Source organism: Oryctolagus cuniculus, chromosome 15 (assembly GCF_964237555.1).
Source record: "Oryctolagus cuniculus chromosome 15, mOryCun1.1, whole genome shotgun sequence".
Taxonomy (NCBI): domain Eukaryota; kingdom Metazoa; phylum Chordata; class Mammalia; order Lagomorpha; family Leporidae; genus Oryctolagus; species Oryctolagus cuniculus.
Genome location: NC_091446.1, coordinates 34,742,881 through 34,887,059, shown reverse-complemented (window position 1 = coordinate 34,887,059; position 144,179 = coordinate 34,742,881). Strand labels below are relative to the sequence as shown.

General features: G+C 39.3%; 2 protein-coding genes and 1 pseudogene across 2 annotated transcripts; all 3 read left to right on the top strand.

Moving 5' to 3' along the window:
- Positions 1–11,227: 11,227 nt before the first annotated feature.
- Positions 11,228–39,942, top strand: CYP2C (cytochrome P450-like). Its single transcript, NM_001171265.1, is given in 9 exon segments — positions 11,228–11,424; positions 13,722–13,884; positions 15,644–15,793; positions 21,548–21,708; positions 23,885–24,058; positions 25,722–25,863; positions 33,604–33,791; positions 36,605–36,746; positions 39,565–39,942. Coding segments are annotated over 9 exon segments (1,470 nt in total). The 5' UTR covers positions 11,228–11,256; the 3' UTR covers positions 39,747–39,942.
- Positions 39,943–74,186: 34,244 nt separating this feature from the next.
- Positions 74,187–104,344, top strand: LOC100352702 (cytochrome P450 2C30-like; annotated as a pseudogene).
- Positions 104,345–116,472: 12,128 nt separating this feature from the next.
- CYP2C30 (cytochrome P450 2C30) lies at positions 116,473–136,671 on the top strand. Its single transcript, NM_001171266.1, is given in 9 exon segments — positions 116,473–116,640; positions 119,204–119,366; positions 121,144–121,293; positions 124,292–124,452; positions 124,894–125,067; positions 126,836–126,977; positions 129,458–129,645; positions 133,591–133,732; positions 136,289–136,671. Coding segments are annotated over 9 exon segments (1,470 nt in total). The 3' UTR covers positions 136,471–136,671.
- Positions 136,672–144,179: the final 7,508 nt, after the last annotated feature.

Below are 144,179 nucleotides of genomic sequence, written 5' to 3'. Positions count from 1 at the left end.
CACCACAGAAAGCATCAGAACATACCAATTTTAATCACATTTTTGGTACCTATTGTGTTATGACCCTGGAAAGTTCTATCCCATCAGAGTCTACTTTTCTCCATGTTAAAAATAATAAATACAGTTATGATTTACTTAATGGTAGAGAAACATTATAAGTTTGCTGTTATGGAATTTCATCATTATGTGCACATAATATACACACAAACCAAGATGATTTAGCTTACAACATATGTGAGTTATAAGATATAGTCTATTGATCCTAGGCTGCAAAACCATATTATGTATTACTGTACTGAATACTTTAGGTAACTGTAGTACAATGATAAGTGTTTATGTAGGAAAAGATGCAGTAAATACCAGAAAACAGGCCAGCATTATGGAACAGCAAGTTAGGCCACTGCCTGCAATACCAGTCTCCCATATGGGCACCACTTTAAGTTCTGGCTGCTCCACATCTGATCCATATCCCTATTAATGGCTGCTTAATATCATTCATGTCCCAACCCAGAGCCTTTGATTATATCACCTTACAGGCAAAAGGTAATTTGCAGATGCAATTAAGAATCTTCAGATGAGGACGTCTTCAAGCAGGTCCAGTACAGTCACAAACTTCCTTAAAAGAGGAAAGCAGGAGACAGAATTGGCAGAGAAGGTGCTGCAATGTCAGAGGCACAGTCACAGGCAGAGAAGGGGATGTGAAGCTGAAAGCAGAGATTAGAATGATACAGCAATGAGCCAAGGAATAGGGGCAGCTTTCACAAGCCACAAAGGACTAGGAATGGAGACTCAAAAGAATGCGTTTCCAGAAGAAATCCCTGTGAAACCCATTTTAGTCATATGCTCTTCAGAATTGTAAGGTCATCCATTTGTTTTGTTTGAAGCCAATAAGCTTGTGGTAATTTGTTACAGCAACCATAGAAAACCTAGGTACAAAGTGAAGGGGTAAGGATAAGTGGCGCTGGAGCAATTGGACATCAAAACTAACTGAGCACCAAAAAGGAAACCTGTTAAAGTGAAATGAACACTATGAGAAACAGTGACGTGATCAGCCCTCACCCTGACTGTTGATGAGCAACTTAATATGTTATCCCTCTTAGTATTTTTGTTTGTTTGTTCTACTTAATACTTTTGGTTGAATACTGTAATCAATACACAATTATTCTTAAGTGCTGAAACTTAACTGAAAAGTGTTCACTGTTAAATATAAGAGTGGGAATAAGAGAGGGAAGAGATATACAATTTGGGACATGCTCAAGCTGACTTGCCCCAAACGGTAGAGTTAGAAACATACCAGGGGATTCCAATTCAATCCCATCAAGGTGGCTTGTACCAATGCCATCTCACTAGTCCAAGTGATCAATTTCAGTTCACAATTGATCATAATGAAAGGACTAAGAGTCAAAGGGATCACATAAACAAGTCTAGTGCCTGCTAATACTAACCGATAGAATAAATAAAGGGGAGAGCGATCCAACATGGGAAGTGAGATACACAGCAGACCCATAGAATGGCAGATGTCCTAAACAGCACTCTGGCCTCAGAATCAGCCCTTAAGGCATGCAGATCCGGGTGAAAAGCCCATGAGAGTATTTCAGGCATGGAGAGCCAAGACACTCTGGTAGGTGTTCTTCCCTTCCCTTCTTTCATATTGATGGCCGTGTTTCTGTGTTTCTGAGTGTAGCACATCTTTAAGTATCTTTTGCAGGGCTGGACGAGTGGCCACAAAGTCTTTCAATTTCTGTTTGCTATGAAAGGTCTTTATTTCACCTTCATTCACAAATGAGAGCTTAGCAGGATATAATATTCTGGGCTGGCAGTTTTTCTCTCTTAGCACCTGTGCTATGTCTTGCCATTCCCTCCTAGCCTGTAGTGTTTCTGATGAGAAGTCTGCTGTGAGTCTGATTGGAGATCCTCTGAGAGTGTTCTGACGTTTCTCTCTTGCACATTTTAGGATCTTTTCTTTATGTTTCACTGTGGTAAGTTTAATTACCACGTGTCGTGGTGAGGATCTCTTTTGGTCATATTTATTGGGGGTTCTATGAGCTTCCTGTACTACGATGTCTCTGTCCTTATCCAAACCTGGAAAGTTCTCTGCTAGTATCTCACTAAAAAGGCCTTCTAATCCTTTCTCTCTCTCCATGCCTTCAGGAACTCCTAGAACTCGAATGTTGGTTTTTTAATAGTATCCTGTAGATTCCCAACAATATTTTTTAGATTTCTAATTTCCTCTTCTTTTCTTGGTTTGACTGTATGTTTTCCTGTGCTCTATCTTCTAAGTCCGATATTCTCTCTTCTGCTTCACCCATTATGTTTTTAAGGCTTTCTAATGTGTTTGTCATTTGATCTATTGAGCTCTTCATTTCATTTTGATTTCTCTTCACTATCACACTTTCCTGTTCTACTAGTTTCTGCATTTCATTTTGATTCTTCCTTAAAATTTCATTTTCACGAGAGAGATTTTCAATCTTGTCCAATAAGGATTTCTGTAGTTCAAGGATTTGCTTTTGAAAACTTCCAAATGTTCTTATCATAAATTTTTTGAAATCCGTATCTTGCATTTGTTCTATCTCATCATCTTCATAATCTTGGTTTGGGGTGTTTTGTTTATTTGGAGGCATCATAGTGTCATCATTGATCTTGTTCCCTCGATTTCTGTGTTTGTTACTTGGCATAGTTAATTCTTCTTTCGTCACTGTGCGTTTTTTTTTTTTATTTTATACTATGTCCGTGTTAAGTGGACTGCCTGCTGTTGGAGGAGCCTTGGAGGCTTAAGATGGGTGCGGCCTGAGAGCTCTGCTTGGTTCTTCCTGGTTAAGGGTGTGCAAAGGTGACACCCTCAGGTTATGCATAGTAAATCTCTCTCTTTTTATTTATTTATTTATTTATTTTATTTATTCAGGGGGTAAGTAACACCGCAAGGCACAGCTGTGCAGAATTGATGGTATTTAGCTTCCAGTCTCTGGCTTCTCTACCCACAGAGTCTGTTTAGGCTCCTCTGGACTCCCACTGGGTTGCCTAGGCTACTGAATTGTAGTGACTCAGTTCCTTAGCTCTCCCCCGTTGATATGTAAATCTAGAGAGGGGGCCTGCTCTTTGTCTCTTGGAAATTCTTCAAGCCTTGCAGCCTTGCAACCTTTGCAAGGTTAGGGGGAAGAGAAACCCCAAAGGTTTTTTTTTTCCTTCTTTCCAGTAGTGAGTTTGCTGCACTTTCCGGCCCCCCTCTAGATTCTGACCCCCGTTTCCCTACCAATGTCTCGGGTTATTGAGCTCACCTCCCCTTCCAGCGCCGATGTGTGGACTCGGAGCCCTGGACGTCCCAAGTCTCCCCGCTGTTGTCTGTGTGGCATGCACTCCCTTTCGAGCACTGGCGCGCAGACCCTGCGGCTTCCGCGGCTCGGTCCCGCGGCTTGGCTTCCACGCGGTGGGCGACCTTGTTCTCCCAGTAGGTCCTCCGATTCACAGCCACTCGATCCAGAAGATTTTCCTCTGCAATATTTTCCTGGTTCTTTTTTCTGAGGCTACCGTAACTCCCCTTTTATTAAACTAAATTTTCCCGGACTATCGGTGCGCGCCCTCACTATTCCGGCATCTTGGCTCTGCCCTGTAGTATTGTATTTCAATAATACAAAATGGACAAGGACAGAAAAATTGGTACTGGAAAGTTAATTTGCTATAACAAATACCTCAGTATGTTGAATCAGCTTTGGAACTGAGTAAAGGCTATGAACTGGAAAAATTTGGAAACACAGGCAGAAAAATGTAGATTGGCAAGAATGGAGTACTAAGGGTGATCTGGTGAGAGATCAGAAGAAGAGAACTGGAGGGAAAATCTGGAACCCCTAAGGGTTTACTTGAGTGATAGCGATCAGAACAGTGGTAGAAATAGGGACCTTAGAGGCCATTCTATGACAGCTCAGATGGAAATGAGGACATGGTATTGCAAACTGAAGTAAAAGTTAACCTTGCTACCTTTCTCTGAAGGGAGGAGAGAACCTCCACTTTGACTATGACCTTGTCTAAACAAGATAAGAGTCGGAGAACTCAAGGGGCTTCCATAGCCTTGGAAACTCATGACTGGTGCATAGGGAGATTACTGATGCCATAGACAGGAGTGTCAATTTGTAAAGTCAACAACAGGAGTCACTGTGCACTTACTCCTCATGTAAGATCTCTGTCCTTAATGTGCTGTACATTGAGGCTTAATACTATAATGAGTACTCAAACAGTATATTTCACTTTGTGTTTCTATGGGGGTGCAAACTGTTGAAATCCTTACTTAATGTATACTAAACTGATCTTCTGTTAAAAAAAAAAGAAGAAATTAGCAATTCCCAACTTGACTCTCACTGGGATTAAACATGACAATAGGTCTGATCTGATTTCATCATCATTTAAAAAATCATCTATTATTTTTCACTTTATGTTTCTGTGTGGGAGCAAACTGTTGAAATCTTTACTTAATGTATGCTAAACTGATCTTCTGTATATAAAGAGAATTGAAAATGAATCCTCATGTGAATGGAAGGGGAGAGGGAGTGGGAAAGGGGAGGGTTGCGGGTGGGAGGGACGTTATGGGGGGGAAGCCATTGTAATCCATAAGCCGTACTTTGGAAATTTATATTCATTAAATAAAAGTTAAAAAAAAGAAAAAAAAGTTAACCTTGCTATACAGTTGCAAAGAATCTGGTGGAACTGTGTTTATGTCCTAGGACTTTATCAAGGTAGAACATAGAAGCAATGAACTAGGATTTTGAAAAGGAAGAAATATCTAAGCAGAAAGCATTCAGGCTACTATGTGGATACTTTTAACTACACACAGTGGGATGCAAAAGTCAAGAGATGACTTGAAGATGGAATGTATAATTAAAAGAGGAGAATGGAACGTTTGGAAAAAAAAAAAGTGTGGCTATGTAGAGGGCAATTGTGTTTGGAAGGGACTTCTAAGATGTGGCATTGTGATTGTTTGCTAAAGAGATTCATATGGCTAGAAGTAAAACAGCTGAAAATCATCAATATTATGGCAGAAGAACCCTGAAGTCATTTCAGAGATCATCTAGGTTGCCCACCCATCACAGGCCTACAGAGGAGCTCTAGAAGGGGAGAATTTCTTCACTGGACAGGACTGGAGCTCATGGTATAGGAATATGACAGGGATTTCACCAAATGATGTATCTATTTGGAAAACATGCATATGAAGACATTTAGCATCACTAACTATTAAGGAAATATAGATTGATCCATTGAGACACACTACATATCCATCGGAATTGACAAAAACAACACACGATACAAAATGCTGAAGAGGAGGTGGAGAAACTGACTTATTCATACCTTGTTGGCAGGCATGTACTGTGGTACAGTGACTGTCCTAGTCTTTTCCTGCTTCTCTAACAAATGTATCCTAGATGGGATAATTTATAAACAACAGAAAATTACTTCTCACAATACCTGAAGGTGAGAAATTCAAGATTAGCAAAAGGAGTGACTGCCAAGATCCTAGTCTCTTCTTGAGGATGGCAGCTTGTTGCTGTGTCCTTACAGGGAAACTGTTCCCTAGCACCTCATTTTATGAGGTCAGTCCTCTAATTTATGATAGGTCTGCTCTCACATTTCAATCACACTCTAAAATTCCTCACCTCTTAATGCTATAACATTGGTGAGAAAATTTCAACATGACTATTGGGGGAAATATTTGAACCACAACTTTGTCTCTGAAAAAAAATGGTAGTCTCTTTAAATAATAAATATTAATCTCCCATATCTGCTAGCAATTGCACTTACGGAATTTATCCTACAGAAATGAAATCTTATACTCACACAAAAACATGAGTATTCATAGGAGGTTTATTTTTAAAAGTGAAAACCTGCATACAAGCTGGTTGAACTTCAGTGAGTGAATGGCTTGACAAATTATGTACATCCTCACTGCAGAAGAAAGGATCTACTGATACAGGCAAAACTTTGATGAATCAGAAAGAATGATGGTGAGTGAAAAACAATTCTCCAAGAGGTTGGATGTGCTGCCTGATTCCACTTATATGCCATTCTTGAAATAAGTAACTTACAGAGACAAAAACATACCCGTAGTTGCTTGGGGTTCACCAAAGGCCAAGGATGGAGGGAAGGAAGACTGCAAGGCTGTCATGGCGCAGGATGAAGGCTCCTTGTGATGATGGAAATGTTGCATATCTCACTGTATTAATTTCAGTATCCTGGTTGTGATATTGTATGTAGTTTTGCAACAGGTTTCTGCCAGGAGGAAATGGGTAAAGGGTACATGGAATTTCTCTAACGTAGTTCTAAAGCTGCACATATGTTAATACAGTCATGTGACATCTAGGTATCTGGTAAAATACTAATCCTGATATGCCTGTGAGAATGTTTTGGAAGAGATTAGCATTTGAATCAACAGACTGAGGAAAGAAGCACCTCACTATTGTGGGAGGACATGATCCAACCCACTAAGCCTGAGCTGGAATCAATCTTCCCTTCCTTGGATATTGGAGCTTCTGTAACGGGGACGTTTGGGCTCCAGGACTTGGCATTTAGTCCCCCTTCCTCCCTCCTGGGGTGTTCAGCCTTACACTGGCAGTTAACCTGTTGGGTCCTCTGTTTCTCAGTATGGGTACTGAGACTGAATGGCAGCAGAGACTTTCCTGGGACTCCAGTTTGCAGGTGCCAACTTATGAGCCTTCCTGGCCTCCATAAATCATCTGAAAAAATTCCTAAAGCAATATCCTCTTACGCATCTCTGCATATCACAGTAGGTTACTCCTCTGCAGGGTCCTAATACACCCATCTCAAATTTTCACTCTTGGCCAAGGAACCTGGGAAATAGATTTTGAACTCTTATGGTCCCATATAGTCTTCATTAAGGATTTTTATGGTAACCAAAAGTAGAGGGCAAGAGATTGTGTGTTGAATTAAAACCCAAGTTTATCTTTGCACTGAGACTAAGAGATTGAGGCAAAAACACATTGTCCTTGACCATTTTAGTGTCCCTGGAACGAGACAGAGATTTGCTCACCATCATCAGGAACAGGTGATCAAGAAATTTCACAACCTTTCAGACATCCCAACTTTGCAATGGAAAATCCAAATTTAACAGAAACTGTTTAATACCTTAAATGGAATGTTTAAAACTTCCTAATAATTGCATGATAAAAATTATATTTCAGGAAACAAAAGCCCTTCAACAAGGTGCTCTGATTTTGACCCATTGTGTGACTACATTCTCCAAGCCCTTAGTTCATTGTGGCTAATACAAGTAAGGAGTTTCATTAGGTTAATTCTGTGTTTCCTTTTCTCTAAGAAGAGTAAAAGGGTCAGGCAGATGCAGCACCAGGAAGGTCACGTGGACAGAGCCAGGCACAATTTTCACAAACTTTCTTAAACAAGCAAAGAGATTTCTCTGAGGAAAAGAGCAGAAAGAAGAGGAAGGAAAAGGAGAGAAAGCGAGAGAGGGAAAAGAGAGTGAGAGAGAGACAGAGTAATTGTTGTAAGTTTTGTTCTTCTACAAGAACTAGGCATATCCTGGGCAGTAAATGGGAGTAGAGCGTTGATAATTGCATTTCTTTGGAGTAAATAAATTTGTTGAATTCTTGGTTTCCCAAAACTTAATATATTACTGCAGCAGAGGCCATTGCCTTTTAATTAAACTTGTTTCTAACTGACATGATGAAGTCTGTGGTAGAGGTCTTCCCAAGGTCAGAAGAAGAGGGAAGGAATCTGTCCTGGGAATGAAGTGTAGTTGTTATCTGCTTGCCTGTAAATGCCGCAACTGTAGTCCCTGTCTGCTTTTATGTAACCATTTCAGCTTCTGCTTGTTAGTACAGAGCAATGATGTTGACCTTTGCCGGACAGTTGCAGCTCAGTATGTATCTGGAGGAGAACATCATCAACAACTATGTATCTATGTGCAGCACTGTACCAATTCCTGTGGTCACCATGTAACATGAGAATATACAATAAAATGTATGCATGTAACTATATAAGGAAGACAAAGGGGCTAAACCATATAAAAGAGAAAACCCTTCTTGTTCAGAACTCAGGCATTTGGACAAGAAATTCCAACCTGGGCTTTATGCTGGCATAATTAAAGACTACTTCCTATTAAAGGCCTTGGTGAACATAAATTCTGCCAATCCTACTACATTACAAAAGGGAGAATTGTTCTGAATGATCATTTTCACTTATGCATGGCAGGAGTATTTTAAAATTAAAAATTTTAAACAAAATATTTAAGGTCATAGTGAGACTTTGTGATACTAATTACCCAGTTATTATTTGTGGTATGCAATATATTTGAAACTCTTTCTAGAGCAGAGTTCACAAGTTATAAAACCTGAATTGAAGTCTTTCTTTTTATTGCTTTTGTTATTGTTTTTATTTTGTTTTATTTTGTTATTTTTAGTTTGTTATTGCTTTAACAATGCAAATACATTCAGTTATGATTCTAATTTTCTTCATCTGAGAAATTTGATTTATGGGATTCAAATGATAGTGTATTCATTAAATTGCTTCACAAACTTTGCAGAACCCTGCAAACAAGAGTCATTATTTTAAAATTAAGGTAAGCAGCTTATTTTCTTCTTAAAATTACTTTAACTTCCCATGTATTTTATTTAGAAATCTAATAGTGAGCTTTCAGAAGACTAGTTTTGCATTAGGCTCTTCAGAGTTATGATATGAAGAGTGTCCTTTGATCTCATCACCTTTAAATATTGCTCTGAGGATGTTGTGTGCTTGTCTGGAATCTGGACATGGTCTTCATAGACCGAGGCCTTGTGGTGTGACCCCGTTCCCTCTACTCTCCAGCTCACACACCAGGTGACTGTCTCCTGGCCTTGTTTTTCTGAAGCTTCAGAAGCTGTGGAGGGAAGCTCCTGACAATTAGGCCATCTTTAGTGGCCTTCCCTGAAAGTGATCCTGCTGCAGGACTGACCACAGCTCAGCATCCACAGTATAGAAGACGGAACAGTGCTGGGAGTCCTGTGTTGGGCTCTGGATGTGCACAGTTCGTGTGGGACTTCCTCCTCTCTGCCTGATATTGTATGAGGAATCCTCATTACTAAAAATCAGGGAGACTGAGAAAGAGGTAGAGCTGGAAACAGACTGACAACTCTGCTGTTTCACTTCCCAAATGCCTAAAATGGCCAGTGCTGGGCCAGGCCAAAGCCAGGAGCCCAAATTCAATCTGGGTTTTCTTAGTGAGTGGCAGGGACCCATGTACTTGAGTCATCACCTGTTGCCTCTTAACATGCACATTAGCAGGAAGAGGGAGTCAGTTTCAGAAGCAGAACTCCAATGCAGACACTCTGATATGGGATGCAAGCTTCCCAAGCAACCTCTTAACTCCTGCACCAAATGCTTTCCTCTCTTTTCTTTATTTCTTTTTAAAAATATTTATTTATTTTTATTTGAAAAGCAGAGTTACAGAGAGAGCAAGAGATCTTCTATCTGCTGGTTTTGGCCCCGAAATGGCCACAACAGCCAGAGCTGGGCAAGACTGAAGCCAGGAGCCAGCTTCTAGATCCAGGTCTCCCACCTGAGTGCAGGGGCCCAAGAACTTGGGTCTTCTTCTACTGCTTTTCCCAGGTAATTAGCAGGAAGCTGAATCCCAAGTGGAGCAGCCAGGTATTGAACCCATGCTCTTATATGGGATGCTGGGGTCCCAAGTTGCAGCTTAACTGCAATACTAACCCCTTTTTTAATTTTCATCATTTCTATTTTGCACCTAGTTTTTATACAAATGATTCCTTTTTAGTCTTTACATTTATTTAATTTATACTGGTCATTTGTTAAAAATGCTCAAGATCCTTTCTTTTGCCTTTTTAAAATAAACAAAAAGTACCTTGTGTTTATATTTTGAATAATTAAAAATACATTATGTTTGCTTGTAGTCATTATGTTATCAGGACAATATGTTTGCCCACACTGTGCTGTAAAGCACCAGAAGTTATTTCACCCATCTCACTTTAATTAATACCATTAATTAACCTTTCCTGTGCTGCCTTAAGCCTCCTCCCCTCAGCCTCTGGTAACCATTATTCTGCTCTCAATATCTATGAAGTCCATGTAAGATTCCACAAATATGAGCAAAACTATGTGGCTCTTGTCTTTCTCTACAGTGCTTATTAAACTTAATAAATAAGAGAGGCACTTTTTTATATTAATATTTATAATTTTTATTAATATGAGGTCAGATTTCATGTCACTAATACATATAAGTCTAAGAATATAATTATACTTCCCTCCCTTTATTCTTCATTTTTTAAAAATTTTTGTGATAATATATTTTTAATTTAGTTTATAGTCACAGGCTAAATGTTCCACTACCTAAAGGTTTCAACAACTAAAAAGCATAGAGATCACTGTTCATCAGGAATAGATAAAGGCTATAAACAATAATCAAATCCCAAGATGTCAGAATCACTCATATACATTAATTCATTTGTGCTCTATGCATTAGCTACCACAAGTTATGCAAAACATGGGATATGTGCCTTTTTGGTTCTGGCTTATTTCACTAAGTATAATGGTCTCCAGTTGCAACAATTTTGTCACAAAAGATGGGAGGATTTCATTCTTGTATGTCTGAGTAGCATTCCATTGTGCACATATACCACATTTTTTTTATCCAGTAATCATTTGATGAACATCTAGGTTGATTCCATAAATCTTAGCTATTCTGAATTGAACTGCTATAAACATAGGGTACAGGTAATTTTTTCAGGTCATTGTTAAATCATTTATTTTATACATTTCCAATTTCTTGATATAGGCACTAATTACCATAAAATTTTCTTTTAATACTTCTTTTGCTATATCCCATAAGTTTTGATGTGTTGTGCTATTATTTTTACTCATTCAATAATTTTTTAATCTATTTTGATTTCTTTTGTGATGCACTGTTCATTCATTAGCATTGTTCAGTCTCAACATTTTTGTTTATTTTCTGGAGAGTTGGGATATCTATGGTATTTTCTAAGACTGGCTTTTCTCCTCTAATGCCTCTGGTTTTTCCATGACACCTTTTAGAAAAAAAAAAAAAAAAAACCCTTTTTTTGGAGAAGTGAAAGGTAGTATTTAGTGGGAATTTCAACATTTAAAATGATTGTTTTTTTTTCCTACCGTAAGACCAAAGTGCAATGTTTATTGAAGGTTCAAAGATTAGTACATATTTGGTGATAAGATTGTTGTGCATTTATAAAGTCTTTGAATGCTCAACTTTACACTGCATTTGACACAGCCATGGATCTCCTCATTATCTTGGGGATTTGTCTTTCTTGTGTGGTTCTTCTTTCTTTGTGGAAGAAAACCCATGGCAAAGGGAAGCTCCCACCTGGACCCACTCCTCTCCCAGTTGTTGGAAATCTGCTACAGCTAGAAACTAAGAATATCAACAAATCCTTAAGCATGGTACGTGTGATCAATTTTCTCTCAGTTGTTTACAAAGAGTGAATAAGACAGTCTGATAACAGGAAAAGATTTTCAAGGGAATATTGAAGAGAAGGCTTTAAAGGAAATTGTCCATTGGATACATAGATGTAATTTTAGAATGTATATAGCTAGGAGCATTATGGGGCCCTTGACCCTTTCAGCATTTGTTCTGAACTCTTGGATTCACACAAGAAAAGAAATCAAGGAGTAGATATATGTAAAGGGAGCAGGCAGCCAGATTTATTGAAAGCAATGTTATGCAATCATATGTGAGTGTAAGCCACCTCTCCTCATGAGGAAGGAAGGACTGCTACCTCTATAAAAATTTATAGGAAGCAGGGCCTGGGACAAGGCCCAGCTAAACATTCAAAGGGGGCAAAGTTTTGGCAGGGCATGAGTACCATTCACTAACATGTCCCATTTGGGGGATCTCAGAAGAGGCATGGCATCTCTTACTTGTGGGGTGGAGCACATCTGTGGTCATCTTTAATACAGTGTGTTGGTGTATGGTGCATGATGGGGAATGTGTGCGTCCAGCCTGCAATAATATTGTATATTTCCAGTCAGACAGTCGAGGTGGGGTTTGTGGTATCTGCACACAGATACTGCTAGCAGTCCTTAGGTTCTCCTCATTCAGCAGCTATGTGCCTATTCTCATCAAAAGGGAAAGAGATCCATGAAGCGTGGGTGAGAGAGTGGGTAGAGTAGGAGTTATCACTATGCTCTTAAATCTGTATATGTTAAATACATGAAATTTGTTTAAAATATAAATTTTAAAAATTGAAAAAAGAATAAAAAAAGAAATTGCCAAAGTAGGAATTCTTTGTTCAATTTAGATCCTCTTTATAGTAATTATTCTTTGGTGAAGTCTAATTTATGTAAACATGGTTTAAGTTTAAACATTCTTCTGATTTGCAGTCATAACAGTAAGTTTTCATAAGGCATATATTGATTTGAAGTCCAGGAAATAAATAAATGATCAAGAATTTTCAGTCTTATGATTGTTGTTAATGAATTAGCCAATAATGTCTCTTGTCCAAGTCGATCCATAGCACCAGCTATCTAAAACCTGAAGGAAGTATAAGAAATATCGTTTCCCTAAGGAAATAGGCGCTCAGAGTTCTGCTCTGGGATGCTCCTTCTTCCTGTGCTTTGGGGTCTAGATTTGAAGAGATTGTATCAACCCCTGAGATCATTTACTTGTAGCAGAGTCCAGAATGTGTAGTTCTTGCTACTATATTAATATTCATTTTTAATATAATAATAATATCAATATTTTAATATTGATTTTCATCAAAGAGAAATTGATTCCAATAATATACTTAAAGGATTTTATTTCAATATTTGCCTTGTGAAAAGATCATTCTGGTTGCTTCATTGTGAATCATTTGTAAGGTAGCAAAAGGAGTTCATCATGAGGAAGTGGAAAGAGTGTGGTCCTATATCCTTTAGTATATGACATAAGATGATGTGACAGAAAGACCCCCAAAGTACAATGAGTAAATGAAGATAGAAGCTAATTTCCATCTCACTTAATGATCTAGAAGTGAGTGTTGATGGTGCCTCAACTCCATGATGTTCTTATAAGAACCAGTTTTCTTTAGTCTTAAAATTCTACTGTCTCATGCCCCTAGACTGTTGTTTTCATTGGCATTGTTATAGTGAGGGTCAACCCATAAGTATGAAGAAAGGGGAAAGCAAGAAATAATTTTTAATGCAACAAGGTTGACTTTCCACATATCACTACTGCTGACTTCACTTATGGAGACACAATTAAATGGCTATTTCTAGCTTCAAGTGAAACTGGGCAATGTCTATGATCAGGATTTCATATTCCCCATTATTAGTAAAACTTAGGGGTTTCTGGTTCTAAAATGAAAATACAGAAAATAGATAAATGTACACAATTATTAGTCTAGGAATATATAATTCGTTGTATTTGCAGAATGGAAGAAGTTCCTTGTAATAGCAGAATGGTAGAAAAAAAGGTAATAAAATATTATGATCAAATGCATTATATAGCCCATGTCACATAGCAGGAACTTAGTATAGGATAAATATTGATAGTGACAATAATAATAGAAATGTTAGAAAAATGATAATAATTAATATTCAAACATTTTTTTATTAAATTAATGGTTTTAAAAGTTAAAATATTGTGTTTAGTGGATGCATATGAAATGTCTTTTTAATAACATTAAAGTTGTATCTATCACTTATCTACATTTAACTTTTTAAATTCTTGCCTCCTTTTGCATCTCCTGTTCCTCTTCCAGCTAGCAAAAGAGTATGGTTCTATATTCACCTTGTATTTTGGAATGAAGCCCGCTGTGGTGTTGTATGGATATGAAACAGTCAAAGAGGCCCTGATTGATAGGGGAGAGGAGTTTTCTGGCAGGGGAATTTTCCCAGTGTTTGACAGAGTCACCAAAGGATTAGGTATGCTTCTGTTTGGGGAATATGCATGGGTTTGTGAGTTGAAGATTCCATATAGGCTAACAAATTGAGAAGCTATAAACATTTGGAGAAACTTATGACATACATTTTTCATTATTTCATGGAAAGTGTGTGAATATTTAGTCCACATGAGATCCTTAATTTATTTGTGAAATCCATGAATGTGACACATTAGACCACAGGAACATAAAATTCAGTGAATGCAAGCCACCAAACCATTAATGTTATATGAATTTTGGTTAAGATACATTAATTTAAATGATCACCAGTTAAATTAATTATATAGGAGATTGAAAGGAGAGAGCAAATAAATGATGGAATTATCCCATTCACCAAACATGTAGCTTCCTGGCCTGATTCATAGGGGCCAAGAGAATATTTTAAGAAGTTTATATTATATGCAAGGAACCAACATGTGTTTGGTATATTTCCAGCCTTCCCTTCTATCATGTTTTCTTCCCAAAATGCATAAGAAATGTTTGACTTCAAGTGAACGCAAAGCCTAAAGCAAAGATATATTATGATAAGAGGATTGTGAAAGGACATATAGTGAATAGGGTTTGGAATTTATATTAGAAGAATATTTTTTGAGTAATTAAGTATTTGAATTATTTTCCATTTTTTCTTGGAGTTGTGCTTAAACTTCTTGGTCACCTGATGGGTCACTAAGTTCTGACAAAATAGAAAAGGTCCAAATGGGGCTGGCACCATGGCTCAATAGGCTAATCCTCTGCCTTGTGGCGCCGGCACACCGGGTTCTAGTCCTGGTCAGGGCGCCAGATTCTGTCCCGGTTGCCCCTCTTCCAGGCCAGCTCTCTGCTGTGGCCAGGGAGTGCAGTGGAGGATGGCCCAGGTGCTTGGGCCCTGCACCCCATGGGAGACCAGGATAAGTACCTGGCTCCTGCCATCAGATCAGCATGGTGCGCCGGGCGCGGCAGCCATTGGAGGGTGAACCAACGGCAAAAGGAAGACCTTTCTCTCTGTCTCTCTCTCTCTCACTGTCCACTCTGCCTGACAGAAAAGAAAAGAAAAGAAAAGAAAAGAAAAGAAAAGAAAAGGTCCAAATGGGTCCTCTTCTCCAGAATATTCTCCAGGTAGACTCTTGGACAATGATATACAGTCCTATTCTCTCAATTTTATCTTGACTCTGGAAATCTGATGCTGAAATTCCTTGGTGCTAATACCACCAAAAGAGATTAAGTAAGAAAAATTGAATAATTTTTAAATGAGAATTACCTGGGATGGTATCCTTTATCTTAGGAATAGTTGTGAGAGTTCTTCTAAAGCAGAAAAGTCATCTGACTCTTGAAAATTTCTTCCCCTGGTAGTTTTTCCTAAAATTCACTTACAGTAGAAAAGTCATCTTTGAGAAATTAAATCTCTGACTTGGACTCAACATGATTTTTTACATTTCTGATCATTGAGAAAACATTTTACCTCCATCATTTTCATCATCCTTGTCATTAAACAGTCACTGAGTGAAAATACTTGGCTTGCAGAGTTATTACAAGGTTTCAAGGCTGATGGATGATGAAGAGCTAAGTAATATGTAAAATCTACAATCCCAACAATAGAATATTAGGTTGAGTTGAAAGAAGGGGCAGGAGAGTTAAGGCTCAATGGCAATTCCTTGAGTTGACTTTACTGCCTATGTCTCTATCAATTTTTACAATGAGTACTCTCATCTGGAATTCATAACCATGGATGATATTCAAATGTGTATGTGTTTAAATCCTGATAGGAATTGTTTTCAGCAGTGGAGAAAAATGGAAGGAAACCCGACGTTTCTCCCTCACAGTTTTGCGGAATCTGGGGATGGGAAAGAAAACTATTGAAGAAAGAATTCAAGAGGAAGCCTTATGTCTGATACAAGCATTAAGAAAAACTAATGGTATATATTTCTTTATTTCTTTACATAATTAAGACTAGTGATTGGGTATTTTTTATTTTTTATTTAGTAAATATAAATTTTTTAAAGTACAGTTAATGGATTACAATGGCTTCCCCCCCCATAATTTCCCTCCCACTCACACCCCTCCCATCTCCCACTCCCTCTCCCATTCCATTCACATCAAGATTCATTTTCAATGATCTTTATATACAGAAGATCAATTCAGTATATATTAAGTAAAGATTTCATCAGTTTGCACCCACACAGAAACACAAAGTGTAAAATACTGTTTCAGTACTAGTTATAGCATTACTTCACATTGGACAACACACTAAGGACAGATCCCACATGAGAAGTAAGTACACAGTGACTCCTGCTGTTGACTTAACAATTTGACACTCTTGTTTATGGCATCAGTAATCTCCCTAGGCTCTAGTCATGAGTTGCCAAGGCTATGGAAGCCTTTTGAGTTCGCCGACTTCGATCTTATTCCAACAGGGTCATAGTCAAAGTGGAAGTTCTCTCCTCCCTTCAGAGAAAGGTACCTCCTTCTTTGATGGCCCTGTTCTTTCCACTGGGATCTCACTCACAGAGATCTTCCATTTAGGTCTTCCTTCCCCTCCCCCAGGGTGTCTTGGCTTTCCATGCCTAAAATACTCTCATGGGCTCTTCAGCCATATCCGAATGCCTTAAGGGCTGATTCTGAGCCCAGAGTGCTATTTAGGACATCTGCCATTCTATGAGTCTACTGTGTATCCCGCTTCCCATGATGGATTGTTCTCTCCCTTTTTGATTCTATCAGCTAGTATTAGCAGACACTAGACTTGTTTGTGTGATCCCTTTGACTCTTAGACCTATCAGTGTGATCAACTGTGAACTGAAATTGATCACCTGGAAATGTGAGATGGCATTGGTACATGCCACCTTGATGGGGTTGTAAGGGAATCCCCTGGCATGATTCTAACTCCACCATTTGGGGCAAGTGCTATTGAGCATGTCCCAAATTGTATATCTCCTCCCTCTCTTATTCCCACTCTTATATTTAACAGGGATCACTTTTCAGTTAAAATTTAAACACCTAAGAATAATTGTGTGGTAATCACAGAGTTCAGGCCGGCGCTGCGGCTCACTAGGATAATCCTCCGCCTTGCGGCGCTGGCACACCGGGTTCTAGTCCCGGTCAGGGCACCGGATTCTGTTCCGGTTGCCCCTCTTCCAGGCCAGCTCTCTGCTGTGGCCAGGGAGTGCAGTGGAGGATGGCCCAGGTGCTTGGGCCCTGCACCCCATGGGAGACCAGGATAAGTACCTGGCTCCTGCCATTGGATCAGCGCGGGGCGCGCCGCGGCAGCCATTGGAGGGTGAACCAATGGCAAAGGAAGACCTTTCTCTCTGTCTCTCTCTCAGTGTCCACTCTGCCTGTCCAAAAAAAATCAGAGTTCAACCAATATTACTAGAACAAAAACAAAGAGAAAATACTAAAAGGGTTAAAGTATTACATTGTACATCAACAGTCAGGACAAGAGCTGATCAAGTCACTGTTTCTCATAGTGTCCATTTCACTTCAACAGGTTTCCCCTTTGGTGCTCAGTTAGTTGTCACCGATTGGGAGAACATATGATATTTGTCCCTTTGGGACTGGCTTAATTTACTCAGCATAATGTTTTCCAGATTCCTCCATCTTGTTGCAAATGACCAGGTTTCATTGTTTTTGACTTTTGTATAGTATTCTATAGAGTACATATCCCATAATTTCTTTATCCAGTCTACTGTTGATGGGCATCTGGGTTGGTTCCAGGTCTTAGCTATTGTAAAATTGAGCTGCAATAAACATTAGGGTGCAGACAGCATTTTTGTTTGCAATTTAATTTCTTTTGGGTAAATTCCAAGGAGTGGGATGGCTGGGTTGAATGGTAGGGTTATATTCAGGTTTTCTGAGGAATCTCCAAACTGACTTCCATAGTGGCTTAACCAGTTTGCATTCCCACCAACAGTGGGTTAGTGTCCACTTTTGCCCACATTCTCTCCAGCATCTGTTGTTGGTAGATTTCTGAATGTGAGCCATTCTAACTGGGGTGAGGTGAAACCTCATTATGGTTTTGATTTGCATTTCCCTGATGGCTAGTGATCTTGAACATTTTTTCATGTGTCTGTTGGCCATTTGGATTCCCTCTTTTGAAAAATGTCTGTTGAGGTCCTTGGCCCATCTCTTAAGTGGGTTGTTTGTTTTGATGTTGTGGAGTTTCTTGATTTCTTTGTAGATTCTGGTTATCAACCCTTTATCTGTTGCATAGTTTGCAAATATTTTTTCCCATTCTGTCGGTAGCCTCTTCACTTTCCTGACTGTTTCTTTTGCAGTACAGAAACGTCTCAATTTGATGAAATCCCAAATGTTAATTTTGGCTTTGACTGCCTGTGCTTCTGGTGTCTTTACCAAGAAGTCTTTGCCTGTACCTATATCTTGCAGAATTTCTCCAATAATTTGATGGTGTTGGGTCGTACATTTAAGTCTTTAATCCATGTTGAGTGAATTTTTGTGTAAGGTGAAAGGTAGGGGTCTTGCTTTATGCTTCTGCATGTGGAAATCCAAGTTTCCCAGCACCATTTATTGAATAGACTCTCCTTGCTCCAGGGATTGGTTTTGGATCCTTGATCAAATACGAGTTGGCTGTAGATGTTTGGATTGATTTCTGGGTATTACAAGTAGCTAAGAATGATATGGTGGTGCATATATAACAGAAGCTCAATGTCCGCTCACATAAGTGTTAAAAGAGGTAAAGCAATTGGCATACTAGCCTTTTCAGACACCATAAGGAGAAAGTCTCTGATATCTTCCATATTTGGCTCCTAATGTCATGCATTGTTTATGTAACTTCTTTGTCTGGTCATAAAAGCAGAAAAGAGCAAATAGTGTTTGGACCAGGCATGCAAATGGCATACAAAATTTTTATCATATCCATAAGCCATAGTTTTTTAACAGTGCCCCACATATTTGTAAGAGGGGTTGGAAAATATGATGAATTAAGTACACAGGAAAAAGAGAACATGGATTTTATTAATGACCAATTTTATATTTTCTGCTATTATATTTAGACCTTCCAACCATCTTAGTTGATTTTTGTATGTGGTGAGAGGTAGGAATCTAATTTCATTCTTCTACATAAATACACCCATTTTTGCCAGCACCATGTAAATTACTATCCATTCTTTAATGTATGTTCTGGGTACCTTTCTCAAAGATCAGATAGCTGTATGTACATGGTTTAATTCTAAGCTTTCTAATTTTTCCATTGGTCTATGTGCCAGTTTTTATGCTAGTACAAGGTGTTTCAGTTATGATCATTTATAGTACACTTTAAAGTCAGGTATTCTGATGACTCCAGCTTGTCTCTTTTTATCTTAAGATTTCTTTGACTAATCCGTGTCTTGTATGATTTCATATTAATTTTAGGTTTTTTCCTAATTCTCTAAAGATGGGATTGCATTGAATCTGAAGTTTTTTTAGTTAATATATACATTTTAATTTTTATTAATTCTATGAATTCCTTTATGCAAAAGATTTAATCATTTATTTATTTGAAAATCAGAGTTATACAAAGAGAGGAGAGGCAGAGAGAGAGAGAGAGAGAGAGAGAGGTCTTCAATCTGATGGTTCACTCCCCAATTGGCTGCAAGGGAGGGAGGGAAGGAAGGAAGGCAATAGAAGATGGCCCAAGTCCTTGGGCCCCTGCACCCATGTGGGAGACCCAGAGGAAGCTCCTGCTCCTGGCTTTGGATAGGCGCAGCTCCAGCCATTGCAGCCATCTTGGGAGTGAACCAGCAGATGGAAGACTTCTCTCTCTCTGCCTCTGCTTCTCTGTAACTCTACCTTTCAAATAAATAAATTAATAAATCTTTTTTTAAAAAAAGATACTATTTCTCTTTCATTTTGATGGACAGTTTTGCTGGCTATGGTGTTTTTGACTGATATTTTTTTTTTCTTTTCAGCACTTTGAATGTATCATCTCATTCTCAGTTGGCCTGCATAATGTTTGCTGAGAAATATGTTGATAATCTGATGGAAATTCCCTGACATGTGACTTGATAGATTTTTCTTGCTGATTTTAGAATTCTCTTTGTCTTAGACTTTTTTTTTTTTTTTTTGACAGGCAGAGTGGACAGTGAGAGAGAGAGACAGAGAGAAAGGTCTTCCTTTTGCCGTTGGTTCACCCTCCAATGGCCGCCGCGGCCGGCGCACTGCAGCCGGCGCACCGCGCTGATCCGATGGCAGGAGCCAGGAGCCAGGTGCTTTTCCTGGTCTCCCATGGGGTGCAGGGCCCAAGCACCTGGGCCATCCTCCACTGCACTCCCTGGCCACAGCAGAGGGCTGGCCTGGAAGAGGGGCAACCAGGACAGAATCCGGCGCCCCGACCGGGACTAGAACCTGGTGTGCCGGCGCCGCTAGGCGGAGGATTAGCCTAGTGAGCCGCGGCGCCGGTCTTTGTCTTAGACTTTTTAAAAATTTGATTATAATGTACTTACAAGAGGCTCTTTGAGTTCAATTTATTTGACAATTTGTGAGCTTCTTGTATCTGGTTGTTCATATCTCTTCCAAAACTTGTGAAGTTTTCAACTTCCTTGAGGATTTCATTAATGAAGCTTTCTCTGTCTTTCTCCATCTCATTTCTCAGTTGAATTTCCATATTGTGAACATAGGTTGGTTTAATGGTATCCCACAACTCTTGTAGGCAATTTCACAGTTTTTCAAGCTTTATTCTTTTTTCACTCTGACTGGGCTATTTCAAATTATTTGTCATTCAGTTTAAAAATTTTATTCAAATGTTTAAAGTCTCACCTGCAATTTTTTCAGTCACTACATTATGCTGTCATATTTCTGTTTATTTTCTATGATTATTTCTGTCTTTGTTGAACTTCTCATTCAGGTTATGAATTGTGTTTCTGGATTTCTTTGAATTTTACATTGATATTACCTTGTATGTCACTGAGTTTTTTAAAATAATTTTTTTGAATTCCATTTCAAGCAATTCAAAAATTTTCTTTCTTTGATGTCAGCTAATGGATAATTGTTGCACTCATTTGATATTGTCATGTATCCCTGCTTTTCCCTGTCACTTAAAATTCCTTGTTTTGTTAAAGAGAGCCCTTGAGATTTTATTTTTTCTTTTTTAAAGTCAGGCCATTCAGATGTTAACTGAAGGAGAAGAGATATGTGGTAAGGTTTAAGAGCTACCATTTGTCAAAAATTAGAAAATTGAGTCATACTCTTAATTGCATACAGAAGTCTGTTTCCAAAACTATGGCATATTTTTTAAAATATTCAAATACAATTTCAATATTTTTCATTCTTTTCTTCTTCAAGGAAAGTACACCTATTTTTCAACTGTTTGAAAATACAATTTCAAGTTTCCTATTGGCTTGTGTTAGGTAATTGTTTTCTGTGTACATAATGAGAGTATTCACACTGAGACCTACCTTCCACCCATTTAAAGATATCTTTATGACTCTTTCTCATATATTTTCCTTCTTGCATATTTGAAATTTTGAAAAATGATGTGAAGAAGAGAATACTTTGGAGAAAATTAACAAATAAACTGGAGTAGAAAAGACAGTTTGTTGAGTAATGTAATTTTATTGCAGGCATGTGGAGTTTATAATGATGATAATGTGTCTAGGTAGTCAACTTTCTCAGTTATCGAAGATAATCAATTTAAGATATGCATGAGAACTGTGCACTCATTTCTACTCCATTTTCCTCAGCATCTCCTTGTGATCCTACTTTTCTTCTGTTCTGTGTTCCCTGCAACGTGATCTGCTCCGTCATTTTCCAGAATCGTTTTGACTATGATGATGAAAAATTTAAAACCTTGATCAAGTATTTTCATGAAAACTTTGAACTTTTAGGCACTCCCTGGATACAGGTAAAATCAAGATCCCTCTAAATGTGAAATTATTTTTTTAAAATTTATTTAGAGTGTCAATTGTTAAATCAACAGCAGGAGTCACTGTGCGCTTACTCCCCGTGTAGGATCTCTGTCCTTAATGTGTTGTCCTATGTGAATTAACTGTATAACTAGTACACAAACAGTACTTTATACGTTGTGCTTCTGTATGCGTTCAAATTGTTGAAATATTTACTTAGTGTATACCAAGTTGATCTTCTGTATATGAAGATAATTTTAAATGAATCTTGATGAAGAATGGGATGGGAGAGGGAGTGGGGATGGGATGGTTGCAGGTGGGATGGAGGTTATGGGGGGAAAAAAGCCACTATAATCCAAAAGTTGTACTTTGGAAATTTATATTTATTAAATAAAAGTTAAAATAAATATTTACTTGAGATGTAGAGTTAGAGAGAGATGGAGAGAAAGACAGTCACAGAGAGAGAGAGACAGAGAGAGAAAGAGAGGTCTTCCATTCACTGGTTCACTCCCCAAATGGCTGCAATGGCCAGAGCTGGACCATCTAAAGCCAGAAGCCAGGAGCTTCTTCTGGGTCTCTCATGCAGTAACAGGGATCCAAGCACTTACTGCTTTCCTAGGCCATCAGCAGGGAACTGGATCAGAAGTGGAGCACCTGGGACTTGAACTGACATCCATATGGGATGCTGGAGCTACAGGAGAATGTTTAACCTACTAAATCATAGCACTGGCCCCTAAATGTGAAATTATTTTCTACCAAATCATTTGCCCATTCCTCTGATCCTTTTAAAATGCCAAAAGTAATTTTTTTAAATTAGAACTTGCAAGCAATTACTGAGTTATCAAATCCATTTTATATGTGAAAATATAAATTAAGACATAAAGTAGAATAAAAAGTGAAATAAAATAGCAAATGCCTCATTTATAGTAAGCTTTTTTGAGAAATATTTCTCATTTTTTATGTACAGGGTGGTAGTGTAAAATTTGTTGCTATTGTATACTTTCAGAGAATGTAAAAAGCCTTTGTTGTATGATCTAACACCTAACACCCCATGGAGTTCATAAGGTCAGGATGTGTTTTACCTGGGAAGGATTCCAGAGGACAAACGGTCTACACATGAGTTGTCTGGAATAGGAAATTAGGATTCAGAACTAACCAGAATATTCTTTAAAGTAGCTTAGGCTACACAATAAGTAATCCATATCTGAAATCTACAGTTCTTATCTTTATAACTATTCTTTGATTCATGTTACTATACTAAATAAATTGTTTAGATGCCTATCTTAAGTCATTAAGGTAGTGTCTGAAGCAGTGTCAGGGAACTTCAGGACCAGGAAAGACCAGATGAGTCGGGTAAATGTACACATTCCTGAAGAGGGAAAATACCTACACAGAGCAAGATAAGTGATCTGGTCACTCCCTTAACCTTTCTGTTGTATTCTTCATTACAACAAGAGTATGAGTACTAGCATTTTAGATGTCTTCTTGGAGAAATATGCATAGGAGTGTTGGGATTAACATTGGCTTCTAGCATTGATCTCACTAGGTTGTTGTCTTTGAATTTTTTTTTTAAGATTTATTTATCTTCTTGAAAGGCAGAGTTACAGAGAGGCAGAAGCAAAAAGAGTAAGAGAGAGAAACAGAGAATGAGAGAGAGAGAGAAAGAGAGAGGTCTTCCATATGCTGATTCACTCCCCAGATGGCAGTAATAGCCTGAGCTGCACCTATCTGAAGCCAGGGGCCAGGAGTTTCTTCTGGGTCTCCCACATGGGTGCAGGGGCCCAAAGACTTGGGCCATCTGCTACTGATTTCCAGGGCCATAGCAGAGAGCTGGATCAGAAGAGGAGCAGCTGGGATTTGAACCGGCACTCCTTTGGGATGCCGGCAGTGCAGGTGGCGGCTTTACCCACTATGCCACAGCACCAGCCCTCTTTGAATTGTTGACTGACTTTTGTGAATCAGAGATAGATGACAACAGGGGCAATTCCTGAATCCCTTCAAAAACAGCTGGGAAATTAATGTAAGACTGGTCATTTTTTTCTTTACTCTTTCCTTTAAATTACCATGTTCTAGTACAGGAACAAGTCTTATTACTCTTTATCGACTCAGGGCACAGGAGAATGTGGGATACATAACAAGAAAAATGAGCTAACAAAGAATTCTTTCCTCTTTCAGCTCTACAATATTTTTCCCATTTTACATTATCTACCAGGAAGTCATCGCCAGTTGTTTAAAAATATTGATGGCCAGATCAAGTTTATTTTGGAGAAGGTACAAGAACATCAAGAATCTCTGGATTCGAATAATCCTCGGGACTTTGTTGACCATTTCCTGATTAAAATGGAAAAGGTAGAAAGGGACTCTGATTTGCTACCTCATTTATGTGGGTGATATGACTCATAGATGAAACAAATGCTTCTTCCTGAGGTTGTGTCCATTGCTTGTGTGAGTTTTGAGATATTGTAAAATCCTGAATGAAAAAAAAAATTAGAAGACATTATACTGGCCTTGTTAAATTTAGTTCTTTATTTGCATGAGAAATTGAAACAGACACATACACATAGAGAGACATATATACACCTTGCAGAATGACGATAATGTGTCATTGTACATAAAATAAGTTTCATGGATAGAATATTTAACAAAGGAGAAAGATTTGCCCTTGGAAACACTATAGGAAATTTTCACAGATGGGGTGAGTAAAGGCTACTTTGTATGACTAGGGCTCAGGTTGAGAAAGGCTTGATAGATCTGAGAAATTAGCAGAGATATTTTATTTACAGTTGAAGGGAGGAAAGGAATCAGACACCTTAGACACCATAAGCCCTACATGAGAGTGTGGCAGGGCTTAGGAGCACTGAAAAGGGGGTAGGAATGAGCAAGATTTTTTTTGGGGGGGTTATTGTTTGTTTTTGTGCTCAGACTAAAGCAGAATGTTACTATTTTTGATGCTTTCCAAGCCAGCACACATGTTACGGACACAGCCAGATGCAGGTGGGTTAGCCAGGTGCTATGTGGCTTTTTTAGTAAATGAATGTGGGGCTGTAGGTTGTCAATTTGCTGACCTAGGAGAAAGCACAGCAAGGAGAGGGGTTTCCCACTCAGGAATAAAATGTAGTTACCTAAAAAATGGAGCTTACAGTAAGTATTTAGGACCATTGGAGGATAAAATGTACCTAGGAAATGAAAAGTACAGTGACCAAGTATGTGGAGTTTTCATAGATTGTCTGGTTCTAATGTAAGAACCCTGATAGGTGTAAGGAAGGTCGAAGTTGGGGATAGTGATGTAATTTGGAGGTGAGTGGGTCTGGAGGCTTGAAAGAGATTTAGATATTCATGATAAAAGCGACAATAACAGGTAGGATTGACAGTAGTAATGAAAAACTTAATAAAAATATTTTAGAAAGAAATGGATAAATTAATTTCCTCACTGAGTAGACAGAAAGACTTGGAATTTGGTAATTTTGAATATATGTTTTTAAATTTCATTTATTTGTTTATATAAAAGGAACAGACTTCATATATTTCATCTATACAGTTTAAGAACATAATGATTCTTCCACCCTTCACCCTCCATCCCTCACTCAACCACCCTCCTCCTTCTTTCCTTTTTTTTAATTTTTGTGATGACATATTTCAATATGCTATATTGAATCCTGCTATATTGAATGCTATATTGAATCCTGCTATATTGAATCAATATGCTAAGCTGAATCCTGCACTAAGTAAAGAATTCACCAAATAATAAGTATAAAAACCACAGTTCCTCAGCAGTATAGACAAGGGCTACAAACAATAATCAAATCTCAATATGTCCATTTCACTCATATACTTACTTTTTAGTACTCTATATATTACTTATATTTTAGCAGTTCAAATGAATCCTAGCAATTCAAGTAGAGCACTGTCCTGTGTCTGGCTTAATTTGCCAATTGTGTATGTTATACTAGATTATTTTATGTCACCACTGAGGGTTTTTATTTATCATGCAATGCTAATGCATCTTTGCTAGGAAAAACACAAGAAGCAGTCTGAATTTACCATGGACAACTTGATCACTACTATATGGGATGTGTTTAGTGCGGGAACAGATACAACAAGCAACACATTGAAATTTGCACTCTTGCTCCTGTTGAAGCATCCTGAGATTACAGGTATGATCATTGGTGATGGGCAGGATGAAATTTTAGATAGCAATTGGAAGACAGCACCAATAACCATAATACCCTTCAACCATTAGACAAAGTACAAGAAAGGGTTCCTAGGATTAGATTAATTAAAGTAAAATTAGAGTGTCTTAATGATGGGATGAAATTCTTAAACCACAACAGAGACTAGAAAGCAGCAGCCATTTTTCTCCTTGATATGGTGCTGTATCCTTGATTTGGGTTAGAACAAACGCAGTAACAATGTTGTCTTAGAATCTGGAGAGAACAACAATCCCTCTTTCCCTAAAAAGATACAAGTTGATAGCATTCTAAGTCTCAGTATATTTTTGGCAGAAGATATTTCTAGTCAGATGCATGTAATTACTCAACAGAAAACCAGAAACACTGATCTCCATCTAAAAGATTTAATCTCCAATAAAAGACTGAGTTGTACTCAGATTAAAAAAATGTATTTTCATGAATCTTTTTGCATAAACAAAATTGTCCTCAAAAAATTTTCTTTGCAGATGCAATCTTTCCATATTTTTCCACCTCTTTTTTGGTTTGTTTGTTTGAAAGACAGAGTTACAGGGAGAAGTAGATACAGAGAGAGACAGGTCTTCCACCTGCTGGTTCACTTCCCAAATGGGTACAATAGCCAGAGCTGAGCCTATCTGAAGCCAGGAGCCAGGAGCTTCTTCCAGGTCTCCTTCAGAGCCCAAGGACTTGGGCTATCCTCTGCTGCTTTTCCAGGCACATTAGCAGGGAACTGGATTGAAAGTAGAGCAGCCAGGACTCGAATCAGTGCCCATATGGGATGCCGGCACTTGCAGGTCAGGGTTCTAACTCATTGTGCCACAGTGCCATCCCCTCTTTTTTATTTTTATTGAGTCTTCATGTAAGCCAACATTTCTTTAACAACAATATTGTGTTTTGTATTTTGGTGGATTAAGACAATTTTGGTGTGATTGATTTCATGAAGCATATCTCCAATGTGTAAGCACCCACTTTTTCAACTTTGAAGTTCATCTTTCTTGCTATAATGAAAAGGAAATGCTTTTAAATGCAATTAGAAACACAGCCTCAAAATTTATTTGTTAAGATCCTGTGAGATAGTGTTTTTGTCACAAGACACAGTCTGCCTCCAACAAAATAACATCATTAACTCTTTTTTTAAAGTTTTTTTTTCTTTTTTTTGTTTATTATTTTTTATTTAGTAAATATAAATTTTTAAAGTAAAGTTAATGGATTACAATGGCTTCCCCCCCCATAATTTCCCTCCCACTCACACCCCTCCCATCTCCCACTCCCTCTCCCATTCCATTCACATCAAGATTCATTTTCAATGATCTTTATATACAGAAGATCAATTCAGTATATATTAAGTAAAGATTTCATCAGTTTGCACCCACACAGAAACACAAAGTGTAAAATACTGTTTCAGTACTAGTTATAGCATTACTTCACATTGGACAACACACTAAGGACAGATCCCACATGAGAAGTAAGTACACAGTGACTCCTGCTGTTGACTTAACAATTTGACACTCTTGTTTATGGCATCAGTAATCTCCCTAGGCTCTAGTCATGAGTTGCCAAGGCTATGGAAGCCTTTTGAGTTCGCCGACTTCGATCTTATTCCAACAGGGTCATAGTCAAAGTGGAAGTTCTCTCCTCCCTTCAGAGAAAGGTACCTCCTTCTTTGATGGCCCTGTTCTTTCCACTGGGATCTCACTCACAGAGATCTTCCATTTAGGTCTTCCTTCCCCTCCCCCAGGGTGTCTTGGCTTTCCATGCCTAAAATACTCTCATGGGCTCTTCAGCCATATCCGAATGCCTTAAGGGCTGATTCTGAGCCCAGAGTGCTATTTAGGACATCTGCCATTCTATGAGTCTACTGTGTATCCCGCTTCCCATGATGGATTGTTCTCTCCCTTTTTGATTCTATCAGCTAGTATTAGCAGACACTAGACTTGTTTGTGTGATCCCTTTGACTCTTACACCTATCAGTGTGATCAATTGTGAACTGAAATTGATCACTTTATGTATTTAATTTGAATGGTCAGTGTTACACCGAGTGAGAAGGAGAGGCAGAGAGAGAGAGAGGTCTTTCATGCACTGGTTCACTCCCCAGATGGCCACAATTGCTGGAGCTGTGCTGATCCGAAGCCAGGAACCAGGAGCTTCTTCCAGGTCTCCCATGTGGGTGCAGGGGCCCAAGGACTTGGGCCATTTTACACTGCTTTCCCTGGCCATAGCAGAGAGCTGGATCAGAAGTGGAGCAGCCAGGACATGAACCAGTGCCCACATGGGATGTAGGCATTTTAGGCCAGGGCTTTAACCCACTGAGCCACATCACTAACTCTTTAAAGGCCTATATTGATTATGACTGAAAATAATATACATTTCCCTAAAAACTTAAAATCATGTGCATGTTGCAAAAACATTTCTTGTGTCATGTTTTTCAGACACTTTGGTTTTCACTTTTGCATTTAGATTTTTTGAATTTTTAAATTTTAAAATATTTTTGAAATTATTATTTTACTCTTTTAAGATTTATTTATTTATTCGAAAGTCAGAGTTACACAGAGAAAGGAGAGGGAGAGAGGGAGAGAGGGAGAGAGAGAGAGAGCTCTACCATCTGATGGTTCACTCCTCAAATTGTCGCAATGGCCAGAGCTGTGCCAATGCAAAGCCAGGAGCCAGGAGCTTCTTCCAGGTCTCCCACGTGAGTTCAGAGGCCCAAGGACTTGCACCATCTTCTACTACTTTCCCAACCCATAGCAGAGAACTGGATGGGAAGTGGAATAGCTGCGTCTCGAACCGGCGCACATATGGGACGCCAGCACTTCAGGCCAGGGCGGTAACCCACTGCACCACAGAACCAGCTCCTATTACTTTATTTTTTTAACATTTTATCAGTTCACCTCAAATGCAGACATTATATACATATGCACTATTATTTCTTGAAGACAAAGCTATTCATATCACAAAATTAAGAATTCGTGACAATGATCATGATTTGGTAAAAGAATATATTGTTATTTATGTCATTAACATGTTATGATTCAGTGAAACAATATTTATAACTAAATATCTAATGATATGACATCCATCAATTTTCGTATTCTCTAGATCTATTAACTTCCACAAATAAGAGAAAATATGTGATAGTTGTGTTTCTGGGTCTGGTTTATTTCACTTAACATAATGATATCCAGTTGCATTCATTTTGTTGCAAATATCAGGATTTCATTCTTTTTTATAGCTAAGTAATATTTCATCCTGTATATATGCCACATTTCCTATAGCTAATCATTAGTTGATGGACATCTAGGTTGATTTCATATCTTTGCTATGGTGAATTAAACTGCTATAAACATGGGAGTACAGTAACTCTTTCATATGTTGATTTCATTTCCTTTTTGATACATTCCCAGGAGTAGGATAACTAGGTCATATGGTAGACCTATTTTTAGTTTTCTGAAGAGTCACCATAATGTTTTCCATAATGGTTGCACCAGTTTGCATTCCCATCAACAGTGCATTAGAGTACCATTTTCTTTTTTTTGTTGTTAATTTATACAGATGAGACAATTTCATGTATTTTATATACACAGTTTTAAGAGCATAATTATACTTCCCACCCTACCACTATACCTCCCTCCTTTCTGTTTCTTTTCTTATTTTTCTTTTAATTTTTACAATGGCATACTTCGAATTTTCTTTATAATCTCAAGCTTAACCTTCCACTAAATCAATAATTCAACAAGTAGAAAGTAGAAAACCTACTGTTGCTCAAGAGTGTAGACAAGGGCTGTAAACAATAATCGAAGCTCAAAATATCAGTTTCACTCATATACATTACATTTTATGTACTCTATATATTTGTTACCACAAATCAGAGAATACATGATATTTATCTTTTTAGGACTGGCTTATTTCATCAAGCAAAATATTCTCCAGCTGCATTCATTTTGTTGCAAGAGACAGGATTTCATTATATTTTATGGCTGAGTAGTATTTCATTGTGTATATATACCACAATGTTGTTATCCAATCATCAGTTGATGAACATCTGGATTTTTTCCATATCTTAATTATTGTGAATTGAGCTGATATAAATATAGTGGTACAGATAATTCTTTATTATGTTGATTTCATTTCCTTTGGGTTTATTCCCAGGAGTGGAATGGCTGGGTCACATTGTAGATCTATTTTCAGATTTCTGAGGAATCTCTATACTGTGTCCCATAGTGATTGTAGTACTTTACATTACCACCAACAGTGTATTAGTGTATGTCTCCCCCAACCCCATCCTCACCAGCATTTATTTTTTCACTTTTGAATGTTAGCCATTCTGATTGGGGTGACTTGAAACCGCATTGTGGTTTTGTTGTTTTAAAAATTTATTTATTTATTTGAATGGCAAGAGTGAAACGAGAGAGAGAAAGAGAGAAAGAAAGAGAGAAGGAAAGAGAGAAATAAAGAAAGAGAGAGAGAGATAGAGAGAGAGGAAGGAAGGAAGGAAGGAAGGAAGGAAGGAAGGAAGGAAGGAAGGAAGGAAGGAAGGGAGGGAGGGAGGGAGGGAGGGAGGGAGAGAGAGAGAGAGAGAGAGAAAGAAAGAAAGAAAGAAAGAAAGAAAGAAAGAAAGAAAGAAAGAAAGAAAGAAAGAAAGAAAGAAAGAAAGAAAGAAAGAGAAAGAAAGAAAGAAAGAAAGAAAGAAAGAAAGAAAGAAAGAAAGAAAGAAAGAAAGAAAGAAAGAAAGAAAGAAAGAAAGAAAGAAAGAAAAATTTCCAACCTCTGGTTCACTCCCTAAGTGACAGAAACTACTGGGGCTGGGGCTGGGCCTGGGGTTGGGCCAGGCAGAAGCTAGGAGCCCAGAACTTCCTCCAGGTCTCCCACATAGGTGCAAGGGCCCAAATGCTTGGGCTACCTTCTGCTGCTTTCACAGGTGCACTAGCAGAGAACTGGATTGGAAGTGGAGCAACTGGGACTTGAACTGGCACCCATAAAGAATGCTGGTGTATCAGGTGGTTACTTAACCCACTGAGCCACAGTGCTGGCCCCCTCATTGTGGTTTTTAGTTGCATAACCCAAATGGCTAGTAATCCTGAGTATCTTTTCATGTTTGTTGGCCGTTGTATTTTATCCTTTGAAAAATGCCTGTTCATATCCTTAGCTCATTTCTTAACTGAATTGCTTATTTGCTGCTGATTTCTCGAGTTCTTTTTATATCCAAGATATTAATCCTTTAACAGATGTAGCATTTGCACATATTTTCTCACAGTCTGTTGGTTACCTCCTTACTTTATTTGAGCTTCCTTTGTGGTGCAGAAGCCCCTCAGCTTGATATAATCTTGTTTATCTATGTTTACTTTCATTGCCTGTGCTTTGGGGTCTTTTCCAAGGAGTCTTTGCCTATGCTTATGCTCTGCATTGTTTCCCCTATGTTCTCCTCTAGTAATTTGTTGGTTGCAGGTCTTAGATTTGTATTGTGAGCTTATTTTTCACAGAGTATAAGATAGGAGTCTTGTTTCACACTTCTGCATGCAGAGATCCAATTTTCCCAACATTATTTGTTGTAAAGACTGTCCTTCCTCCAGGAAATGATCTTGGCCAGCGCCACGGCTCACTAGGCTAATCCTCCACCTGCAGAGCTGGCACCCAGGTTCTAGTTCAGGTTGGGGCGCGGGTTCTGTCCTGGTTGCTCCTCTTTCAGTCCAGCTCTCTGCTGTGGCCCGGGAAGGCAGTGGAGGATGGCCCAAGTGCTTGGGCCCTGCACCCGCATGGGAGACCAGGAGGAAGCACCTGGCTCCTGGCTTCGGATCGGTGCAGCGCTGGCCGTAGTGGCCCCATTTTGGGGGTGAACCAATGGATGGAAGACCTTTCTCTCTGTCTCACTGTTGAACTCTGCCTGTCAAAAAAAAAAAAAAAATCAAAACTGTCCTTCCTCCAGGAAGTGATCTTAGCTTGTTTGTCAAAGATTAGTTGGTTGCAAATGCATGGATTTTTTTTCTGGAATTTCTAATCTGTTCCATTGGTTGATATACTTATTCTTGTGCCATTACCAGACTATTTTGATTATAATTGCAAAGTAATATCTCTTGAAATCTAGTATCGTGATATCTCCAGCTTTATTTTTATTGTTTACTATTGTCTTAGCTATTCAGGGTCTCCTGTGATTTCATATGAATTTTAGGGTCATTCTGAGGAGAATGTCTTTGGTATTTTGATTGGGATTACACTGAATCTGTAAATTGCATGGGATAACATGCGTGTTCTGATGATATTAATTCTTCCAATCTATGAACATGGGAGATTTTTCCATTTTCTGTTTTTTCTTCTATTTCTTTCCTTCACACTTTGTAATTTTCATTGTAAATATCTTTGATGTCCTTGGTTAAATCCCAAGGCATTTAAATTTTTTGTAACATTTGTGAATGGGGCTGATTTTACAAACTTTTTCTCAGCCATTGAGATTTTTGTGTATACAAAGGCTATTGATTTTTGTGTGTTGATTTTATATTCTTCAACTTTACCAAACAGTTTTATGAGTTCTCTAATATTTTAGTGGAGTCTTTTGGTTCCCTGCTGCATAGAATCATTTCATCTGCAAACAGGGATCATTTGACTTCCTCTTTTCCCATTTCTTTTTCTTGTCTAATAACTCTGGCTAAATCTGCCAGAACTTTATTGAATTGTAATGATGAGACTGGACATCCTTATCTGGTTCCAGATCTTAGTGGAAATGCTTCCAGCTTTTTAGATTGTTTCCTTTACCATGCCCATGCCCATATGTATTTTCTTTTTTTGTTTGTTTGTTTTGCTTCCCACGTTCATCCCTTACTGAGTCAGTCTACAAGCATTCTGATTTCATCAGTGGTTACTTACTACTTGATGATCATTCTCTTGCTTCTCATTCTGAGAAGGTAAAAATAAACTTGTCTGAAAATGTTTTCATCTTAATACCTACAATATCATCACATTTTCACATAATCCTTTAAAAACACATTCAACTACTGAATATGGCATTGCTACTTTGGAACATGAGCTGTAGTCTCTAACAGAGGCTTTAGATTCTGATGATAAGGTGTAGATTTGTGGCCTTAGATTCATGATTGTCTCTCCATCCCTCTGGCCCCTTCTGTAAGTGAAAGAGCATGAGAAAGACCACATTTCACCTGAGTGTCATTGGAAACAAAAAATAATATTCACAATAGAACTGTGTTGAGAAATTATTAAATAACATCATTTGCATCATATATCACATTCTAAAGAAATGTTAACTTACTGCTTGTTCCTCTGTGCTGACTCAGCTAAATATCTCACTCTATTCTTTTTAACAAAACATTTGTTATAGAGGGTAGTAACTACCCTCTTGGAATTAATATATTTGAAATAAAAACTGACACACACACAAGTGATGATAGTACATGGTCTTTAGTGATTCAAGAGCTAAGATTTTTAAGTCCAAAAAGCAAAAGCACAGAAAAAAAGATAATTAGAGTTGAGAAGCAAATTTCATGACTCAACTGTATTTTATATGTGCATACTTTAAGACTCTTATGAGACTCAAATCTAATGAACTTCCTCTCTGCCCAGGAAATTAAAACTTTGAGTAACTTATTCTGTTGATGAAAATAGAAACATGTAATTTTCCATTCTATACATCTCATACCACAATGTGACAGTAATTAAAGCATTAAGCAAAACTAACTTTAAATTTGATTCCTGTCTTGACAGCTAAAGTCCAGGAAGAGATTGAGCATGTGATTGGCAGACACCGGAGCCCCTGCATGCAGGACAGGACCCGCATGCCCTACACAGATGCTGTGATGCATGAGATCCAGAGATATGTTGACCTGGTCCCCACTAGTTTGCCCCATGCAGTGACTCAGGACATTGAGTTCAACGGGTATCTTATTCCAAAGGTGATACAACTTTTGTCTGTGTGCCTCTCTAGGAATCTTAGGCCATCAGTTATCATGGTAGTAGAATTATAGATTGCTGAACCTTCTGCCATAACTCAGATATTTCCCCTTCTGACCACATTCGCCTTGCCTTCTAGTTAGTTGATACAATTACCTAAATACAGTGGTGCTTAGACTCCCACAGAATGTTCAGTACATAAATAGCTCCACATTGCTTGTCCATTAGTCTGTCTATTTTCCACTTCCCTGTCTTCCAGTGTATGATTTACAACTCATAACAATTAATCAGTATTCTACAGTCCCACCTCCTTCCCTACTATTAGTTTCATGTGTTTGTAAAACGTCCAATTCAGTAGTCTCCTGACCCCCTACCTACCTGTATTTGTGCTACTCATCACTGTAGATAAAGGCCATGCAGCCCAACAGATTGGCATTATTATTACCAACCTCAAATATATTCTGTTTTATCCAACAGTCCTGTTGTACAAACTAATACAACTTGCATCACCAAGCTCCATGATGATCCATTCAATCCTGAACTCTCATCAAACTCCTAACTTTCTAATATGCTTTTTCAGTAAATCTGGATTTCCACTGCATAGGGAAAATCAGAGCCTATGGAAGGGAACTCCCTGAACACCTGTCCACTAGATTTGCATACGTAGATTCATCCATACCTTTAAATTTTCTTTCATGTGTCTTGTGAGTGATGTACTTTACTCTGAACTAAAGTGAACTTTTTCCTTTTAGCATGGCTCTCTCACCTCTCATTTTTTCAAGGATCCTACTCAAAAAAAATTTTCTTTCTTTTAATCTTCATCCTCTCTCTCCTTCCTGACTCTTTTCTTTTTTTTTTTTTTTTTTTTTTTTTGACAGGCAGAGTGGACAGTGAGAGAGAGAGACAGAGAGAAAGGTCTTCCTTTGCCGTTGGTTCACCCTCCAATGGCTGCCGCGGCCGGCGCGCTGCAGCCGGCACACCGCGCTGATCCGATGGCAGGAGCCAGGAGCCAGGTGCTTTTCCTGGTCTCCCATGGGGTGCAGGGCCCAAGCACCTGGGCCATCCTCCACTGCACTCCCGGGCCACAGCAGAGAGCTGGCCTGGAAGAGGAGCAACCGGGACAGAATCCGGCGCCCCGACCGGGACTAGAACCCGGTGTGCCGGCGCCGCTAGGCGGAGGATTAGCCTAGTGCTTCCTGACTCTTTTCTATCAGCATTTGAACATACTCAGTTCTCTTATACTTTAAAAACCTCTTATCCTTAAACTAGGACCCCTCCTTCTCAAGCTTATCTAACCAATGATCTGTAATGCCCAGAATAAGACAGTTATACATATATAACATTTCCTAATCAGTCTTTTATTCATCAAAAAATTGAGAAATATATTCCAACATGGTGACACCGTTTTCATCAGAGTCTTAGGTGACTCCCCCTGCTAGCCCCTAAACCCATGATTAAATCAATGAATGTTTCCAGTCCTTGTTTTACTTGGCTTCATGGAAGTGATTAGTACCCACAGAGATACCTTTCATTGGTATACACTCACTTCCCACAACAGTGACGTGTTAATCTATTAGTTTTCCTTCTGCTTCTCTGGTACGCATCTGCATTTCTCAATCCTCCAGCAGTCAGACTTGAAAAGCCTTCTGGGAGTTTCCTCCTTTAATGTGACACCCAACCCACAGCATGGATTTAAGTCTGGTACACTTTTGAGATCTTCCCTGATGGTAGATTTCACTTCTCATGGAAGCTTCCTCACAAGTTATAGCTGATAAATCTTGCTCTACATCTTCTTACCTTGGAAAGAACACCATATGATTTGGCCTTCATTACCTTATACTGTGGGAACAAAGTGTTCTCAGGCAGAACGGAGATTGGTTGTAGGGCTTAATTTCCCTTTAGAGACACATCACAATCCTGGATTGCCTGTGTTTACCTCATATATTTTTCCCAGATTTATATTTATTTAATTGTGAGAGCAACTCCAAAGAAGTTACACTGTCATATCTAGAAGTAGTAGGTCCCATAAGACAGGAGAGGTGTTTCACCTCAAATTAATATGGAAGTCTATACTAGGGTCGACCACAGTATTTTGCTGTACCTTATGCTCAGGAAATGCTCTAAATTCGTGCACACCAGGAAACAACTCATAGGAATAACTGCTAAAGTTCAGGAAGGACGGAAATGTTATCTTTTACTTGTCTACACAGCAATGGAAGTTTATGCATTTGACCAATTTTCTGCAATGAGAACTACATCATATATTTGGAGAGGCCATACAGTATTTCAGAAAGCATTCAGATAACTATGGATGAAAACTTTTTCTCTGCACTTTTATAGCATTTAAGGATTTAAGACCTATCAGCTGGCCTCTTAATTCTTCTTATTTTTCAAATTTGTTTTTTTTTTTTTTTGAAAGGCAGGGTGACAAGGAGAGACAGAGAGATGGAAAGATAGAGAGATGTTTGATCTGCTGGCTGACTTCCCAAACAGCCCAACAGCCAGGTCTGTGCCAGGTTGAAGCCAAGAGCCAGGAACTCCATCCAAGCTCCCACGCAAGTGGCAAGGGGCCAAGTACTTGAGCCAGCATGTACTGCCTTCTAGGGTGCACATTAGCAGGAAGCTGGATTAGAAGCAAGGTACCTGATATGGGTTGAAGGCAGCAGCTTACCCTGCCAGCCCCTCATTGATTTATTCTTCATTTTGTGGCTCATTATCATCATCTTTAAAACAAAATGTTTAGGTGATAGACATTTCCAATTTTATGCAAAGTTCTTTCTTTATAACCCTATACATGTGTTTCTCTTTCTATCAGGGCACAGACATAATACCATCTCTGACTTCTGTACTGTATGATGACAAAGAGTTTCCCAACCCAGAGAAGTTTGACCCTGGACACTTCTTGGATGAAAGTGGAAACTTCAAGAAAAGTGATTACTTCATGCCTTTCTCAGCAGGCAAGCAAGCTTCCTTTTATCTGCACATCAGGGGTCAAGAGAGATGAAGATGGGCTTTACAGGGAGTTTCTCTGGACTTAAAGGAATTGCTCCCATAGTTCAGGCTGTTTTGCCTTGCACTGGAGGCTGAAATCAACTGCTTATGCCTCCTGACCCACCACTGGGGTTCACAAAACCTCCTTTTACAATTCAGTTCCAACAAAGCTCTTATCATCAGCCTTGAGACTCCAGTTCACTTAATAAACTACACTGAAAACCTCACAGGTAACAACCCTATTCACAGACCCAAGAACACAAATGTGAATGGGAAACACTATTTCTTGTAGGAGAAACGAAGAGAAATTAACAGTCAATGAGACTCCAGTGTGACAAATGCTTTGCTGGAGTCTGTTGTGGAAGCCCAAGAGTTATCAGTTCTACTCATTTTGAGGGCAGGACCAGAGTTGTTGCAGAGCAAGTGAAATTGTCAGGAAGTTAACATTTGAGTATCTTCCCTCAATAATGGTTCTAGCAGAAGCAGCTGCCATACTAACAGTTTCATTTAAAGGTTTAATTTTTTTTTTTTTGACAGGCAGAGTGGACAGTGAGAGAGAGAGAGAGAGAGAGAGAGAGAGAGAGAAAAGTCTTCCTTGTGCCGTTGGTTCACCCTCCAATGGCCGCCACGGCTGGCGCACCACGCTGATCCAAAGGCAGGAGCCAGGTGCTTCTCCTGCTCTCCCACGCGGGTGCAGGGCCCAAGGACTTGGGCCATCCTCCACGGCACTCCTGGGCCATGGCAGAGAGCTGGCCTGGAAGAGAGGCAACCGGGACAGAATCTGGTGCCCCGACCAGGACTAGAACCCGGTGTGCCGGCGCCGCAAGGCGGAGGATTATCCTATTGAGCCATGGCGCAGGCCTAAGGGTTTAATTTTAATACTGTTTATAGAGGTGAGGACAGGACAAGAGAAGTGACCAAATGTGGTGTTATTCAGAATATGGTCCATTAGGAAGATGTCCCCATTCTAAGGAGGAAAGGACAAGGGAAAGAGGGTGCTATAGGAGCCTAAACAGATGTTCAGGCAGGAGAGAGTGAAGGCCTTACCAAGAGATGCTTCTGTGGCTAGAAGCATACAGCCACTGCCACAACTGTGGTAGGCCAGGATTGAGGAGGTAAACATAAGGAGGGAACTTCTTGCCGGTGCCGCGGCTCACTAGGCTAATCCTCCACCTTGCGGCGCCGACACACCGGGTTCTAGTCCCGGTCGGGGCACCGGATTCTGTCCTGGTTGCCCCTCTTCCAGGCCAGCTCTCTGCTGTGGCCCAGGAGTGCAGTGGAGGATGGCCCAGGTGCTTGGGCTCTGCACCCCATGGGAGACCAGGATAAGCACCTGGCTCCTGCCATCGGATCAGCGCGGTGCACCGGTCGGCCGCGGCAGCCACTGGAGGGTGAACCAACGGCAAAAGGAAGACCTTTCTCTCTCTGTCTCTCTCTCTCACTGTCCACCCTGCCTGTAAAAAAAAAAAAAAAAAAAGGAGGGAACTTCTGGGCTAATGCAGCCTCCAGGTCAGGCAGGAAAGAACAGCACACAGACCAAGGATGGCTCTGAATAGAGGGAAAAAGAATTTTCAGTGCACCCCAAAAGAGAAGTAGGAGGCAGCACAGAGAGTGAAGGACTCTTCTGACTGAAATAACTGAAATGGGCACAGAAATAGGAGATTTGCTCCTATCTGAGTACCTGCACAAGTAGGCATTGAGCTATCCTTGGTGTTGTGGTTCCAAGATTAGGTATAATCTCTAGGATGATCTCAAAGCCCCTGCCACTCTACTGCTTATCTTCCTTCTTATATTTTGGAGCCAGGCCTGCTTTTGTCCTAACACTGAGGGTATCCTTAGAAGAGTTTTATCTTAACATCTTATATTCCAGTCTGTGGATCAGATAAATAATCTAAATTCCACATGCATTGCCCTGTGTTAGCACCATTAATGAATGCTGTGGAAAACAAGGCATTGAATTGTATACACTGAGCACATTCAAGGGATCAGCATAGAATCAATGAGATCCATCTGAATCCAGAAGTATTCAGGATTACCAACAGGCAAGAGACTGTTGTGTGAGATAAATCTGAAGTTGTCAGTCTGTTTCAGGAGTGGTGTAAAGTTAGTAACTGCTGGATTATGGAACTGAGCAGAAGAGGAAGGAGATGAGGCTGCCTTTGCTTCGTGGGTGATTTTCTGTGCCATCTTATACTATCTATTAATAAATAATCAAGTAAGCATAATGACTTTATATTTTTGAAGGACAAAATTATATATAAAAGTTGAGCAATATATTCTAAATTAGAAAACTTAGTGTAAATAAAAACAAAACAGAATATTAAAAGAAAAATGTTTGTGGTCAATTTGCAACATTTTTAAATACTGGGCAATGGTGAACGCTTAGAAAATTTTTAAGCAGGTAGTGCCAAGATTAAGATTATTCTTTGGAACTCAACTGAGGAGACACAAATTTGTTGTTGAGTACTGGGTCAGAGTTAGATGGAAAAGCACAGTGTGTTTATCATGCCAGCTGGGACAGGTGAGTGAGTGACTGTGTATGTGGTGAGTGATTAGAAAGGTGTCACTGGCAACCTTCAGCACAGCAGTGCCTTTGTGGATGCACAGAAAATAAATAGATTTTCCAAGGACAAACACATTTATGTGTGCTGAGGAAATGAAGAAAACCAGGTTCGGGTGTAAAGAGCTGGAGCCATAGGATAAACAGGAAATAATTAAAACTGTTATTCACTTCATAGTTATTCATGCCTCCTCTGTGAATATTAATTTTTGTATCATTTTTAGGAAAAAGAGCTTGTGTTGGAGAGGGCCTGGCCCGCATGGAGCTGTTCTTACTCCTGACCACCATCTTGCAGCATTTTACCCTGAAGCCTCTGGTTGACCCAAAGGATATTGATCCCACCCCAGTGGAAAATGGGTTTGTCTCTGTCCCTCCCTCCTATGAGCTGTGTTTTGTTCCAGTCTGAAGAAAGCACTGGAATCCCTCTGAGCAACACAGATGGTTTCAGGCATCTGTGTCACCTGTTACCTTCCCAGTCCTTACTAATGAGAATCCAATCTATGAGCTCTGTGTCTTCTCAAGTTTTCTGTCCTACAAGCTACATTTTAATTTCTCTAATGGAATAAAGCTCATTGTTTCATCACCAATAAAATTATTTCCGTAAAACAACTCAAAATTCATAGTGCATTTAATCGGTGGTATGTACCTAATGGAAACACATTATAAATGTCACACTTTATTTATTAAGAATGAGGAAGTTTTTACACAGCAGTTAAGATGACTCTTATTCACCCACATCCCATATCAGTGTACCTGGGTGTGATCCTTGCTATGTTCCAGATTCCAGGTTCTGGGTGATTTGTGCCCTGTGAGGGAGCAGGTAAAAGCCCAGTGGTTTCAGTCCTGTGCTACCCTCATAGTTGACCTGTCTGCATTCCCAGCTCCTGGCACTGGTCCTAGCTCAGGCTGAGCCATTGCAGATATATGAAGAACAGAACAAGGGATTTCTCTTTCGATCCTTGTCTCACTCTCTCTGGTTCTCAAATAAAACGTAAAAATGTAAATAAGTGTATATATGTAGGTGATATATATGTCTATGTATGTATATATGTCTATTTGCATATTTATGTGTGTATATATGCATACATAGAGGGAGAAGACAGAGAAAATAACAGGAGATAAACTTAAACATGGATGTCCTTTTTCAGCACCCCCCCCAGTTGTTAAACACACACATACACACACACACACACCTCTACATGGACATACACAGACATATAGGCATACACACACCTCTACATGGACATACACAGACATATAGGCATATTAAGGCAAAGAAGAGGGGAATATCTATATGTATACATCAAAAATTGTATAAGAATATAGCTACAATTTTGAGGTTAACATATCATGCATATTTTTACAAACAGTAAAAAATGAGTGTTTCTCATAATGCTCTGTTGCACAGTTATCATGTACTTTTCAAAATTACTGCCAAGGATATTTAGATTGTTTTAACTTGTAAAACAAATTCTGCTACATGCATGTAGTTTTTGTGATTCCTGTGCTATTTCTTCAGAATGGCTTCCTAAATGTGGGACCAATGCACCATAGCATATGGGAACTTCTATTTCTCATAGATTCTGAAACCCTAACGTTATATATGTGTTGATCTTTCTATTATGAATGTAATTAGAGAAAAATGGAATGAGACAGAGAGAGAAGTCAATTTATTTTAGCAAAGTAGCTCATCCAGTGCTGGGGTTGGCAAATATGTAATCTGAGAGCCTGAAGGCTGACAAGTACGACCCAGGGAAGTGTTCATGTTGTACTTTTGAATCCAAAGACTGACTGGAGGCAGAAGCCCTTCCTCCCTGAGGGACCTCAGTCCTCTCTCTTAAAGGCTTCATCTGGTCTGTTAAACCCAATGGATATTATGGAGGATAAGCAGTTTCTCTCAAAGTCTGTGGATTTACATGTTTATCCCTTCTAAAGAGCACTTTCAGAATGTCAGTATTAGTGTTTCATCAAACATCTGGGTATTACAGCCTAGCTAAGCTAACACACGATTTCATCATCACAAAAACCATCCATAAAATAAATCAAAGGAAATTAGAAGAACATAAACAGCAGAAATACTGCTGATTCCCTTTAAACCTATTTATGCAGTGAGTAGACTAACATAGTTGATTAGGCCTAGACAACACTGACCAACAACAATAAGAGAAGGCATTAATAAGCAATAGCAGGAATGACAAAGAGAATATAACTGTTAGGTAGGAAGTTATAAATGAACTTATGTGTGTGTGACAAAGGCCTAAGGAGTTGACATCCATCTCCAGCATCCGCATCGCAAAGTCATCCCGGCAACTTTCCAGGTGTAGCCCAGTATCTGCACTTCAAATGTCCTGCCCCATCTACTCAATAACCATCCTTTCTCTAAGGCTCCTTTAAGGCAGAGCGACACCAGCCAGGCTTCCCCCGTCTGATAACTTCAGGGGGAAAAGTCAGAAAGGAATTTTTTGTATGTACATCCAAAAAGTCCTTTGTTCCAGGAGGAGAAGAAGAAGAGGCAAGAAGGCAAGACCCATCCCCTTAAAAATTGCAGCCTAAATGTAAACTGCACATTCTCTCTCAGGTCCTATCTGGAGAGGTGCCCATCCATTCTTACAGATGTCCATACCATAGTAAAACTTGCTACTTTGCTTTCTACTACTCTCTGTCTCACACCTGAATTCATTCTTGCACAAAGACAAGGACCCTTTGCCTCTCCAATAACATAACCATGTAGTCTACTGAAATAAACAGTTAAAATACAGAGGATATAATAAGCAAAGTAAAGCCAATATTTGAAAAATGTAGACACCACTGATGTAATCCCAGAAAAACAAAACTTAAGGCCTGGTTGCAAGGTGTCTGGCGCGTAACAAATCTTCCCAGGCAGATGAATCAATTAATTCACAGGCTTTTATTGGGATTCCACTCCCGAGCAAGGTTCCCTGGTCCCAACAGAGTGGGGCCAGGGAGGTTGCACGTCAGAGGGTGGGAGGGCTCCTTTTATAGATTCAGGGCATGGGGGTTAAAGGTTGAGGCAGGTCTGATCCTCATTGGTTGACCTTTAGGCACCCGCAGGGGCCTTGACAAGGACTTTTCTTCCCCGGAAGTACAGGTAGGGACTCTCCATTCCTGGAAGTATAGGCCTTCCCTCCTTGCGGTTCCCAAAGCTACCACAGGTGTTGTGGAGTAGCAGGTGAAGTTGGTTCATGTCCAACTGCCCCATTTCTTATCCAGCTCCCTGCAAATGGCCTAGGAAAAGCAGTAGAAGATGGCCCAAGTGCTTGAACTCCTGCTTCCCATGTGGCAGACCCAGAAGAAGCTCCTGGCTCCAGGCTTCAGCATTCATCAGCCCTGGCAGTTGCTGCCATCTGGAGAATGAAATGAACAATCAGATGGAAGATCTCTCTCTCTCTCTCTCTGCCTCTCCCACTCTCTCTGTAACTCTGACTTTGAAATAAATAAACAAATTTTAACAAAGAGCAAAGCAAAACTTAAAATCATAGTGTAAGAACAGAACAAAAATTGAATCTAAATTGTGGAATAATTATTAAAATTCAAATCCATACTTTTTAATTTATGTCAAATACACTTAACCACCAGACACTTGAGTAACTTTAAGGAAGCAAATTTGAAGGAAGAAATAACAATATATACCAGTGCCAAATGCCTTCACCCCTTTCCTTCAATTATTATCTGTGATGTGATATGTCACTTGTCCTACTAATTTCAAATTCCAACTCTACTCCTTCCCCAACTGAGAATGGAAACACGTGAACCTGTAAGGTAATTCACACATGCAGATTGCTGTCATAAAGTATATTTTCAAGATCAAATTATCTAATGTGGGGTAAATATATAGCACGTAAAAATCACTAAAATATTTCTACTTTCAATTTTGTTGTGTTGTTTATATGTTTACCAGATATCAAAGTAACTTTGCTATGATACATTTTAAAGGTTTAATTTTCATTTAATTGAAATGTAAAGTGTTACTGAGACAGAAAGAGAGAAAGAGTGAGAGAGAGTGAAAGAGAGAGAGAGAGAGAGAGAGAGAGAGAGAGAGAGATTCCATCTACCAGTTCAAATTATCAGGAAATTGGATCAGAAATAGAGCAGCCAGGACTCAATCCGGCCCTGTAGTAAGAGATGGAGGCATCACAGGTGGTGGCTTAACCTGCTACACCACAATGCCAGCCTCTATATTATACTAAATGTTCCTAAAATTATTTTGGATTTATTCATGATTAATGCACTTGCTAGCAATGATGAAATTATTGCCAATACCACTTACCTATGTAGTTTTCATTGTTGCTATCTTGACTCTAGTTTTGAGATAAAGAACTCATTTTTAGTATTTCTATTTTTAAAAAAGATTTATTTATTTATTTGAAGGAGTTACAGAGAGGCAGAGACAGAGAGAGAGAGAGAGAGAGAGAGAGATCTTCCATCCACTGGTTCACTCCCCAATTGGCCACAATGGCCAGAGCTGTGCTGATCTGAAGCCAGGAGCTTCTTCCAGATCTTCCGCATGGGTGCAGGGCCCCCAAGGACTTGGGCCATCTTCCACTGCTTTCCCAGGCATTAGCAGGGAGCTGGATCAGAAGTGGAGCAGCTGGGCCAGCACTGCGGCTCACTAGGCTAATCCTCCTCCTGCAGTGCTGGCACCCCAGGTTCTAGTCCCGGTTGGGGCACCAGATTCTGTCTCAGTTGCTCCTCTTCCAGTCCAGCTCTCTGCTGTGGCCCAGATGCTTGGGCCCTGCACCCGCATGGGAGACCAGGAGAAGCACCTAGCTCCTGGCTTCGGGTCGGGTTAGCACGCGGCTGTAGTGGACATTTGGAGGGTGAACCAATGGAAGGAAGACCTTTCTCTCTGTCTCTATCTCTCTCTCTCACTAACTCTGCATGTCAAAAAAGAAGAAGAAGAAGTGGAGCAGCTGGAACTGGAACCGCCTGCCATATAGGATGCCAGTGCTGCAGAACAGGGCTTTAACCCATGGCAACACAGCATCAGCCTGGAGTATTTACATGTTTTTGATTCATGCTGGTAATGGAACAGTCAGGAGGCACTCCCTTTAATATTTAAATAATTCTTTAAAATGTTTCTCTGGTACATAAAAATTGTAAGTATGAGGTATGATCTGATAATTGAGTACATGCTTACATTATGTAATTTTCAAATCAGGGTAAGCATATTTTCTCCTCGAATACTTATCATTTCTTTATGGAAGAAGCATTCCAAATCCTATCTTCTAGGATTTTTTTGAAAAACATAAATAGATAAAAATAATTTTATAACCTTGTCCTGTCTTCAGCTCTCCTCACTTCAGCCTACATCACTGTACTTCCAATTTTTATGAAATCCATTTTTTCTTTGATTTCATATATGAATAAAACCATATACTACATTTCATCCTCAACCTAGCTAATTTCACTTGATATATTGAAGGAGGTGGTCTGTTTTTTAAGATTTATTTATTTATTTGAAAGTCAGAGTTATACAGAGACAGGAGAGTCAGAGAAAGAGAAAGAGGACTTCCATCCAATGGTACTCTCCCCAAATGTGCACAATGGAGAGAGGAGAGGCAGAGAGAGAGAGAGAGTATTCTTCCATCTGCTAATTCACTCCCCAAATGGCTGCAACAGCCAGAGCTGTGCTGATCGATCCAGAAGTCAGGAGCTTTTCTGGGTCTCCCACGTGGTTGAAGGGGCCCAAGGACTTGGGCCATCTTCTACTGCGTTTAGGCTATAGCAGAGAACTGGATTAGAAATGGAAATGGAGCAGCTGAGTCTCGAACCAGCATCCATATGGGCTGCCAGCGCTAAAGGTCAGGGAATTAACCCACTGTGCCACAGCGCCAGCCCCAGGAGGTGGACATTTTAAATGTCTGTTCAACCATACGGGAAGTGAGGCATCACAACCTCATTTTGATGATTTTTCTCTGATAGCTAATAGAGGTTTTGTTGTTGATGTTGATGTTTTGTGTCTTTTTTTAACTTTTATTTAATAAATATAAATTTCCAAAGTACAACTTTTGAGTTATAGTGGCTTTTCCTCCCATAACCTCCCTCCCACCCACAACCATCCCATCTCCCACTCCCTCTCCCATCCCATTCTTCATCAAAAATTCATTTTCAATTATCTTTATATACAGAAGATCAACTTCGTATATACTAAGTAAACATTTCAACAGACTGCATGCACACAGACACACAAAGCATAGAGTACTGTTTGAGTAGTAGTTTTACTGTTAATTCACATAGTACAACACATTAAGGACAGAGATCCTACATGGGGAGTAGGTGCACAGTGACTCCCATTATTGATTTAACAATTGACACTCTTATTTATGACATCAGTAATCACCTGAGACTCTTGTCATGAGTTGCCACAGCTATGGAAGCCTCTTGAGTCCACAAACTCCAATCTTATTTAGACAAGGCCCTAGTCAAAGTGGAAGTTCTCTCCTCCCTTCAGAGAAAGTTACCTCTTTGATGGCCCGTTCTTTCCCTGGGAACTCACTCACAGAGATCTTTCATTTAGGTCATTTCTTTTTTTCTGCAGTGTCTTAGATTTCCATGCCTGAAGTACTCTCATGGCACTTTTAGCAAGATCTGAGTGTTTTAAGGGCTGATTCTGAGGCCAGAGTGCTGTTTAGGACATCTGCCATTCTATGAGTCTCTTGTGTATCCCACTTCCCATGTTGGATCATTCTCTGCTTTTTAATATTATCAGTTAGTATTAGCAGACATTAGTCTTGTTTATGTGATCCCTTTGACATTTAATCCTATCATGATCAATTATGAACTGAAACTGATCACTTTGACTAGTAAGATGGCATTGGTACCTGCCACCTTGATGGGATTGAAATGAAATGCCCTGGGACATTTCTAACTCTACCATTAAGGGTAAGTCCAATTGAGCATGTGCCATACTGTACATCTTCTCCTTCTTTTTTTCTCCACTCTTATATTCAACAGGGATCACTTTTCAGTTAAATTTAAACACCTAAGAATAATTGTGTATTAATTAAAGAGTTCAACCAATGGTATTAGGTAGAACAAAAAAATACTAAAAGTAATAAAATAGAAAGTTGTTCCTCAAGACATTTTTCCAAAGAGGAAATCCAAATGGCCAACAGACACATGAAAAAAATGTTCAAGATCACAAGCAATCAGGGAAATGCAAATCAAAACCACAATGAGATTCCACCTCACCCCAGTTAGAATGGCTCACATTCAGAAATCTACCAACAACAGATGCTGGAGAGGTTGTGGGGAAAAAGGGACACTAACCCACTGTTGGTGGGAATGCAAACTGGTGAAGCCACTATGGAAGTCACTCTGGAGATTCCTCAGAAACCTAAATATAACCCTACCATTCAACCCAGCCATCCCACTCCTTGGAATTTATCCAAAGGAAATTAAATTGGCAAACAAAAAAGCAGTCTGCATCTTAATGTTTATTGAAGCTCAATTCACAATAGCTAAGACCTGGAACCAACCCAAATGCCCATCAACGGTAGACTGGATAAAGAAATTATGGGATATGTACTCTTTAGAATACTATACTGCAGTAAGAAACAACGAAATCCAGTCATTTGCAACAAGATGGAGGAATCTGGAAAACATCATGCTGAGTGAATTAACCCAGTCCCAAAGGGGCAAATATCATATGTTCTTCCTGATTGGCGACAACTAACTGAGCACCAAAGGGGAAACTTGTTGAAGTGAAAGGGACACTGTGAGAAACAGTGACTTGATCAGCTCTTGTCCTGATGGTGGATGTACAATGTAATACTTTATCCATTTTAGTATTTTTTTATTCTAGTACTATTGGTTGAACTCTGTAATTAACACACAATTGTTCTTAGGTGTTTAAATTTTTACTGAAAAGTGATCCCTGTTAGGAATTTGGAAAACATTATGCTGAGTGAAATAAGCCAATCCCAAAGGGACAAATACCACTTGTTCTCCTTGATAGGTGACAACTAATTGAGCACCAAAAAGGAAACTTGTTAAAGTGAAATGAACACTATGAGAAACGGTGACTTGATCAGCCCTCACCCTGACTGTTGATGAGCAACTTGATATGTTATCCCTCTTAGTATTTTTTTTGATTGTTCTACTTAATACTTTTGGTTGAATACTGTAATCAATACACAATTCTTCTTAAGTGCTGAAACTTAACTGAAAAGTGTTCGCTGTTAAATATAAGAGTGGGAATAAGAGAGGGAAGAGATGTGCAATTCGGGACATGCTCAAGCTGACTTGCCTCAAACGGTGGAGTTAGAAACATACCAGGGGATTCGAATTCCATTCCATCGAGGTGGCATGTACCAATGCCATCTCACTAGTCCCAGTGATCAATTTCTGTTCACAATTGATCGTAATGATAGGACTAAGAACCAAAGGGATCACATAAACAAGAATAGTGTCTACAAATACTAGCTGATAGAATCAAAAAGGGAGAGAATGATCCAACATGGGAAGTGAGATACACAGCAGACCCATAGAATGGCGGATCTCCTAACAGCACTCTGGCCTCAGAATCAGCCCTTAAGGCATGCGGATCCGGCTGAAATGCCCATGAGAGTATTTCAGGCATGGAAAGCCAAGACACTTTGGGGGAAAAATAAAAAACCTAAATGAAAGATCTCCATGAGTGAGATCCCAGTGGAAAGAATGGGTCATCAAAGAAGGAGGTACCTTTCTCTGAAGGGAGGAGAGAACTTCCACTTTGACAATGGCCTTGTCTAAATATGATCAGAGTAAGTGAACTAAGGGGGCTTCCATAGCCTTGGCAGCTCATGACAAGAGCCTAGGGTGATTACTGATGCCATAAACAAGAGTGTCAATTTGTTAAGTCAACAACAAGAGTCACTGTGCACTTACTCCTCATGTAGGATCTTTGGCTTTAGTGTGCTGTACATTGTGATTTAATGCTATAACTAGTACTCAAACAGTATTTTTCACTTTATGTTTCTGTGTCAGAGCAAACTGTTGAAATCTTTACTTAATGTATGCTAAACTGATCTTCTGCAGATAAAGAGAATCAAAAATGAATCTTGATGTGAATGGAAGGGGAGAGGGAGTGGGAAAGGGGAGGGTTGCGGGTGGGAGGGACGTTATGGGGGGGGGGAACCATTGTAATCCATATTCTGTACTTTGGAAATTTATATTCATTAAATAAAAGTTAAAAAAAATAAAAAAAAAGTCAGGAAAAAGGCTGATGTTTCTCATAGTGTCCATTTCACTTCAACAGGTTTCCTTTTAGGTGCTCTTTGGTTGTCACCAATCAGGGAGAACATATGATATTTGACGCTTTAGGACTGGCTTCTTTCACTCAGCATGCTGTTTTCCAGATTCCTCCATTTTGTTGCAAATGAGCGGATTTCATTTTTTTTTACTGCTGTGTAGTATTCTAAAGAATACATATCCCATAATTTCTTTATCTAGTCTTCTGTTGATGGACATTTAGTTTATTTTTTAATATTAGCCTTAGCTGGACTGATCATGTTTCCTTTATTTTATTTGCTTTCCTTCCACTAAAGGGAAAATATTAAGTTTTACATGTTATACCTTTTTCAATTAATTCATTATATTCACAAGAATGTGACAGAATATGAGAGACATAGAGAAGTATACCATTAGCTGGTTCACTCCCCAAATGCCTGTAACACAATGATCTTGGAATAGACATTTCAATCTAGGTCTCCTATGTGAGTGGCAGGAACCAAAGTACTTAAACTATCACCTACTGCCCCCTAGGATGCACGCAGCATGAAGCTGGAATTGGAAATGTGGCTATACTTAAATCCAGACACTCTGGTATGGGATAAAAGCACCCCAAGCACCATCTTAACTTCTCATCCAAACATCTGATCCTGTAATAATTTGTTCTTCAACTTGGATAAATTTAACTGATATTAAGTTATTTAACAATTTTACATTTTCTCAAGCTTGAGTTACTTGTTCGTTGGTTTTTAATATTTATTTCGAAGGCAGAATGACACAGAGAGGAAGAAAGACATAGAAAGAGATAATATGCACTGGGTTTCTTCCCAAATGACCACAATGGTAAGGACTTTACAAGGCTTTCCCAGGTGCTTGGATCTCTCTCTCTCTTTCTATTTTTAAAAAGATTCATTTATTTTATTTGAAATTCAGAATTACAGAAAGAGAGAGAGAGTTCTTCCATCTACTGGTTCACTCTCCAGATGGGCCAGGCTGAAGCAAACAGCTGGGAGTTTCATCCAGGTCTCCCATGTGGGTGTCAAGGGCCTCTCCTCCACTGCTTTCCCAGTATAGGAAGTGGACCAGTCAGGACACAAACCAGGGTCCATATGGGTGCTAGAATGCAGGCAGCAACTATAGCCACTGCACCACCACAACAGCCTCAATTTCTTTATTGAATCACCAATTTATGGATATCTAGGTTGATTCCTCATCTTAGCTATTGTGAGTTGAGCTGATATAAACATGGAAGTGCAGATATCTCATTCATATGCTGATTTTATTTCCTTTGGATATATTCAAACTCACCAACGTCTTTTCATCAGTAAATCACCCTTTCTCTAGCCAGAAAATCAGTGCCACTGGAAGGAAATTCCCTTGATTTCCTTCATTGGATTTACGTATTTATTGTCATCCACACTCTGAATATTTTTTTCATGTGTCATGAAGGGTTTCATTTGATGTAAATTAAACTTCTTTCCCTAGAGCATGAACCCTGTCTTTCTCTTTTGTACAAGTATCCTCTTCAAAGAATAATTTCTTCTTCTTAACTCTCCCTCCTTCCTTGCAACATTTTATCAGCATTTAAGCATGCTCAGTTTCCACATATCTTAAAAATTTCTCTCCAAACTCTGATGCATTCAATTTAAACTTAACCCATACATATCCCCAAATCCCATACCTAGAAGAAATTGGTCATACATAGTTAGCATTTTAAATCAGTGTTCTGTTTTAGTCAATAACCCATTGAGAAAAACGTTCCACTTCATCAACACTGTTTTCATGGAAGCCACAGATGTTCTCCTTTGATTAAATCAAAGAATGTTTTCCGGTTGTGACTTTTTTTTGGGCGGCGGGGGGTGGGGGGGTTCGTCAGCTTCCCGATCATCAGCAACTGGCCAGGAAGCCAAGGACAGGTTCAACAAAGGAGACTGAGAACACTCAGGTACACACTTTTATCATGGCATCTAGAAGGAGAGACTGCTCAGCCAAACACCTGCGGGCACAAGGCACTATGGACCAGGGAGAGAGGCTGAGCAATCTCTGCTTTATAGCATCTGAGGGTCCACTTATATATAGTTTTTGAAGGGCAATCCAACTCCTGCGCCACCCTCCCAGGGTCTTGTAGTCATAGCAACGCCACCCTCCTAGGCCCCATAGTCCTAGTAGAAGGGTTACATAGTTGTAACAACAGTCTGTGGTTAGGCCATTTCCTCTTGCAGGGCAGCTTAGAATGCAGCTTCTTTTCCTTTGTAATTCCCTGACAGTCCACCCTTTCTTTTTATTTTACAGCTGTTTATATTGTTGTAGTGCATGCTGAGCTGCTGGACCAAGGGGACAGATGCCTTTAACTAAGGCTCGCATGTTCTTCCAAAATGTTCCTTTGTGTTCTCGTCGTTTCTACTATTGGTTTCTTCCTCTATTGCTGGGATTGTCTCTTCCTTGAAGACAAGGTAGCCCTTCACCAAATTCCTTCCAGTCGAGAAAAGACACTGGAGAACAGGTAGACATATTATAATTGCCAGGGTGATAATAGCTGATCTTATCCAAGACCATGTGGGTAAACCATTTACTAAATGTACTGCTCATGGATGTGATCATATTTTCCACTGTTTGTACCCTATCTATATAAAGTTTAGCTCTGGCTATGGCAGCGGTTAAATTTATCGCATTTTGGGTGATATTATATTCTAAGGAAGAGGTTTTACTAACCCAATCTTGCCAAGTTAGGGAGGAGTTTGCAAACATCTCTGCCAGTTGAATGGAATTAGGGATTGAGAGATTCTCCCATGGAATATTGGTGATGCACAGCCATGGATACTCCTTTTCACATTTTAATTCACTTTCCAGTTTTAACACTGTCATTAGTTGTTCCATCTGACTTATCCGTGCTTCGAGAATTTGGAACCCTCAAGAATGTGCCTTTAGCAACTCTGTATGGAGCGCTAGCTGAGCCTACTCATCCTGCATTACCAGCAGGATGGATTCCAAGGCTTCCCCCTGTAGTTGGGTGGTGCCAAGAGCCAGCGCTCCTGTCATAGATCCCGCAACCGTGGCTGCCACGATTACTGTTTCTACTATGTCTGTTGTGATTCCAAAGTCTCGTTTTGGTCTCAGTGGAACCAGGTCAATCGTGTTGACTGGCACATAAATGAACCCTGGGGTGTGCACCACCATATACTCCGAGAAGAATGCTCTTATCCTGTAATCCTATGTCATCTCTGGCCTTTTGGGTATAGATATGAAACTCACGCCCCCGTCGTGAGGCCCTTCTGAATCTACTGCCTCCCTCTCTCTAATGTAAAAAGGTCCTAGGGCCTGACAAGCCCGTTTTGTATTGTTTAGTGATTCTACAATTTTAATAAAGTGTTTGCTGAGGACTTCGTATCCTGCTTGCCAATAACATTGTACAGTATGATTATTTATGTTACCTATCGGGCACATTATGTACCTACTAATGCTACCATTAATACAAATAAAGCTAATTTTGTTCTTGCTCCAGTCCCATCCCCATTCCTCTTCCTCAGCCCATGATATGTTATTTATGACTGAAAATGTACAATTTACCTGAGTGATTCTTGTGTAATTGTACTGTTTATTATATTCATTAAAATTCATCCAGACAAACTCTTTTTGTATATCACACTTAACAGGTAATGTTAACATCTACCATGCTTATTTTTAACTGAGGGCTACAATCATAGTTATAGCTTTCCTCCTTCACATTGTTGCCATTCAGAGTTATTTTTAGTGTCCTCATTATTGTTCTTAAATGAATCTATTACTGGCCATCTGTCTGTCCTTATGAGAGCTAATGTAGGTTCTAAGATGGGAATTTCATCCATGCAAGCCTTTGATTCCCACTGGGAGCCATTTACCGCCTTCCATAGCTGGCCTTCATCTTTATATGTTATGTTTAAGCATGATAATAGCATAAGGGGGTTGCAAACACAACCTTATAGGTGCTAGTTCTAGGGTACATTTGTGGTAGATGGTTCCTTCTGTACAACAACCGACTTCTGTACAAGAGCTCTCTTCACAATCCATGGATCCCTGGTCGGCCTGTATGCTAATTTTTCTCTTACTAGGATATTTAGATGTTCCTTTAATGTCTTTATTGTACTGTCACAGGTCAGAGTAATATTATCTGAGTTACTTCTGCATGTGAAATTTGAACATCCTTTTTTTTCTGTCTTACATGAATTTTCCATTAATTCTATTATTTTCTGTTCCCACAATTTGGTGAGCTCCATTACCTGTACAGTCCATTGGATGGTTTTATTCCTATGGTACCGTATATTGGAAAGAGTCCCTGGAAGTTCACATCCTATATTTGGTACCTTTGACTCACAGGTTCATGGTACTTCCCTTATGCTAGGAACCTTATAGGCTGGAGGGACTTCAACTAAGCCCAACATTTGAGAGTGCACTGCTGGTAATATCACTAGCATTAATAAGGGTGTGAATCTTACTTTTATAAGAGGCTGCAATTTTTTCTTACCTGTAAATACCTTACCTGGCTCCCATTCAGTTAGTTTCTCTTTTATTTCCTGCAACTGTTTCTGCAATTCTCCTGCTTTTTGTTCTTGTTCCTTTTGGAATCCCTCAACGGGTTCTTCATGGAGGACTCCCATGCTCCTTCCTGTATCTTTTCTATGAGTTCCTGATACAATTCTTTTGCTTCTTCTCCACTAATTGGTGATACTTGCGCCATTGATACTCGATCTCTTTCTGCTTTTATCTGGAATAAGATATCCCTAACTTCTCTTGTAGAAAGCATAATTGGCAATGATAGCAGCATTCAGTGCACAAGCAGGGGTTATTTTGGCAGGGTAAGCATAGCTGATAATCCATGTATGCTGTAGGAAGGTTAATCTTCCATGTTTGGGATTAGCCTAACGTGTCTTTGTGGTAAACTAACTATTCTTTTCTCAGGGGCTTCTACAACTACCTCTCCTTCCCCTTTCCATAAGATAATTATAGGCCCCTTCCAATCTTTGCTGTTGGGGAGTCTATAAAAACAAGATAATTTTTGTTTTTTAAATTGTTGGATTTGTAATTTCTAGTCTAGTTCCTGCCATCTTTGTTAAATATACCTTTCTATAGGTGTGCATCCCCCTATTCCTCCCCTTTTCTTTTTGTTAAGAGCTATGAGCCAATTGTAAATAAGCCTCTATAGTTTGTCCTTCTTCAGTGAATTTATCCATCTCCTGCTTTACCATTTGATTTACTCTTTCAACCATGCCCTGGGATTGTGGATTATATGGATTACCTGTGGTATGATCAATATTTAAATGTTTACACAGCCCTTCTACTTTTTATGCTGCAAAATTAGGCCCGTTGTCTATATGTAATCCTGTAATATGAAATAAGTGAGTTGGCTCTAATATAGCCAATATGGTTACTCATGCATTTTCTTTTGGAACTATCTTAGCCCATAATAGTCCTGTGAAGGTCTCAACTGCTACTATAATGATTTTTCCTTCATAATGTGTGGCATCCATCTGCCATACACCTTGTCCTGATCTACTGAGATGTGGGATAGTTTCTCCTTTATTAACGCATTTGGGACATTTCTTTTTTTTTTTTACAAAGGACCCAAAAAAAGGTTGTTTTTATTGCTTTACAACAAGCCAGCAACAAACACAACAGTATAATTCCACACATGACACTTCTACATTCTCACATGAAACTACAGGACCAGAATGTGCTCCTGCACTTGAACTGTGTTTGTTACAAATGAAATCCACTTCTGGCCAGAACTTTAGCATTTTCAAGCAGAATCAACACTTAAGAGACAAAACTGTCATCAAACTCACTGCCTAGGCTGGATCCTGTAACTGAAAGCCTTCTTGCTCAATCCAGGCAGTGCTATTACTGCACATTTTAAGTGACCACCCTAGGCACTCTTAAGAACCTAACATTTTTTCTTTCTACAAACTCCCCTCATAAAGCGCTGTCAAGAACACTGTTCTAAAATCCAATGTAGAGAGACTCATGCCTCACTCTTGCCTCTTTCCTCATGATGTAAACTGCAGTCAGCCTTTCCCTGGGCCTGATACAAATGTGGAGGTAATGCCCGATATTCCACTATACATATTGGTACTAGGAAGTGATACTTCTAAACACTTCACATTACTCTAGGAAGCACTAGCACCTTCCCTTCAGTGCCAAATAACTGTGGATTAAGCCACCATTTTCATCAATTCAATTCAGCAGCAAGAGTTACCTGGCAAAGATTCTTAGTGCTAGCTGAAAATGAGGAGGAGATGGAGGAGGTGGAGGAGGGACCAATAAAATATACATGACTGGCCCCAAACTGTGGATGCAAAACCTGACTGTAGAGATGGCCTTCAACAGCTTAAAACTTCCTACTGTTAAAGATGTTACCAAATCAAACTTTGTTTTTTTTTAATCCAGGGATTTTACCTTTCTGCCAAAGCATAGCATTTTTCTTTAAGAACACACTGGCTGGGGTACTGCTAACTTTTAAATTCACGTGGGTGGCTTTATACTCCCAGACCCAACAGTCTAGCTGGCTGCTAGGAAAAAAATTTCCCAGCTTAGGAATATATCACATGAAGTGTTAGTTCAAGCCATGTGTGAAGACGATTTTAATTGCTGCAACAGCAGAATGTTAAGGCAGAATCAGAAAGCAGAGGTGTTTTAAAATGCTAAGCCCGCCGGCGCCGTGGCTCAATAGGCTAATCCTCCACCTTGCGGCGCCGGCACACCGGGTTCTAGTCCCGGTCGGGGCGCCGGATTCTGTCCCAGTTGCCCCTCTTCCAGGCCAGCTCTCTGCTATGGCCAGGGAGTGCAGTGGAGGATGGCCCAGGTGCTTGGGCCCTGCACCCCATGGGAGACCAGGAAAAGCACCTGGATCCTGGCTCCTGCCATCGGATCAGCACGGTGCGCCGGCTGCAGCGGCGGCCATTGGAGGGTGAACCAACAGTAAAGGAAGACCTTTCTCTCTCTGTCTCTCTCTCTCACTGTCCACTCTGCCTGTCGAAAAAAAAAAAAATGCTAAGCCCTGCTCCCCACCTGGCAGAACCAAATGGTAAGACGTTTACTAAATCCCTTTAATGTAAGAACTTTCCAAAATAATCTGTTTAGCCTGATTTTTCAGTTTTGGATTTTGAATTTTGATGGCAGCGAAAAAGAATTCAAGGATATAACCTCCTTGACCAAAAAAAAAAAAAAGCCAACACCTCATTTATTCACAAGGCTTAAAAGAAGGGAAGGAGTTTTCCTTGCTTGGCAATCACCTCTTTAATTGTTTGCATCCTGGGGTGGATGGCTAACTTGGATAGAGAAAACATCAAGCATCGAATCCAGGAGAATCACACAGAAATAACGGGCTTCTCCATCAGTACATCAACATTTCTTAACTGTTGGTTCTTCAACGTTCTTTGGAAGGTTATACTCCTGTCTTAAGTATTGAACATCCCCATGCCATTTTGTGTGGTCCTCTTCTGCTGACTTGATGTTTTCAAGGAAATAAATTCCTTGGTGCTTAGATCCTATCTGTTCTGGTTCCTTCTCCCAGAGATTGCCTCCTTGCACCACTAGGTGTATCTGCGTTCTACAAGATGTGGATACTAGCCTGTCGATGTTTTCATTCCCTGGTATACCTTTGTGCCCTGGTACTCACTGTATATAAAGCTCCTCTTTGTTTTCTATAGATTCTAGTATAGTCTTCAAGAGAGCTTCTCTGATGTCTTCAGGCCGAGGCCTTGCCTCAATTAACTCACATACATACTGGAATCGGTAGCTATATTCATTTTTTCAGGTCCTGCCTGAAGGGCAGAAAGTATAGCTCTTTTTTCTAATTCTTGGTGGCTTCCTTCATGTTCCTTAATCATTACTTTTCCTTCAGTTGTCCAAAAGCCATATTTTCCCATTCCCTGTTTGTTACCTCCATCAACGTAACATGTGGGTCCTTCTACTGGCTTAGCTTGTAGACTGCTTAAAGCTCTCCTGAGGCTGGCCCCATGGCTCAATAGGCTAATCCTCCACCTGGCGGCACTGGCACACCGGGTTCTAGTCCCGGTCAGGGTGCCAGATTCTGTCCCGGTTGCCCCTCTTCCAGGCCAGCTCTCTGCTATGGCCCGGGAGTGCAGTGGAGGATGGCCCAAGTGCTTGGGCCCTGCACCCGCATGGGAGACCAGGAGAAGCACCTGGCTCCTGCCTTCAGATCACCTTGGTGAGCCGACCGCAGCAGCCATTGGAGGGTGAACCAACGGCAAAGGAAGACCTTTCTCTCTGTCTCTCTCTCACTGTCCACTCTGCCTGTCAAAAAAGGGGGGGGAGGAGCCAAGATGGCGGAATAGTGAGGGCGCACAACGATAGTCCGGGAAAAGTTAGTTTAATAAAAGTGGAGCTACAGGCCGGCACTGCGGCTCACAAGGCTAATCCTCCATTTTGCGGCACCAGCACACCGGGTTCTAGTCCCAGTCGGGGCACCAGATTCTGTCCCGTTGCCCCTCTTCCAGGCCTGCTCTCTGCTGTGGCCAGGGAGTGCAATGGAGGATGGCCCAAGTGCTTGGGCCCTGCACCCGATGGGAGACCAGGATAAGTACCTGGCTCCTGCCATCAGATCAGCACGGTATGACTGCTGCAGCGCGCTGGCTGCGGCGGCCATTGAAGGGTGAACCAACGGCAAAGGAAGACCTTTCTCTCTGTCTCTCTCTCTCTCACTGTCCACTCTGCCTGTCAAAAAAAAAAAATTAAAAAAAAAAAGTGGAGCTACAGTAGCCTCAGGAAAAGGATCAGGGAAAAACTGCAGAGGAAACTCTTCCAGATCTAGTGGCTGTGACTTGGAGGACCGAAGGGGAGAGCAAGGTTGGCTACTGCCTGGAAGCTGAGCCGCGGGAGCCGCCAGGGTGGCCAGACCCGCCCGACCCGCCTGACCCGCTGGAGCTGCAGAGTCTGTGCATTGTAATTAAACGACACATTGTAATTAAACTCTCCACAGTGAAACATAAAGAAAAGATGCTAAAATGTGCAAGAGAGAAACGTCAGATTACTCTCAGAGGATCTCCAATCAGACTCACAGCAGACTTCTCATCAGAAACACTACAAGCTAGGAGGGAATGGCGAGATATAGCCCAGGTACTAAGAGAGAAAAACTGCCAGCCCAGAATATTATATCCTGCTAAGCTCTCATTTGTGAATGAAGGTGAAATAAAGACCTTTCACAGCAAACAGAAATTGAAAGAATTTGTTGCCACTCGTCCAGCCCTGCAAAAGATGCTTAAAGATGTGTTGCACACAGAAACACAGAAACACGGTCATCATTATGAAAGAAGGTAAATGAAGGAAATCTCATAACAAAAGATCACAGGAAGTTCAAAACATATATCAAAAAATATCTTTGGCAAATGGCAGGGCAACGCTACTACTTATCAATAGTCACACTGAACGTTAATGCCCTCAAATGTCCAGTTAAAAGACACCAATTGGCTGATTGGCTTAAGGAACAAAACCCCTCTATTTGCTGCTTACAAGAAACACATCTTTCCAATAAAGATCCATACAGACTGAAAGTGAAAGGCTGGGAAAAGATATACCATGCCAACAGAAATGAAAAAAGAGTGGTTGTAGCCATCTTAATATCAGACAACATAAACTTTACCACAAAAACGGTTAGGAGAGACAAAGAGGGGCACTATATAATGATTAAGGGATCAATTCAACAGGAAGATATAACAATTATCAATGTATATGCACCTAATTACAGGGCACCAGTTTATTTAAAAGATTTGTTAAGGGACTTAAAGGGAGACTTAGACCCCAATACAATAGTACTGGGGGAATTCAATACTCCACTCTCAGAAATAGACAGATCAATAGGACAGAAGATCAACAAGGATACAGTAGATTTAAACGACACTATAGCCCAAATGGATCTAACAGATATCTACAGAACTTTCAATCCTACACAGAAAGCATTTGCATTCTTCTCAGCAGTACATGCAACCTTCTCTAGGACTGACCACTTACTAGCCATGAAGCAAGTCTCAGCAAATTCAAAATAATTAGAATCATACCATGCAGTTTCTCAGACCATAAAGGAATGAAGTTGAAAATTAGCAACTCAGGAATCCCTAGAGCATATGCAAACACATGGAGATTGAACCACATGCTCCTGAATGAACAATGGGTCATAGAAGAAATTAAAAGAGAAATCAAAAATTTTCTGGAAGTAAATGAGGATAACAGCACAACATACCAAAACTTATGGGATACAGCAAAAGCAGTGTTAAGAGGAAAGCTTATAACAACAGGTGCCTACATCAAGAAATTGCAAAGGCACCAAATAGATGAGCTTTCACTGCATCTCAAGGATCTAGAAAATCTGCAGCAAACCAGAGCCAAATCTAGTAGGAGAAGTGAAATAATTAAAATCAGAGAAGAAATCAACAGGATTGAATCCAAAAAAAATTACAAAAAATCAGCCAAACGAGGAGCTGGTTTTTTGAAAAAATAAACAAAATTGACACCCCATTGGCCCAACTAACTAAAAAAAGAAGAGAAAAGACCCAAATCAATAAAATCAGAGATGGAAAAGGAAACGTAACAACAGACACCACAGAAATAAAAAGAGTCATCAGAAATTACTACAAGGACCTGTATGCCAGCAAACAGGGAAACCTATCAGAAATGGATAGATTCCTAGACACATGCAACCTACCTAAATTGAACCAGGAAGACGTAGAAAACCTAAACAGACCCATAAATGAAACAGAAATTGGAAAAGTAATAAAGGCCCTCCCAACAAAAAAAGCCCAGGACCAGATGGATTCACTACTGAATTCTACCAGATATTTAAAGAAGAACTAACTTCAATTCTTCTCAAACTATTCAGAACAATCGAAAAAGAGGGAGTCCTCCCAAATTCTTTCTATGAAGCCAGCATCACCTTAATTCCTAAGCCGGAAAAGGTTCAGCAATGAAAGAGAATTACAGACCAATATCCCTGATGAACATAGATGCAAAAATCCTCAATAAAATTCTGGCCAAGAGAATGCAACAACACATCAGAAAGATCATCCACCCAGACCAAGTGGGATTTATCCCTGGCATGCAGGGATGATTCAATGTGCGCAAAACGATCAATGTGACACACCACATTAACAGACTGCAGAAGAAAAACCATATGATTATCTCAATTGATGCAGAGAAAGCATTTGATAAAATACAACACCCGTTCATGATGAAAACTCTAAGCAAACTGGGTATGGAAGGAACATTCCTCAATACAATCAAAGCAATCTATGAAAAACCCACTGCCAGCATCCTATTGAATGGGGAAAAGCTGGAAGTATTTCCACTGAGATCTGGTACCAGACAGGGATGCCCACTCTCACCACTGCTATTCAGTATAGTTCTGGAAGTTCTAGCCAGAGCTATTAGGCAAGAAAAAGAAATTAAAGGGTACAAATAGGTATGGAAGAACTCAAACTATCCCTCTTTGCAGATGATATGATTCTTTACTTAGGGGACCCAAAGAACTCTACTAAGAGACTATTGGAACTCATAGAAGATTTTGGCAAAGTAGCAGGGTATAAAATCAATGCACAAAAATCAACAGCCTTTGTATACACAGGCAATGCCATGGCTGAGGAAGAACTGCTAAGATCAATCCCATTCACAATAGCTATAAAAACAATCAAATACCTTGGAATAAACTTAACCAAGGAAGTTAAAGATCTCTACGATGAAAATTACAAAAGCTTACAGAAAGAAATAGAAGAGGATATCAAGAAATGGAAAATTCTTCCATGCTCATGGATTGGGAGAATCAATATCAAAATGTCCATTCTCCCAAAAGCAATTTATAGATTCAATGCAATACCAATCAAGATACCGAAGACCTTCTTCTCAGATCTGGAAAAAATGATGCTGAAATTTACATGGAGGCACAAGAGACTTCGAATAGCTAAAGCAATCTTGTACAACAAAAACAAAGCTGGTGGTATCACAATACCAGATTTCAGGACATACTACAGGGCAGTTGTTATCAAAACAACATGGTATTGGTTCAGAAACAGATGGATAGACCGATGGAACAGAATTGAAACACCAGAAATCAAACCAAACATCTACAGCCAACTCACATTTGATCAAGGATCCAAAACCAATCCCTGGAGCAAGGACAGTCTATTCAATAAATGGTGCTGGGAAAATTGGATTTCCACATGCAGAACCATGAAGCAAGACCCCTACCTTTCACCTTACACAAAAATTCACTCAACATGGATTAAAGACTTCAATCTACGACCTGATACCATCAAATTATTAGAGAGCATTGGAAAAACCCTGCAAGATATAGCTACCGGCAAAGACTTCTTGGTAAAGACACCAGAAGCACAGGCAATCAAAACCAAATTTAACATTTGGGATTGCATCAAATTGAGAAGTTTCTGTACTGCAAAAGAAACAGTCAGGAAAGTGAAGAGACAACCGACAGAATGGGAAAAATTATTTGCAAACTATGCAACTGATAAAGGGTTGATAAACAGAATCTACAAAGTGATCAAGAAACTCCACAACATCAAAACAAACAACCCACTTAAGAGATGGGCCAAGGACCTCAGTAGACATTTTTCAAAAGAGGAAATCCAAATGGCCAACAGACACATGAAAAAATGTTCAAGATCACTAGCAATCAGGGAAATGCAAATCAAAACCAAATGAGGTTTCACCTCACCCCAGTTAGAATGGCTCACATTCAGAAATCTACCAACAATAGATGCTGGAGAGGATGTGGGGAAAAAGGGCCACTAACCAACTGTTTGTGGGAATGCAAACTGGTGAAGCCACTATGGAAGTCAGTCTGGAGATTCCTCAGAAACCTGAATATAACCCTACCATTCAACCCAGCCATCCCACTCCTTGGAATTTACCCAAAGGAAATTAAATTGGCAAACAAACAAGCTGTCTGCACATTAATGTTTATTGCTGCTCAATTCACAATGGCAATTTCCTTTAAATGTATTAGAGCTTCCCTTTTCATTTCCCACCTTTAATGCTTCTGCCAGCATTCCCATCTTATATGCTGCGGACCCAAACTCTCGACAAGCATACATTTTATCTTCTAAGGAGTCTTCTGGTCTTACATTTCTAAGCAATTTCTTGCATTCATCATTCGCATTTTGAATATTCATGGTGCCCTTTAGTACTCCCTTTAATCTTTTCTAGGTACCTCTAAGTCAATTTGAGAATATAGCCTATCAGTAAAATCAGAATAAGTTTCTTTTGGTCCTTGCCTTATGCTAACTGCCCTCTCGGTTTCTTGCATTGCCTCCATTATTCACTGACTGTATAAGGGCTCAGGCTCTTTATAGGCTTCCTATAAAGAAGGAAGACTTGGATATCATGATCCAAAAAGACCCTTATCTACACTGGGAACCTCAAATAGAATGCATACATGCTCCTATAATTAACTACAGGGTCAGCTGCTTCCTGTGGTGTCATGCCTATTCCCCTTATTTGGATAGATGTTAATGGTGCTGGTCCTGCTGCGCCAGCTGGCGGGAGTGGGTGTTGTTCATCCCACTGCGCTGCCTTTTCCCTTATTTTTTCTAGAATTAATTGCTTCTCTGATGCTGCCCCTGGTATCACAGTTAGAAGCATACTTATATCTACCGATGTAAGATTTACTGAGACTACCCCAAAATAAGTAATGGTAGGTGTTCCTGTTAAGCCATGTTCCTATACCTGCTTTTCCCAAGCTGAAATTGTGCTAGGACCCAATGGTTCATAGTCTATGTTTCCAGCTCGCACTACTACAGGGTAGGCTGCCTGCTCTTTCATTCTTTCTTCAGTCTTAATGGGCAAAGGCTCATGCCATGAAGGTCTGCCTCGAAAATCTGCAATCATGTTATATAGACTACAGGTTTCCTCAGTGTTCCTAGGGCATAGCTCTTTCCCACAGCAGACAAGCACCTTAAGGGTCTCGGCTGTGCACTTATAATCCTTTCCAAGATTACCTTCTCCCTTTAGGAGGAAGTCCTTTAACATCTTCTCTATGTCTTCTATTGTCCTAAGACTAGAGAGGTCACGTTCTGTTCAAGCTGCTGCCAGCTTACAAGCCTATGTTACATTACCTGGTGTGTAGCATTTTACTCTTTTTCCTTTCTGCATTTGTCCTGGAAAGACTTTTACCTTTCCCATACATTCTAGTGCCTTCCTATACTCTTTAGACTGGGACATCCCACCCATTGTGGTCTTTTTCAACCACTGCTACTCACCCTTCTGTAGTTTTCTCAAGAGCACGTCTCCTTTCACTGGCTCAGTCAAGTCCTTCTTTGGGTGCCAACTGTCGGCTTCCCAATTGTCAGCAACTGGCCAGGAAGCCAAGGACAGGTTCAACAAAGGAGACTGAGAACACTCAGGTACACACCTTTATTATGGCATCTAGAGGGAGAGACTGCTCAGCGAAATTCCTGTGGGCACAAGGCACTATGGACTAAGTGAATCCCCTTGGGCACAAGGCACTATGGACCAGGGAGAGAGGCTGAGCAACCTCTGCTTTATAGCATCTGAGAGTCCACTTATATACAGTTTTTGAAGGGCAACCCCACCCCTGCGCCACCCTCCCAGGGTCTTGTAGTCATAACAACGCCACCCTCCTAGGCCCCATAGTCCTAGTAGAAGGGTTATGTAGTTGTAACAACAGTCTGTGGTTAGTCCATTTCCTCTTGCAGGGCAGTTTAGAGTGCAACTTCTTCTCCTTTGTAATTTCCTGACAGGGGGTATCATAGTAGCACTTAATATTCCTAAGGATCACTTCCAGTAGGATACACTCAAATCTCACTTCAATACCATGGTAATATCATAATTTTCTTCCTATCCCTGTGTATATTTATTCTATTCTCTATCCTGTAAAACTTCAATTACCATTTCATGAAATCTAGGATAACTCGAGATAGAGTTTTGTAATTTGCCTGAAAATGCCTTTGTGTTATCTTAATGGGCTGTTATTAATTTTTTTCTGTGTGATGTTCCTTTCACATTTTTTTGTGTTAAAATCATACTATTTGGCCAGTGCCACAGCTCACTAGGCTAATCCTCCGCCTTGTGGCGCCAGCACACCGGGTTCTAGTCCCAGTCAGGGCACTGGATTCTGTCGCGTTTGCTCCTCTTCCAGGCCAGCTCTCTGCTGTGGCCAGGGAGTGCAGTCGAGGATGGCCCAAGTGCTTGGACCCTGCACCCGCATGGGAGACCAGGATAAGTACCTGGTTCCTGCCATTGGATCAGCACGGTGCGCCGGCCACAGCGTGCCGGCCGTGGCGGCCATTGGAGGGTGAACCAACGGCAAAGGAAGACCTTTCTCTCTGTCTCTCTCTCTCTCACTGTCCACTCTGCCTGTCCAAAAAAAAAAAAAAAACTTTAAAAAAATCATACTATTCTTAAAAAATTTTTTTTTTTACAGGCAGAGTTAGACAGTGAGAGAGACAGAGAGAAAGGTTTTCTTCTGTTGGTTCACCCCCCAAATGACCACCATGGCCAGCGAGCTGCGCTGATCCAAAGCCAGGAGTCAGGTGCTTCTCCTGGTCTCCCATGCGGGTGCAGGGTCCAAGCACTTGGGTCATCCTCCACTGCACTCCATGGACACAGCAGAGAGCTGGACTGGAAGAGGAGCCACCGGGACAGAACCGGCACCCCAACCAGGACTAGAACCCAGAGTACCAGCACTGCAGGTGGAGTATTAGCCTAGTGAGCTGTGGCGCCAGCCTCTTAAAAATGTTTTTAAAAACATTTATTTATTTGAAAATCAATGTTACAGAGAGAGAGAGAGAGGGAGAGAGAGAGAAAGAGAAATAGAGAGTTCATCCATTCATTGGTTCACTGCCCAGATGGTCCCAACATCCAGGGCTGGTCCAGGCTGAAAACAGGAGCCAAGGACTTCATCAAGGTCTCCCATGTGGATGGCAGTTGCCCAAACACTTGGGCCACCTTCCGCTGCTTTTCCCAGGCCATTAGAATGGAGCTGGATCAGAAATGGGGCAGCCAAAACACAAACAGGTACCCATATGAGATTTTGGCATCGCAGATGGTAGTTTTACCCACTATGCTACAGTGCTGACCCCCCAAAATATTTTTAAAACTATTTTTTTCTTCAGTATTTATGAAAGAGTCAAGGTTAAACTTCCTTTTTCTTTTCAAACTTTAGGTGAATGAATTGCAGTTTTGTCCTTGCACATCAGGTTGAAAAGCTACTCAGCAATTGCAAAGAGTATGTAGAGAATTTGTAGCTCTCTGTCTATGAATCTTTTTCTGGGATTTATTCCATTTCTTTTCTGCTTGTAAGTGGATGGTATACTTGAATATTCCTTGGCTGTTCAAACCCTGAGATAGATGTTTATTGTCATGTTTCAGTTAACCAATATTTTCATTCTTCAGTGTTACCCTCAACATAAAACCATGGAGATTGAAAATTCATTCTCTATCATTTCCTTTTCTTAATTTCCTCTGTGCTTTACCACTTGCATGGTTTGACTGCTCTTCAGGTGCTATATAAAATGAGCATGTGTCTATACATTGATCAATTCTTCTCTTACAGCCTCCAAAGCTATGCAGCCCATGCAGGAAATTTTAATTTCTGCTCTTTTCAATTCTAGAATTTGTATTATCATACTTTTCATTTCCTCTTACTTCCTATTTGACCTTTATTTTTTATAGAACCTACAAAAGTTCAAAATAGCTACTTTGAAATTTTGATGGGATAATATTATCATCTAGTACAGTTTGGGGTACATTTTAGTAACTTTATTTTCCTTTTAATGAGGAGTCACATTTCTTCATTTTTATCAGTAATTTTTTTATTTTATGCTGAATATTTTGATCCATGCTTTATAGGGAATCGGGATTATGCTGTCTTCCTCTAATTGTCATTGATTTTTTTTCCCAATTAACGCTATATTTTTTATTTTTTTTATTTTTTTAAACTGTTCTTTAATGAATATAAATTTCCAAAGTACAGCTTATGGATTACAATGGCTTCCCCCCCCATAACGTCCCTCCCACCCGCAACCCTCCCCTTTCCCACTCCCTCTCCCCTTCTATTCACATCAAGATTAATTTTCGTTTCTCTTTATATACAGAAGATCAGTTTAGCATACATTAAGTAAAGATTTCAACAGTTTGCTCCCACACAGAAACATAAAGTGAAAAATACTGTTTGAGTACTAGTTATAGCATTAAATCTCAATGTACAGCACACTAAGGCCAAAGATCCTCCATGAGGAGTAAGTGTACAGTGACTCCTGTTATTGACTTAACAAATTGGCACTATTGTTTATGGCATCAGTAATCAACCTAAATTGTTCCTTTGGGATTGGCTTATTTCTCTCAGCATAATGTTTTGTCATGAGCTTCCAAGGCTATGGAAGCCCCGAGTTCACTGACTCTGATAATTTTGAGACAAGGCCATGGTCAAAGTGGAAGTTCTTTCCTCCCTTCAGAGAAAGGTACCTCCTTCTTTGATGATCCGTTCTTTCCACTGGGATCTCACTCGCGGAGATCATTCATATAGTTTTTTTTTTTTTTCCCAGAGTGTCTTGGCTTTCCATGCCTGAAATATTCTCATGGTCTTTTCAGCCGGTTCCGCATGCCTTAAGGGCTGATTCTGAGGCCAGAGTGCTGTTTAGGAGATCTGCCATTCTATGGGTCTGCTGTGTATCTCATTTCCCATGTTGGATCATTCTCTCCCCTTTTTGATTCTATCAGCTAGTATTTGCAGACACTATTTTTTATGTGAACCCTTTGGTTCTTAGTCCTATCATTATGATCAATTGTGAAATTGATCACTGGGACTAGTGAGATGGCATTGGTACATGCCACCTCGATGGGATTGAATTGGAATCCCCTGGTATGTTTCTAACTCTACCGTTTGAGGTAAGTCAGCTTGAGCATGTCCCGAATTGCACATCTCTTCCCTCTCTTATTCCCACTCATATTTAACAGTGATCACTTTTCAGTTAAGTTTCAGCACTTAAGAAGAATTGTGTATTGATTACAGTATTCAACCAAAAGTATTAAGTAGAACAAACAAAAAAAAATACTAAGAGGGATAACATATCAAGTTGCTCATCAACAGTCAGGGTGAGGGCTGATCAAGTCACCATTTCTCATAGTGTTCATTTCACTTTAACAGGTTTCCTTTTTGGTGCTCAGTTAGTTGTCAGCTATCAAGGAGAACAAGTGCTATTTGTCCCTTTGGGATTGGCTTATTTCACTCAGCATAATGTTTTCCAAATTCCTAACAGGGATCACTTTTCAGTTAAAATATAAACACCTAAGAATAATTGTGTGTTAATTACAGAGTTCAACCAACAGTACTAGAACAAAAAAAAATATTAAAATGGATAAAGTATTACATTGTACATCAACCATCAGGACAAGAGCTGATCAAGTCACTGTTTCTCATAGTGTCCATTTCACTTCAACAAGTTTCCCCTTTGGTGCTCAGTTAGTTGTCGTCGATCAGGGAGACCATATGATATTTGTCCCTTTGGGACTGGGTTAATTCACTCAGCATGATGTTTTCCAGATTCCTCCATCTTGTTGCAAATGACCAGGTTTCGTTGTTTTTGACTGCTGTATAGTATTCTATAGAGTACATGTCCCATAATTTCTTTATCCAGTCTACTGTTGATGGGCATTTGGGTTGGTTCCAGGTCTTCGCTATTGTGAATTGAGCTGCAATAAACATTAATGTGCAGACAGCTTGTTTGTTTGCCAATTTAATTTCCTTTGGGTAAATTCCAAGGAGTGGGATGGCTGGGTTGAATGGTAGGGTTATCTTCAGGTTTCTGAGGAATATCCAAACTGACTTCCATAGTGGCTTCACCAGTTTGCATTCCCACAAACAGTTGGTTAGTGGCCCTTTTTCCCCACATCCTCTCCAGCATCTATTGTTGGTAGATTTCTGAATGTGAGCCATTCTAACTGGGGTGAGGTGAAACCTCATTTGGTTTTGATTTGCATTTCCCTGATTGCTAGTGATCTTGAACATTTTTTCATGTGTCTGTTGGCCATTTGGATTTCCTCTTTTGAAAAATGTCTACTGAGGTCCTTGGCCCATCTCTTAAGTGGGTTGTTTGTTTTGATGTTGTGGAGTTTCTTGATCACTTTGTAGATTCTGTTTATCAACCCTTTATCAGTTGCATAGTTTGCAAATAATTTTTCCCATTCTGTCGGTTGTCTCTTCACTTTCCTGACTGTTTCTTTTGCAGTACAGAAACTTCTCAATTTGATGCAATCCCAAATGTTAAATTTGGTTTTGATTGCCTGTGCTTCTGGTGTCTTTACCAAGAAGTCTTTGCCGGTAGCTATATCTTGCAGGGTTTTTCCAATGCTCTCTAATAATTTGATGGTATCAGGTCGTAGATTGAAGTCTTTAATCCATGTTGAGTGAATTTTTGTGTAAGGTGAAAGGTAGGGGTCTTGCTTCATGGTTCTGCATGTGGAAATCCAATTTTCCCAGCACCATTTATTGAATAGACTGTCCTTGCTCCAGGGATTGGTTTTGGATCCTTGATCAAATGTGAGTTGGCTGTAGATGTTTGGTTTGATTTCTGGTGTTTCAATTCTGTTCCATCGGTCTATCCATCTGTTTCTGAACCAATACCATGTTGTTTTGATAACAACTGCCCTGTAGTATGTCCTGAAATCTGGTATTGTGATACCACCAGCTTTGTTTTTGTTGTACAAGATTGCTTTAGCTATTCGAAGTCTCTTGTGTCTCCATATAAATTTCAGCATCATTTTTTCCAGATCTGAGAAGAAGGTCTTCGGTATCTTGATTGGTATTGCATTGAATCTATAAATTGCTTTTGGGAGAATGGACATTTTGATATTGATTCTTCCAATCCATGAGCATGGAAGAATTTTCCATTTCTTGATATCCTCTTCTATTTCTTTCTGTAAGCTTTTGTAATTTTCATCGTAGAGATCTTTAACTTCCTTGGTTAAGTTTATTCCAAGGTATTTGATTGTTTTTGTAGCTATTGTGAATGGGATTGATCTTAGCAGTTCTTCCTCAGCCATGGCATTGCCTGTGTATACAAAGGCTGTTGATTTTTGTGCATTGATTTTATACCCTGCTACTTTGCCAAAATCTTCTATGAGTTCCAATAGTCTCTTAGTAGAGTTCTTTGGGTCCCCTAAGTAAAGAATCATATCATCTGCAAAGAGGGATAGTTTGAGTTCTTCCTTCCCAATTTGTATCCCTTTAATTTCTTTTTCTTGCCTAATAGCTCTGGCTAGAACTTCCAGAACTATATTGAAGAGCAGTGGTGAGAGTGGGCATCCCTGTCTGGTACCAGATCTCAGTGGAAATGCTTCCAACTTTTCCCCATTCAATAGGATGTTGGCTGTGGGTTTTTCATAGATTGCTTTGATTGTATTGAAGAATGTTCCTTCCATACCCAGTTTGCTTAGAGTTTTCATCATGAAAGGGTGTTGTATTTTATCAAACGCTTTCTCTGCATCTACTGAGATAATCATATGGTTTTTCTTCTGCAGTCTGTTAATGTGGTGTGTCACATTGATCGTTTTGCGCACATTGAATCATCCCTGCATGCCAGGGATAAATCCCACTTGGTCTGGGTGGATGATCTTTCTGATGTGTTGTTGCATTCTCTTGGCCAGAATTTTATTGAGGATTTTTGCATCTATGTTCATCAGGGATATTGGTCTGTAATTCTCTTTCATTGCTGAACCTTTTCCGGCTTAGGAATTAAGGTGATGCTGGCTTCATAGAAAGAATTTGGGAGGACTCCCTCTTTTTCGATTGTTCTGAATAGTTTAAAGGCCCTCCCAACAAAGAAAAGCCCAGGACCAGATGGAGTCACTGCTTAATTCTACCAGACATTTAAAGAAGAACTGACTCCACTTCTTCTCAAACTATTCAGAACAATCGAAAAAGAGGGAGTCCTCCCAAATTCTTTCTATTTGTCATTGATTTTTTACTTGAGGAAATAGTTAAATGAGTAATAAATGTTTATTATTGAGGCTTAGGATAATTCTGTTGCATTATGGTTGATTTGAACATTGAAATTCATCTTTGGGCAAGGTCCTTAGTCTAGGCTGTGTTACTTCATGTGACTGTATGTATTTTGGAGGTCACCAGAGAATATGTGAGGTGCCACAAATGTGGCTCTGTACACTGACTGAAATAGAGTTTAGCTCTTTCTATCAGTGCACAATGTCTGGTATCCATCTGCAGTTCTCTACCTTTTATGAGACTTATAATTTCCTACATAGAGCTTCTTCCTGTATTGTCACATCCAGTCCACACCCATAGACTTAAGGGAGTAGTCTTGTACACTTTTGAAAGCCTACCTATTTGTAGATTCCTCCTTTTCTGTACCCTTGTCACAAATTCTAATTGCCAAATTTTGATCTCTGTCTTCTAGGAAGAGCACATGTTTTGACCTTCACTGCCTGTACTGTGGCAGAAAATGTTCTATTGTGAATATAATAATTAACAGTATGATGTATCTTTACTGGGGATTTTGACATGTGATAAGCTTTGAATAAAAAATTTTTAATATAACACACAGTATTAATGATAAACTAATGCAAATGTGTTTGTATCTTATTGATAAGGACAATGAAGTACTGAAATCTTAACTTACCTATAGACACAGTGCTTAATTTGATAGAACTAGGCCAATGGCTCTGAAAACTAAACTCTAAATCAATAGGTTTTATTATTTCAATGAATCTAAGAAAAATTTAATAAAACTAATTTAGCTCACCTGTCAATAATAATAATATATGACAGCTAACTTGAAAGAGCATAGAAGATAAGAGACACAGGGGGTTCCTGATTATCATTGGTTGGACTTGCTATCGATTGACTTCACAATGGTGTGATGTTTATATGATTTAGGTAGAAACTGTACATGAATTTGATACTTTCCTAGGCTAGCAATATGCAGGAGGTTACGCTCTTGAGGTGCTGAAGAACAACACAAACCAGAACTCCCATTCAAGCATGTGTTCATCAGAGTAAACATTCCACTGTCTATTGTGTTGCAGAGGTTTGATGTTCAGTAGGTTCACATTATTAAACACATCAATGACTTAACAATATTTTCCACTTATCATGGGTTCATCATGATATAACTCCATTGTAAATTAAGGATCATCTGTACTTAATAGTTTCTTTTCTTGATAGAAAATAGAAAGTTTTTCAAGAATATGGCCATTCATTTTCTGAGTTCTGAAGAAGGTCTTATACCCATTTATAAAGGGAATGATCTGAATTTTCTGTGACATCTGCACTGTGACTGTCATTTAGAGCTCAGGAGCAAAGGAATCCAGGGAGCCTTGTTAATCTGTTGCAAAGTAACTGCTGGCATCAGATCACAAAATTTATTATGATACCCTTGAAGTCCACGAACAGTGTCCCTTACAGAGTTATATTATTTAAGACCTATAATCTTGGCTACTAATTTAATCTCTATTTTGGAGCAGAAAATTCTCCTTTGTGTACTTCATTCTCTTCATCTATAAAACAAAAACATTAGATGGCAGATTTCTAATTTTATTTCAGATTCTCTCACTAGTACATTATTCTTGTGCTTCTCTCTTTATCAGGGCATGAATATATTATGTCTCTGACCTCTGTCCTACATGATGATGGTTTCCCAACCCACAGAAGTTTGAAGTAGAGCACTTCTTAGATGAATGTGGAAACTTAAAGAAGAGTGACTGCTTCATGCTTTTCTCAACAGGCAAGCAGTACAAATAAGTATAGTAAAATATCCTGTGGCATGGCTATTGGATAATTTCCCACATTATTTACCTATTCAAGGATATTTAGATTATTTAAATTTAGCATCAAAATTATGAAATATTTATGTATGTGTGGCAAACTATATACAACATAATTTGAATAAAATTACAAAAATGATAAAAGACAATAAAGATGATAGAAATAAATGGAAATATATTCCATGTACATGAATACAAAGACCAATTATAGTTAAATTGTATTTCTTCTTGATTTGGTGTATAGATACAATACAATGCCAATCCAAATATAGGCAAACTCTTTTTTTAAGATATCAAAGTCTGAAGGTAAAGTTTGTATGGAGAAGTTAAAAAAAACAGGGTAACCAGTAATTAAAGAAAACAAAGTCAGAGGGCTGACACTACTTTACCTGCTTTCATGACTTTTACTAAATCCATAGTAATCCAGAAAGTGTGGTGAAAAAATGGACAAATTAATGGAACATAATAGACAGACAGAAATAGATTTAAGTACAATCAATTGATTTTTGAACAAAGAGCAAAGGCAACCTTGTGCAGAGGATAGGCATCCCAAAATGCTTCTGGAACAACTGAACACTCTTAAGCCCCCCACCCCCAAAATAATACAGACATTGGAATTTTCTTCCTCACAAAGTTAATTCAAAATAGGTCACAAACCTAAATGTATGCAAATATGATATTATAAGACTTGGCATACAAGGAAATCTAAATGATTTTGCTCTGGCACTGGTTTTTTAAATGCAGTGTCAAAAGCACCTTCTGTGAAAGAAGACTTGATTAATTGGACTTCATTAAAAATATAGACTGCAAAAAATGATGTCAAGGTAATGAGGATGAAAGACACAGAGTATAAGAGATACTTAGAAAAGACACATCTGGCCGGTGCCATGGCTCAATAGGCTAATCCTCCACCTGCAGCGCTGGTACATCGGGTTCTAGTCCCGGTCAGGGTGCCGGATTCTGTCCCAGTTGCCCCTCTTCCAGTCCAGCTCTCTGCTGTGGCCCAAGAGTGCAGTGGAGGATGTCCCAAGTGCTTGGGCCCTGCACCCCATGGGAGACCAGGAGAAGCACCTGGCTCCTGGCTTCAGATCAGCGTGGTGCACCGGCTGTAGCGCGCCAGCCACAGCGGCCACTGGAGGGTGAACCAAAGGTAAAGAAAACCTTTCTCTCTGTCTCTCTCTCACTGTCCACTCTGCCTGTCAACAACAAAAAAAAAAAGAAAGAAAAGAAAAGACATCTGATAAAAGACTTAATTTGAAATAAAGAATCTTAAAACTCAACAATTTTAAATGGACAACTTGATTTAAAAATAGGCAAAATATTTGAACAGATACTTCACTCAAAAAGACAAGGCAAACAAGTATTTAAAAAACATTCGATGTGTTCAATGTAATACATTATTAGGGAATTGCAAACTAATAACAACCGAGAGAAGGCACTAAACATCTATGCAATGGCTCTGATATAAATGATGCATAAAACAAAAAGTTGAGAAGGATTGTGGAACAATGGGACTATGTATCGCTGCTAGTGGGAATTCAAAGGGTGCAAACATTTGGAAGAAAATTCTACATTTTCTTACAAGACTAAGATGTTCATATATGTTTTTCACCTGTTGTGCTCCTTGGTATTTATTCAAATGCATTGAATACCTACCCCATAGCCTACACAAAGGCGTCTATAGCTAACTTATTAATCATTGACAAAAATTGGAAGACATCAAGAGGTGCAAGAGTTGTTCAATACTTCCATGCAATGGAATGCTATTAAATATTATTTATTGTTAAAAAGAAATGAGTTGCTAAGCCATGAAAACACGTGAAAGAACCTTATGGATATCACTAAGTGAAAGAAGCCAATATGTAAATGCTACATGCTGTGATTCCTACTACATAACATTCTGAGAAAGGTAAAGTGTGGTGACATGAAAAATATTATTTTTGGCAAAACACTTGAGTCATTCTGGTTGCTTTCCCAGGCACGTTAGAACGGATTGGAACTAGAGCAGCCAGGACTCCAGCTAGTACTCATCTGGAATACCAACATCTCAGGTGCTGACTTAACATGCAGTGCCACTGCCCCAAAAACAATATAATTTTTGCAGTCAGCTAGAACTTGCATGGTGCCTCCTCTGGAGTTAGTAAATTTCCTCCTTATATATGATCAGGAACAGCATTCACAGTGCCCATGAACTTCCTCTCATTATTGACAAGGTTACAGGGGCTCTGGGGTGCTAACACATTTCTTCCATGTTGAGAAAGCTGAAATGTAGGTTGATTGAATTCCTCCTGTAGATGCATAACTACAGTATCTAAGAGCTCTTCCTAGAAGATAAAAATCAAAATAATTTCCTCAAGCAACACGATCAAAATATTTAACTCCACAATATCATTGAATACCTTCTATGTGATGTCCCTCGCCCTGTAGCATCATGTATAGAGATAAAAGTATCTGCAAGTATTGGACACCACCCAAGAGCCTCACACAAGGTTGGAGAGCTAGTTCAGTAAATGTATCATTGGAATCCAGTGTGATGAGTGCTGTGAGGGAGGAATTCATAGGCTATACAGGATAGGGGAGAAGTATATGGGTGATAGAGGGAACATATATGGGAAGAAGTTAACAGCTTCTTGCTCTCTCATATCCCTTTGTGAGGCATGGAATGGAGTAACCAACATTCTAATAACAAAAATGACATTTCACCTGCCACAAAAGTAGCAGAGAATGTAAAGAGAAGACATTGCATTACTAAGGAGGTAATAAATCATAGGATCAGAAGGGTTGCCCTAAATGAAGGATGTAAAACCTCTACCGAATAACCATGGAGCTACAGAATCAGTACGAATTGGATACTGCAATGATTCCAGAGCACCCTATCCTTCTTCCAATGATTGTCATATATCTTGGATATTGGGGCATACCTTCAACTTGTGCACTCGCCTTGGCCATGGACTCTCCTTCCTTTATTTTAAGAATGTTGAAGTGTACTTCATATATGGCACTGTAGGTACCATGTCACAGGAAGGACTTCTTTTCAAGATTCACATTTCAGCACCAAATGAAAATAGAGATTTACGAGTCCAGGTGATTCAAGTTTCAATGAAAGCATGACTATGATGTTGTGGATGCACACAGCAGGCAAGAATTTTTAGCTTCAGTGATCAGAAAACATGTAAAGAGGAAAGGAAACTTGACTTTGGTATTGAATCTAGCATAAGGAAATTGTTTTAGCCAGAAAGAACAGTATAATATAAAACTTGAAACTTGATTGTGCTTTACAGGTTACTGGAGAGTGTGCACAGCTGGAGCTAAGAAGAGAGTGTGAAAGAAAAATAAAGGGACATCGGATGGTGAAAAGGTAAAGAAACAAAGTTGGTGTTTCTTAAAAAAAAAGCTGCATGAAAATTTGAAATGTCAGAAGAGCAGTAATAATGCAGGAATTATTAATGTACTGCTTAACACAGAGGGAATACTCAGTAAATATTTGTTAACTGAAATATTTAAGATCAGATGCTACATGAATAGCAAGTATGTCCAACTTTGTTCACCTGTCTATACAACGACTTTACCATCTGTTTTCCATCCATCTATTCATGCACCCATCAATCCATCTGTTAATATATATTTTTGTTGTACCAGATACAAACACAGTGTTTGTTACATTCACAGTTACTCACTGGAAGTAATTACCCTCAGTGTTTGATATTTTCAGGAAAACAAAGTTGTGTGGGAGAGGCCCTGGCCCACATGGAGTTGTTTTTGTTCCTGACCTCCATTTTTCAGAATTTTAAATTGCAATCTCTGGGTGAGCCAAAAGACCTGGACATCACTGCAGTTGTCAATGGATTAATTTCTGTGTTACCTTCATACCAGCAATGCTTCCTTCCTGTTTGAAAAGGGACAAACTGGCTGCCTCGGTGCTGTCATCTGCAACGCCCCCTCCAAAGAGGTGTTGTCTATCCCTACCAATATCAACAATATCCTCTCTGACTTCTCTCACATCTTGCTTTTCCCTCTGACCCAGTGAGCACACAACCTCCATTAAGGGAATTTCTTAGGGTCATTTCAGAAGAGTTTTTCTATTCCCTGTATTCTGCAACAATTACACTGATTCCCACATCTGCTAACCATTTCAATGTTGATTTACAATATATGAATCATTGTAAAACAGAAATAAATTATGAAAATAGACCAATTCTCCCCTCTGCATCTTCTAAACAAAAAAAAAAAATAAATTACTAGTTGTAGAGTCAGTACTCTGAGTACTCTGGGTTCTCTTCTTTTATTAGGGAAGTGGTGAGAAATGAAAGAAGGCCTGGTGCTGTGGAGTAGTAGGCTAAGACTGCCTGCAGCACTGGCATCCCACATGGGCAACAGTTCAAGACCAAGCTGCTCTTCTTCTGATCTAGCTCTCTTCCTATAGCCTGGGAAAGCTATAAGCACTCCTGGGGGAGACCCAGAACAAGTTCCTGGCTCCTGGCTTCAGATCATCCCAGTTCCAGCTGCTACAACCAACTGGGGAGTGAACAAGTGGATGGAAGACCTTTTTCTGTGTCTCTCCCTCTCTCTGTAACTCTACCCCTCAAATAAATAAAATCTTAAAAAAAAGAAAGAAAGAACATAGAGTCCCAAGAGGCCACACAGGTCTTCATAATGGCAAGCAGAGAGAGGGATAAAAGGGAAGAGAGTTGAAAGCTGTCTTGTCTGGGTGTCACCTAGAGTTATTGGACTTGTTGCTTGAAAAGCAGATTATTCTAGGAACAGTTCAAACCCACAGGGAAATATTGGAAAGATCAGCTCAAGGGAATAGCTCATGAAAATAGGAGGGAGGGGAAGAAGGCTTGAAGCATGGGCAGTAGATAGAATAGGGTGGGAAGTATCACTATGTTCCTAAATCTGTATATATGAAATACATGGGACTTTCAAAACTTAAAATTAAAAACAACAACATCAACAAAAGAAGTGTCATCATTCATACTCTGAGTTCATCTTCAGAGGAAGCCAATTTATCATGCATTTTTAAAAAGATTTATTTATTTATTTGAAAGGCAGAGTTATGGACAGGCAGAGGCAGAGATAAAGGTCTTCCATCCACTGTTCACCCCCAAAATGGCTGCAATGGCCAGAGCTGAGCCAATCCGAAACCAGGAGCCAGGAGGTTCTTCCAGGTCTCCCATGCTGGTGCAGGGGCCCAAGCACTTGGTCCATCTTCTACTACTTTTCCAAGCCATAGCAGAAAGCTGGAATGGAAGTGGAGCAACCAGGACTCAAACTGGCACCCATATGGGATGCCGACGCCACAGGCAGCAGTTTCATCAGCTATGCCACTTTGCCGGCCCCTATCATGCATTTTTAAGCTAATACATGTTTTAAATATTTATTTATTTATTTATTTATTTATTTATATAAAATATAAAATGCAGAATGCAGGATGACAGGGGGAGAAGGAGAGAGGGAGAGAGAGAGAGAGAGAGAGAGAGAGAGAGAGAGATCAATCTTCCACCTGCTGGTTCACTCCTTACATGGCTGCAACAGACAGGTCTGGGCCAGGCTGAATAGCTAGAAGCTAAGGACTCCATTCCAGTCTCTCATGTGGGTGTCAGGGGCCCAAGTACTCTCAGCGCCATATTGTGGAAGATCAGATGCATAGAATTAGTCCTAGTTCCAGTAACTTAGTCTAGTCTCAGTTGCTCCCCACAACTCTGCTCTTGGCCATTTGCATCGCTCCAGCCAGATTGACTACAATAAAAAAGAGAGAGAGAGAGATTAGTGCTTGTTAGTATGTAGAGAAAAGGGAAACTGTGCACTGTGTTTATAGTAATGTAAATTATGCATCCCATTGTGAAAAATAGAATAGAGGTTCCCCCAAAAAAACTAAAAATTGAGTCACCCTATTATCCAGCAATTCTTCTCTTAGGTCCATATGATAAGGAAATAAAACCAACTTGTCAAAGGTATCTGCATTCCCTTTTACATTGCAGCACTACTTACAGTAGCCAAGAAATGGGAATTAATCTAAAGTTTAAATAAAGAAAGTGATTAATGGGTAAAGGAAATGTGGTATATATTCACCACAAAATTCTACTCAGCCTTAAATAGGAAGACATCTTGTCATTTGCAACAACATGAATGGAATAGGAGTTCATTATGCTAAGTGAAATAAGCCAGCCACAGAAAGACAAGTACTACATGATCTCACTGACAAACGGAATCTAAAAATGTTTGATCCCAATTTGTACAAAACAGTATTTCTTAGGGACTGGGAAGAATATGGCTTAGAAAGGGTGGGTAAAGGTTGATTAATGGTTATTAAGTTAGATAGTATATGACATTCTGCTGTTCTATTACATAGTTGAGTAACTACAGAATCATCATATACTGCATATTTCTTTAAAAATTCTACAAGAAAGGATTTTAGATATATTCTCCATAAAGGTATGTCAGAATCTAAGGAGATAGATATGGTTATCGGGATTTTCTACATGTATCAAACTATCACATGGTATACCATACATATCAGAAGTTTGTACTTGTCACTTACATTAAGAAAGTCTTGTACTGATTAAATTGATGACTCTTTACTAAGTCACCAATTCCACATTCCTAAAAATAAAGTTGGGGTTGGAATAGTAGATATCTGACATCTTGTCTGTCTTGAATTATTTATTCTTTTCTCATCTTATGGAGACAGGGCCTATTAGGACATGGAAGGAAGGAATGGAGCAGAGGCACCCATCTCTTAGGGGAAAATGTGAAGGATTTAAAGAGAGACATTGAGATCATTCTTCCAAAGTAAGGGAGTATACTTCTTTTAGAATTGCAGCTATGTGAATCAGGCAGCAAATAGTTGCTTCTCTTTGACCTAAAGTCTCCAAGTTCTAAATGTTGCAAAATCACACTTTTGACCTCCATTTTAACCATTTGGTGGTGCAACTATTAAGTTAATTTTTGCTTAAAAAATCAATTTTAGTGATTCAAAGAGTACCGTATCACACACAATAAATGTTTTGCTTGGATAGAAGCCTGTGAGACTCAGGGGATATTGCTTCCCTCCTGAACTCTACTACGTGCAGACCCTATGTCTTTGACCTAGATACTAAATTTCCAAGACTCCCTTCCTTCACTCCTTCCTTCCTTCCTTCCTTCCTTCCTTCCTTCCTTCCTTCCTTCCTTCCTTCCTTCCTTCCTTTCTCTTTCTCTCTCTTTCCTTCTTCTCTCTCTCTCTCTCCTTTCATTTACTCTTTATTCACTCTTATTTATTTATTCTTTATTAGGAAAGTTAATTAAAAACAATCCAAGTAGTATTATGGGTTTGAAAATTCTTTACAAAAAGTGTTAATTGCCAGGTGAAATATATGTTAATTAGCTTAATTGTGGAACTGTTTTGAAATGTATAGATATACCAGAAATCACATTTTACATCCTAAATATAGATGATTTGGGTCAATATTAATTCAGTGAAATGGTTAAAATAGCTGGGGACTGAAGACCAGTATATGTGAGTAAAAGAGAATTGGTCATTCAGGGTCCAGTTGGTGGTAACAGAATCCTTTTGATTCTGCACACAGCTGTTGTCTGTATCCCACGAATACTGCAGGTAGGGAGGGAGAAATTATTCTCCCATGTGCCAATACTCTGTGATGCTTAGTCTCTCTCCTTGTTGGTAATATTTGTGGCCTCAAAGTAGGGTCAGTGTTATAATCAGATATGAGTCATTTGAATAAATATATATTTCTAATATTCATCACTGAGATACTAGACCAGAATTCCCATTGGACAAGTGGAGCTTATGACTAGGAAGCAGTAAGCAGGGCATTAATGGTGGCCAACTTGGTGGATTGACCAATCACTCAAGCATCAGAATTGACAAAATTAGAAGTTCCAATTTGAGTCTGTTGTTTAGTAACAATGATACAGTGCACATTAGTTTGTAGTTCTCTGACTTCATTTCCCTTATTTATAAAATATGGACAATAAACCTGAATATGTGGATTTGAGGATTATTTATTTCATATTATGAATTGTCTAGGCTCCTTCATGGCACATGGTAGGTCATCCATAACTGGCAGCTATAATAATTACTATCATGTTACAAATAAAATTCAGCAATACTTTAAAACTATGGAAGATAGAACCTTAGAATATTATATTATTGCTATGAATTATGCACATTGTTGAGCAATGGTAATAGGAATGGGAAAAATGGATTTCTGCCATTTTCACAGAAGAGGGTTATCACCAGAGTAGGCTCCTGAAACAATGACATTTGGTCTGATTTTCTGTTCCCTGCACATGCTCACTTACCCTTCCTCCTTGTCATGATTTTCATAACCTGTCCCTGCTGCTCTAACAAGTGTGCCTTAGGTTGGATAATTCATAAAAACAGAAGTTTGTTGCTTAAAATAGTGGGAAATGAGAAGTCCAAGATTAAGTTTCCCATAGATTTGGTGTCTGCTGAGAGTCTGGTCTAAGCTTCAAAGATGGCCCCTGGTTGCTGTGTTCTCAAATGGAAATAGCTCCCTTGCACCATGTTTATAAGGTCAGGCATCTAATTTATGAGAGATCTGTTCTCATGTTGCAATCACATTTTAAACCTGCCCCCCTTACTACTATCACATTGGCAGAAAATTCCAAAATATGAACTTAGGGGAGGGAATATTAAGACCATAACTGGGTAGTCTTTTAGAAAATATGTATGTACCTCCCATATCTGATAGCCCTTGCACTTTTGGGGTTTTATCCTACAGAAATGAAAACTTATATCCACACAAATCCTGTATGTGAATGTTCATAGCGGGTTTGTTTGTATTAGTCAAACATGCTAACAAGCTAGTTGTCCTTAAGTGAGTCAATGGCTACACAAATTTCTATACAGCAATGTGACTCAGTAATGCAAAGAAAGAAACTAGTGATACAGGCAAAAAAAAATCCTGAATCACAAAGACATGTGATGATGAAAAAACAGTATTATCAGGGCAGACATTGTGGCACAGAGAGAAGCTGCTGCTCAATATGCTGGCAACCCTAACTGGTGTGCCTCCAGTCTTGGCCACTCTGCTTCTGGTCCAGCTTCATGATAATCTGCCTTGGAAAGCAGTAAAAGATGGCCCACATACTTGGGACTCTGCCACTCATGTGGGAGACCAGATGCAGTTCCTGGCTCAGAACTTTATCTTGGCTCAACCTGGTTGTTGCAACCCATGGAAATGAAAGAGCATATAGAAGAGCACTCTCTCTCTCTCCCTGCTGATATACCAACCTCTTAAAATTAAAGTTCTAGCCAGGGGACTTGGGAAGTAGATTCTGAACTCTAATGGTCCCATTGATTCTTCATTAACGATTTCTATGGCAACCAAGAGTAAAGGACAAGAGGCTGTGTCTTGAACTAAAATTCAAGGTTACCTTTGAGTTCATGCTGGGAGAATCAGGTAAAAGCAGCACACTTTCTCTGACCATTGGCTGTCCCTGGCACTAGACAGAGGTTTGCTCATCATCATCAGGCACAGCACTGGTGATCAAGAAGTCTCACAACCTCTCAGACCTCCAATGACTTTGCAACAGAAAACAGCAATTAAAGGCAAATGATTTCCTGCTGCTCGGCGTAGGGCAGCAGGTCCGATAGAGCGCCTCAGGGCCAGCCTGGGGAGCTCAGGGGCCAAGCGGGATGATGAGTATCAGAGGCAAAGGAACCACACTGGAGCCGGGAGACCAGTCAATGCCCAGGGCACAGCTGGGTTCTCAACTTTATTGGGAGGGGAAGAGCTTTTATAGACACAGAAAGGGGGCTGTCCAGGGCACAAGGGAACTGAGCCAACCAGCTGAAAGGTAAGGCAGGACACAAGCCAGGCACTCCCTCAAGGGCCAATCACAGCCGAGGACTCATACTGTTCACAAATACAGAAGTCTCCTGTCAGGCTAGGTACCTCCCCCGGGGGCCATCTTGGGTTGCTGGAAATGCTGAGTCACTGGGATGCGGAAGTGCAGCAAACTTGAGCAAAGGCTTAGCAGCCTTGTCGAGTGAAGGCTTAGCAACTTTGCTTCCTTTTCTATTGGAGCCCCCCGCAATTTCTGCCTTAAATTCTACATTTAAATTTTTTTAATTTGGGTTATAAAAATGCAAATATTTGAGGAAATAAAATCCCTTCAAGTAAGAGCTCTGATATTATTAGTCCAAAATGTGACTATAATCTCCAAGCTATTAGGTCATTTTTGCTAGTATAAGGAAATAAGTGGGGGAGGTGCTGTTGCACAGCTGGTAAAGCTGCTGTCTGCTGTGCCAGTATCCAATATGGGCACTGGTTCCAGGCCCAGCTACTCCACTTCTGATTGAGCTCTCTGCTATGGCCTGGGAAAGCATTGGAAGATGGCCCAAGTCCTTGGGCCCCTGCATCCGCGTGGGAGAACAAGAAAAAGCTCCTGGCTCCTAACTCCTGGCTACGAATTGGCAGAGCTCCAGGCATTGTGGCCATCTAGGGAGTGAACCAGTGGATGGAAATTGATCTTTATTAAATAAAAGTTTAAAAAAAGATATTTTCTCCATAAACTTATGTCAGAATTTTAGGATATAGATATGGTTATCGGGATTTTCTACATGTATCAAACTATCACATGGTATACCATACATATCAGAAGTTTGTATTTGTCACTTATATTAAGAAAGTCTTGTACTGATTAAATTGATGACTCTTTACTAAGTCACCAATTTCACATTCCTAAAAATAAAGTTGGGGTTGGAATAGTAGATATCTGACATCTTGTCTGTCTTGAATTATTTATTCTTTTCTCATGGAGACAGAGCCTATCAGGACATGGAAGACCTCTCTCTCTCTCTGCCTCTACCTTTCAAACACATAAATAAATCTTAAAAAAAAGAAAAAAAATGTAATGAATTTCATTAGATGATTTCTGGCCTTCTCCCTGTATCTTCTGGAAAAGGACATTAAGAAGCAGACTGCCCCTAAACAGCACTCTTGCCTCGGAATCAGCCCTTAAGGCATTTGGAATTGGCTAAAAAGCATGTGAGAGTTTCGCAGGCATGGAAAGTCAAGACACTGCGGAAAAAAAAAATTACCTAAATGAAAGATATCTGTGAGTGAGATCCCTGCAGAAAGAACGGGCCATCAAATAAGGAGGAACCTTTCTCTGAAGGGAGGAGAGAACTTTCACTTTTACTATGGCCTTGTCTAAATATTATTGGAGTTTGTGAACTCAAGAGGCTTCCATTGCCTTGGCAGCTCATGACAAGAGCCTCAGGTGATTACTGATGTCATAAATAAGAGTGCCAATTGTGAAATCAACAACAGGATTCACAGTGCACCTACTCCCCATGTAGGATCTCTGTCCTTAATGTGTTGTACTATATGAGTTAACAGCATAACTAGTACTCAAATAGTATTTTATACTTTATGTTTCTATGTGGGTGCAAACTGTTGAAATCTTTACTTAGCATATACTAAATTGATCTTCTGTGTATAAAGATAATTGAAAATGAATCTTGATGTGAATGGGATGGGAGACAGAGTAGGAGATGGGATGGTTGTGGGTGGGTGGGAGGTTATGGGGGGAAAAGCCGCTATAATTCAAAAATTGCACTTTCAAAATTTAAATTTATTAAATAGAAGTTTAAAAAAAGAAGTGACTGTCCCTTACTTTTGTAATGACTTTTTTATGTAAGTGATAGCCTTTTTAATTACCAAGATCATGAAATCCCATTAGCCTCTTTTAAATGCTGATACTTTTCCTTTTTGCTATTAAAATATGCCCTCTAAGACTACTATCTCAGGGCCCGTGCTGTGGCTTAGAGGGTAAAGCCACTGCCTGAAGTGTTGGCCTCCCATAAGGGTGCTGCTTTGAGTCCTTTATGCTCCACTTCTGATCCAGCTCTCTGCTATGGCCTGGGAAGGCAGTTGAAGATGCCCCAAGTGCTTGGGCCCCTGCACCCATGTGGGAGACCCAGAAAAAGCTCCTTGCTCCTGATTTTGGATCGGCGCAGCTCCAGGTGAACCAACAGATGGAAGACCTCTCTCTCTCTCTCTGCCTTTGCCTCTCTGTAACTCTGCCTTTCAAATAAATAAATAAAATCTTTTTAAAAAACTGCTATCTGTAAAGAAGTGAAAGTTATTTTTTAAGTGTTCAGGTGTTTTCACAGTTCTTACTATGTTTCCTCAATGAATGAGTCAATAGATTTTCTGGTTCAAGTAATTTACATTGTAGCATCTCTCTGCAGGTTGAGGGAAGAATCTGAATCTTTTCCCTGAGACAGCAGGTTATCAGAGCTCTATGTCTGGCATTGCCTTCTTTCTGTGCCTTGGTCTCATAGAAGAGATTATGTCATCATCCTAGCTCCTGCACTTCTTAATTCCCAACCTTCTGCATGTTTTCAAATCTTTTTGAAATTGAGTTTTCATGTCTCCAAGATATACATAATAATGACTTTGCAGGGTCACGTGAGTACATTGTGTATCAACAAGTAGTTAAGTGCATACTTTGCATTACATAATATCTTAAATACTTGTAAGGGATTTTTAGTGGTAAAAAAAATTAAGAGAGACCATAGAAGTATGAAAATTACAGACTTGAAGGTAAGCGTGTATTTACGTAGTAAACATCAAGTAAGTACATGACGACAATGTGTTTAACAGGGCCGTGGTTTTAAAAATCCACGTGGCTTGGGGGATGAGGGATGCAATGAGTAATCAGCAAAGGATTCTCTGAAGAACTTAAGTTGGAGATGAGATCTAAGGGATGCATAGGCATCAACCAGGCAAGAGCTTGATTTATATGTTTTAATCTTGATGAGAATTGCTTTTTGAAGACCCTGATGGTAGACATGTGTTATTGCCGAGAGAGTAAATAAAACCCTACTCATAGCACAATTTACAGTTTATGTGTGGATTTTTATGAAATTCCTGGTTTGAAGAGTGGAAATTGGGGCTGGTTCCGTGGCGTGTAGGTTAAGCTTCCACCTACAATGCCGGCATCCCATAAGGGCCCCAGTTTGAGTCCTGGCTGCTCCACTTCCGATTCAGCTCCCTGCTAATGTGCCTAGGAAAGCATCAGAATATGGCCCAAGTGCTTGGTCCCCTGCACCCACGTGGGAGACCCAGAAGACGCTTCTGGATCCTGGCTTAGAATAGGCCCAGCTCCATCCATTGCTGCCATTTGGGGAGTGAACAAGCACTTGGAAGATCTCTCTCTCTGTCTCTCCCTCTCTCTGTCTGTAACTCTGCCTGACAAATAAATAAATAAAACTTTTTTAAAAAGGAGAGCAGAGGTATCTTACAGTGGGTGGATAAATATTAAAATGTCTCTCTTAACCAGTCATATTAAGTAGAACAGATAAAAAAAAAAACTACTAAGAGGGATAATGTATTAAGTTGTTCATTAACAGTCAGGGCTATGCTGATCAAGCCACCATTTCCCATAGTGTCCACCTCACTCCAACAGGTTTCCCTCTTGGTGTTCAGTCAGTCGTCACCGATCAGGGAGAACATATGGTATTTGTCCCTTTGGGACTGGCTTATTTCACTCAGCATGATGTGTTCCAGATTCCTCCATTTTGTTGCAAATGACTGGATTTCGTTGTTTCTTACTGCGGTATAGTATTCTAAAGAGTACATATCCCATAATTTCTTTATCCAGTCTATCGTTGATGGGCATTTAGGTTGGTTCCAGGTCTTAGCTATTGTGAATTGAGCTGCAATAAACATTAGGGTGCAGACCGCTTTTTTTTTTTTTTATCTTTTATTTAATGAATATAAATTTCCAAAGTACGTCTCATGGGTTACAATGGCTTTCCCCCCCATACCGTCCCTCCCACCCACCACCCTCCCCTTTCCCACTCCCTCTCCCCTTCCATTCACATCAAGATTCATTTTCGATTATCTTAGTATACAGAAGATCAGCTTAGTATACCTTAAGTAAGGATTTCAACAGTTTGTTCCCACACAGAAACATAAAGTGAAAAATAATAGATGATTTTTTTTTAAATGATGATGAAATCAGATCAGACCTATTGTCATGTTTAATCCCAGTGAGAGTCAAGTTGGGAATTGATAGTTTCTTTTCTTTTTTTTTTTTTTTAACAGAAGATCAGTTTAGTGTACATTAAGTAAAGATTTCAACAGTTTGCACCCCCATAGAAACACAAAGTGAAATATACTGTTTGAGTACTCGTTATAGCATTAAGCCTCAGTGTACAGCACATTAAGGACAGAGATCCTACATGAGGAGTAAGTGCACAGTGACTCCTGTTGTTGACTTTACAAATTGACACTCCTGTTTATGGCATCAGTAATCTCCCTATGCACCAGTCATGAGTTTCCAAGGCTGTGGAAGCCCCTTGAGTTCTCCGACTCTTATCTTGTTTAGACAAGGTCATAGTCAAAGTGGAGGTTCTCTCCTCCCTTCAGAGAAAGGCACCTCCCTCTTTGAAGACCTGTTCTTTCCACTGGGATCTCACTCACAGAGATCTTTTTGCCAGAGTGTCTTGGCTTTCCATGCCTGAAATACTCTCATGGGCTTTTCAGCCAGATCCGAGTGCCTTTAGGCAGACCGCTTTTTTGTTTGCCAATTGAAATTCCTTTGGGTAAATTCCAAGGAGTGGGATGGCTGGGTCGAACGGTAGGGTTATCTTCAGGTTTCTGAGGAATCTCCAGACTGACTTCCATAGTGGCTTGACCAGCTTGCATTCCCACCAACAGTGGGTTAGTGTCCCTTTTTCCCCACATCCTCGCCAGCATCTGTTGTTGGTAGATTTCTGCATGTGAGCCATTCTAACCGGGGTGAGGTGAAACCTCATTGTGGTTTTGATTTGCATTTCCCTGATTGCTAATGACCTTGAACATTTTTTCATGTGCCTGTTGGCCATTTGGATTTCCTCTTTTGAAAAATGTCTATTGAGGTCCTTGGTTTAGTAGTTTTTTTTTATCTGTTCTACTTAATATGACTGGTTTAGATCTGTAATTGATGCACAGTTATTCTTAAGTGTTGAAAATTAACTGAAATGTGATCCCTGTTGAACATGGTGGTGGGAATGGGAGAGGGAAGAGATGTATAATTTGGGACATGCTCAGGCTGACTTGCCCCAAGTGGTGGAGTTGGAAGCATACCAGGGGATTCCAATTCAATCCCATCGAGGTGGCATGTACCAATGCCATCTCACTGTTCCAGGTGATCACTTTCAGTTCACAGTTGGTCATGGTGAAGGGACTGGGAGTCAAAGGGAACACATAGACAAGTCTAGTACCTGCTAACGCTAACCGATGGAGTAAATAAAGGGGAGAGTGATCCAACATGGGAAGTGAGAAACTCAGCAGACTCATAGAATGGCAGATGTCCTAAATAGCACTCTGGCCTCAGAATCAGCCCTAAAGGCATTCGGAGCTGGCTGAAAAGCTCATGAGAGTATTTCAGGCATGGAAAGCCAAGACACTCTGGCAAAAGATCTCTGCGAGTGAGATCCCAGTGGAAAGAACAGGTCATCAAAGAAGGAGGTACCTTTCTCTGAAGGGAGGAGAGAACCTCCACTTTGACTATGACCTTGTCTAAACAAGATAAGAGTCGGAGAACTCAGAGGGCTTCCATAGCCTTGGAAACTCATGACTGGTGCATAGGGAGATTACTGATGCCATAGACAGGAGTGTCAATTTGTAAAGTCAACAACAGGAGTCACTGTGCACTTACTCCTCATGTAGGATCTCTATCCTTAATGTGCTGTACATTGAGATTTAATGCTATAACGAGTACTCAAACAATATATTTCACTTTGTGTTTCTATGGGGGTGCAAACTGTTGAAATCCTTACTTAATGCATACTAAACTTATCCTCTGTAAAAAAAAAAAAAAGAAAAAAAAAAAGAAATTATCAATTCCCAACTTGACTCTCACTGGGATTAAACATGACAATAGGTCTGATCTGATTTCATCATCATTTAAAAAAATCATCTATTATTTTTCACTTTATGTTTCTGTGTGGGAGCAAACTGTTGAAATCCATACTTAATGTATACTAAGCTGATCTTCTGTATATTAAGATAATCGAAAATGAATCTTGATGTGAATGGAAGGGGAGAGGGAGTGGGAAAGGGGAGGGTTGTGGGTGGGAGGGACGGTATGGGGGGGAAGCCATTGTAATCCATAAGTCGTACTTTGGAAAATTATATGCATTAAATAAAAGTTTAAAAAAATAAAAAAAAATGTCTCTCTTTTCGGGGATTTATGTGTTTGTTTGAAAGGCAGTTAGAGAGAGAAAAGATAGGGAGACAGACAGAGAGAGAGCTCCTCCATCAACTGGTTCACTCAAAAGATGAGTGCAATAGCCAGGGCTGGAACAGGCCAAAGCCAGGAACTTCTCCCAGGTCTCTCACATGGGTGGCAGGATACAATATCTTGAGCCATCTTCCATTACTTTCCCAGGCCATTAGCAGGGCTCTGGCTCAGAACTACAACTGCCACGACAAGAACTGGTATCCATATGGATCTCTGGCATTACATGCAGCAGCGTAACCCATTATACCACAATGCCGGCCCCTTAAAATGCCTCTGCAATAACAGTAAGTATTTTCCTCACTTATCTACTTATAAGTTTTTAAATTCTCACTTTTCTTGCATCTCCTATTCCTTTTCTAGCTAGCAAAAGAGTATGGCCCTGTGTTCACTGTGTATCTGGGCATGAAGCCCACTGTGGTGTTGCATGCATATGAAACAGCACCCAGCTCTAGCATCAGACGTCACCCAGAGGGGCGCAGCACCCAGCTCCAGTGTCACGCATTGCCCAGAGGGGTGCAGCACCCAGCTCCAGTGTCAGGCATTGCCTTGTCTAAATATGATCAGAGTCAGTGAACTCAGGGGGCTTCCATAGCCTTGGCAGCTCATGACAAGAGCCTAGGGTGATTACTGAGGCCATAAACAAGAGTCTCAATTTGTTAAGTCAACAACAGGAGTCACTGTGTACTTACTCCTCATGTAGGATCTTTGTCCTTAGTGTGCTGTACATTGAGATTTAATGCTATAACTAGTACTCAAACAGTATTTTTCACTTTATGTTTCTGTGTGGCAGCAAACTGTTGAAATCTTTACTTAATGTATGCTAAACTGATCTTCTGTATATAAAGAGAATTGAAAATGAATCTTGATGTGAATGGAAGGGGAGAGGGAGTGGGAAAGGGGAGGGTTGCAGGTGGGAGGGACGTTATGGGGGGGAAGCCATTGGCTGTACTTTGGAAATTTATATTCATTAAATAAAAGTTTGAAAGCCAAAAAAAAAAAAAAAAACTTCATTTAGTATTGCTTTTTTTTTTTTTTTTTTTTTTTTTTTTTACAGCATGGGAGGTAGAGTGGTTCTGAGTTTAATCGTCTGCATATAAATATCCAGCACCATTTATTGAAAAGGTTGTCTTTTCTTTAGTGTATGTGTCTGGGCACTTTTATGGCTGTAAATGTTGGATTCACTTCAAGATTTCTATTCTGTTCCACTAGATTATCTGTCCATCTGGTGCAGTATCGTGGTGCTCTGATTACTATAGCTCTATAGTAAGTTTTCAATTTCAGTAGTGTCATACCTACAGCTTTATTCTTTTTGCTCTAGATACTTTCTGCCATTTGGAGATTTTTGTGTCAATATGAAACTTAGGACCTTTTTGTTTTTGTTTTGAAAATAATGCCATTGGCATCCTGAAGCAAATTGCATTGAATCTATAAATCATTTTGAGTGATATGGACATTTCAACAATGTTAATCCATCCAACTTATAAACATGGGAGGGCTTTCCATTCGTGTGTTCTTCAGTTTCTTTCATCAAGGTTTTGCCATTTTCACCAAAGTGGTCATTCACTTCTTGTTGATATTTATCCCTTGGGATTTAATATATTTGTAATTTTTGATGTTGATACTTTTGGTTCTATATCTCCCTCTAAGTACAGTTTTCTGTATCCTTAATGTTCTGTATGTATCCATAACTGTTACTGTGTCGCTTTTCCATTTCCATTTGATTCAAGAAATGTTTTCCTTTTGATTTCTTTAATGGTCCGTTATTTATTCAGAAACAAGTTGTTCAGTTTCTATATATTGATGTAATTTCTAAAATATATTTTGCTGTTGGTTTCTAGCTTTATTCTATCTTCAGAGGAAATACATGAATAAATTAAATTTGTTTGAGTTTGTTGAGACTTCAGCTGTGGCCTAATATGTGGTGTACTCAAGGGAACAGTCCTTGTGCTCATGAAAAGAATGCGTATAGGGTAGGAGCTGGTGGATGAAATGTTCTGTTAGTATCAGCTGAGACTATATGATCTATATTACATTTTAACTCTGAGGTTTCTTTGTTGAATTTTTCATCTGTATGATCTGTCCATTTATGAAAATGAGATGTTAAAGTTTTTGCACTACTATTGTTTGAAGTATATCTCTCCTTTTATATTTAGTAAGGTTTGCTTTATTAAAATGGGAATCCTAAAATTAACTATGCATTGTAATTGCTGTGCCATCTTAGACAGTTGTTCCCCTAATCATTATATAGTGTGGCCTTTTGGTCTCCTTTTAAACATTTTGTCTTAAAATCTATTTTTTCTTAGTCATTCCTGCTACATTTTGGTTTCTGTTTGAATGGGATCTTTTTTCATCTTTTCACTTTCAGCCTGTGTGCATCTTTTCCAGTTATATGAGTTTCTTACTGGCAGTATACCACAGTATCTTACATTTTTTTTTTCACTCATCCAGACTGTTCTTCATAATTGGGGGAATTTAGTTCATTTTCATGCAGATTTATTGATAAGTAATAACTTAGTTCTAACATTTAATGCTTTGTTTCTATTCTGTTTATTTTGAAAATATAATTTGTGCTTTTCCTGTTGGATTTTATCCTTTCAACTCTTTTCATGATAGAACCTAGTTTTCTTTGTTTCTGTCTTAGAACATCTTTATTTCTGATTCATTTATTTAATATGATTGCACTGGATAAAGTATTCTTGGTGGCAATACTTTTATTTTTTTTTATTTTGGGGCCAGCGCCACAACTCACTAGGCTAATCCTCCACCTGCGGCACCGGCACACCGGGTTCTAGTCCCGGTTGGGGCTCCAGATTCTGTCCTGGTTGTTCCTCTTCCAGTCCAGCTCTCTGCTGTGGCCCCAGGAGGGCAGTGGAGGATGGACCAAGTGCTTGGGCCCGTGCACCTGCATGGGAGATCAGGAGGAAGCACCTGGCTCCTGGCTTCAGATCAGCGCAACGTGCCGGCCTTAGCGGCCATTTGGGGGGGTGAACCAACAGAAAGAAGACCTTTCTCTCTCTCTCTCTCTCTCTCTCTCTCACACACTGTCTAACTCTGCCTGTCAAAAAAAAAAAAAAAGAATCACTAATCACTTCCTATTTTGGATTTTGGAATATAGGAATGATTCCCTGCTAGCCTGTAACATTCTTGATGAAAGATCAGATGTTATTATAATTATGATAACTTAACAATAACTTGGGTCTTTTTTCATGACGTAAAGAATTATCTCTTTCTGTGTTATTTTCTCAAGTTGGACTATCAAGTGCCATGGAGAGGATCATTGCTGATCATGACTATTTGGGATCCTATGGGACTTTTGTATTTGGTTGTCCATATCTTTTTCCAGATTTGGTATATTTTCAGCATTTATTTCATTGAACAGGCTTTCTATACTTCTACTACTTTCTTCTTCCTCAGGGATTCCCCATTCTAAATATTTGTTCATTTTATGATTGTTCAACTTTTTTGATATGGAAAGTGATATGAACAAAAGAGTATTAGATGGGGAAATAAACAAACTGGAGTGGAGTAGGCAATTTTCTTTATGGAAGTATAATTTTATTTTAGGCACTGTAATGAAATCATATCCAGGTAATAGATCCTTCCAAATTATTATAAACAGTGAATTCAAGATCCACATGTGATCTGTGTGCTCACCTTGGTGTGTTTTCTTTAGCATCTCCCTGTGATCCTTCTTCCCTTATGTTCTGTGTTCCCTGCAACGTGATCTGCTCCATCATTTTCAAAAATCATTTTGACTACAGTGAACAAACATTCCAAACATTGATTAAACAGTTCCATGAAAGCATCAGACTTTTTAAGAACTCCTGGATGCAGGTAAGGCCATGGATCTCTTAAAATGTGAAATAATTTTCTAGCATATGTTTTTTCCTATTCCAATGCTTCATTTGAAAGGGTCCAAAGTAATGTTTTCCAAATTTCTACATTCTTATCTATTTGTGATTATAATGTCAATTTAATATTGGAAATTGAATTTAAGAAATTAAGCAAATAGAATAGGAAGAAAATATATTTTCAGTTTGTATCATTTATTTTTAGCGTTTTAAAAAAATTACATTTTTCCCATTTTAATTGAAAGGCTGGCACTTAAGGAGAAAAAGATACAGAAAGATAGAGTGATCTTCCATCCTCAATTCAGTGCAGAAAGCAAGCCTTATTATTCTTACCTGACAGCACACAGCATAGAGTGTGCGACACACAAAAAGAGAATTCCAATGCTTGCTAAGTGTAATAGCAATGAATTATTGCCTCTTTCAGGTCTACAATACTTTTCCCTTTTTACATTATCTCCCGGGAATACATCATGAGTTATTTAAAAACATTGATGACTAATTCAAGTTTATTTTGGAGAAAAATAAAAGAACATCAAGAATCGTTGGAACTTGATAATCCTCAGGACTTTATTGACTATTTCCTGATTAAAATGGAAAAGGTATAATGTGACCCTTATTTTCTACTTCATTGCTGTAGGTGACATGACACAAAGATTATCTTTGTTTTCCTGGTGAAACTGGGATATTAACAAATGCTCCTCCATGAGCACTGCCTGTGCAAGCCATACTGAAAGTCCTCAGGTATTATTAAATTCTCACTAAAAAGAAAACATAGAAGGTATTATATTGACCATATTAAATCTGGTTCTTTATTTGGGACCAAATTGAAACACACACACACACACACACACACACACGCAAATACACTGTAGAATGATGATACCATTTAATTACACATAAAATCATTCAATGAATTGACCTCATAACAGATGAGGGAACATAGTAATGCATAGGAATCTAAGAAATCTTATCTTGGAAAACACTACAGGAAATATTCATAGATGAGTAGTTCTTCAGGCTCTGCTGGCTAAAGTTAATAATGGACCAGAAATAATAAGTACATGATTAAGTATGTTGAATTCTCAGAGGCTATCAGGCTTTAGTTGTAGAACAGTGATGGGAATATTAAAGAATGAGTTTGGGCACAATGATGTTGTTTGCATGTGAGGGGAACTATAGGACTAGATGGGAAATGTAGACATGAAACAACAGACAAGAGGAGGTTAAGTACATAGTACGTAGCATTGAGTGACTTAATAAAGATGTAATTGAGGAAATTAAGGGGGAATTGATTTACTCAAATGAGTGAGAAAAAGAGATGCCAGAAAGGACTTCAAAGTTTGTAAATCTCATTATTTTTTATCAGTTCGTATGAATTATAACAATTCATCTAAAACACTCTCTAATAAATGAATTGTTTTGCCAAATCTCTACATTGTATTGAATTGTTTTCTGTTACCTATAATGTTTTTGATTTATCATGCATTCTAATACATCTTTGCTAGGAAAAACATAATATTCTGAATTTACTATGCACCATTTCGTCGTTACTGTATGGGAGGTGTTTGGAGCAGGAATAGAAACAACCAGTACCACACTAAGATTCAGATTCTTGCTACTTATGAAGCATTCTGAGATCACAGGTAAGACCAGAGGTGATAGACAGGATAACATTTTACTTCACAAATCCAAGACAACACATATAATCATTGCTATTGGCATGCCTAGAAAAGAAACAGAGAATTTTCCATCATTAGTACATCTACCGATAATTGGATAAATTGAATTCAAATTAGATAGTAATATAGAAGGAGATGATTTCTTAAGCCACATCATAGATTGGATTCTTTTGTCTGGTACAATCCAGTGTCTTTGACGTCTCAGGACATACGCAGTAACATATGCCACTTGGGGAGTAAACCAGCAAATAGAAGTTCTGTCTCTACCTCTCTCTGTAACTCTGTCTTTCAAACAAATAAACCTTTTTGTAAAAAGTTTAAAAAAATTAAAACTTACCAAAATTCCCAGTTTTTCGGGTTTTTTTATGCTTACCAAACCATGGCATTATTATATACCCCAATGACACATTCTTCAGTTAGCAGATAAATGCTCTTTGTCCTTATTATCAATATCACATTGGTACTTTGGAACATGGATTATAGAGTCTAATAGCAGTAGTTTAGATTCTAACTTTACCAGAGTTTCTCTGTGTGACTTTATATTTATGGATAATTCCCTTCTGCATTTAGGGAGATAATATGGGAAATGTTACATATTACCTGTGTGTCATTAGGGAAAACAAAATAATATGTAATAACAATAATAGTAGAACTATTTTGAGGAAATATAAAGTAATGTAATGAAATGTGAAGGCAATTGCATCATTTATTACATTCTAAGTAAATGTTCACTTCTTATTCCAATTCAAAATCTTATTCTATTCTTTTCTGAGCATTTATTATAAAGAGAAGTTTTCATTCTATTGGAGTTTATCCATCTAAAATAAAAACTGTCATAAGCAAATAATTCAACTACATTGACTTGAGTGAGTCTTCAAGATCCTAGATATCTTAATTTGTAAGAAAAAGTACAAAAGACAGAGAATTTGAACTGAGCAGTAAATTTCCTGTTACAATGTTACTTTATGTGTGCATACGTTACAATCCCTCATCAATATCCAATGTACTCAAGAAACTGAAACTCAGTTTGTTTTTCCCCATATGTGGGTAATGACACATGATTTCCCATTAACATATATCATAGCACAATGGGACAATTATCAAAATACTAAATGAAACTGACTTTTAAACTTTATTTCTGTTTTGCCAGTGAAAGTCCAGGAGGAGATTGAGCATGTGATTGACCGACACAGGAGCCCCTGCATGCAGGACAGGAGCCGCATGCCCTACACGGACGCTGTGATACATGAGATCCAGAGATACATTGCCCTGGTCCCCAGTAACGGGCCCTATGCAGTGACGCAGGACATCCAGTTCCGAGGATACCTCATTCCAAAGGTGAGACACCTGTCATCTACTCTCCACCCTAGGAATCTTAGACAATCCTATATAGTGTAATTATAAAATATAAAGCCTTCCATGATTATATCACAAACATAACTCGGGCATCTCACACTGTGACCACATGCTATGTCCCTTACAAATGTTGACACAATTTTATAAATAGACAGTTCTTAGAATTCCAGAGGACTTTCAGTACACACATGGCTGCACTTACTGCTTATCCATTGACCAGGCTATTGTACATGGTTTATTACTCCTATCCATTAATCAGTAACCTATATATAGTCCCACCCCCCTCCATACACTGAATTTCCCTTAATTGAGAAATGCCCAGTTCAGTAGTTTCCCATTTTCTTGCTTCCATGTGGACTACTAATCACTACAGGAAAAGACCATGCAACCCAGAAAGTTTGTATAATTATCCACAAAATGTATTTCTGGATGTAACTGATCACCATGCATTACAACTAAACATCTTTCTTCACCATGCTCCTACATGATCTTTTCAAACCCAAACTGTCCTGTCTTCCAACTCTCCAACATCACATCCTCAGTAATATTTCTTCCTCTAGACAGAGAAAAACAAAACCACTGCAAGGAAACTCCTGTGATGTCCTTCAATGGGATCTCCCTCTTATCAACAACCGCATCCTTTAAATTTCCTTTTATGTGTCTAGTGAAAGAATGATTCTCCTTTGACCTAAAGTAAACCTTTTCCCCTTGAACTTGGTTGTTCCAGTGCCTTCCTCCAAGAGCAATTTCTTCTTGCTTCTTAGTCTTCAAGCTCTCCCTCTTTCCTGGCAACATTCCATCAGCATTTGAACACGGTCAATACTCATCTGTCATCGGCTTAAAGTTATCTCATCTCTATTCTCAAATACCATAAACTAGAAATTATTTATACATATTTAAAGATCTTTAATTAATATCTTTCACACCAACTCATTGAGAAAAATCTTGTGTTATAGTGACATTGTTTTCCTGAATGACACAGTTGATATCCATGTGATAAATCAGTGAACAATTTCCATGCATGATTTTCCTTCCTACCATTTAATATCCTAGGAGTGACTTCCCGTGGGATACACTCATGTAACACATTAGTAAAATAGCAATCATTTAGTTTTCCGCCTAACATGCTAGAATTCATTCTCTCTACTCTTCATCCTTCAGAACCTCAGTTACCATTCTGTATATTCTACAATGGAAGGAGACTTTCATCTCCTGAAAATGCCTTCATATTACTTTAATGCTCTGGTACATAACCATTTTTTTGCAAGTGACAGCATTTTCAGATTTTGGTCTTAGAGTTTTGCTGGCTTTATAGACTGTTTACTCCTCAGTGTTTTCTGAAATTGTCAATGTGAAATCTCCATTTCGTTTTCTCCTTTCAGTGAATGTTGGAGTTTTTAACTCTACCATTAGAGGTAAGTCCGAATGAGCATGTGCCAAACTGTACATTTCCTCCCTCTCTTATTCCCACTCTTAAATTTAACAGGGATCACTTTCAGTTAAATTTAAACACGTAAGAATAATTTTGTGTTAGTTAAAGAGTTCAGCCAATGGTACTGAGAAGAACAAAAAAAAATACTAAAAGGAATGAAATAATAAGTTGTTCCTTGACAGTCAGGAGAAGAGCTGATCAAGACATTGTTTCTCATAGTGTCCATTTCACTTCAACAGGTTTCCTGTTGCAAATGACCAGATTTCATTTTTTTACTGCTATATAGTATTCTATAGAGTACATATTCCATAACTTCTTTATTCAGTCTTCTGTAGATGAGCATTTGGGTTGATTCCATATGTTAGCTCTTGTGAATTGAGCTGCAATAAACATTGAGGTGCAGAAAACTCTTTTGTTTGCCAATTTAATTTCCTTTGGGTAAATTCCAAGGAGTGGGATGGCTGGGTTGAATGGTAGGGTTATCTTCAGGTTTCTGAGGAATCCCCAGACTGACTTCCATAGTGGCTTGACCAGTTTGCATTCCCACCAACAGTGGGTTAGTGTCCCTTTTTCCCCACATCCTCTCCAGCATCTATTGTTGGTAGATTTCTGAATGTGAGCCATTCTAACCGGGGTGAGGTGAAACCTCATTGTGGTTTTGATTTGCATTTCCCTGATGGCTAGTGATCCTGAACATATGTTCATGTGTCTGTTGGCCATTTGGATTTCCTCTTTTGAAAAATATCTATTTAGGTCCTTGGCCCAACTGTTAAGTGGGTTGTTGGTTTTGTCCTTGTGGAGATTCTTGATCTCTTCGTAGATTCTTATTATAAGTCCTTTATCAGTTGCATAGTTTGCAAATATTTTTTCCCATTCTGTCAGTTGCCTCTTCACTTTCCTGTTTCTTTTGCAGTACAGAAAATTCTCAATTTGATGCAATCCCAAATGTTAATTTTGGATTTGACTGCCTGTACCTCCAGGCTCTTTTCCAAGAAGTCTTTGCCGGTGCCGATATCTTGCAGGGTTTCTCCAATGTTCTCTAAAAATTTGATGGTTTTGGGTCACAGATTTGGATCTTTAATCCATGCTGAGTGGATTTTTGTGTAAGGTGTAAGGTAGGGGTCTTGCTTCATGCTTCTGCACGTGAAAATCAAGTTTTCCCAGCACCATTTATTGAATAGATTCTCCATGCTCCAGATATTGGTTTTAGCTCCTTCATCAAATGTAAGTTGGCTGTAGATGTTTGGATTGATTTCTGGTGTTTCTATCTGTTCCATTGGTCTATCCATCTGTTTCTGTACCAGTACCATGCTGTTATGATTACAACTGCCCTGTAGTATGTCCTGAAATCTGGTATTATGATGCCTCTGTTTTGTTTTGTTTTTTTTTTTTTGTACAAGATTGCTTTAGCTATTCGAGGTCTCCAGTGCCTCCATATGAATTTCAGCATCATTTTTTCCAGATCTGAGAAGAATGTCTTCAGTATTTTGATTGTGATCGCACTGAATCAATAAATTTCTTTTGGGAGAATGGACATTGATTCTTCTAATCGATGAGCATGGAAGATTGTACAATTTTTTGGTATCCTCTTCTATTTCTTTCTTTAAGTTTTTGTAATTCTCATTGTACAGTTCTTTGACTTTCTTGGTTAAGTTTATTCCAAGGTATCTGATTGTTTTTGTAGCTATTGTGAATGGGTTGATCTTAGAAGTTCTTTCTCAACTGTGGCATTGCCTGTGTATACAAAGGCTGTTAATTTTTGTGCATTGATTTTATAGCCTGCTACTTTGCCAAACTCTTCTATGAGTTCCAATAGTCTCTTAGTAGAGTTCTTTGGATCCCCTAAATAAAGAATCAAATCATTTGCAAAGAGGTATAGTTTTACTTCTTCCTTCCCAATTTGTATCCCTTTAATTTCTTTTTCTTGCCTAATGGCTCTGGTTAAAACTTCCAGAACTGCATTGAATAGCAGTGGTGAGAGTGGGCATCCCTGTCTGGTATAGTGTAAAGTTCTGTAGATATTTCTAGATGCATTTCGTCTATAGTGTCGATTTAATCTGCTGTTTCCTTGTAGATCTTCTGTCTAGTTGATCTGTCTACTTCTGTAAGTGGAGTATTGAAGTCCTCCAATACTATTGTATTGGAGCTAAGTCTCCTTTTAAGTTCCTTAACATATCTTTTAAATACCCTGTGTCTTATAATTAGGTGCATATATGTTTATAATAGTTACCTCTTCCTGTTGAATTGATCCCTTACTCATTATATAGTTCCCCTTCTTTGTCTCTCTTAACAGTTTTTTTGTTAAAGTTTATTTTGTCTGATATTAATATAGATAGGCCAGCTCTTTTTTGGTTTCTGTTGGCATGAAATATCATTTTCAACCTTTCACTTTCAGTCTGCATGCATCCTTGCTGGAAAGATGTGTTTCTTGTAATAGCAAATAGATGGGTTTTGCTTTTAATCCATTCAGCCAATCTTTCCCTTTAACTGGAGAGTTGAGGCCATTAACATTCAATGTGATATTGATAAGTAGTGACTTTGCCCTGCCATTTTCCAAAAGATATTTCTAATATATGCTTTGAACTTTCTGTGATCTTTTACTGGGAATTTTTCTTCCTTTACCTTTTTTTTATTGATGGCAATGTTTCTGTGTTTCTGTGTGTAACACATCTTTAAGCATCTTTTGCAGGGCTGGCTGAGTGGTGACAAATTCTTTCAATTTCTTTTGCTATGAAAGGTCTTTACTTCACCTTCATTCACAAATGAGAGCTTTTCAGGATATAATATTCTGGGCTGGCAGGTTTTTCTCTTAGTACTTGGGCTATATCTCACCATTCCCTGCTAGCCTGTAGGGTTTCTGATGAGAAGTCTGCTATGAGTCTGATTGGATATCCTCTGAGAGTAATCACGTTTCTACCTTGAACATTTTAGAATCTTTATGTTTCACTGTGGTCAGTTTGATAACAATGTGTCATGGTTTCTTCTTCTTCTTCTTCTTCTTCTTCTTCTTCTTCTTCTTCTTCTTCTTCTTCTTCTTCGCTATGGTGCCCTTTCTCATTGTACTATGACTCTAGATTAACTGGCCTGTCTGCTTTTGGTGACTCTCTCGAAGCTTGTGGTAGGTGTGGCCAGACAGCTCTATCCTGTTCTTCAGGGTTAAGGGTTTGCCAAAGGTGACACACCCAGGTTTGGAGTGGTAAATCTTCTCTCCCTCTTTTTTTTTTTTTATTCAGAAGGGAAGTAATTCTGCTCAGCTAGCTCTTCTCCTTGATGGCAATCAGTACCTGAGCACTAGCCCCAGTGGGTATAATATTCATCTGCTCTGTCCCAAGGACCACACAAAGGATCTGTGTAGTCCTCAGTGTAAGCTCATATTCCCCTGCAATGTGTCTCACCACATAGTCAAGGCTACTGAGTCTGTGGCACACCACACCGAGACTACTCACATCTCAGCCACACCATGAGCTCTCCCAAACACTCTCATTTTTTTTTTTTTTACAGTCCCAGTTCATAAGCTCCACACATTCACTAGGTCTTAGTCTCCTGTTATTACTCTCAACCAGTCAGGTTTTTCTGCTTGGCTGAGGGCACAGCTGTTATGTATGTCCAAAATGGCACCTGCTCTATTGTCTCGCATGCTTTTGTAAGGGATGTGGAGAGAGACAATCGTGTCCATACCATCACTTTTGGTTTTTTCTCTCCTCTAGTTACACTGCTGTACTTTCCTCCTCGGGGCTTCAAGCTTCGTTCCCTCTAGGATCTTCCTGCCGCTTTTTGCCAGTGTCTCAGGCTACCTCGTTTTCACCTCACCTCTCTCTCCAGTGCTGGTGTGGAGGAGAAGATTCTCCGCAGCTGGGCTCCCAAGGCATGGGCGTCCATGTCCTCCATGTAGATCCTACATGTCCCTCTAATTCCAGAAGAGTTCCCTCTGCAGGTTTTTCCTGAACTCTTCCCTGATACTACACTATCTCCACTTTTATTAAACTGTCTATTCCTGGACTATCAGTGAGCTCCCTCCCTATTTCGCCATCTTGTAGCCCCTCAAGATTGATGGTTTATAGTCATGTTTGAGTTAACTGATATATTCATTCCTCCAGTCTGTGCTAAAGATAAAACTAGGAAAATTGACAACTCAGCCTGACCATTTCATTTTTCCAGATGACTTTTTGCTCCACAAATTTGATGTCTCTGACTGCCCGCCAGCTGTTCTCTAATAGGAGCTTTCATCCATTGCCCTTTGCATGTCTCTACATTCGCCAATGTGTTTTCTAGCAGTCTCTGCTGAACTAATACCACAGAGGAAATTTTAATTTTAATCTGTTCCTACCAATTCTAGATTTACTGTTTTATAGCTTTAATTTTTTCTGATATTTCTTATCTCCTTCTTTCATTTGGAATACTTGGTTATATTCAGATATTCTTTGAATTTCCAAAGTAATAATCTTAACACCTAGTGTGCTTTTGGCTTTGTGTGAATAAGGGGGATTCGCATTACTCCTGTTTCACATTCAGGATATTCTTATTGGATGCGGAATATTGTTTGATCTTGTGGGAGTCTGGATTATCCTGTCTTCTTTTAAATGTCATTGATTTGTATTTGATCTGGACTTTAATTGACTGCTAGTTTTTATCTATTAATTCTACAGCTATATTTTATTATTTTTATCCTATTAAGTTAATGCAATACTCTACATTTTGAGTTAATTGTAACTTTGCATTTAGTCTTTGGACATGACGTAATTCAGCTAAGTATCCTGGTTTGAATTTTGGCTTTTAGGGGTAATAAAAATATTGTAACCTTTCAGAAGAATATGTGACAATTCCATTAAAAAGACACAGTAGACAGAGGATATGGAAAGTCTTTAACAATTAGATTTCATATTGTTTGACTTTTTAGTAGTTTGAAATATATCTGCTTTAGTAAAAGCTGTATAGTGAATTTGAACCTTTCCAAAGTCTATAATACATAGGAAATTACTGTCTTTTGATGATGAGAAACGGCCCAAGCTAGTGCTACTATTCATCTACGCAATCATGAGGGCAAACAACCAACACTTTACAGTGATCTGCATTGTGAGTTTATGTCCACTAGGTTCAGTATATTAAAGGCATCAATGATTCAGTAACATTTTTCACTTATCATGAGTTCAATGCAACACAGGCACTCAAAGCCTTAATGAGCATTTGTGCTTATTAGTTACCCAGGATAGTAGGGATGTGCAGGTATTTCAAGACTATGTCCAGTAATATTCTGAGTTATGAAGAGGGCCTCATCCTTATTTAATGATAATGACATGATGTTCAGAGAAGTCAGTACTGTTATTTTTACTTATTTGTAGAGAGCAAAGGTATCAACGGATCTTTGTTGCTGTTCTCTAAGTATGTGCTGGTGTCACATTACAAATTATAGAGATGGATTCCAAATAATGAACAGTGTCCAACACAGAATCCTACATGATTTAAGACCTGTTAGTTTGGACACTATTACATTCTGTCTGTCATGGAGCAAAGATTCTCTCCTTATTTTGTTTCTTTCTCCTCATTATTAAACAAAAGGATTACATGAAATACTGCTCATGTTATCCCATGTTCTTTCTTTATAACTATTGTTATTTGTGTCTCCTTCTAACAGGGCACACACATACTACCATCTCTGACTTCTGTCCTCTATGATGAGAAAGAATTCCCTAACCCTGAGAAATTTGACCCTGGACACTTCTTGGATGCAAGTGGCAACTTCAGGAAGAGTGATTACTTCCTGCCTTTCTCTATAGGTAAGCAAGCATCCTTTTTTACATCTGCACCACCATGGCCAACTGGGATGAGAAGGGCTGTGGGTGTGGATTCCTCTGGACTGAGGGATTGCCTTTTGAGTGAGGGTGGAGGTGTCACTCCCAAGGTCCAAATTATTTCATTTTGGAATGCAGGCAGCATTCACAGCTTCTGCTTCTGGAGGGATAGATGGTAGAATTCCAATTCCAGTAAGACTCTTATCATCTCTGTGCAGCCAATACACTCAATAAACTTAACTGAGCATCTCCATGTTGCAATCCCATGCCCACATTCAATTATAGGAAGGTGAATGGAAAGCAACTGCTCAGTGTAAGGAAGACAATGGCAAATTCACAGATTATGTGATTCAAGTGTGAAGAATAGTTTTCTGGAGGCTGCTATGGGGCTCAGAGAACCCAGCTCCAGACTATGGCTAATTTTGCAGTCAGTAGCAGAGATATTGGTGGTGCAGAGAAACTGTCTTCCAGGAAATAAGTTTGAACCTCTTCTCTAAATTTGTAAGAGATCTGGAAATAAACAGAGAGCACAGTTAAATCTAGGCAGTTGAATGAAGACATTGTTCCCACAGATGTGAGCAGAACTGAAGTAAGCAGATGTGGAAAGGCAGTGAGTACCAACTCCATCAGGAAGATGTTCCCATCATGGTTCTCTAGGGACAAGCAAAGGAGGGTTGCTCAGGAACTGGGACAAACTGTTAGCCAAGAGGGTTTTAAGCTACACTAGTGGATGCTTCTTTGGGTACAGGTATACAGACACTGCCCAAACTGTTCCATGGCAGAACAGGATTGAGAGGGTAAATACTATGACCATATCAGGATTTGAGTTTCCTAATTTTCCTAGTCCAGAAGGGAAGTTACACCCAGCTAAAACAATCTAGGCAAGTGTGTCTGCTGTGAACAGAAAGACTGAAGTGACAGACAGGGGAGACTTTGGAGAGAGGCAGAATGGAGAATTTTTAGTACAATCTAAAGGAGAAGTAGTAGCCATAGTGGAGGGTGAAGGACTTTTCCTAAATAAGTTACTGAAACAGGGACAGAATTAAGACATTTCTCTTGACCGGGCAAATGCTAATTGCCATTGAGCTCCCCTCATATTGTGATCCCATGATTGTACAATGTTCATGTATGATCTCACACAAGCCATTGCTATGTCATGACTTCTGATTTCCAGTAATTGCAGCCAGACCTGCTTTTCTCCTGATACTTTGGCTATCAACACAAGATCTGAAACTTTACTTAAGAACTTGTATTCATGTGTTAGACCCACACTTTAGTAGTGTTCAATATATACCATATTATAGGAATTAATGAATCTGTTGAAAATGGATAATACAGTAAATTGTATATTGTGGGTGCATCAAAGAGGCTGTAATGGAATCCATGTTCTTGGAGCTGAATCCAGGTGAATCTGGAGACTCTCAGCAGGCAGAGCACAGGGGAAGAGTTTTCCTGTCAGAGGAAAAAAGGGAGTCTGAGAAAAACATAAATTAGCTAGAGTTTTGGGGTAGTAGTGAGTAGTTGGAAACTGCTTGGTATTGAGAACTACAAGGAAGGAGTTGAAGGAGATGAGCTTTGGTTTAAGACATGGGTTAAATTAGGGCAGTTTATATTCTCTATTCATAAATTAAAAATGAATGGAATGAGTATATACCAATAATATATCAATGAAGGACAAAATTGAAAATACAAATAAATGTGTTTTCAAAACTGTAAAAGATAGCCAGATAAAAATGAAGTAGAGTATTTGAAAAAAAAGCAAATCTGTGTATGCCTTTTTTAAATAATATTATACCTGATACACATGGCAATAGTACACTTTTGAAAATAGTTTATTCAGGTATGTGAAAGTGCTAGGACTATCTTTGGAACATAGTTAAGGCAAAATAAGTCTGTTGTTGAATCCTGGATTTTAAGTAAGTGGAAAGCACAGTGTTGGCACAATGCCAATTAGAATATGTGAAGTGTGTGTGCACACTTATGATTTTATGTGAGTGTCTGTGTAGAAAACATCATTGGCAAGCCTCAGCACAGAGTTCTAATGTGAATGCACAGAAATACTTATTTCCAGCACACACATACATTAACATGTACTGGGGAAAGTAGGTTTGTTATAAATTGAAGGGACCATCAGGTTCATCTGCTGTTTCTGAACTTTTAGTCACTCCAGAGTTATTTATGCCACTCTATGCATAATTAATGTGTGTGTCATTTTTAGGAAAAAGAGCTTGTGCTGGAGAGGGCCTCGCCCGCATGGAGCTGTTCTTAATCCTGACCACCATCTTGCAGCATTTTACCCTGAAGCCTCTGGTTGATCCAAAGGATATTGATCCCACCCCAGTGGATAATGGGTTTGTCTCTGTCCCACCCTCCTATGAGCTGTGTTTTGTTCCAGTCTGAAGAAAGCACTGGAATCCCTCTGGGCAACACAGATGGTTTCAGGCATCTGTGTCACCTGTTACCTTCCCAGTCATTACTAATGAGAATCCAATCTCTGAGCTCTGTGTCTTCTCAAGTTTTCTGTCCTACAAGCTACATTTTAATTTCTCTAATGGAATAAAGCTCATTGTTTCATCACCAATAAAATTATTTCTGTAAAACAACTCAGAATTCATAGTGCATTTAATCAGTGATATGTACCTAATGGAAACACATTATAAATGTCACACTTTATTTATTAAGAATGAGGAAGTTTTTACACAGCAGTTAAGATGCCTCTTATTCACCCACATCCCATATCAGTGTACCTGGGTGTGATCCTTGCTATGTTCCAGATTCCAGGTTCTGGTGATTTGTGCCCTGTGAGGGAGCAGGTAAAAGCCCAGTGGTTTCAGTCCCTGACACCCTCACAAGAGAAGGCAAATGAGTTCCTGGTTCCTGTTTTAGCCTTCTCTAAGTTGCAGTTGTTTCAGGCACATGGGGAGTGAAACAATAAATGGGAAAGCTTGGTCTGTCCCTCTTTCTATTCCTGTCAAAATAAATTAACATTTAAACCATTGAATTAGCTAGGGTGCTTACCGAGGCCATAAACGAAAGTGTCAATTTGTTAAGTCAACAACAGGAGTCACTGTGTACTTACTCCTCATGTAGGATCTTTGTCCTTAGTGTGCTGTACACTGAGATTTAATGCTATGACTAGTACTCAGTATTTTTCACTTTATGTTTCTGTGTGGGAGCAAACTGTTGAAATCTTTACTTAATGTATGCTAAACTGATCTTCTGTATATAAAGAGAATCAAAAATGAATCTTGATGTGAATGGAAGGGGAGAGGGAGTGGATTAGGGGAGGGTTGCGGGTTGGAGGCACGTTATGGAGGGGAAGCCATTGTAAACAATAATCTGTACTTTGGAAATTTATATTCATTAAATAAAAGTTAAAAAAATAAATAAACCATTTAATTAAAATGTAAAATTAAAATGAAAATTATCCCGTGGATTTTAATAAATATGCATGTAAAATATGATAGAATCATTTCTGATCCCATCTTACTCTCTAGGCTCCTGTTCTTGAAACACTTTGGCATGTGTAAATATAGTGTTTTGCTACTGTTTTTAAAATGTAATTATTTGAGCTGGTGCTAAACCTACCAGTTGAGATGCCTCCTTCCCACATTTCAGTGCCTGGCTTTGATTCCCTTTTCTGCCTCCAGACTCCAGATTTTCCTAATGCAGACTCTTGTAATACGTGGTGAAGATTCAAGCAATTGAGCCTTTGGCCCTTTTATAGTTAATATGGATTATATCCCCAGCTTTTGGCCCTGCTCCTTACTCAATCTGCCATTGTATACATTTGAAAATCAAACCAGTAATTGGGATCTCTCTCTCCCTCTTCTCTCTCTCTCTCTCTCTCATACATTTTTTAAAACATTCATGTTTGTGTAATTTATCTATTAGCTGTCAATCTTCTATTCTTTCTTCCAACTTCTCTTCCACTTTCTGTCATGTACCTAGTCGACGATAGCCTCATATCCAAACTACATACATCCATTTATAAAAGAATAGTAGATGATTTCCAGTGACTTCTGAAACTTTCTCAGCATTATTAGTGTAATTACAGAAATCATACCCACCTGAAGCTTTACAGTGAATGGTTGGTGACAGTTTGTGTTGCCCAGGAAGTAAATTAAATGACATTCCTAGAGTAAAAGTGTAAATTGGCATGTCCACTGACAAATTTTTGTCACTATTTATAAAACTTTACTTATGCACCTTCAAAAATTACGTTTTTAAGTATTTATTGAAGCAATGTATAATACGATAACAGAGGTTATGTACAGACATATGAGTAGAAACAGTATTCATAATGGCCTCCTGTGGAAAACATGCAGATTTTCATAAAAATACAATGAAGAAAATTAAATTATGCAATAGTTATAAGACCTTATACAGAAATCATGTTATCTGTTGCTATTTGTAATAATCCAAATGCAGCTCATAATATTTTGGTTAAAATTAAGTGCAGGGGATGGCACTGTGGCATAGTAGGTAAAGCAGCCACCCATGGCCCTTGCACTCCATATGGGCACCAGTTCAAGTCCTGACTGCTAGACTTCTGTTCCAGCTCTCTGCTAATGAGCCAGGGAAAGTAGTAGAGTATGTCCCAAGTGCCTGGGACCCTGCACCACTTGGGACACTCAGAGGGATCTCCTGGTTCCAAGTTTCAGAACAATCCAGCTCCCACTGTTGCAGCCATTTGAGGAATGAATCAGTGCATGGAAGATGTCTCTCTCTCTCTCTCTCTCTTGCTCTCTCGCTCTCGCTCTCTCTTTCTCTCTTGATCTCCCTCTTTCCACAGCTCTGACCTTTTTTAAAAATCTAGGTTTGAATTTATATAAATGTATGATTTAACTTACATGACGTTCAGAAACAGGCAAAACTACCTAGGGCATGACACTGATTCATTATGCATGGCGAAGGGTTAATTGGTCAGAAAACCTACAATGGGGCACAAGGATCCTGGAACATTGTTTTTTACCTGTATTGGTTACACAAATATTCTTACTTTGAGGACATGTGAAAAATTCATGGAGACATTCTCTATGTATATTGTTATTATTGTTATTTATTGGAAATAGTTATTAAAATAAAGAACAGATAGCTCCAGCCATTTATGACAGTTATGTCACTGTTTATGACTTTGTGCCTGTGGAGGGCATCACCTGAGGCCCTCTTGTGTACCTAAAAATTGGGCAGTGGTAGGAAACCCCTTTTATAGGTCAGTTATAGAACTGGGAGGCGGGAATCTTCTTTCCTGAGCAAGATCTCATCTGGAAGAAGATAGATACTCAGTTACAATCCTTTTTTTTTTCTCACGTAGTCCTTCAAGATAAAGCCAGTGCAACTACCAAAGAGAAAGAAACAGACAGTATCCTATTAGCAGCAAAGTCAAATTGCTACTATTCCCAGATAACATGATTTTATATAAAATAAAACAAAATGAACAAACAAGAGAGACTCCACCAAAAAGACTGAGAACTAATAAACAAATTTTGTGAAGTTTCAGGATACAAAGCTGGTGTGCAAAAATTTCTAGTAGCTACAAATTTATCTAGGAATAAATTTCACCAAAAATGTGGGCTACCTCTAAATGAAAAGAATAAAACAGAGATGAAGGAGATAAAAGTGAACACAAAGACATAGATGAACAGCCATTGTTCAGGAATATTCAAATCAATAAAATGTGCATTTACCCAAAATGTTTTACAGATGAAAAAAAACTAGCATTGGAAATGTATTTGGAATTACAAGAGGCTCCGAATACCCAGGCCATCTGAGCACAAAGAAGAAGCAGCAGACCTTACACTGCCTACTTTAACACATATTACAGGGTGCCTGGGTTTGACAGAGCAATTAATCTGGTGCTTAGGATGCCAGCATCTTCCTCTAGCAGCTACCTCAGCTGAGGCCTGGATCCCTCCACTCTCCATTTTAGCTTCCTGTGCATGCACCTGCTGAGAGGCAGCTGTTGAGGCCTCAGGTATTAGGGTCAAAATGCCACCCATGTGGCAGATTGCGTGTCACTAACTTTAGTCGTGTCACCTCTGGCTATTGCTAGCATTTGAGGGGTGAACTAGCAGGTTGGACATTTTTCTCTCTCTGTCTCTTTCCATCTTTCAGACTCTCCAATGAATGCATTGCTACACTAACAAAAACAACATATTAATACTATAAAAACAGCCGGCGCTGCGGCTCAATAGGCTAATCCTCCGCCTTGCGGCACCGGCACACGGGGTTCTAGTCCTGGTTGGGGCGCCGGATTCTGTCCCAGTTGCCCCTCTTCCAGGCCAGCTCTCTGCTGTTACCAGGGAGTGCAGTGGAGGATGGCCCAAGTGCTTGGGCCCTGCACCCCATGGGAGACCAGGAGAAGCACCTGGCTCCTGGCTTTGGATCAGCACAGTGTGCTGGCTGCAGCACGCCAGCTGCGGTGGCCATTGGAGGGTGAACCAATGGCAAAGGAAGACCTTTCTCTCTGTCTCTCTCTCTCACTGTCCACTCTGCCTGTCAAAAAATAATACTATAAAAACAAATGCATAGATGAAAAGAAGTCAATGGAGACCCTACAAAATGTACATAGCTTTGGCTACTTATCTATAACAAGGTCCTAAGTACATGTAATGGAAAGTCTTTTCAGTGACTTGGGGAAAGTTGAATATTCACATACAGAAGAATGACACTAGACCCCATCTCTCACTATGTGCAAAACCCAACTCAAAATGGAATAAAGCCCTCTGAGACATGAATCTTTGAATCTACTACTGGAAAACATAGGAGGATGCTTCAGACATTGGCATGGGAAAGAAATTTTTGACTCAGACCCTCAAAGCAAGAAAATAAAATCAAACACAAACAAAAGAGATTCTCTTAAATTAAAGAGCTTCTGTACAGCAACAGGAACAATCAACAGAGTTAACAGACAACTTATTGTCTAGAAGAAAATATTTGCAAGTTACACATTTGACAAGGGGTTAATTACTAATGTATATACAACTCAGTAGGAAAAAAAAACAAATAATCCAATTTTTAAATGGCTAGGTGTCGCTCCCCGTCTTCGTGGGGGAACGACACAGGACCCTGCGCTGTTCTTTCGTCTGCTCGGCCCTCCCCGGGTTTGCTGCTGGTTCTTCCCGGGTTGGCTACTATCCCTTCCACCTCCGTGGAAGGGCAGTTCCCCCTGGCCACATTCCCCACTTCCGCAGGGGAGCGGCACACCGCCGGCCGGCTTTCTCGGGGGCTGCACGGGTTCCCTTAGATGTTCCCCATAGATGTTCCCGGTGCATGCCGTCTCTCTCCTCCTTTATAGTCCTCCTCCGCCAATCCCAACTCGGCTGAGTACGCTGCTCTCCAATCAGGAGCAAGTCCTACAGTTAATTGGTTGAACTGGAGGCAGCTGTGCGGAAGCTGTTTACTTCTCTCCCAGCGCCATATTGTGGGAGAGCAGATGCATAGAATAAGTCCTAATTCGAGTAACTTAGTCTAGTCCGGATTGCTCCCCACAGATCCCCCTTTCTTTTTATTTTTTAGCGTTGATACGCGCCTGTCTTCGGTGTCCCGCGGAACACACTCTGCTCTACTTGCTAGAGTTGCCACAGGCTCTTACAAGTCCTATCAATCAGGAAAACCGAATCCGGGTCCTCTCTTCGCCATTGTGAGGAGGTTTTTAGGCGCTGATGCATGCCTGTGTTCGGTGCCCTGCAGCGCATGCTCTGCTCTGCCCGCAGGGGCTTACAAAACCTATCAGGCAAACCGAATCCAAGCCTTCTCATTGCCTTATTGTGGGGGAGACTTATTAGTGTTGGTTCGTGCCTATCTTCGGTGACCTGCAGCTCATACTCTAGTCGAGCTTTGCTGGCGCTTACCGCCTTAAATCAGGCAGACCGAATCCAAGCTTAATATTGTTGTATTGTGGGGAAGCCTTACTGATGTTAATTCGTGCCTGTCTTCGGTGACCTGCGGCGCATAAGCTGCTAGCTGCCCGCATGTGCTCATCGCCTCACTTGATTAGGCAGACCGAATCCAAGCCTTCTAATTGGCATGTTGAGGGGAGGCCTTATTTTTCTCTATTTCTCTATCTCCGGGCATTCCTACCTCTCCCATTTCACTTCTATCTTCCAGCATTCCCATTTCTCTTTTACTTCACTTCCAAACTTCTGTTTCTCTTATCCCCGCAGCTTCCCGCTCTCATTCCATTTCTAAACTTCTGTTTTCTCTTATCCCCGCGGCTTCCCGGCGCCTCGCCCTGCCGGCAGCTTCACGGCTCCGCGCAGCTTCCCGGCGCCTCGCCCCGCCAGCGGGCTCCGCCCCGAGGCTGCTTCTCCGCGCCTCGCCGGCTCTGAGCCGCTTCAGCCCGCGCCTCATCTGCGCGGCTTCCCGGCTTTGCGCGGTCCGCGGTCTCCACGCTTAACCCTTTCGCGTCTGAACCACGGCCTACGCCAGCGTTCCCTATCTATTCACGCCCCGTGCTCTCTCTGCACGCGGCGGCTTCCGCGAGTAACACAGCGTAGCTTGCGTCTCCGCCACTAGGATTCAATCTAAGTTCCCCGGGCTAGCCTGGCGAATTCAACCCTGCGTACGTCTCCGCCCCACGATTTGGCTTCCCGTCCTTTGCTCCCCGGGCTAATCAGACGGATCCCAATCTGGCTTACGTCTCAGCTTCTGGTTTCAACTTTTCGCCCCCTATTCCCGGGCTAACTTGAGAATCCCAAAGTGGCTTTCGTTTCCGCCTTGGCCTGCCCCCCGCGGCTTCAATTTCCCTAACATTTTTCTCTACCCGGTATGTTTCCCCAAGCTTTCCTCCAACGATATTCCTCCCTCATTTCTCCTGGCCTCTCCCCACAGTCCGCGTCCGAGTCTGTTTGTTCTAGCTTTCACTTTCGCTTTCGACCTTAGAGATTTCTCCCAGCTTCCCCCCGTAGTCCGTATCCGAGTCTATGCCTAGGCTTTCAATAGCTTCTTCCGGCACCCTTTTCGTCCGGCTTTTCCCTAGGCTGTTTGCTAGTCTCTCTCTCCAGTATTTTCCCAGTTCTTCCCGTTTCTTTCCTCCTAAGTTTGCTATCCGTTCTAGGTTTCCTATCCGAGTTAAGTTTCCTATCCGACCTAGGTTTTCTATCCGAGTCACGGCACCATTATGTCGCTCCCCGTCTTCGTGGGGGAACGACACAGGACCCTGCGCTGTTCTTTCGTCTGCTCGGCCCTCCCCGGGTTTGCTGCTGGTTCTTCCCGGGTTGGCTACTATCCCTTCCACCTCCGTGGAAGGGCAGTTCCCCCTGGCCACATTCCCCACTTCCGCAGGGGAGCGGCACACCGCCGGCCGGCTTTCTCGGGGGCTGCACGGGTTCCCTTAGATGTTCCCCATAGATGTTCCCGGTGCATGCCGTCTCTCTCCTCCTTTATAGTCCTCCTCCGCCAATCCCAACTCGGCTGAGTACGCTGCTCTCCAATCAGGAGCAAGTCCTACAGTTAATTGGTTGAACTGGAGGCAGCTGTGCGGAAGCTGTTTACTTCTCTCCCAGCGCCATATTGTGGGAGAGCAGATGCATAGAATAAGTCCTAATTCGAGTAACTTAGTCTAGTCCGGATTGCTCCCCACAGCTAGGATGTCTAGGTAGACATTACCGAAAATATGACATACATGTGGACAACAGCTACACGCAAAATACTCCTTATTTCCAATCCTCAGAAATTTTCACATCAATATGACCGTGAGATATCACTTCACACACATTAGATTATTACTGTCGAGTATGTAGAGTAAAAAGGAAACTTCACACTGTTGATGGGAATATAAATCAGCCCATCCAGTGTGAAAAAGAGTATTAAGAGTCCCCCACAAACTAAAAACAGAACTACCATATGATCTAACAATGCTGCTACTGGGTGTATACCCAAAGAGAGTGAAATTCATTTGTAGTAAAGGCATCTCTACTGCCACGTTTGTTATAGCACTATTCACCATAGCCAATAAATGAAAACAACCAAAGTGTTATGCCAAGTCCTGAAAGGATAAAGGAAATGTGGTACATGTGCACAATGGAATACTACTCATCCATAAAAGAATAAAATTTTGAAATTTGCAACAACATAGATGTAACCGATGTCATTGTGCTAAGTGAAATAAGCAAAACACAAAAAGACAAGTACAGCAGGGTCACACTCATAAATGGATGTCAAATTGCTCTTCTCCTTGCTTCTACTCTTAGGAGTTAAGAGTAGAATGAGGTTTCCCAAGACTCGGGAGAATATGGGCCATGAAGGGATGGAAATGTGTTGGTGAATGCACACAAACTCATGGGTAGAAACAAATAAGAATACCTGGTGTTCTGTTCCATATTTAGGTAACATTAGATAATTATTATTATGATCATTATTATATGTTGTATCTTTATTGAAAAAAATTCTTGGCAAGAAGATTTTTGATGCTTTCACCAGAAAGACATGCCAAACTTTGGAGGAGATAAATATTTTATCCTATTGGATTTGTTACAATGTATACTTGTATGTAAACATCAGATGCTGCTGCCCTATCAATATAAATAATTTTTATTTGTCAATTTTTAAAGATGAAAGAAAATCTCCTACTGAAAAAATAGTGACACTTTACTGAGGCATCCATCCTATCCTACTAATAAAATAAGTGTTTGAAGAATGCTGAGGTCCCTTCAGGCTTAATATCTTATGATTTTATCATCCAATGAGATGGCCTAGTTGGAGCCTCATTAAAGGAAGGAAAAGAAAAAAAAAATCTGTTATGGTTGAGAGTAGAATCTAAGGAGGGCTTATTCAGTTCGTTTTTTTCCCCTTGTAAGGGAAAGGGATTTAAAGACTAGATGGCTTAGACACATTAATGAAAATTTCCTGACTTTGAGAGTTGTATTATATATACAATGGAAAATAGCCTTGTTTTTGAAAATACACACGTGTTTCAAGATTCAGGAAAAAACTGACATTATTAAAATATTTTTAAAAAGAGAATTTCTTTCTCAATATCCAACTTTTCTGTATCTTTGTGTTTTGCACATCTTTCATTACCTATCAGTCATCTATCTCACTTTATCTATCTACCTACCTATCATTTTGTATGTATATCTATCTATCTATCATCTACCCATTATCTATCATCTGTATCTATCTCTCTATCATCTTTATATATTCTTTTCATCCTTCTCCATTTTATATCTATCTCAGTCTCATATACCTACTCAACAATGGGCTCACATCCCAAATACATACATCTGCTTTTAAAAGAACAGTAGATACTTGCCAATGACTGCTGAAAATTTTCACAGCATTTTTAATATAACTACAATGATGATGGAACTCATGTTTCTTAAAAGTATATAATCACAATGGGTGACAAAAAATCCTAGAAAGGAAGTAAATTATATTGTATTCTCACAGGAGAAATGTAACTTGGCATGAATACATGTATACTTTTTATCAAAATTTAATAAATTGATCTTAGATAGATGTAAAAATTATACTTTAAGGTAATTTTTGAAGGAATATCTACTAGGATACCACAAATTATATACATTGATGTTTAGAAAAACACTATTCTATCCTGCGCTGCGGCTCAGTAGGCTAATCCTCCTCCTGAGGCGCTGGCACACCTGGTTCAAGTCCCGTCAGGGCACCGAATTCTGTCCCGGTTGCCCCTCTTCCAGGCCAGCTCTCTGCTGTGACCCGGGAAGGCAGTGGAGGATGGCCCAAGTTCTTGGGCTCTGCACCCGCATGGGAGACCAGGAGAAGCACCAGTCTCCTGCCTTCGAATCAGCGCAGCGCACCGGCCACGGTGGCCATTGGAGGGTAAACCAACGGCAAAAAGGAAGACCTTTCTCTCTGTCTCTCTCTCGCGCTGGCCACTCTGCCTGTCGAAAGAAAGAAAGAAAGAAAGAAAGAAAGAAAGAAAGAAAGAAAGAAAGAAAGAAAGAAAGAGAGAGAGAGAGAGAGAGAGAGAGAAAGAAAGAAAGAAAGAAAGAAAGAAAGAAAGAAAGAAAAGAAAGAAAGAAAAGCACTATTCATGAAGGTCCACGTGGCAGACACTCAATTTTTCATAAAAATATGGTGAAGATTAAATTGTGAAATAGGTATATAAGACACTATAGAAATCATAAGCTATCTATTGCTATTTCCAATATGAATGTGTATCATAATATTTTGTGTAAATAAATAGATGTGGGTATATACAAATGCATGATTTCACTTACATGAAGTTCAGAATCAGATAAAACTACCTATGCCATGATACTGGATACATTAAGGGAAGAGTAGAATTAATGAGTAGGAAAAGGCATAAGGGGACACACCTAGATCATATATTATGGTCTGTATTGGTTATGAAGTATAGACATTTTGGGGATAAATGAAAAACTCATTGAGGGCATGTGAGACATACACTATGTGAATTATTAAATAAAATTGGTTATTAAAATAAAAAACAGACAGCTGCAGCCAGGCACAGTTATTGACTTTGTACCTTCACACTGGATCTGTCCGCTATGTCCAGTTGTGTAGTGGTGGCACGTCCCATGTATGTGACAGTAATTGAACTGGGAGCTGACTATTTGGATTATGAAACAAGATAGTTCCTGGAACAAGATAACAAGATACAGATACTCACCTTCGGTTCTTTTATCCCATGTTGTTGTTTTTGTTTTGTTTTCTTTTCTTTTCTTTTGTTTTCTTTTGTTTTGTTTTACAGGCAGAGTGGACAGTGAGAGAGAGAGACAGAGAGAAAGGTCTCCCTTTGCTGTTGGTTCACCCTCCAATGGCCCCTGCGGCCAGTGTACCGCGCTGATCCGAAGGCAGGAGCCAGGTGCTTCTCCTGGTCTCCCATGGGGTGCAGGGCCCAAGCACTTGGGCCATCCTCCACTGCACTCCCTGGCCACAGCAGAGAGCTGGCCTGGAAGAGGGGCAACCGGGACAGAATCCGGCGCCCCGACCAGGACTAGAACCCGGTGTGCCGACGCCGCAAGGCGGAGGATTAGCCTGTTGAGCCACGGCACCGGCTTATCCCATGTTGTTCTAAATGTTCTAGCCTGAATAATTAGGAAAGAAAATGAAACAAAAGTATCTAAATTAGAAAGGAGAGTATCAAACTGTTACTGTACACAGAATACATTATCTTATTTAAAGAAATCCCAAGGACTCCATCCAAAAACATTTAGAACTAATAAACATACTTTGAAAATTTGTAGGATACAAAATCGGTGCACTGAAATCAGTAGAATGGCTTATATAAATAGCAACCTAAAAAGAAATCAAGAAATAAATCCTATTTCAATAGTTACAAGCATATCTAGGAATAACTTTCACAAAAGAGATCGAGTCTCTAAAAAAAAAGGAAACTATAAACCACTGGAGAAAGAAATTGAAGAGAACAAAAGAAATGGACAAGTATCCCATGCTCACTAAGATTCAGTATCACTAAAATGTGCATACCATCCAAGTTCATTAACAGATCCAATGCAATGCTCACAAACATTTCCATCCAGGTCAGGTACAACAAGAAAGTGAGTAGTGGATCACTTACTATAATCTTTAGAGCATCATGAATTCTTTAAAGGCAATTTAAGAAACTTGAATTTTTATGTTCAATGTTTGTGTTCAATTATATTTTTCTCTTTCCTTGAGATTCCTACTGGAAATTTGCTACAACAATGGTTCATAACATTTAACTTTACTTATAGTGCTCATCGTTATTATTTTGTTGTCTGATCTAGGGAAAATCTAGGGGAGAGGGAGTGGGAAAGGGGAGGGTTGTGGGTGGAGGGATGTTATGGGGGGGAAGCCATTGTAATCCATAAGCTATACTTTGGAAATTTATATTCATTAAATAAAAGTTAAAAAAATAAACTAAAATGTAGTTAAATTCATTCTATTACTCGTATATGTTTAAAATATCATTACAATTATATTTTTAGGGCATAATCTACATGTTCGTTTAGGTTTTGTATTTTCTGAAACATCTTTTAAGTCCTCACAATTTGTTTACATCTATGTGTTGTAGACACTTTCAAAAGTTTGTAGTGTTGAAGGCTGGACTAGATCTCCTTCCTCAAGTGACAGGGGCAATGCAGGCTGTGGCAGTGGGAACCTAGCGGGTGATGGGGATGTGACTTAGAGGACAGGGGATGTGCCACCAAGAAGCATTTCTGTTCTCCTGAGCAGTCTATTTTCCTTTCTAGGTATATTCCCCTATATTATCTGTTGATCCTTGTGCCCCTTTCAGGATTCTTTTCATTACTACCATATACCATGCAGCTTTGTCCTGAGTGTTGGGACATTTTCGACATGAGCCAGGTTAAGCCTGGCACCTTTTTGTCCAATGCCTCTCATTCTGGTCTTTTCCCTGAAAACTTCTGATCATATGGTGACAAATTCTGATATATGAGACCTTCTTTCAACTTATTTTCCAAGAACATGAGCTCCCAATAAATAGCCCTTTGAAAATATTATCATCTCATTACCATTAATATAAGGTCATTCACACCACTATTTCTAAAAGTGTGCTATATTTTCAGCAGGAATTTCCAGTGAGAATTCAGGAATTACCAAGTTTTGGAACGGCTGGTTATTTTTTTTCTTTAATTTTCAACCTTTGGCCAAACTGCACTAAAGTTAACAATATTTGTCCAGAGTTCAAACAGCACTACATGTTTCGTAATATCCTTTCAGTGCACTTATAAAATCTTGCAATCCCTAGGCTTCCACTGCATTTGCACACATCACATCCATGGATCTCTTCATTGTCCTGGTTATCTGTCTTTCTTGTTTGCTTCTTGTTTCACTGTTGAAGCAAAGCTATGCCAGAAGGAAGCTCCCGCCTGGCCCCACGCCTTTCCCACTTGTTGGAAATGTCCTACAGCTGGATAGGAAGAACATCAGCAAATCAATAAGCATGGTGAGTATGATGAGTTCTCTCTCCTTGTTTGCAATGAGTGAATAAGGCGCTTCTATAACCAATATAATATGGTGAGAGACAGTATTATACTATGAAGGGAAATTTTTATATGAATTATGAAAAGAAGATCATAAAGGAAAGCATTGATTAGATTTTAGCTGTGAGTTGAGAATTTATACATCTAGAAACAATGAGATTAATACAATAATTAAAATTGACAAAGGTAGGAATGTTTTGTTCCATTTTGACCTACATCCATTTTATTGTTATTATTCTTTGTTAAAAATAAGTAATATTAAAATGTTTTGAGTAAATTCTTCTAAAGCATACATTGATTGGAAATCAGTGAACAACTGAGTAAGGGCTTTTCAGTCCCTTTTGTATTTGTTCAATAAACGACTCAATTACTTATCTGGACCAAGTCATTCACATGGAAGCACCCCTCTGAAGCTCACAGGATGAATCTAAGAATTTCCTATGACAGCAGATTACCAGAATCTGTCCTGGAAGCTCCTGCTTCCTGTGCCTTGATCTCTGGATTGGAGGGATTGTGTCATTATGCACCCCATCTCCATGTTAGTTAATTGTCTGGGGCAAGTTTTCAATCTTTCAGAGCTTGAATTTCTCTTTGCTAAAATGTATATGATGGTCATTTTTGTCAAAAGCTACAAGAGTAAATCATAAATTCATCAAGTTATTAAAAGTCTATTATGCAATAAATGTTTTGTTAAGAAACATACACGAAATATGCAGTGATAAGTGAAAAATTAAAAGAGATCCTTGAACAATAGAAATTACACTCTATAGGGTAAGCATGTATTTAAAAGAAAACAAGCAAGATGACATAGGATTCAATGTGTCAACATGGTCATTATATAATGAGGCCATGTAACTTGGACATTCGGGGACACAGGTATACTCAGCAAAGTATACTCTGAGGAACCGAAGCTGGGCATGAGATTTAAGGAATGAATGAATATTAATCAGATAAAATTCAGATAAAAGTCATTTTTATCTGGTTTCAGTCTGGAGGAGAATTTCTTGTGTAGACCTTCACTGAAGACCAATTAGATTGTATCCCAGAGAGTAAACAGAAGCATACACATAGGGAACGTGACTTTTGAGAGGTAAGTAGGGCCTACAGATATAGGTCTTGCCTGGATTTGAACAGAAATTGACGCTAATAATGTACTTCAAGTGTAGGCATGCTAGCATTTGCCTCATGAAATTAAAACATTAAAACATTACTCTGTTTTTTAATGGAGAGTAAATTACAGAGCAGCAAATGAAGTTGACTTCTTTATGAGACCAGTGAATACTGAATTGCTCTGCATATTTAGCATATCTCAACCTCAAATGACAGAAAAAGCTCAGTAATACAATCACTAAAGAAAGAAATGTTTATTTGTATCTCACTTGATGATTACAGGCGAGTGTTGCTGGGCTGACACTCATCCATGAGATCCTCTGAGAAATTTTTTTTTTCAGTTTTCAGTTCTACTGTCCCATATCCCTAGATTATTCTTCCCAGTGTCATTTTTATGGTGACAGATCTCCATGCTATCATTTCAATGTATGAATAGTGGGGAGAAATAGAGGGCAAGCAATGACTTTTTATGAAATAACATAGCATTTACACGTATCACTTCTACTAACATCAGAGACTAGAGATTAGTTAAAGGACACCAGTTTCAAGTGAAACTATGCAATGTGGCCAGCGCCGCAGCTCACTAGGCTAATCCTCCACCTGCGGCGCCAATACCCCAGGTTCTAGTCTGGGTTGGGGTGCCAGATTCTGTCCCGGTTGCTCCTCTTCCAGTCCAGCTCCCTGCTGTGGCCTGGAAAGGCAGTGGAGGATGGCCCAGGTCCTTGGGCCCTGCACCCGCATGGGAGACCAGGAGGAAGCGCCTGGCTCCTGGTTTTGCATCAGCACAGTGTCGGTCGTAGCGGCCATTTGGGTGGTGAAGCAATGGAAAAAGGAAGACCTTTCTCTCTGTCTTTCTCTCTGTCACTGTCTAAATCTGTCAAAAAAAATTTTTAAAAAAAGAAACTGCACAATGTATGTGACCAGAATGCTATATTTTTCATTATTAATAAAACTTAGAGGCCTCCAGTGTTTTAAAGGAAATGTGGAAAATAGATAAAGCAGGATGAACACTAGTCGACACTTTGGAACATTGGGAGATTCACCATATATTGAGTAGAGACACAAAATTTATTATATTTGCAGAAAGAAAGGAGAAATTTGGTTCAAGCTACAGTTTGCCAAAGTTAATGTATACTATGAGCAAATACATAATATAGCCCTGTCACATAGTAGGAGCTAGGTGTAGAATAAATGTTGATGATGGAAATAACAGCAGTGTGGTAGTATATAATAATAATTACCCTTTAAGTATGCTTTGTATTAAATTAATGGTTTTAAAAGCTGAAAAGCTGGTATCGTTCATTTCACAGGATGCATTTTCAAAAGTGTCTTCAATAAGATTAAAATTGTTGCCATAAATTTTCTACATTTCAATTCACAAATTCTCAACTTTTGCCTCTCCTGTTCCTTTTCTAGCTAGCAAAAGAGTATGGCCCTGTGTTCACAGTGTATTTTGGTACAAAGCCCACTGTGGTGTTGCACGGATATGAAGCAGTGAAGGAGGCCCTGGTTGATCATGGAGAGGAATTTTCTGGCAGAGTGACTGTCCCAGTTTTTGATAGATACGCACAAGGAGCAGGTATATTTAAGTCTGTGAAATGTGCTTGAGGTTCTGATTTACAAAGTTTCCAAATGGACTTAGGAATTGGGAAATTATAAGCTTTCAAAAAATTTATGAAATACACTTTTGCTTTTTAGGACAACTGTGTGAATAATTATTCCATCAGAATAATTATTTTGAATTCCATGAATGTGACACAGTGTTCTCAGGAGGCAAAAAATTCAGTAAAATAAGTCACTATAATACAAGTGCTCCATGAATTTATGACACATACTTAAGTGATGGTTGCTTATATTAATGAGTTAAAGAGATTGAGATAAAAGGGATTAGAGAGAAATGACTAAATTATCCATTCACCCAATATCTAGTTTCCTGGTCTGACTCATGGATGTCAAGATAATATTCTAGGAAGATTGTGTCGTATGCAAGGAGCCAACATAAAGTTTGCATGTTTCCAGCCTTGTTTTCTGCCTCTTAGAAAAAAGCATAACAATTATTCGACTCCAAGAGAAACCAAAGTTTAAAGCACAGGTATATGATGCAATTTTGTAGAGAAGCATGGAGTGAGTTTGAGTTGGAACTCACAGTAGGTAAAGTTTATTCAGTTAATAAGGCTGTGTCTTCTGCTAATTTTCAGTTATCCTTAAATTGCCCATCTTCTAGAGGATCACTAAGGTCTGCTGAAATAGAAATTAGTGAATGTGTTCCTGTCCTCCACAATATTCTTAACAATGTTTCCTGTACAGTGAAATACGAACTTATTGTTTCATTTTCTTTATTGATTCTGGAAGTCTGACATGGAAATTTTTTGAGAGTAAGACCACATTTCATGGAAGAATTTGAATAAGTAGCTGGGCAATTTTTAAATGAGAAAAAATATCTATAAACAGGTGTATTCCTTTTTTTCCTTTAAAATATATATTTAATTATTTGAAAATTACAGGAAGAAGAGAGAGAGAGAGATTTTCCATGTGCTGATTCTCAACAAGTGCTGATTCTGCAACAAGTGGTTGCAGCAACCAAATCTAACCAGCAAAATCCAGGAGCTTCACTGGAGTCTCTCACATGGGTGCTAGGGCCCAAGCATTTGTGCTATCTGCACTGCTTTTCCAAGGCCATGAGCAGGGAGCTGGACCAGAAGTGAAGTAATCAGGACACAAACTGGCATCCATATGAGATGCCTGCAACACAGGTGGCATCCTTACCCACTGCATCACAATGCTATCGTCAGCCAATTTTTTTCTTTTTTGGGGGAAATGATTGTCAAGTGAGTCCTTCTCTTGCAGAAGAGTTGTCTCACCACTTGAGAATGCCCTTCTTTTTTAAGTTTTCCAAAAAAATCAGAAAATAATTGCCTGATAATTTAAGCCTCTGAGTTGTATCCATTGTGACTTAATATATTGTGGTATTGGACATCATGATTTTCCCTCCATGCTCTTTGCACCCTCTCCAGTAAAGAAGTGGAAAAAACTTGGTTCACAATGTTATTTGAGTTTAGAGAAGCTAACAAATGAAGAAGATTTCAGTAGAATTCCAATTCAAGAATCCTGACAGCAGAATTCTAGATTGACTTCGGGATAGTTAGGACTTCATTGGAATTCCTGCAGCCAATACCAACAGGTGTATATAAGATATATATTATATATGTGTGTGTGTGTGTGCGCACGCATTTGTGTGTGTTTGTGTACTGAATTGTCTGTATTATTTCAGAAATGCATATTCTCACATAGAATTCATGGATGTAGGAAATAAAGTAATGTATTTACTGTTGTTTGTTTCTTTTTTGACCTGATAGGACTTTTTGCAAGCCAAGGAGAATTATGGAAGGAAACTCGTCGTTTCACTCTCACCGTTTTGCGGAACATGGGGATGGGGAAGAAAACTATTGAGGACCGAATTCAAGAAGAAGCCTCATGTCTAGTAAAAGCATTAAAAGAAACCAATGGTGCATATTTCTTTATATCATTTAAAGTGGAAGTTGGGTAGAGGAAATGCTATTACAGTAGTGTAAATTAGAGATATAGTAAATAAGTACAACAGGAAATTACTTTTTTACTTACATACAGGTAGTAAGGCATAAAGGAGTTGGCAATTAAACATTTTCAGGGATGATGGTAGAGAATTGGGTATCTTCTTCCTTTGGTCTGTGCTGTCACAGAATTTCATCTTTTTGTGCAATTATCAAAGGTGAAAAGAACAAGGTAAAGAGTAAATGGTGTTTAGACCAGATATGGAAGTTGCACACAAAATTACTCTCTTAGAGCTAGAATTTTGTTGTCATAACACCAATAGACTTGTAGGAAAATTTGATTAGTTGTGTGCACAGGAAGAAGAAAACATGGATTTCCATAATAAGCTAGCAGATTCGCCACATTAGTATAAAAACATAAGTAAACTCCCCAGTAATGTATGTATAACATTGTAGGAATTCTAAATTATTCCAATGAGTAGGCTTGGAGTGTGGGTATGAATGGAGAGGACACCTTTGTGACAAAAGCCTTAGATATGTACACATATGTACAAATATGCAGGTTTGGGATATAGATGGAGGAAGAAATATATGGACAGTGAGCAAGCACAGAAACGTTAAGTTCAGGATCGGAAGACATGTGTGATTACACAACATCAGGATTTGAATATTTAACATGATCATTACCTTATAAATGCTATGCCCTATACGCTGAATACTTACTCTATTTCTTAGTTAAGTTTATACTACTGTCCATACAGGTTATTTCTTTCTGTTTTTTTTTTTTTGTTTTTTTTTTTTTTTTGCTACATCAGTATAAAAAAGAATTCATAGAAATCTCCAACATGTAGTTCCTTAGAATAAATTTAGAGAGATTGAGTTAGGGGTCAAAATAACTTTTATTTTTGTACTTTATTTATCATTGGATGAAGATGTATCTACAAATGAATAACAATATGAGACATAAATTGTAACAATTAGTGCATAGTGTTATTTTTAAGTATTTTATTATAATTTATTTTAAAAATGACTCTTCATTGGGATATAACTCACAAGCTAAATAATTTGCTTATTTATTAATTTCATTCCAATAATATTTTATCAGGTTGTATGATCATCACTGAAATCAATTTTAGAATATTTCATGACTCAAGAAAAAAACCATATTACCATTAACGTCCAGCTCAGTTTCATCCAATCACACACCTACCTCCCTTCCCTCCATGTCCAGCCCAAGACAATCACTATATTCTGTCTGTATACATTTATATATTTGGATTTTCCCCTTCCCATCCTATATAAATGTAATTATGTCTCCTTTCATCAACCACATATATCCTTTCTGCTTTTCTCTGGTGACTCACAATACAGTTAAACTCTATTCTATTCTCTCCTTCTATGAGATTAACTTTTAAAGTTTTAGCATGAAGGAGAGACAGTGTGGAATTTGTCTTTCTGTACACTTTACTGAAGATAATGTTTTCAGGTTCATTGATATCATAAATGACAGTATCTAACTCCATTTTATGTTGAACTATATCCCGTTATGTTGTATTTTCTTTTCCCATAAATCCACTGAAGTTGATTCCATATCTTGGTTTTCTTTTTATTGCTTCAGCAAACATGTAAATGTGGCTATTTCTTCAAAATGCTGTTTTCTTTTTGTTTAAACAAAAAGCAAAGAAGGGATTGCTAGAGCATATGGATCATATTATGGTTCATTTTTTAATTGTTGAGAGCCCCTATACTGTTGTCTATAATGACAATTCTGTCCAAAATAGCCAAGTGGATGCTGAAGATTCGCTATTGAGGTCCATATGAGTCATGTTATTATATTGCCATCAGCATCTGCCATCAAATTCAATAATATTTCTTTTATGTCTCTGAGTGTTCCAGCATTGGATACATATTTATGTAAAAACAGACAGAGAGGCAGAGAGACAAGAGAAAAGATCTTCCATCTGCTGGCTCACTCCCAAGTGGCCATAATGGCCGGAGCTGAGCCAATCCCAAGACAGAAACGGGTGCTACTTCTGGGTCACCCACATGGGCACAAGGACCCAGGCACTTAGCCATCTTCTATTGCTTTAAAAGTCACATTGGCAGGGAGCTGGTTTGGAAGTGGAGCAGCCAGGACTCAAACTCATTCCCACATGGGATGCCAGGGCTGCAAAGCAGAGGCTTAAACTATTATACCACAAAGTTGGTCCCTTCCTGCTTCATTTTGGTTTCTGTTTCCATAGATGAAGTGTTATAGAATGATATTGGATAGATCATTGGTGTTTGGCAGTTTTTACTTTTTTTTTTTTTTTACATTAGACATAGTATTGCTTTTCCTGATAGCATGTAACATTTCTGTGAGAAAACTGGTGTTAAAGTAGTGGGGGTTCCAAAAAGGTGACATGATTCTTTTCAAATGAGATTTTAGAGTTATCTCATCGTGTTTGACTTCTGAGAGTTTGATTACCAGGTGTAATGCCAGTCATACGTATTGGGATGCTATAGGCCTCTTGTATTGGAGTCTGTATTTTTCCCAGCAATGGGAAGTTTTCTGTTACCCCTTGGATTGGTTTTCTATGTTTCCACTCCTTTCTTTATTCCTCACAGATTGCACAAATGCAAAAATTTGCTCATTTAAATGTTGCTCAGTTTTCTATGTGCATATAATGAGTGAGAATCCAGGCAGAGATCTACATTCAAAATACTAAAGGGATTTTTAAATTATTTTTTCTCATTTTTTCCTTGTTGTTTACTAGAAAACATGGAAAATGATATAAACAAACTAACATTTGGGAAAATTAACAAATAAAATGGAATGGACTAGACTGTTTTCATTACGAAACTAATTTGTTTTATGAAGGTGGAGTTTATGTTTACAATATGTTCAAGCAATCAGCCTTTCACAGTTACTTTACACAGTCCACTTAGGAATTGTATTAAAACCACATTCTCACTTCCACTCTGTTTCCCTTAGCATCTCCCTGCGATCCTTCTTCACTTCTGTTCTGTGTTCCCTGCAACGTGATCTGCTCCATCATCTTCCAGAATCATTTTGACTACAATGATCAGACATTTCAAACATTGGTGAAGCATTTTCTTGACAGCATCAGACTTTTTAATACTCCTTGGATGCAGGTAAGATCAAGGTTCGATTTAATTGAAAAATAGTTTTCTAGCAAATCTTTTATCAATTCATCTGTCCCATTTAAAGTACTCAATGGAATATTTTTAAAATTATTACTCATAACCTATTAGTGGGATAAAGCTAATATAATGTATAGATGTAAGATGTAGAAAAACTATTTGAGTAGAAGAAAACTATATTATCAATATTCATTGATAATATTTTTATAAAAAGCTCATATATTATTATTAATTTATTTAAAAGCCAGAGACAGAAAGAGATGTAAAAAGTTCAACAGAGACAGAGAGAGATTTTCCACCCATTAATTCAGTGAGGGAAGCAAATCCTACAGCTCCTTATCATCTCAATATTTAAAAAAGAGTATGGAAACCTAATAAAGAGTTTTCTAATGTGTGTTGAGTGAGTTAATGAAGGATTCTTTCCTCTTTCAGCTCTACAATACGTTTCCAATTTTACATTATCTCCCAGGAAGTCATCATGAGTTATTTAAAGTCTTTAATGACCAAATGAAGTTTTTTTCAGAGAAAATACGAGAACATCAAGAATCTCTGGACCACAATAACCCTCGAGACTTCATTGACTATTTACTGATTAAAATGGAAAAGGTATAATGTGACCATAATTTGCTGCCTCGTTGATGTGTATGACATGAGACATAGAATAGCTTTGTTTCATTCTGGTGAAACTGAGGTATTCAAACAAACACTCCTTCGTTAAGGTATATCATTGCTTGTGCCTGGCGTTCTGAATATCTTGAGGCTTTTTTTTTAAGATTTATTTGTTTGAAAGTCGGAGTTACACAGGTAGTTAAGGAGAGGCAGAGAGAGAGAGAAAGAAAGAGAGAGAGAGAGAGAAAGAGAAAGAGAGAGAGAGGGGGAGAGAGGGGGGGGGAGGGAGAGAGAGAGAGAGAGAGAGAGAGTGAGAGTTCTTCCATCCGTGGTTCACTCCCTATTGGCCGAAATGGCCGGAGGTCCTCCCATCTGAAGCCAGAAGCCAAGAATTTTTTCCAGGTCTCCCATGTGGGTGCCAGGGCCCAAGGACTTGGGCCAACTTCCACTGCTTCCCCAGCCCATAGCAGAGAGCTGGATCAGAAGTGGAGCAGCCAGGACTTGAACCCGCTTCTATATGGGATGCCAGCACAGCGGGAGGTGGCTTTACTCACTGCACCACAGTGCAGGCCTCAGTTGAGGTATTTTTAAATTCTCATTGAAAGGGGCCAGCGCCATGGCTCACTTGGTTAATCCTCTGCCTGCGGTGCCAGCATCACATATGAGTGCCATGTTCTAGTCCCGGTTGCTCCTCTTCCAGTCCAGCTCTTTGCTTGGCCCAGGAAGGCAGTGGAGGATGGCCCCAAGTGCATGGGCCCTGCACCCACACGGGAGACAGGAGGAAGCACCTGACTCCTGGCTTTGGATCGGCACAGGGTGCCAGCCGTGACAGCCATCTGGGGGGTGAACCTACAGAAGGAAGACCTCTCTCTCTGTCTCTCTCTCACTGTCTAACTCTGCCTGTCAAAATAAAAAAAAATCTCATTGAAAAAGACTTAGAAAGTGTTATAGTGACTATGTTATTTGGAGACAAACTGAAAGACACAAACATACCTAGACACAAATATATATATATATATGTGTGTGTGTGTGTGTGTGTGTATACGTACATGTGTGTGTACATTTGTGTGTACACAAATATATATATATATACATACATGTGTGTGTACATATATACATAATTTACTGACTGATGATAATTGTCATTACATATAAAATAGATTCCATTATTTGTACAGGTAACAAAGGAGGGTATGTGGAATGTACAGGAATCTAGTAACCCTTCCCTCTGTAAACACTGCAGGAGATTTCAACATGTGTAGTTGTTGAAGAATCTGTGGTTTAGTCATCAAGGAAGATGAATTTAGTCCAGGGAATGATAAGCATATTGAAAATGTGTAGAACTTCCAGAAACCTTAACTGATGAACATTGCTGCAGGTAATGATGGATGAGGTTAGGAACAGTGTTATAGGCAATAGTCAGTGATTCTAGAGACCAAAAGAGAAAAGTACAGATGACAGAACAGATAAGAGCAGTCACCTGGACACTGAGCAGCTGTGAGCAACTAAATACAACAAGTGTTTGAAAAAATTGAAGAGCTGAATGATTTCCTCTACTATGTGATAAATGAGTCACAGAAAGGAATCTGAGATCTGTCACTCAGATTATGTTTTAGCTGTTTGAAAGATTTTAACACTCATCTATATCATCTATACCACTCTCTAATGACTGCCTTACTTACAGAATTCTTAGGTGGCACTGAATTATTTTATGTTATCTCTAACTATTTTGATTCATCATGTATTTTTAACACATCTTTCTCAGGAAAAACACAACAAACAGTCTCAATTTACCATGCACCATTTGCTCGTCACCATATGGGATGTGTTTGATGCAGGGTCACAGACAACAAGCTCCACAATGCAATTTGGACTCTTGCTCCTTATGAAGCATCCTGAGATTGCAGGTTTGTAGGATCATGGGGAAGGGCAGATGAGATTCTAGGTAATGAGGTTCTAGGTAACAAATGATTATGAAGACAATACTCATAACCATTCTGCCATTTATCTGTCATGACATGGGACAGAAATTTTTCCATCAATAGTACATCTTCTTATGTTTGGATGAATAAAATCAAATTAGGCAAAAGGGTAAGGGGAGAATGGATTCTTAGCATCGTATTTAATAACTACATAAAGACTTTTCTTATCATATTAATAATAATAAAGACTCAAAGAAATATTTGTACCTATAAACTACATTTTAAGAGACTGTGGGTGAAAGCCAGAAATAGGATATTACATTTTTTGCAAAATATTATATATTCTGCCTATGGTACAATTTGCTATTGTCATATTTCCCCTTCACTTCCATTTTCATGCTCCGTGCTCACATATATTCTGCCTCCTCCTTTTCTGTCTTAAGCCCTACTGTGCCTATTGCACTGAGCACTCTGATTTTACCAGTGCTTCCTGACCACTTTATATAGTAACTATCTTGTGGGTAAAACTGTAACTTCTCAAATGAGAAGATGAAATTAAACATTGGTCAGAATTTCCCAATTCTTCCTTTTTTAAATATTGACCAAACCTTGGAATTACACATAGTCCAATGCAAAGGCACATTCTCAGCTAGCAGACAAGTAATATTTAACAAAAGTAGTCAAATGGCTTTCGTTCTTTGCAACATGGGTTATAGACTCTTAACAGCAGTGGTCTCAGATTCTGACTCAATCAGGAGTAGCTCAGAGTTCGACTCATGGCTATTTGCCTTCTCTGATTAGGCATTTAATAGAGGGAAGATCACTTTCTTCTTCCTACACATGTTAGGAAATACAAAATAATACCTACCATGTAGAATGATCTTGAGGACCTAAAATGTAATGTAATGAATAGTGCAGCATTTACATTTATATTACACTTTTAAATTTTTTTAAAGTTAATTATTTTATTTGAAAGCAGAGTTAGAGAGAGAGAGGAGAGAGAGAGAGAGAGAGAGAGAGAGAGAGAACATGCCCGGGGATAAGCACACTGCTTATCTCCCCAAAAGTCTTCAAGCTTGAAAAAAAAAAGCCAGGAGCTTGAATTCCATCTGGGTCCCTCAAGTTAGTGGCAGGGACCTAAGCATTCAGACCATCTTTGACTGTTTCCTCAGGTTCATTAGCAGGGAACTGGATGAGAACTATATTACCAGGGACCCAAACCAGGCTCCTCTCTGTACCTGCACCACTGACACCAGCATTACCTACAATGCCACAATGTTACCCTTCCTATATTATATTTTATTTTACCTTTTTATTTAATAAATATAAATTTTGAAAGTACAACTCTTGGATTATAGCAGTTTTTCCCCCAATAACCTCCCTCCCACCTGCAACCATCCCATCTCCCACTCCCTCTCCCATCCCATTCTTCATCAAGATTCATTTTCAATTATCTTTATATACAAAAGATCAACTACCTATATACTAATATTTTAACAGTTTGCACCCACACAGATACACAAAGTATAAAGTACTGTTTGAGTAGCAGTTTTGCCACTAATTTGCACAATACAACACATTGAGCACAGAGATCCTACATGGGGAATAGGTGCACAGTGACTCCCGTTGTTGATTTAACAATTGACACTCTTATTTATGAAGTCAGTACTCAGCCAAGGCTCTTGTCATAAGCTGCCAAGCATTGGAAATCTCTTGAGTTTCCAAACTCTGACCTTATTTAGACAAGGCCATAATCAAAGTGGAAGTTGTCTCCTCCATTCAGAGAAAGGTACCTCCTTCTTTGATGTCCCGTTCTTTCCGCTGGGATCTCACTCACATGTATCTTTCATTTAGTTTTTTTTTTTTTCCACAGTGTCTTGGCTTTCCATTCCTGAGAAACTCTCATGGGCTTTTTAGCCAGATCTGAATGACTGAAGGGCTGATTCTGAGTCCAGAGTGCTATTTAGGGCATCTGCAATTCTACGAGTCTGCTGTGTATCCCACTTCCCAAGTTGGATTGTTCTCCCCTTTTTAATTCTATCAGTACATTTTAAATAAAATTTCTTTCCCTCCTTCTTTCTTTTGCTAGTTAAAATCTTTAATAGACTAGATAGCAATTCTCATTATGTTGAAATACATTAGTTTAAAATAAAAAAATGGCATACACAAAGTGATTTTAAATGGTTTTTAGAGTCTGCAAGATGCCAGATTACTGATTGCTAGGTAAAATTAACCCAGACGCAGCATTTGAGATGAATAGTAAATTTCATAATAAATTTTGTTGTATATGTACATATCAAAATCTCTCATGAACTTCTAATCTATCCAGGAAACCAGAAGTCTGCCATTTTATCCCTTATGGAGGTGGTTATTTAATTTCCTCACGTATATACCTCATGGAAAATTGTGACAGTGATTAAAGTACTAAAAGAAATTGACTGTACATATGATTCTGTCCACGACAGCTAAAGTCCAGGAAGAGATTGAGCGTGTGATCGGCAGAGACCGGAGCCCCTGCATGCAGGACAGGAGCTGCATGCCCTACACGGATGCTGTGATACATGAGATCCAGAGATACATTGACATGGTCCCCAATAATGTGCCCCATGCAGTGACTCAGGACATCCAGTTCCGAGGATACCTCATTCCAAAGGTGAGACACATGTCATCTACTCTCCACCCTATAAATCTTAGACGATCCTATATAGTAAAACTATAAAATATAAAGCCTTCCATGATTATGTCACAAACATAACTTGGGCATCTCACCCTGTGACCACATGCTATGTCCCTTACAATGTGTTGACACAATTTTCTAAATAAACAATGCTTAGAATTCCAGAGGGTTTTCAGTACATACATGGCTGCACTTACTGCTTATCCATTGACCAGGCTGTTGTACATGGTTTATTACTTCTACCCATCAATCAGTAACCTATATATAGTCCCACCTCCCTATATACGCTGAGTTTCCCTTAATTGAGAAATGTCCAGTTCAGTAGTCTCCTGCTTTCCTGCTTACATGTGGACTACTAATCACTACAGAAAAAGACTTTGCAACCCAGCAAGTTTGTATTATTATCCACAAAATGTATTTCAGGTTGTAGCTGATAACCAAACAGTACAAACTAAAGCAATTTGCTTCATCATGCTCCTACATGATCTTTTCAACCCTAAATTGCCCTCAATCTTCCATCTCTCCATCATCTTTTCCTCAGTAATATGTCTACCTGTCGACAGAGAAAATCAGAACCACTGCAAAGGAACTCCTGTGATGTCCTTCAGTGGGGTCTCCACTCTTAGCAACAACCGCATCCCTTAAATTTTCTTTCATGTGTCTAGTGAAAGAATGATTCTCCTTTGACCTAAAGTGAACCTTTTCCCCTGGCACTCGGTTGTTCCAGTGCCTTCCTCCAAGAGCAATTTCTTCTTGCTTCTTAGTCTTCAAGCTCTCCCTCTTTCCTGGCAACATTCCATCAGCATTTGAACACGGTCAATTCTCATCTGTCATCAGCTTAAAGTTATCTCATCTCTATTCTCAAATACCATAAACTAGAAATTATTTATACATTTATAAAGATCTTAATTAATATTTTGATGACAACCCATTGAGAAAAACCTTGTGTTATAGTGATATTGTTTTCCTGAATGACACAGGTTATATCCATGTGATTAAATCAGTGAACGCTTTCCATGCCTGATTTTCCTTCCTACCACTTAAAATTCCTAGGACTGATTTCCTCTGGCATACACTCACGTCCCACATTAGGTAAAATAGCAATCATTTAGTTTTCCTCCTAACATGCTAGAATTCATTCTCTCTACTCTTCATCCTTCAGAACCTCAGTTACCATTCTGTATATTCTACAATGGAAGGAGACTTCCATCTCCTGAAAATGCCTTCACATTACTTTAATGCTCTGGTGCAAAACCATTTTTTTGGCAAGTGACAGCATTTTCAGTTTTTGCTCTTAGAGTTTTGCTGGCTTTATAGTGTCAATGTGAAATCTCATTTTGCTTTTTTAATTTCAGTGAATTTAGTGTTCATTCCAGAATGCCCAACTGAAGAGCTCTCCAGAATTGGGAGGAGTTCATGTGGAGAATGTATGGCTAAATGCATGGATCTCTTTTTGAGATTGATTCCCACTCTGAGTACATTGTGTACCTGAGTATTTTTATTGACTCTACAGTCCAGTGAGATTGATGATTGTTTTTCAGCCATGTTTGTGTTAACTGATATTTTCATTCCTCCAGTCTATGCAAAAAATAAAACTAGGAAAATTGACAACTCAGCCAGAACCAGTTTCCAGTTGTCTTTTGTGCTCCACAAATTTGATGTCTCTGGCTGCCCACCAGTTGTTCTCTAAAAGGAGTTTTCATCCATTGCCCTTTGCATGTCTCTACGTTGGCCAACATTTTCTCTAGCAGTCTCTACTGAACTAATCCCACCCAGGAAATTTTCATTATAATCTGTTCCACCAATTCTAGATTTACTCTTTTTTAGCTTTAATTTCTTCTGCTATTTCGTATCTCTTTCTTTGATTTTAATTTAGAATACATGGTTATATTCACTTCTTCTTTGAATTGCCAAAGTAATAATCTTTTTTTCTTTTTTTAAAAAATATTTTTTTTATTTGATGGATAGAGTTACACACAGAGAGAAGGAGAGACAGAGAAGGTCTTCCACCTGCTAGGTCACTCTCCAAATGACTGCAACTGCTAGAGCTGGGCCAATCCAAAGCTGGGAACCAGAAGCCTCCTCCAGATCTCAATGCGGATGCAGGGGCCCAAGCATTTGGACCATCCTCTATTGCTTTTCCAGGCCATAACAGAGAGCTGGACCAGAAGAGAAGCAGCCAGGACTGGAACTGGAACTGGAACTGGCACCCATATGGGATCTGTCACAGGGAGAAGCATAGTTCACTTTGGCACAGTGCCAGCCCCAGAAATACAGTACGAATGTATAAGAAAATATTCAAGACCAAAGCAGCAATTAATTACATACTAATCTGGACCATATCGAACCTAATTTCAAAGTAATAATCTTAAAACCTAGGGTGCTTTGTGTCTATTACAATATATGGTCTTTGTGAATAAGGGAGATTCACACTATTCCTGTTTCATATTCAGGATATTCTTATTGTATGTTGAATATTGTTTGATCTTGTGGGAGCCTGGATTATCCTGTCTTCTATTAAATGTCATTGATTTTTATTTGAGCTGGAATTTAAATGACATAGATTTTTTATCTATTAATTCTACTATTCTAGTCTATTTTTTTTCCACAGGCAGAGTGGATAGTGAGAGAGAGAGAGAGACAGAGAGAAAGGTCTTCCTTTACTGTTGGTTCACCCTCCAGTGGCCGCTGCAGGAGGCACACTGTGGCCAACGCATCACGCTGATCCAAAGCCAGGAGCCAGGTGCTTCTCCTGGTCTCCCATGGGGTGCAGGGCCCAAGCACTTGGGTCATCCTCCACTGCCTTCCCGGGCCACAGCAGAGAGCTGGCCTGGAAGAGGGGCAGTCGGGACAGAATCCAGTGCCCCGACAGGGACTAGAACCCGGTGTGCCGGTGCCGCAAGGCAGAGGATTAGCCTATTGAGCCACAGCACCGGCCTCTAGTCCATTATTTTTTATTCTATTAAGCTTAATACAATACTGCGGCATTTTGAGTTAATTGTAACTTTGCATTTGTCTTTAGACATGACTTCAGTTCAGCTGGGTTCCTTAGTTTGAATTTGGTGTTTAGGGGTTATAAAATGTTGTAAACTTTCCAGAATAATATGTGACAATTACACTAAAAGAAAACAGTAGACAGAGGATATGGAAAGTCCTTAACAATTAGATTTCATATTGTTTTACTTTTTAATAGTTTGAAATATATCTGCTTTAGTACAAGCTGTATAGTGAATTTGAACCTTTCCCAGGTCTGTAATGTAGAATACTCTCTTTGACACTGAGGAGCAGCACAAGTTAGTGCTACCGTTCATCCATGCAATCATGAGGGCAAACATCCCACACATTACAGTGATCTGCATTGTGAGTTTATGTCCACTAGGTGCAGTATACTAAAGGCATCAATAATTAAGTAACATTTTGCACATAGCATAAGTGCATTGAGACACAGGCTTTCAAAAATTTAATGAGCATCTGTGCTTATTAGTTACTCAGGATAGTAGGGATGTGCAGGTATTTCAAGAATATGTCCAGTAATATTCTCAGTTATGAAGAGGGCTTCATCCTTACTTAATGATAATGACATGATGTTCAGAGAAGTCAATACTGACATTTCTACTTATTTGCCAAGAGCAAAGGTATCAACTGATCTTTGTTGCTGTTCTCTAAGTATGTGCTGGTGTCACATTACAAATTATAGAGATGGATGCCAAGACAATGAACAGTGTCCAACACAGGATCCTACATGATTTAAGACCTGTTAGTTTGGACACTATTATATTCTGTCTGTCATGGAGCAAAGAATCTCTCCTTATTTTGTTTCTTTCTCCTCATTTATTAAACAAAAGGATTACATGAAATACCGCTCATGTTATTCCATGTTCTTTCTTTATAACCCTTGTTGTTTGTGTCTCCTTCTAACAGGGCACACACATACTACCATCTCTGACTTCTGTCCTCTATGATGAGAAAGAATTCCCTAACCCTGAGAAATTTGACCCTGGACACTTCTTGGATGCAAGTGGCAACTTCAAGAAGAGTGATTACTTCCTGCCTTTCTCTATAGGCAAGCAAGCTTCCTTTACATCTGCACCACCATGGCCAACTGGGATGAGGATGGGCTGTGGGTGTGGATTCCTCTGGACTGAGGAATTGCCTTTTGAGTGAGGGTAGAGGCGTCACTCCCAAGGTCCAAATTATTTCATTTTGGAATGCAGGCAGCATTCACAGCTTCTGCTTCTGGAGGGATAGATGGTAGAATTCCAATTCCAGTAAGACTCTTCTCATCATCTCTGCGCAGCCAGTACACTCAATAAACTTAACTGAGCATCTCCATGTTGCAATCCCATGCCCACATTCAATTATAGGAAGGTGAATGGGAAGCAACTGCTCAGTGTAAGGAAGACAATGGCAAATTCACAGATTATGAGACTCAAGTGTGAGGAATAGTTTGCTGGAGGCTGCTATGGAGCTCAGAGAACCCAGCTCCAGACTATGGCTAATTTTGCAGTCAGTAGCAGAGATATTGGTGGTGCAGAGAAACTGTCTTCCAGGAAATAAGTTTGAACCTCTTCTCTAAATTTATAAGAGATCTGGAATGAAATAGATGACACAGTTGAAACTCTCAGTTGAATGAAGACTTTGTTTCCACAGATGTGAGCAGAACTGAAGTAAGCAAATGTGGAAAGGCAGTGAGGACTACCTCCATCAGGAAGATGTTCCCATCCTGGTTCCCTAGGGACAAGCAAAGGAGCATTGTCCAGGAACCAAGATGAACCATTAGCCAAGAGGCAGTGTAAGCCTCCCCAAGAGATACTTCTTTGGGTACAGGAATACAGACACTGCACAAACAGTGCCTTGGCAGAAGGTTATTGAGAGGGTAACTTATGACCATACCAAGATTTGAGTTTCCTAATTTAGTCCTAGTCTAGAAGGGAAGTTATACCCAGCTTAGACAATCTAGCAAAGTGTGTCTGCTGTGAACAGAAAGGCTAAAGTGACAGACAGGCGAGACTCTGGAGAGAGGCAGAATAGAGAATTTTCAGTACAATCTAAAGGAGAAGTAGTAGCCATAAGTGGAGTGTTAAAAACGTTTCCTAAATAACTTACTGAAACAGGGACAGAAACAAGACATTTGCTCTTTACTAGGCAAATTCAAACTGCTATTGAGCTCCCTCATATTGTGGTCCCAGGATTGTACAATGTTCATGTATGATCTCACAAAAGCCATTGCTATGTCATGACTTCTGATTTCCAGTAATTGCAGCCAGACCTGCTTTTCTTCTGATACCTTGCTATCATCACAAGATCTGAAGCTTTACTTAAGAACTTGTATTCACATTTGAGCCAGATTAGTTGCTTTAATAGCATGGAAAGTGCACCATATTATAGACATTAATGAATCTGTTGAAAATGGATAATACAGTGAATTGTATATCGTGGGTACATCAGAGGGGTTCTAATGGAATCCATGATCTTAGAGCTGATTCCAGGTGAATCTGGAGACTCTCAGCAGGCAGAGCACAGGGGAAGAGTTTTCCTGTCAGAGGAAAAAAGGGAGTCTGAGAAAAACATAAATTAGCTAGAGTTTTGGGGTAGTAGTGAGTAGTTGGAAACTGCTTGGTATTGAGAACTACAAGGAAGGAGTTGAAGGGGAGGAGCTAAGGTTTAAGACATGGGTTAAATTAGGGCAGTTTATATTCTCTATTCAAAAAAATGAAGGACAAAACTAAAAAAAAAATACGTGTTTTTCTAAACTGTAAAATATAGCCAGATAAAAATGAAATAGAGTATTTGAAAAAAAAGGAAATCTGTGTATGACCTTTTATAATAATTTTATACCTGATACATATGGAAATAGCATGCTTTTTATTTTTTATTATTTTTTGACAGGCAGAGGTAGACAGTGAGAGAGAGAGAGACAGAGAGAAAGGTCTTCCTTTGCTGTTGGTTCACCCCCCAAAAAGCCACAACGGCCGGCGCACTGCACCAATCCGAAGCCAGGAGTCAGGTGCTTCCTCCTGTTTTCCCTATGCAGGTGTAGGGCCCAAGCACTTGGGCCATCCTCCACTACCCTCCCGGGCCACAGCAGAGAGCTGGACTGGAAGACAAAAACCGGGACAGAATCCGGTGCCCCGACTGGGGCTAGAACCCAGGGTACCAGCACCGCAGGAGGAGGATTAGCCTAGTGAGCCATGGCGCCGGCCAACAGCATACTTTTGAAAACAGTTTATTCAGATATGTAAAAGTGCTGGTATTATCCTAGAAATATCATTGAGGGAAAATAATTCTGTTGTTAAATCATGGCTTTAAAGTAAATGGAAAGCTCAGTGTTACACTGTGCCAATTTGGATATATGAGGTGTGTGTGCACACTTATGATTGTATATGAATGTCTTTGTAGAAAATATCATTGGCAAGCCTCAGCACAGAGTTCTAATGTGAATGCACAGAAATACCTTTTTGCAGAACACAGATAGTTTAATCTATGCAGAGAAATGAAGGAAAGTTGTTTCGGGTGTAACTTGAAGGGCCATCAGGTTCATCTGCTGTTTCTGAACTTTTAGTCACTCCAGAGTTATTTATGCCACTCTATGCATAATTAATGTGTGTGTCATTTTTAGGAAAAAGAGCTTGTGCTGGAGAGGGCCTCGCCCGCATGGAGCTGTTCTTACTCCTGACCACCATCTTGCAGCATTTTACCCTGAAGCCTCTGGTTGACCCAAAGGATATTGATCCCACCCCAGTGGATAATGGGTTTCTCTCTGTTCCTCCCTCCTATGAGCTGTGTTTTGTTCCAGTCTGAAGAAAGCACTGGAATCCCTCTGGGCAACACAGATGGTTTCAGGCATCTGTGTCACCTGTTGCCTTCCCAGTCCTTGCTAACGAAAATCCAATCTCTGAGTTCTGTGTCTTCTCATGTTTTCTGTCCTTCAAGCTACATTTTAATTTCTCTAATGGAAGAAAGCTCATTGTTTCATCACCAATAAAATTATTTCTGTAAAACAACCCAGAATTCATAGTGCATTTCATCGGTGGTATGTACCTAATGGAAACACATTATAAATGTCACACTTTATTTTATTAAAATTAAGAATAAGGAAATTTTTAGCACAGCAGTTAAGATGCCTCTTATTCACCCACATCCCATATCAGTGTACCTGGATGTGATCCATGCTGTGTTCCTGATTCCAGATTCTGGGTGATTTGTGCCCTGTGAGGGAGCAGGTCAAAGCCCAGTGGTTTCAGTCCCTGACACCCACACATGAGAAGCCAAATGAGTTCCTGGCTCCTGTTTTAGCCCTCTCTGAGCCCTAGTTGTTTCAGGCACATGGGGAGTGAAACAGTAAATGGGAAAGCTCGGTCTCTCTCTCTCTTTCTATTCCTGTCAAAATAAATTAACATTTAAACCATTGAATTAAAACATAAAATAAAAATTACACTGTGAATATTAAGAAATATTCATGTAAAATATGATAGAATCATTTCTTATCCCATCTAACTCTCTAGGTTCCTGTTCTTGAAACACTTTGGCATGTGTAAGTATAGTGTTTTACTACTCTTTGTAAAATGTAATTATGTGAGCTGGTGCAAAACCTACCAATTGAGATGCCACCTTCCCACATTTCAGTGCCTGGAATTGGTTCCATTTTCTTCCTCCAGACTCCAGATTTTCCTAATGCAGACCTTTGGAAGATGTGGTAAAGATTCAAGCAATTGAGCCTTTGGACCTTTTATAGTTAATATGGATTATATCCCCAGCTTTTGGCCCTGTTCCTTGTTCAATCTGCCATTGTATACATTTGAAGATCAAACCAGTGATTGGGATCTCTCTCTCAAATATTTTTTAAAATATTCATGTTTGTGTCATTTATCTTTCAGCTGTCAATCTTCTATTTATCATCTTTCTTCTACCTTCTTCTCAACTTTCTGTCATGTATCTATGTTGCAGTTGATTTCTCAACAATGTTGCAGTGGATTCGTTTCTGAGAGGAGGAGCATGGTGGGGGCAAGAGGCGCGGATTCACCACACAGACCCCGGGAGTCGGGAGTTGGGTGAAAGCAGGCTTGAGGCAAGCAGCCCACAGAATCGTTTATTTCAGTTGGTACAACATCTTATATAGCCAAGACCAGCCAATCCAGTCAAGGGGCGGTCTATTCCCCAACCAATCACAGCCTGTTGCTAGGCAGTTTCCAAAGCCATCCAATCATGGCCTGTTGCCAGGCAGGCTCCGTTGCCAGGTGGGTTTCAAAGCCATTCCTGAGTTACTGATGCTCGCTTGCCAGCGGCCACCTTGGCATAGCCTTCTCATTCCACCACATACCCAGTCAACAATGGCCTCATATCCAAACTACATACATCCATTTAAAAAAGAATAATTGATGATTTCCTGTGACTTCTGAAAAGTTCTCAGCATTAATAGTGTAACTACAATGATATTGGAACTAATACCCACCTGAAGCTTTACAGTGAATGCTTGGTGAGAGTTTGTGTTGGCCAGGAAGTAAATTAAATGACATTCCTATAGTAAAAGTGGAAATTGGCATGTCCACTGACAAATTTTTGTCACTATTTATAAAACTGTACTTATGCGGCCGGCGCCACGGCTCACTAGGCTAATCCTCCGCCTAGCGGCGCCGGCACACCGGGTTCTAGTCCCGGTCGGGGCGCCGGATTCTGTCCCGGTTGCCCCTCTTCCAGGCCAGCCCTCTGCTGTGGCCAGGGAGTGCAATGGAGGATGGCCCAGGTGCTTGGGCCCTGCACCCCATAGGAGACCAGGAAAAGCACCTGGCTCCTGGTTCCTGCCATCGGATCAGCGCGGTGCGCCGGCCGCAGCGCGCCGGCCCCGGCGGCCATTGGAGGGTGAACCAACGGCAAAAGGAAGACCTTTCTCTCTGTCTCTCTCTCACTGTCCACTCTGCCTGTCAAAAAAAAAAAAAAACTGTACTTATGCACCTTCAAAAATTATGTTTTTAGGTATTTATTGAAGCAATGTATACAAGGATAACAGAGGTTATGTACAGAGATATGAGTAGAAACAGTATTCATTATGGCCTCCTGTGGAAAACATGTATATTTTCATAAAAATACAATGAAGAAAATTAAATTATGCAATAGTTATAAGACCTTATACAGAAATCACGTTATCTATTGCTATTTGTAATAATCCAAATGCAGCTCATAATATTTTGGTTAAAATTAAGGGTAGGGGACAGCACTGTGGCATAGCAGGTAAAGCAGCCACCCATGGCTCTGGCACTCCAGATGGGCACCAGTTCAAGTCCTGGTTGCTAGACTTTTCTATTCCTGCTCCCTGTTAATGAGCCAGGGAAAGCAGTAATATGTGACTTAAGTTCTTGACTCCCTGTACCCACTTGGGAGACCCAGAGGGATCTCCTGGTTCCAAGTTTCAGAACAACCCAGCTCCCGCTGTTGCAGCCATTTGAGGAGTGAATCAGTGCATGGAAGATGTCTCTCTCTCTCTTGCTCTCTTGCTCTCACTCTCTCTTTCTCTCTTGATCTCCCTCTCTTTCCATAGCTCTGACCTTTTTTAAAAATCTAGGTTTGAATTTATATAAATGTTTGATTTAACTTACATGACGTTCAGAAACAGGCAAAACTACCTGGGGCATGACACTGATTCATTATGCATGGTGAAGGGTTAATTGGTCAGAAAACCTACAATGGGGCACAAGGATCCTGGAACATTGTTTTTTACCTGTGTTGGTTACACAAATATTCTTACTTTGAGGACATGTGAAAAATTCATGGAGACATTCTCTATGTATATTGTTATTTATTGGAAATAGTTATTAAAATAAAGAACAGATAGCTCCAGCAGTTTATGACAGTTATGTCACTGTTTATGACTTTGTGCCTGTGGAGGGCTTCACCCTGAGGCCCTCTTGTGTACCTAAAAATTGGGCAGTGGTAGGAAAGGTGGGAATCTGCTTTCCTAAGCAAGATCTCACTCATAAATGGATCTCAAATTGCTTTTCTCCTTGCTTCTACTCTTAGGAGTTAAAAGTAGAATGAGGTTTCCCAAGACTTGGGAGAGTATGAACCATGAAGGGATGGAAATGTGTTGGTGAATGCACACAAACTCATGGGTAGAAACAAATAAGAATACCTGGTGTTCTGTTCCATACTTAGGTAACCTTAGATAATTATTATTATGATCAATATTATATGTTGTATCTTTTTTTTTCACAGGCAGAGTGGACAATGAAAGAGAAAGACAGAGAGAAAGGTCTTCCTTTACCGTTGGTTCACCCTGCAATGGCCGCCGCGGCCGGCGCGCTGCAGCCGCCGCACCGCGCTGATCCGATGGCAGGAGCCAGGTACTTATCCTGGTCTCCCATGGGGTACAGGGCCCAAGTACTTGGGCCATTCTCCACTGCACTCCCGGGCCACAGCAGAGAGCTGGCCTAGAAGAGGGGCAACTGTGACAACATCCAGCGCCCCGACCGGGACTAGAACCCAGTGTGCCGGCGCCACAAGGCAGAGGATTAGCCTATTGAGCTGCGGCACCGGCTATATGTTGTATCTTTATTGAACAAAAATTCCAGGAGAAAAGATTTTTAATGCTTTCACCAGAAAGACATGTCAAATTTTGGATAGATATTTTATCCTATTGGATTTGTTACGATGTATGCCTGTATATAAACATCAGATGCTGGTGCCCTATCAATTTAAATAATTTTTACTTGTCAATTTTTAAAAATGAAAGAAAATCTCCTACTGAAACAATAATGACACTTTACTGAGGCATCCATCCTAGATCCTTCTAATAAAATAAGTGTTCAAAGACTGCTGAGATCCCATCAGGTCTTATTATAATTTTATCATCCAATAAGATGGCCTAGCTGGATCCTTATGAGATGAAGGAAAGAAAAGAGGTAAAAATCTGATATTGTTGAAAGTAGAATCTAAGGAAGGCTTATTGAATTCATTTTTTCCCCTTATAAGGGAAAGGGATCTAAGAACTAGATGGCTTGAACACTTCAATGTAAATTTCCTGACTTTGAAAGTTGTATTATATATACAATGGAAAACAGACTTGTTTTCAAAAATACACACGTTTCAAGATTCAGGAAAAAACTGACATTATTAAAAATATCTTTAAAAAGAGAATTTCTTTCTCAATATCCAACTTTTTAGTATCTTTGTGTTTTGTGCATTATTACCTACCTGTCATCTATCTCACTTTATCTATCTACCTACCTATCATCTTGTATGTATATCTATTTATCTATAATCTACAAATTATCTACCATTTGTATCTATCTCTATCATATTTATATCCTCCTCATCCTCCTCCATTTTATATTTATCTCGGTCTCACATACCTACTCAACAATGGGCTCACATCCCAAATATATACATCTACTTTTAAAAGAATAGCAGATACTTGCCAATGACTGCTGAAAATTTTCATAGCATTTTTAATATAACTACAATGATAATGAACCCATTTCCTTAGAAAGATTATAATGACAATGGGTGACATTAAATCCTGGCAAGGAAGTAAATTATATTGTATTCTCACAGGAGAAATGTAACTTGGCATGAATACTTGCATATTTTTGTCAGTATTTCCTAAATTGATCATAGATGCATGTAAAAATTATACTGCTAGGTATTTTTCAAGGAATATCTATTAGGATACCAAAAATTATATACATTGATGCTTAAAAAGTACTATTCACGAAGGCCTCACATGGAAGACACTCAATTTTTTGTAAAAATTGTGAAATAGATATTTAAGACACAATAAATAAATCATGTTATTTATTGCGATTTGCAATATGAATGTGCCTCATAATATTTTATGTAAATAAATAGATGTGATTATATACAAATGAATGATTCCACTTACATGAAGTTCAGAATCAGATAATACTACCTATGCCATGATACTAGATATATTAAGGGAGGAATAGAGTTAATGAGTAGGAAAGGTCATAATGGGACACACCTAGATCATATATTATGGTCTGTGTTGGTTAGACAATTATAGACACATTGAGGATAAATGAAAAACTCATTGAGGACATGTGAGACACACACTATGGGAATTATAACTGAAATTGGTTATTAAAATAAAGAACAATCTCTTCTAAACAGTTCCAATAGTCTCTTAGTAGAGTTTTTTGGATCCCCTAAATAATCATAACATCTACAGAGAGGGATAGTTTGAGTTCTTCCTTCCCAATTTGTATCCCTTTAATTTCTTTTTCTTGCCTAATGGCTCTGGTTAAAATATCCAAAACTATATTGAATAGCCATGGTGAGAGTGGGTATCCCTGTCTGGTACCAGACCTCAGTGGAAATGCTTCCTACTTTTCCCCATTCAATAGGATGCTGGCTGTGGGTTTTCACAAATTGCTTTGATGTATTGAGGAGTGTTCCTTCTATACCCAGTTTGCTTAGAGTTTTCAACATGAAAATGTGTTGTATTTTATCGAATGCTTTCTCTGCATCTATTGAGATAATCATATGGTTTTTCTTCTGCATTTGTTAATGTGGTTTATCACATTGATTTATTTGTGAACATTGAACCATCCCTGCATACCAGGGATAAATCCCACATGGTCCAGATGAATGATCTTTCTGATGTGTTGTTGCATTCTATTGGCGAGAATTTTATTGAGGATTTTTGCATCTATGTTCATCAGGGATATTGGTCTGTAATTCTCTTTCAATGCTGCATCTTTTTCCAGCTTAGGAATTAAGGTGATGCAGGCTTCATAGAAAGAATTTGGGAGGACTCCCTCTTTTTCGATTGTTCTGAATAGTTTGAGAAGAATTGGAGTCAGTTCTTCTTTAAATGTCTGGTAGAATTCAGCAATGAATCCATCTGGTCCTGGGCTTTTCTTTCTTGGGAGGGTCTTTATTACTGATTCTATTTCTATCTCAGTTATGGGTATGTTTAGGTTTTCTATGTCTTCATGGCTCAAATTAGGTAGGTTGTACATGTCAGTAATCTATCCATTTCAGATAGATTTCTGTTTGCTGGCATACAACTCTGTAGTAATTTCTGATGATTCTTTTTATTTCTGTGGTGTCTGTTGTTACAATCCCTTTTTCACCTCTGATTTTTTGAATTTCGGTCTTCTCTCTCCTTTTTTTTAGTTAGTTGGGCCAATGGTGTGTAAATTTACTTATTTTTTTTTAAAAAAAAAACTAGCCCTTCGCATTGCTGATTTTTTAACTTTTATTTAAAAAATATAAATTTCCGAAGTACAGCTTGTGGATAACAATGGCTTCCCCCCCCCATAACTTCCCTCCCACCCGCAACCCTCCCCTCTCCTGCTACCTCTCCCCTTCCATTCACATCAATATTCAATTTCAATTACCTTTATATATAGAAGATCAATTTAGCATATATTAAGTAAAGCTTTCAACAGTTTGCACCCACACAGAATCACAAAGTGTAAAATACTGTTTCAGTACTAGCTTTGGCATTTAATCTCAATGTACAGCACATTTAGGACAGAGATCCTACATGAGGAGTAAGTGCACAGTGACTCCTGTTGTTGACTTAACAAATTGACACTCTTGTTTATGGCATCAGTAATCTCCCTATGCACCAGTCATGAGTTGCAAAGGCTTTGGGAGCCTTTTGAGTTCACCGACTCTGATCATATTTAGACAAGGCCATGGTCAAAGTGGAAGTTCTCTCCTCCCTTCAGAGAAAGGTACCTCCTTCTTTGATGACCCGTTCTTTCCACTGGGATCTCACTTGCAGAGATCTTTAATTTAGGTCATTTTTTCCCAGAGTGCCTTGGCTTTCCATGCCTGAAATACTCTCATGGGCTTTTTAGCCGGATCCACATGCCTTAAGGGCTGATTCTGAGGCCAGAGTGCTATTTAGGACATCTGTCATTCTATGAGTCTGCTGCATATCCTACTTCCCATGTTGGATCGTTCTCTCCCTTTTTTATTCTATCAGCTAGTATTTGCAGACACTATTCTTGTTTATGTGATCCCTTTGGTTCTTAGTCCTATCATTATGATCAATTGTGAGCTGAAATTGATCACTTGGACTAGTGAGATGGCATTAGTACATGTCACCTCAATGGGATTGAATTTGAATTCCCTGGTATGTTTCTAACTCTGCTGTTTGGGACAAGTCAGTTTTAGCATATCCCAAATTGCACATCTCTTCCCTCTCATATTCCCACTCTTATGTTTAACAGGGATCACATTTCAGTTAAATTTCAACACTTAAGAATAATTGTGTGTTAATTACAGAGTTCAACCAATTGTATTAAGTAGAACAAAAAAAAATACTTAGAGAAATAAAGTATTAAGTTGTTCATCAACAGTCAGGGCAGAGGCTTATCAAGTCACCATTTCTCATAGTTTCCATTTAACTTCAACAGGTTTCCTTTTTGGTGCTCGGTTAGTTGTCACCAATCAGGGAGAGCATATGATATTTGTCCCTTTGGGACTGGCTTATTTCACTCAGCATGATGCTTTGCTGATTTTTGTAATTTTTTTATTCACTT